Source organism: Poecilia reticulata, linkage group LG3 (genome assembly GCF_000633615.1).
Source record: "Poecilia reticulata strain Guanapo linkage group LG3, Guppy_female_1.0+MT, whole genome shotgun sequence".
In the NCBI taxonomy this organism is placed as follows: domain Eukaryota; kingdom Metazoa; phylum Chordata; class Actinopteri; order Cyprinodontiformes; family Poeciliidae; genus Poecilia; species Poecilia reticulata.
In genome coordinates this window covers 19,649,911-19,756,427 of record NC_024333.1, presented here as the reverse complement: position 1 = coordinate 19,756,427, position 106,517 = coordinate 19,649,911, and the positions used below count along the sequence as shown (strand labels likewise).

Genomic DNA, 106,517 nt, shown 5'->3' with positions numbered 1-106,517 from the left:
GTGTGTGTGTGTGTGTGTGTGTGTGTGTGTGTGCATGTGTGCGTGCGTGCGTGCGTGCGTGTGTGTGTGTGTGCTCTAATGTCTGGAGGGGGGCTGCAGTGCAGGCAGCAGGACGAACACCTGCGTCTCTCCTGGCACCAGGTGCTCCTCTCCTGTCTAAATGAGAGTAATCTCCTCTCTACTCTCCTGCCGTCTCTCACAAAGCAGATTAGTTTCGCTGCATGTTCCAGTCTGCTGATTCAGCTCCCTCCAGCACCGCGCTGGCTGCACCAGTTATGGGGCCCATCGTTCATCAGAGCAGCCCACTGTCACCCGCTAATTGGCATAAAATATCACCGATTCTCCACAGAAACAGCCATCACCGCCGTATTGATCACTTCTCACTCCCCCTGCTGCCACTGAGCAGGGCAGCAGTCGACCAGCCCACCTTTCTGGGCTGGTCGACTTAAAACTGATGGGTGTTACTAGATTAATTGCTGAGGCCTCCTCTGGTATATTTTAACCTCACTGCATTCACATGTGCTATTTTTATGCCATTACACTCAGTGATTTTTATGCATTCGAATGAGATGACATGAAAATTTGATGTTGCTTTTAAACAAAGACACTTTACAATGAAATCCATCATTCCCATTTTGTTTTGGATTTATTGTCTATTTATCTATGATTAAAGAGCATATCTTGATTTGTAATCTGACAAATTAAATGTTATTTAAACTTTTAATCAATACAGAAAAAAATTTGTTGTTTTTTAAAGATATTTTTCCTTAACAATGAATCTTGAAAAAATATTAGGTGGATTTACTTTATTTATGTTTTATTATTATTATTTTTTGTTAGGATTTGCAGAGTAAAAATAACAATTTGGTTTAAAATAAATCAATTCAGAAACAAAATGATTGGTTGACAAACTAAAACCCTTCATTTTAACTTAAAGATTTAAAATACCTCAGTTGTTCCTTTTCATGTAAATTTATTGCATAAAAATGAACGAGGAACTTTTGAGAGACAAGAGAATAATTATTATTCATCATTTTTGCAGCCATATTATTTTTCTGTAAAAAGGGAAAAAGATTAAATAAAATAAGTATCTGCTTTTGCAGCTAATTTCACATCTTTACCAACTTAAGCTTTTTGTTTCTTTTCCAGGCAAAATCACAATCATTTTAAATGTTTTTCTTTCCATGTAATATTCCTCCAAATAACATGCTGAAAAAAGATTCAAATTCAAAGTTGTCATACTATTAAATTTAAATAACGTTTTTATTTTCTAACGAGATAAGATGACAAATTTCTAAAGTTGGATTTTAAAGTTTTTTGCAGCTGAAATACCTTACAGTCAACCAGATAAAGCAAACTCTAAATTTTAATCAATTTCTGTTGTTATTTTATTTTTTTTACAGGATTACTTGGTATGGAGTCCCCTAGGGGTCATGGGAACAACTTTCTTTTGCGTTATCTTGCAAACGTTTTACGTTCCCTCGCAATAAATTAGTAAATGTTTGTTTAAAGTTTCTGGGTAATTGAGGGTAATTAGTTTCCACTGCGGCTGCATTACATGTTGCAAATTTATCATGATTTCAGTTCCTTTGTACACATAATAAATACAACATATAACTGTTTGTTTTGTATTAAATATTGCCTGGTTATGTAAGTACCCTAAATCCACGCTCTTTGTGCCACGATGAAACTTTATGAAACTTTTCAGATGTCATTTAGACGTTTTGGGTCTGTAATGTTAATATTATTGAATAACAACTGTAGGGAGATGTATTTTAAAGAACCATGTTGTTTAGATTAATAAACTACTCACTATCCATAGTCTGCATTAGCAACAATCCCAAGCAGAAAGTGTTTTTATTTATAGCAGGTTTTCCTGGTTTCATACAAACATTCTGGTATTACTCTATCTGAAAGGTAAAAATTTGTAAAAATCAACAGTTTTTTCATATTGATTCAAACTTAAATTACATTTAATTTGCCACATTATAAATCAGAATATGCTCTTTATTCGTTTTGTGTTTTTACAGGTAGTTTGAGAGAACCCACAGATAAAAGGGCCGATATCTTGCATCAGGTTTTTAACTTCTTGTTGTTAGTCTGGGTGTGGTTCAGCCTCCAAACAAAGCACTGAAACTCCTGGCTACTTTTTCATATTATAACAGAAATAATAACACTGATTGCAACGTATTCTTCAATGAGCCTGCAATTTGTGTAAAATTATTTTGAAATACCTTGATCTAAACTTCATCAGACACCAGAATGAACCTTTTCTACTTTGTTTTTAAGATTTAAGGAGCAAACTCAGTAAAACTCAACTAAAAAGGCCATAAAAATCTTTAATTTTGAGTCTTTTTTTATATTTCAAATATAATTTGATGCTAATGCAACAAATTAGCATCAAATTGCTTCCATTTGCATTTTGTAAACAGAAGCCACTCTTGTTTCTCTGAGAGCTGGGACAATAGTCGAAACGAGTGTTGGAATGCAGTCGAGGAGGAAAATCCAGCTCACCAATTAGGCAGAACGTTTGTGGCGTTAGCGCCTCCATTGTTCAGCGCTCTGACTCGGCGGCTGCCACGGCGGTTTGGGTGAGACGGAGCATGAGGATAATTGTTGTGGGACTGCAGTGATGACGGTGTCTGGACTTGACAGGTGGAGCAGATGAGGAATGAACTCCTGCAGGAGAGGTCTAGCAGACAGGACCTGGAGTGTGACAAGTTGGCTCTGGAGAGACAGGTACACTCTCCTGGCTTAGACAGCAACACAGCCACAATCACCTCATTCATTTTCTCATCACATTCATGTTCATGTTGTCCATCATCACTGCTTGTTCAGCGTCTGGTGGTGGATTGGGGAGCTGCTCACTGGTTTTGTGTCGTTTCTAGAATAAGGATCTGAAGTCCAGAGTGGCTCACCTGGAAGGCTCTCACCAGTCCAACAAGGGCAGCCTGGTGAACGAGCTGGAGGCTCGAGTCCAAGAGCTGGAGGAGAAGCTGGAGGAAGAGGAGCGGTGAGGAAAAGGAGTGGCCTTCAGCTCTGACTCTAATAACTAGCTACAAACAGACTGATGTAATGAGTGCAAGACGAGGTGTTGACTTCGTATCTAATGCAGGATGATGGTTGTTTTATAACACACCTGTTGGGAGTTGAAGCATAATCGATAGGCCTGTCACAATAAACAATAAATCAATTAATCACGATATATATATAAAAAAAAAAATTATTTCTTGGTTCATCATTTTTCTCTTTTACCAAAAACTGAATGATGAAAGTTTACAGTGAAAGAAAGAAACCATCTTTCTTTTTCTGGAAGATAATTTTGCTTACAGAGACATCATAATTTATTTCATTTGTTTCTGTTGTTTTCTTTACTTGGATATTTAAAATGTCTTCTAGTTCCAGTGTTTAAATGTTCATTAGAATTTAGTTTATTGATATTTGAGAACATCTTCATGCGTCTTTATCCATTATTACTATTATATTACTTGAAAATGTAATATAAATGTAATTGTTGTTCTCGAAACAACAATATTATCGTTTATCGCAATAAGTTTTGGGACAATTTATCGTCCAAAAATAGTAATCGTGAGGGGACTAATAACCGATTCAGAATTTAACGGTGGCATTTGTTTCAATTGTTGATTTTATGTTGCATGACTTTGTTTTTATGTTGTGAAGCACTTTGAATGCTGAAATGTGCTATATTGATTGATTGATTGATTGATTGATTGATTGATTGATTGATTGATTGATTGATTGATTGATTGATTGATTGATTGATTATAGGGAGAAGTCCAACCTGTCGCTGGCCAACCGCAGGCTGGAGAGGAGAGTGAAAGAGATGATGATGCAAATCGAAGAGGAGCATCACACGATGCAGGATCAGAAGGACCAAGTATGTAGCACACAGGCAGTAATGATGTCATAACTAATTATTATTTTAGCAGTAGTTTCATTCAGGGGTGTTCAAAGTGTGGCTCAGGGGCCATTTGTGGCCTTTCGAGTAGTTTTGTGTGGACACTGGAGTACGGATTAGGCCGTACTCCAGCAAGACTTTTTTTTGGTGAGATTTCCAATAATAAATTTATATGTGATATATAATAAATTTAAGGTACATTTAAATGTCAGTAAGTACGGTCACAAATCTCTTAATCACATCCAGTAAAACATAGTTAACGACTTTCAAAGACGGTTCTCAACTTTTTCAAAGCTTCTCTTCCTTCATATTTGACTGTAAGATAAGAAACGACTGAATTTGCTTTCATTGCATTCATTAAAGCCTTTATTTCCCCACCTTATTTTTATTCCCTTTTGTTTAGTTTTTTGTTTCAGTCCCTCTCTGATCCATATTTAAGTTTTCCTCTTAAATAACGACGGTGAGGTCAGATCTTTGTCTGCTGAACTTCCTGCCGCCGTTTTAAGCTCAGGACGTGATTTATTTCTTTCGCCTATTGCAGCTGAATCTGCGTCTGAAGGCTTTGAAGCGGCAGATGGACGAGGCGGAGGAGACGATCGACCGGCTGGAGCACAACAAGAAGAAGCTGCACAGAGAGCTGGACGAGCAGCAGGAAGCCAACGAGCAGCTCAACAGTCAACTCAAAGCCCTGCGCAGCGAGATGAGGTGAAACGACAGATACGTTCAGACCAACCACAGTAGGGCTTTTATTTGGATGTTATATGAAAAGTATTGATGTTGAAGGAAAACGACGTGCAGCAGGCCGTTCATCCTGTGTTTACTTCTCTCCACAATTACAAATGGACGCCCATTAAAGCATGAATCCAGCATTTAGAGACAGAAATATGTTCTTAAGCCTTGCCATAGTTTGCCAGCTGTATTTATATCAGGACTTTGACTGGGCCATTTCTTCAATCTAAACTGTTGCATTTGCAACTGTTGCAAACCGTTTCTGGTTTTTGTTCTACTGGAAAGTGAACATCCAACCCAGATTCAAGCTTTTTCAGGAACTAATCATCTGAAAAGCTTTCTGTTACAAAAAGAAAAACATCCTGCAGGATGATGCAGCCACCACCGTGTTTCACTGAGTGGATGGTGTATTCAGGAGGGTGTTTTTCTCCACATGTAGCCATTCTCATGTTGATGTAAGGGCTCAGCGATTATGTGTGATTAATTGATTATTGAAATATTTATCAACTAATTTAGTAATTGATTAATTGTTAACTGGATTATATAGACTGAAAAGTGTCCACTTTCTGGTAGAACAACATATTCGGAGCTGTAATTAAGCCAAAACTGTACAAAAAGTTTATATATTTTGCATTTAAGATTAAAAAAAATCTCAGTAACATTTTATTTGCAGGGTGACATGACAGCTGCTATAAACATGAATGAGTCTTTATGAATGTTTAAATCTGTTGTCATGAAAAGTCTTTTGGTAAATAATGACACTTCTAATGCAAAGTTGCATTTAAAGTGTCATTATTTACCCAATGATGCTAATTTCTACTTTAAAAAAAATGCTTAAATGAAAAATTGTCAGAATAATCGATGGATTTAATTGATAACTAAAATAATAGTTAGTTGCAGCCCTATATAATCGCTCATTGTTTTCATAAAACTTGTGGCAAAGTGAAAAAATGATTTCTTACAGCTTTCTTTCAACAATTCAACAGTTTTTTCTTTAAAAGCCTTGTTGCCCTCTTTCACAGAGCAGCTGGATTTACACTGAGGTTAAATTACACACAAGACAGGATGCATCCAGTTTTACTTAGCGGTGTCAGAGGAAAGACGACCATACTTTTCATGTTTTTATTTTAATTGAAAACCCTTTTTGCTTCTTGACCATCAGATAAAATCCCATGTTGATGTTTTAAGGGTGAAAAAGTTGAACTTTCTTCTACCCGATGCAGACGCAAGAACACGTCGGCCCCTTTGCTCAACAACTTGGACGACGACGACGATGACAACGACCTCAGCACCGACGGGGAGATGTACTTCAGCTCGTCGGGGTACAAGCGCTCCTCCAGTCAGGACAACAGCTTGTCAGGCTTCGGCTTATGAGCGGAAACGCTTTATAAACGTGCCACCGATGAACCAAACAGCAGGATGTTCGTTTTCTGTCATGTGCTACTGTTGATGTCACACTGAATTATCCCTGTAAATACTGGGACTTTCTGCTTCCTGTCAGCAGCGGCCGCTGGACTCTGTAAACTCACTCAGTATTATTCGAGCAGCTCTCTGAAGGAAGACATTGAAAAGGTTTAATTTGAAGAAATGAAACGTGTAAATAATTTACATTCCCTCCTGAATGTTTCTTTGCTTATTGTTGATCATCCCACCAGTGCTAAACTTGAAACCCGGCTACTGCAACCCAAACAACCAGTACTGCCTTTATCAGCAGCCGTTTATATTCTCTTTTCTACCACCCAGGTAGATTAAATATACAAACCTTTCCTTTTTTTAATGAATATAAACCTAATATGAAGTGAATTTTGCCAGGACGCTTCTTTAATTTATTCATTCTTGGCTTATTGAGGGTTGGTTTTAGGGAAATGAGGGACTTTTTACGCCTCTTTTTTTACAGTGTTGTATCCTTTCATGACCAATTTTGTGACACAACTGCTTTCATTTATATGTTATTAACATTTTCTGTGTTATTAATTAATCAGCTTTTGTATAATAATCTCAGTATTGTTTATAAGCCTTCTGGAAAAGTTAGTTTTTATACTAAACGAGATATTATTAGTTACATCTGTACAAACTTATCTTTGATTTAACGTCTGTTTCCTCTCAGATCCGAGTGTTGGCGCTGAGCAGTGTGAGACCTTTTTAAATTCTCCTTTGTACCTGGATGAGTGATCCTTTTCAGATGTGACGAACTGACAATCAAATGTTTTTCTACACTGTGATGATTTGCACTCTGTTTGCTGAAAATGCTGATTTCTGACGCCTGTGGAGGGAAGCAGGTTCCTGCCGCTACCTCTCTGTACGCAACTTTGTGTTCATGAGTCCTGCTGCGACGAAATAAAGTTACTTTCTGCTACTTTGTTTTGCTTTTTTGTTCTAGGAATAATGTCTGAATGTGAGTAAACGATAACATGATGAGTCCTACTGGAAGTACGAGCAAAACGGAAAAAAGCAATCAGACGGTTTTTAGTTCACAAATGGCTGTGAACTAAAAAATAAATATTCCTTTGTAGTAAACAAGAAGCAGTCAGAGTAAAACCAGCAGTCAGATTTACTCTGCTGGATCGTAACTCCAGCAGTCAGAGTAAATCTGGGGTCTCGGCCTTATTTTCATTTTGGGCCACATCAATAATCTGAATCTACTTAAAGGGCCGGTTGTGCCAGAATATATTGATAAACAAATTAAACTTTTAAAATATCAATAAAAAGCTGTTCCTCCAAGACTTTGTGATTGTTTTAGTGTTTTTTTTGCTATCAAAATCACAGCTTTTGTGATAATTTGGAAATATTTCCAAGGAATTTTTGTGATATTTGCGCTAATATATGATGCTAAATGTAACTTTTTACCACTCGCCGTATCGATCACGGACTATAACTTGGCATCAAGGCTGAGGCAGAAGTCACTTAAACTTGATGTTGATTTTGTGTGAATTTCGCAGATTTGTGAAAAACTAGAGGAACTTATTGATGTAACTTGGTCTAAAGGGCCAAATAAAAAGCTACGGCGGACCAGATTTGGCCCCCGGGCCTTTGGTTTGACACATGTGGAGTAAATAACATTAAAGCAAAAACAAAGGAGCTGTTGATATCAATAAACTGACTTATTTAAAAAATGATTTAACCTTATTCTCCACATTTGTGGCAGAGAGCATCATCTGGAGCACATGTCAAACTCAAGGCCCGGGGGCCAAATCTGGTCCGCCGCAGCTTTTTATTTGGCCCTCGAGACTCCACCAGTTTTTCACAAATCTGCAAAATTCACACAAAATCAACAGATCCCCACATTTTTTTCTCAAAATTGACCATAAACATTGAGTTAAAGTGACTTGATGACTTGATGTCAAGCTATTCCCTCCTGATTGATGCAGCGATTAAGTCACATTTACCATCATACTTTAGTCAACACATTTTAAAAAATCCTTACAAATAGCCTACTTCTAAATTAACCCCACAGAATCTGTAATCTGGACGCAGAATCAGTGTGAAAAGATGTTCAGTATTATTTAATTTTACGAAACGCTTACTGAATGCTGAAACAATTATTATTTTGACAATTTAATGGGTTTTATCAACACATTCTGGCACAATCAGCCCTTTAAGAACATTCAGATTTTTGATTTGGCCCAAAAACAAAATGAGTTTGACACTGCTGGTCTGGAGCTTCGCTTATGGCCCCGGACTAGCTGCTTTTTGTCAGGTCACGACCTTCGTTTGTTGCCTTTCTGAGGGGAACAAACAGTCCGACCTGTCCGGCCTTATCTCTGCCGTTCCCGCGTCAAGCCGAGCAGTGAACGAATGAGGCCGCAGGATTAGGAGGCAAGAGTTGTGTAAGCCTAACCAGGTGACCATTCCTGGGATTCCTTCATGTGCCTGAGTGACTTCAGCCAGAGGGACACAAAGCGGGACACAGATGTCACCGAGAGGAGAAACTGTGGCTAATTTAGGACGTGAGGCCGGAGATTTAAGGAGAGACCTGGCCGATTCTCGGAGAAATTAGCGTAAGGATTTTCTTTACTTCGTAGGAATCCAGGTTTTTCCAGTTTAACGGAGATTTGTGAAAATTCATAGTGCCATACTGCCCCCTAGCGGAGGCTCAAGCATAGGTACCTACATGAGTGGCCATTCATTAAATGAATAAATAACATGTTTATCAAAGAAAAGTTTTTACATTTTTCTGTGTAAATTGGTGCAAAACATTTTGAAAAATGTACTTCCAGTACTTCAAGGTATCAGATTTTAAAACAAAGTCAGCTGTTTTAATTTTATTTTTGTAACTTATCTCCTTGTCCTACATTTACCTGACTCCTTAAATCTGCTCCCACGATAATTAAAAGGTTTTCGCAAGTTATAATTTATGAGCTCATCGAGCACATAAAAACAACCGAGAACAATCTCTTTGTTTTCTCTGAGACACATATTCAGCAGTCTGACCTGTCTGCTGACTGTCTGCGAACAACACCCAGCGTGTTTTGTGTTTCTGCCTGACGCAACTGTGATGTTGTGGCTCGGGGATCAGAGCTGAAACATCCGGTGAACGCCTCGGTTCCTGAATGCATCAGTGCGGCAGGACGGACCTGCTCCGAGCTCAACATCAACCTGCTGACGCACCGAGAGCACGATTTGATTTCATTTACATTTGAAAATGAACATGTCACTTGTTGATATACACAAAGGTTTTGAATGAAAAGGAGCAGCTGGAAGAAAAAAAAAAACATAAAAAAGCAATTAAGTATCAATCATACATATTAATACATATGTACACACACAAAACAGGCAATACACATAAAATAATAATGAAAAATATTATCTTTACAATGATACAGCATTCTACTGAGTCAGTATAATTCATTATACATTGATAAAATACTACATTAATGACAACATGAAAACTGATGTCAGAACAAATGTTTGTGCTAATAACACTAATTTATTGAAAAGTAAACCATCAGAGTTGAGCTTTATATAATTTTTTCCTGCATAAAGTCACCTCTCTACATGTTAATTATTGCAGCTGCATCCGTATTTAGATTAATAAAGTCCTGGTAAAAAAAATAAACAACCCCTCCCACCCTCCAGAATATTTTAATCTTTAAACGTTTTATTAAATAGTTAGCAGAGGCTAAATTAGCATAAACATCTGAAATGATGAAGGTAGAAGCTATGAAATAAGAGCTGCTTATTTCAGCTCTGAACCTTGTTGTCAGAAATTAAGGCTCAGGTAAACAAATTGATCCGTTGATTAATCCAGATTAGCGGTGGTGTGAGATAACAGGAGGATCAGAGCATTGATCTTACAGGTCAGGTAGATGACGGATGAGGTGCTTAATCAGTCTGTTATTGATTTATGGAGTTGTTATCTTAACCTTTAAGTTGGCACTGAGCTTTTCCATAAAAAAAAGAACAATCAATCATGTTTTTACATGAATAGATTATACTTATTGATACAAGAAATAAAAACATCACTATGTGAATGACTTTAACATATTTTCTTGCCTGTTTTGCCAACATTTTGATTTTATTTTCCCTTATTTTCCAACATTCATTAATAATTTAAATAATAAACCAACTTAAGCAACAAATCACCTATGTGTATACTTTGCTGCTGTTCTTGTTTTGTTTAAAATGTATTTTGTTTGTATATTACTCTGCTTATTCTTTTATTGCACTACGTTCAACCAAGTCACTGACAAACTGTGAAGTGGACGTTCAATTATACATGAATTCTAAAACTGATATGAATAAAAATATCACAACACAGAAAAGATAAAAAATTATGTGAATACTTTTTTAAGACGTTGTTAGCACTGATGTTTTCTTCTCAACGTAGCATTTTTATTTAAAAGTATTAGAATGAAACACTTTTCCTAACATCCTAACTCCTAAAAGTTTCCACAAGGCGTAACCTTGATGAAATGGAAACCATGTAACACATTTGGTCGCAAAGCGCCGACTGAACTCTGATGTGGGACACAAAGAAACACAAGCTGCCAGTTTTGAGTTTTAACTTCCCAGAAATACAACATTCTGCAGTTATTTCTTATTTAATTTTTTTTTCTTTTGCATGTGCAACAAATTTATCTGTGGGAGTTTTTCTGCAGCAGTTTTTCCTGCAAGCGGTGCTGAACAGACAAACTATTGTTTTCAGTTTCAACAACAAAATCCACCCAAAACAAACAGACCCTCACAGGAGACCAGATCAAACGGCGGCTCTGTGACCTGCAGGCGGCGGCCAACAACAAACTCACCTCACGGCGCCTCAGCCGCACGTACCGACTGGATTCATCTCTTTTCTGCAGCTCTACGGATAAATAAATATGTTTAAACTGTAAAAAGGCTTTGTAATGTTAGAGCTGAGTGTATTAATACTCAAAATGCAAACTGATGTGGAAGATGTGAACCGAAAAGCTCCAATTAAGTAGAAACATGAGTGAGTTTTAACATCACTCAGATGAGAATATTTCCTCTGTGTGTAGATGTTCATGTAAGGCAGAGCTTTGAAACTGGCTCTGATTAAATACAATAAAAGTTTATTTTCTTCATTTTAGTAAAAGAGAATCATCCAAACCTGATTTTTCTCCTGCCCTAAAGTGACCTGCTGACCTCTTTTCAATGAGAAGAGCAACGAGGATTTTCTCACTGACCTAGAGCTGACGAGGTAAAAAGGAGGAGTGGCACTTAAACACTTAAATGATTCTGCATTTATCAACCCAAGTTACCAAGAAAACCTGTTTTGTCATCATTCTTTTACATCAAAATGGCTCCTCAGGTAAGGATCTCTCTGCTAAACGTCCACCCAAATCGATCATCTATCAAATCACCCAGAACCTAAATTAGAGAAATAAAGTTACAGGAGAGTTTCCCAAAGAGGATTTAACTAGAGGATCGGGTCGCCACCAGTGCAGAGCTTGTTACATTTTCCATGAGTTTGAAGATTAAATTAGAGCTGGAGTTATGGCAACATTGTTTTCAAATAGCTGTGTGTTGATTAACTACACAAAAACCCAACAAAATAAAACATCTCAGTTATTTTGGTTGATTTAGATTTTTTGACAAACAAAATCAAATGTTAATATTTGAGAAAATAAGCAGAGTAAAAACAAAAAGTCATTTTCAAAAGATGAATTCATGTATTTAACGGAGGTAAAGGCCTTATCCATAAAAGTGATTAACTCCCATAATGATGATCAAAAGTTAATACATTTTTCTTTTCTTCAGAAATAAGTAGAAATGGTTTTGTTGTTGTTGTTAGAAAACTATTTCTAAACAAAATGAAAAAAAAAAAAGAAATTTGCCTTAGATTTCTACATATTTTGTGAGTTAATGAGACTGTTATGTTCCTTCTCATAACTTAACAAACTATAATTCAACAGAACCTCAGCGGAACGTGACTTAGTTTATTAGCCATTTTTCCCGAAGAACAACATGAGATCAATACGCTCATACCACACTTGGTATTCTTCCACATAGAACACAAAATAGTACCATTGAATAATGTATTGTTTTATCACATACATAACAGTTCCTCCCATCCAGCTTTGACGAACCAAGAATAAATTTAGCTGAATGTGGTAACCCAATAAATTTCCTCAAACAGAAACATGACACCTATTCAGATATTTGCAACGCTAGGCAGGTATTTACTCTTAAACATTTAAACTGCTTCTTTATAAATGAACAGGTAATCTACAAGTTCAGTCTCTGAGGTGCTCTGCGATTTCTCTCAGGATAACGTCTGCATGTTTGACCAGAGTCCGTGGTACTCTGTGTAAAACGTTCAGCTGTTGGCACACTGGTGGTTTCAGATGAATCCTGAACCCCAGAAGATGTAGTAAAGATAAACTCTTCTGAATCTTGAGATGTAGATGTGTCCTCAGGTTGCTCTAGACTTTTGTGGGTGTCCACATCTAGAATCTGATCAACATGTCTACGCCAGACTGAATTGTCTAAAACATTTACGTTGTACGTCAGAAGTCCTGTCTGAGACAGAATTGTGCCAGGCTGCCATTTCTGACTTGGGCATCTGTAGTCTCTGGTGAGAACTTTTTGTCCAATGTCAAATGATCTGGTTTTATTCCTTCTTGTTTCCATCGAGGAAGGCTGTTTGTCCTCAACATTCTTGCGAATGTCTGGTTTCAACAAATCCAAACGAGATCTCAGATTTCGTCCCATGAAGAGCATAGCCGGTGTTTGTCCGATTGTTACATGAATGGTGTTTCTGTAAGCCAATAAGAAGTTGTCGATTGTCAACTGCAGAGGTCTCCCCTCTGACCGGCTTGCCTTCATGGATCTCTTGAACGATTGGATGAACCGTTCAGCTTGTCCGTTCGTTGCGGGGTGATAAGGAGCTGAAGTGATATGTTGTACACCGTTGTTCTTAAGAAAACCCTGGAACTCCTCTCCTTTAAACTGACGGCCATTATCACTGACGAGCTGTTGAGACAGACCTGTGCGGGCAAACAGTGGCCGAAGAATGTTGATTGTGCTGGCCGCTGCTGCATGCTTTACAGGAAAAACGTCTGGCCACTTTGAGTTAGCATCAACCACAATCAGGAACATTTGGTCCATAAATGGTCCAGCATATGGATGCGCTGCCAGGGGGTGGATGGCCACTCCCACATGTGTACAGGTGCTGTCTGTGGCTGGCGCAGTGTCTGCTGGCAACCAGCGCAGAATTTAGCCAGGTTCTCTATTTCCCAGTCTATGCCTGGCCACCAAACATAGCTCCTAGCAAGACTTTTCATCTTGACCACACCCAAATGTCCATCATGAAGTAAACTCAGCACCCTATTACGTAGTAATAGGGTGCTGAGTAGTGGTATTATGACACGGGTTCCCCACATGACACATCCTTGGCAAACTGATAGCTGGTCTTTGCGGCTGGAGTATGCAGAGAACTGAATGTCACTGGAGGACGGCCAGCCATTCACAGTAAAATCATATACTTTGGACAAGATTGTGTCTCGACTTGTTTCTCTTTTTATCTGAGCACTTGCCACAGGCAGAGGTTCCATTTGTGCAACGTGAAACACAGTTGCTGGATCAGTAGTTTCTTCAGTGGTTTGAGTTTGTGGAAGGCGTGAAAGTCCATCCGCATTTCCATGCAGTTTTGTCCCTTTAAATTCAATGTTGTAGCTGTGTGAGCCAAGGAACAAAGCCCATCGCTGTAACCGTGCTGCAGCCATGGTTGGCACACCTTTCTGAGGGTTAAAGATAGACACCAGGGGTCGGTGGTCTGTAATCAGGGTGAAGTGTCTTCCATATAAATATTGATTGAACTTCTTCACTCCCCACACCAGACTTAGCGCTTCTCTGTCTATCTGCGCATAATTACGCTGGGCTGCATTTAGGGACCTTGAGGCAAAAGCAATTGGTCGTTCCACTCCATCAGGCATTTTGTGAGACAGCATGGCACCGATGCCGTGCTGTCTCAGCATGTGATGCCGTATGGAGAGGCAACACATGCAAGGCGCAGAGGAAGATTTGGGTCAAAATGTGTTAGCACCTACTCTGATGTAATGAGCTGCTTAGCACTATTAAATGCCTTTTTACAGTCTTTTGTCCAGTTCCACTTAACATTTTGTTGCAGCAGTGTGTGCAGCGGATGCAGAACTGTTGACAGGTTCGGTAGAAACTTGTGATAGTAATTAATTAAGCCCAAGAATGAGCGTAACTCACTGACATTTTTAGGCTCTGGTGCCTTCAAGACTGCTTCGACTTTGTCTTTGGTTTTGTGGAGTCCATGCCTGTTGATCTGGTGTCCACAATACTCAATGGCATCTTTGAAGAACTCACATTTGTTCTTGTTTGCTCTCAGTTCATATTTTTCTAGCCTGGCCAGGACTTCTGCTAGGTTAGGTGGGTTTCGTCATCGACACCTGTGGCAATAATGTCATCCAGAAAACATTGTGTTCCTGGAATGCCCTGCAGAACCTGATCCATGGCACGTTGCCATACTGCTGGAGCACTGGCGATACCAAATACCAGTCGGTTATACTGGAATAGGCCTTTGTGGGTATTTATCACTAGATATTTCTTGGATGTCTCTTCTACTTCCATCTGTAGATAAGTTTGCGCGAGGTCGATTTTTGAAAAAWTWTTKSCMMCYKSCMMYKSYKKKRAWWWKKYYTYYWWYCSSSARARKKGGKWMMKRWYMAMGCGGAGTACTGGGTTCACTGAGACCTTAAAGTCACCATAGATTCTCACACTGTCACCTGTTTTCTTGCTCACTGACACTATTGGTGTAGCCCAGTCTGACCATTCCACCTTGGTGAGTATTCCTAGCTCCTCCAAGCATTGAAGCTCTGCTTCGACTTTGGGACGTACAGCATATGGTACAGGACGTGCTTTGTGAAATCTGGGTTTTGCGTCGTCTTCCAATATGACCTGTGCTTTAATATTTTTCAGAGTGCCAATGCCTTCCTTGAACACTGGAGCATGTTCCTCAAGTATCTGTTTCAGTCTTTCCTCAACAGAACTTGCACTCAGGTCTGGTGCCAGTCTCATGGACTTTATTTCATTCCAGTTGAGTTGGATGTGTTTTAACCAGTCACGTCCAAATAATGGTGCACTGCCATTTTGCAGAACATAAAGTTCAAGGTTGCATTTCTTTTTCTCATATTCCACTTTCACTTTCCCTAAAGGAGTTATTCTTTCACCCGTGTAAGTTTTTAGTTTCACCGAGGAATGCTTTAGTTTCAGGTTTGGAAACTTGTCTCTGTAATCTTCATATGAGATCAGTGAGAGGGCTGACCCAGTATCCAGTTCCATCTTTAACTTAACCCCTTGTACTTTAGGTGTGAGCCATATTTCCCCCTTATATTTCTCCTTTTCTTGTATTGTGTGCAGCTCAAGGCATGCTAAATTCTCCTGGGAAGAATTTGAGTCTGTCTCATTTACTTCATGCAGTTTCCTGTCTTTTTTCCACATTTTGTTTTTCTTATATTGTTTTGATCTGCACATTTTCTGTATATGTCCCTTTTTGTTGCATTGGAGACATTATTTATCCTTAAACCAACAATTAGCAGCGTCATGCGACTTCTTGCCGCATCTGTAACAGGTCTGTAATTTATCATTAGGCTGCGCACGCATTTTATTGACAGTGCACGGTTCCGTGTATTTTCCCTGAAGTTCTCCTGCATCTTTTGCTGCAGTTTCCATAGATACAGCAATTTCTAATGCGCGATGCAATGTCAGATTGTCCTCTGAGGGGAGTCGTTTCTGTGTGCTTTCATTGTGCAGCCCGCAGACAAAACGGTCTCTCAGCGCATCTGACAGCCCCTCCCCAAACTGACAGCGCTCCGACAGCCGCCGAAGCTCCGCGATGTACTCCGGAGTGGACTCGGTTTTTAATTGATTTCGTTTATGAAATCGGAATCGTTCGGCTATGGCCAGTGGCTTCGGTTGGAAATGTTTTTGGAGAACCTCTGTGATCTCCTTGAAACTTTTGTCTGCTGGTTTGGCTGGTGTGATGAGGCTGCGTAGCAAGTTATACGTTTTCGCTCCCCTTACACTCAGTAGCACAGCGACTTTCCTCTCATCCTCTACTTTGTTAGCTAAACAGTACTGCTCAACTCGTTCCACATATGTTGTTCAGTCCTCTGTGCCGTTTTCAAAAATGTTCATTTGTCCAACGCCTCCCGACATTTTCCGTGTGGCGTTCGCTACTCACGTTCTCTCTCTGTAGCTCGTTAGCTAGGAAGCCACATTAGCATTCCAGACGGAGGGTTTTTCTGTTCTCCTTTTCTTTTCTTTTTGTCACTTTCCGAGGTTTTTCCCCCTCTCTGTCGTTACATGCACATCGGGGATCCGTTTAAATCTCGTCGCCAGTTTGTTATGTTCCTTCTCATAACTTAACAAACTATAATTCAACAGAACCTCAGTGGAACGTGACTTAGTTTATTAGCCATTTTTCCCGACGAACAACATGAGATCAATACGCTCATACCACACTTGGTATTCTTCCACATAGAACACGAAATAGTACCATTGAATAATGTATTGTTTTATCACATTTGAAGATCTAATAACATCGACGCTGCAAAGTTTGTGCAGAAGAAAACTTCTGTTTGTTGCAAAACATCTGGTCACAACGATTCACCGGACTGGAAAAGCTCTGCAAAGAAGCAGCAGAGCATTCAGTCCTTTTCTTAAACATAGAGAAGCTGCTCGTTCTGGTTCTGCATGTGTGAGCAGGATTTTATTTGTTTGACTCATGACTCATTTATCTTCCTACCGACTTGATCAACCTGTAAATTACCGGAGATTAAGGAACAATAAACAATGGTTTTCTGTTTCCCAGCAGCAACAGGGACAGCTCTAGCTTCTCCAGATCGTAAATCGCTCAGGTGACGATCACTGAAGACAAAAAGGGAAGCAGGATTTGACGCTAACACTTTTAAGATAGCTCAAAAAAATATTTCACGTTTTTCTAAAAAGTAGACGCTGTGGAGTTTAAAAACAAAACGTTCTCTGGTTGAGTCAGTGGAGCATGAAGCCGTGTGAGGTAAATATGTGAGGCATTTCAGAAAACCTCAACACGTTTCTCTGCCTTTTGGCTCGACTCCTGCAGGGTTTATGGGCGTAGCAGCGTAAACGCGCCAGGCCTGCGCTGACGTCACAAACAGTGAGAGTGTGAACATGACGAGAAGTGAAAATGGTAGAGAGAAAAAAGGCCCACATGGACCTGGACCGAGTTTGGACTCACTGATTGCAGATGTAAAAAAAAAGAAAAAAGAAAAACAGTTTGTTTGATGTCTGGTTATTGATTAACCAGCTGTTGTAAGGATTTTCTTCTCACTCGCTTTTACTGTATTTTGCTGGCAGCTTTGACATTCAGCTGATCAAGCTTTTGTGGGGCAACCTGAGTCTCTTCCCCATTCTTCATCTGCTCCGGCGTTTCTCTGAAAAGGGAGTGACTGCTGCCATTCACAGGATGATCGTCCTTCCGCTCTGCTACGATAACAGCGTGTGAAGCGGCGTAAACACCCGGTGATCTGTTGGTGGTAAGGGCCCAGGTAGAGTTAGCATTAAAAAATAATGGCTGGGATCCTTTTCATCAATACCCATTGTCAGCCGCGTCAATTATTTATTACCTGTGGCACTCCTGAACCAACTGGGTCCATGATGGAGACTCATTTCTGAAGCTTTGACACCAAGATTTCAAGTTATTTTAAGTTAAAGTAGCTGCAGTGGGAGAATATTTAATCACAAATTAAAGTTTGAAAAGGAGATGCATTAAAAGGATTAAAGGGATTAAAAGTACTCACTTTCAAAATGGATATTGATTGATTAGATCTCCATTCCTGATGTATTTATGTGTAAACAACGTGCTTAAAAGCTTGATGATAGTGAAGGTCATGCTTTCATCAAACAGAGTCATCATTAATCAGAGTCATCCATGAGAAAATGAACTGATAAACGTATAAAAAATTGAAAAAATGAACTGAACATAGAATTAAAAAAAACACTCTAGAGGACATATTAACTTTAAATTTGCAGGGTTTATTTCACAGACTTTACTGTTAGCGACATCCAGTTTATTGATTAGTGAAATAAGGAAAATGTTTGCTCAGCAGGAAAGTCAACGACTCCATGCAGTCATCTGGGCTTCCTGTGATACAGTTAAATTATTCATATCTACTGGTAGACTTAGTGTAAAATTATTTATATTTAATCAAGGACCTTAATTCTCACACCACACTTTTTTCTTTCCAGTTCCAAATACAGTGACCTGGATCATGCTTTTAATGCTCCAAACTGACAACATTTTTGCTAATTTTTTCAATAAACACCTGTCAAATACTTCATTTAATTGGACAAATCTGTAAAATCCCAAAGTCTCTACACGTCTCTTTCCAACCCCCCAAAAAATCAGACTACAGTTGTTTAATGAAATTAAGTTGGTAAAAAAAAAAAAAAACAAGCAAAGAAATAACAACAACAAATAGTACAGTATAAGTTTTATTAAAAATAAAACATTTTTGGCCCTCAAGTTCTTTTGAATGGGATTGTTGACCAATTTAAAAAGTTTAGACGCCCCTGCTCAAGAGATTGTGTCCCATTCATCTGGACCCTCACTGGTCATAGTCAGAAGAAATATGTTGGTAAATATGACTACTGAATATTTTGGGATTCAGCCTTTTGCTGTTCGCCTGTTAGCCACAGTTTTTACTCCACGCTGTTATTTTTTAGGTGGTGAAACTTTAAACTGCCGCCAAGTAGCTACTCAACAGGTTGTTGCTAGGTAACTAAAGAATGCGTGAGTTGCTAGGTAACCAAAGAGCGAGTGAGTGCTTATTTCACCGGCTTTGCTTAGCTAGCCCCGATAGGCTTACCGGCTAAAGCATAGACATATTAATGTCTATGGTTCCGTCACTACAATTTAGCTGACCTTAATATTTCCTGTGTTTTATTTAGGTCATTATTGTTTCACTTTCATAGGCATCAAACCCGCTGAATTCTATGTTCTCACGTAATAAGTCAAGTTTCCTAGCTTATGTTAAAAGCTGTGTCCGAATTCAGGGTCTGCATCCGGGTCCTTCGTAGACCGCGAATATCGACGACGGGAAGAGAGAAGCTGTGACTTCGGACAGGTTCAGCCATGGTTTTAGCCAATGTAGTCTTTCCGCTACATCCTCCAAAATGCTGTGCGGTTCTGGTTCGAAGTTCAGTGAAATTATTGAATATTTTATCTATATTCTACTATCTATTGATGTTGCTCACGTGTCTATCGCAATATATATTGCTGTTGATTGTCCAGCGCTAATGTGAGTAAATTTACATATTTACTTGTATTAGACTGATCTGATTATGTACTTCTAGATCTCTTCAACTCATAAAGTGGCGTTGCTGCTTTAGATGAACACAACTGGAATAAATTGAAAATATGTTGATTCTTTTTGTTCTAGAACATGTGCCACTCTGAATAAGTTTTCTAATATTACTTATGAAAGGCTCCGCCGCCACTTCAGCCCCTCCTGCTGGCCACAAGTATCTGATAAGCGCCGCTCCACCTGCCCCAGCCCCGGGGAGGAGGACCCGCCCTTGTGAAAGTCCAGCTCTCGGGGCAGGAGGAGCGCAGCAGCGGGAGGCAGGTGAAATGTGGCCAGACAGGTCTGATGGGAACACAGACACGCTGCTAGATAGAGGCAGGGGAGGTGACTGACGTACAGTCACAGCAGCAGACATTAACTAAGACAGGGTGGATCTGGTGTAGAGGTAGGGGACCTTTGTACCTCGGGGCCCCGTGGACTCCCAGCTGTAGGCTTCGACTGAGAGGAATTTCCCTCCTCTGCGCCGCCTGGAGCCGGGGGCAGATGGTCGGACTGAGAGCCTGAGCGGAACTCAGGAAGGAGAGTGAGAGGAAGGGTGGGAGAGACGGGGGGCTGGAGAGAGAGAGACGAAGACAGGCGAGGACTGGAGAGTAGAGGAGACATGCTTCGCTACGGTTCAAGACCAAGGGTTACCACCACCACCACCACCACCACAGAGGACTCCGCAACTCCCTCCAGCGAGGTAAGAAGGATAAAACTTTGTTCTTCAGTTTTCGGCGCTTTTCTCCTCCCTCCTGTTTGAGTCTCTCCCAGCTACATCTACAGCCCCTTGACTCTCAGGGTTGGTGGGTTATGGTTTGCTGCTGGATGTGCTCGGTTGCGCAAGCCTGTAATGAGAGCCCAGTGGGCAGGAGGCAGGGATGTCATGTTTATTTCAACGCCTCTTGGATAAAATGAGCCAGTTTTTAATTTCTGCACCGCAAAAACACAAAATCTTACTCTGTGTTTTTGCTCTAGTTTACAGTACAAATAGCTCAGTACGCTTGAAATAAGAGGAAACTAATTTACAAGTAAAGTTTGGAGCTAGTTTTATGTCAGTGATATCAATGACTTGTAGATTGTTTCACTTAAAACATGAAGTGAAATAATCAAATACTTTTTGGTCAATATTAAGGCGTTGGTTCCCATATCTTGCTTAAAGATTACTTATAAGTTAGTTTTGCCTTGGTTCAAGTGTACTACATTTGCAGTAAAATACTTGCTAAGAGTTTATGTTTTTGCAGTGTAATCTAAATACTGCATGCTGCAGGGTTTTTTATTATGGCAAAAATAAGCAGGATTAATTGCTAAACTTTTAGCTTGGATATTAACTATATCAGAGCATTTACTGTGATGTACATGGCATGCCAGATGTTGCCTTTTGACAGTTTCACGTACATCATTTACATAAACTTTGTTTGCCATTCATCATCTATAAATAAACGGCAGAGATGTTCGTGACTCTGGATTGTTTCAAGCTAACATTTTCTCACTGCAGTGTGTTTCTGAATGTCCTTTTTTTTCAGAGGAGGGTCCTCAGGTTGACTCTGCTTGCAGGAAATGATGGAAAAAAGGAGGAAAAAACTGCAGACATAGTAAGTCTGAAGTTTCTCACAGTGACATTGCACAGTAAGCCGCATCGGTCCAGATTCAGGCAGTTCAAACTTTATTAAATCAAGTTAAGTTAAACCTTTAATTCAAGAAAACTAAATTACTGTAACTGGGAATCCCCTTCAATCTCCCCACATTTTGATTATTTAGCTCCAAGATGAAGAATCTGAGATTTGTCCCTTTTATCATCAGGTCCAGTTATGCAATCATGACCGAAGGGCGTGTGGATTTAATAATACACAAACATCTGCTTCACATTTGCTTCAAAGATAACATCAGAGCTTTCTGCTAGCTCGGCCAATCCAGGAGAAAATACTCAGAAACACACACCAGCCGAGCCGAGCGGAGACACACGGCCGCTAATAAAAAGCCCATAAAATTATTAGCTTGCTGAAACGCGGCAGACATTTTTAAAGGAGGCAGTGTGAGTTACAGTCGCTGCAGGCTGTGTGGGTGTTTGCTGTAGGTGGCTCTCACACAGGCTTTGTTTGTGTTGCGGATCTGATCCCAAGTCCGACAGTGAGAGCGTGAGAACGGAGAACTTTCCTCTGCTTGCTTTTTGCCTCTCAAGAGGTTTGCGCTTGCTTACGCCATGCAGCAGCCTGACTACATTACTGTGGCATGCTTTGAGTGAACCTTGGCCAGAGAGCAGAGTGGTCATCTCGCAGCCACACCTCCACGCTGATAAGTCGGAGTAATCTCTGAGCGTGCTTTGGTTTGGGAGGGTGGGACCGTGACGGCTCACACAAAGGAAGGTGTTTGTTTCTGTTTGGAGTGATCATTTTCAACCTTCTAGTCAGACTTAAAACAATAAAACAGTCCTCTTAAGCAACAGATAATTTTACATTTCTGCAAATAAGTTTATTAGTAAATATGTAAAATGTCTCAGTGATGTAAAACTAATGACCTCTAGCTATTTTTAAACCAACCAGAGCTTGTTTTCAGATGTTTTGCTGGGTTTTGTTGCTCAACAAAAACAAGAAAGGCAGCAGGGCAAAACCTGCAGAACTGTTTAAGTAAATATATTTACTGCAGAACAATGTGAAGAAAGTTTATCTGTTACCAAATGTCCATAAATTAAAAATAAAAACACTTTAAAGTAACTCTGATAAAGTTAAGCTGTGATACGTTTTTATGGCTCCGGCTCTGGTAGGTGTAAAGTTTTCTTGGCAGCAAAGCCAAATCGCCAAATCTAACTGTGTCACTGTAGTGAATATTGCACATATTAGATAATTCATACTTTTAATGCAACTTTTATTGTGCACACAAATGTAATTTTTATATATTTATTGAGCTGTGATCAATTGGTGGCAGTTAAGGAAATCTTAAACAGGTGAAGCTCTTTAAGGCTAATAGTTTGTGTGGAAATGTTTGACCATTATACCAGAAAGCAAAGATCATTCCTTATTTCTGAGGTCAGACACTGATGTGGGATCAGAAGGCCTGGATCATAATCTCTGCCCTAAATAATCTTAAAAATTGGGACTCTTTTCAGTTTTATTAAAGTATTATGGACCTCGCTTTGTGCGCTGGTCATGTTGAAAAAGAGTGGAAAAAAGCTGTTGAAATATTAGTAATTTGTTAACTAGAACTAAGATCGAGAAGGAGAGCTCCACCTCATGACTCCGCTTGCAGCCAGCTAAACGTAGATGCAGTCAGAAAAGAGTTGCTCTTCTTCTGGCAGCTCCAACATCCAGACTTGACAGTTTGATCATCAGACAGAAATGTGGTTTGTTCCTCCAGAGAACTCTGTAGTCCAGCAGTGACATCATTTACAACACTGAGTGACGTAAGGATTGAGTGCAGCTGCTCAGCCCTGGAAACCCAGTGAAGCTCTGCACACAGTCTTCATGACCTAAACCAGGGAACAGCTAAAAACTGGAGGACCGACTCTGTGCTCTATGGAAGATTTAGATGCTTGGCCTGTAATGCTTGCAACACCTGAACAGATTCGAGATGCAGCGTCTGTATAACATCATGGGGATCATTAGATGAAACAAGAGGTTTTAACTTTTGAGAAAAGTGAGAATCTCATTATTTTCTTGCTTGTTTTTCTCAAATATTGCCAAATCTCCAAATGTGTTTTAAAGAGTCTTTGTCTAATGAAGGAGTTGAAGTTGAGATGTTCAATTAAAGGCAGTTTAGATTCAAATAAATAGTAAAAAAAAGTAAAATATCATTTTAGTTGATAAAATACAACCTTCAAACGTTCAGACTCGCCCTAAATTAGAAAACTCATTCGAGGTACAACTGACAACAAACTTTTTTCAGTTTCTTAGTTTAGGTCAAACATATTGGCTAAAGTCCACAAGGAGAGTTTTATTTGGGCTGCGGATGTGGTGTTTAGATTTCAGTCAAATCTCAGCCTGGTCGTTTCTGAGAAAAGTTTTAAGGTTTTTTAGGCGCAGAGCTGTTTTTCTAAATTATAAAGAGAAAAAGGTGATAAAATGTTTGTTGTTACCAGGATGTAGCTCAAGTAGTAAATCATATTACATGCCTTTTGGCTTCTTTTTGTGTCGTAGTGAATCTCTACAGCCTAAATGCCAATTATCCAAGTAACTGGGATGACATTATATTACTTAGTATTTAAGTTAATCTTTCTAGGACAAAAAAGGCAGAAGTTACAAAGACTCTTTTTCCTGCTGTGTAGGGAAACGCTTCGAGAGATGAAGCAGTCGCATCTGTTTTGGGGATTTTTCCTGTGTTTTAAGTTCTTAGAGTGCAAAATGAGAAGACAGAGATCAGACCGGAAATGCACACTGGAGGGAATCACACACACTCGGCATTACTCGACCCGTAACGATAACAACATTTTCTGGATGATAAATTGAGCCAGAAGTTATTGCGATAAATTATAAGTTTGTTGTTTTGAGACAATTTCAGAGTAATGTAGTAATGCAGGTACACATTCTCAGATAAATAAACTTAGCATTGTATTGAGCATTTAACAATAGAACTGGGAGACATTTTAGATATACAAACACATAAAACAACAAACAAGAAGAGACATAATGTCTCTGTAAACTAAAATTTCCTTCAAAGAAAGGAGCTGATTGAGACCAAAGCGCCAGACTGAAGATTTTTGTCATTTAATCTTTGGTAGAACAAGAAAGAAAGGAGAAAATGATAATGGAAAATGTAGAGCTTGTTTTAATTTATCACACTATAAATTGATTTATTGCTTATTGCGACAGACCTGTGTAGGAGACAGAGGATTGTTTGCTGCAGCTCTGAAACTGCAGAGATGGCAGGTGAAAACAGATGCCCGGTTCTCAGGCCTGCTGGTGTTTGTCGAGCTGACCGAACACTGGTTGACGAGCAGGAAGTGGGAAGAAACCTGTTGAATGAATAAAATAGTCAATTTAAATTAAAAACCAAAAGTCCATGAAACAACAAGACTTTCATGGTCTTCTTGTTGTCAGCCTCCTTTGGCTAATAAGAGGCTGACAAATGGTTTGTTAGGTAAAAAGAAAAATATGCCTGACAGTTTAACAATCCCTTTGTGAGGCGCCACTGACACAACAAAGACTTTTAGATTGAAGGGAAAAATCTGAAAGTGTTGCAGGGCGCTATAGTCAAAATGCCTGAAATAATTTCAACACTGGAAGTTGGAACAGTGTTGACTTGTGGACGTTGCGACATCTGTTTTCATATCGTTAAAAAGTGCAACAAACTTCCAAAAGTTTCCCCCGTCTCCCCTGGCTAAAACGAGCAAAGTGTTCCTGCTGATTGCAGTTTCTTTTTGTTTAGGAGATAAAGATTGGAACGTTTTGATCAAAAATCTGCTTCATCATGAGGAGAATGAGGTCATCAGGCCACGAGTTCACAAAATAACTCTGAGGTTTCTGCAGATAGGAATGAAAGCTGAAGGAGTTTCTCTATCTGCCCAGGTTTGTGCTGAGGCTTTATCTGAGCCGTGAAGGTTCACAGTGCTGCAAACCTTCATGTTTTCTCTTTGCTATCAATGACCTCTGGCATAATCACCACAGAGTTCAAATCTAGGTCTGTTCGGCTGTGATAAAAGGAAGTTATGAAGTTAATCAGGGAGGAAGGAAATTACCAAAATACTCTGAGAGGGGGAGATGCCTGTTTGGACAGAAACACACACTGAAGCAGCTTTACATTGTAAAATTAGAACGGGTGTGACCTGCAGCTTGACTCATTGTGGACACAATCCAGAACTGTGACTTTGTGATCTAGTGCATCATCACTGTAGCGCACGGACTAGAGTAGCTCCACAAAAATGTTGCTAAACCTGCAGAGTTAGGATTTGCCTCCTTTACGCCTCACGGTGTCTCCAGACGATTCAACTACATCTCAGGGTCTTTGTGTTGTGAAGTCAAGTGAGACTTTGTTGTTTGTGCTGGAAATCAGCAGCTTTCTCCTTCAGGAAGCAGTCATGTGACTCCCAGCTCAGCCAGATTTAGATGTACATGCGCTGCATGAGTAGGTTACAGCGGCGTTGATGTAATTCAGGTCAGCCTCGGAAAACAAAGGAAACCTGTTCACCACCTGAACTGTATGGATGCAGCTGTAAACCTGGGTAAACATTACCCCACTACGTGGACAAACACTGAAAGATTCAAAGCTGGATTCAAAGCCATCTTTATGCTGCCAGCGCATAAAGATGCAGTTTTTCCTCCCTCACATCTGCTGGAATTCACATCCCCACCAATCAGCGGCCGCCGCCGCGTCTTCTGTAGATGAAGTGGTGATGAAATGTGAGGCCCTGCGCCGTCCAAGAGGCAACACTGGCGTCTTTGTTCTTGTTCCTCCTCATTCTTATCTCTGCAAAACTGTCGCCTCCTTCTCCAACTACTTTTTAAGTTTTATTAATACGACTCGTCTTGAAACAAAAGATTAAGCGTTGTGTAATAAAGGAATACGTTGTGGATGTTTTTAGATGGCAGGAGCTTTTCCAAGCCTTTAATCAGTCGTTTTTCTACCACTTCTGAGTCCGAACTTCTTTAATTCAGAGTTTTCCAAAAGTATTCACATCCCATTCAGCCTTTTCATGTTTAGGCACTTTTTTAAAATTACAAATAAAACACTGAAGTGTGGTGTCCGTTTGTTCAGTTTGCAGTTGGATCCTCAGATCTTTTGGTGCCACCAGCAGCTTTGAACATCCAGGGAGAAAAACAAAACAAAATTGCTAAAGCTAAATGAGACTGAATAGAAACAACAACTATCACATTCATTACTGAGTTTCGCTGCAGTTAGCTTCATCCTGACACTGCCACCCTCATGTTTCATTTTGTTCAGATATTTATCTTTGAGCCAGACATCGTTTTCTCTCCACTCTTCGAAGGTACGGTAATGAGCAGCGAATGTTGACTGGTCACATCTTAAACCTAAAAAATGTATTGTTCATCTGTCTCACAAAAAAATGCATTAACTCTTTTAAATTCAGTCTACTTTGATTAAAGGTAAGGTAATTTTATTTATACAGCACATTTTCAGCAACAAGGCAGTTCAAAGTGCTTTACAAGAATTAGAAGGAAAAACAACAAAACAACAAACCAAAGGAAAGAAAGAAAGAAAGAAAGGAGAAAACAAAAAAGTATAAAACTACAAATTAGTTCCCTGTGTTTAAGAATAAGTAGTCTGTAATTTATAAACCAGCAGAAGTTTCTCTGGTTTCTTGTTATGATAAAACTAGATGGTACTTTCTAAGTTTGTTCTAATTTGTAAACTAACCGGAGTTTCTCCAGGTCTTATTAAACTTATATTAAAAGTTTAATGCTAGACGTTGAATGAGAAGTTTCTCTAGATTAACTAATAGGACTTTCTCTGGACGTTTCTACTAGTTCCTGCTCTGGGTTGAGTGAATAAAATGCTAAATGTCAAAATAAAACAAAATAGAAATGAAATGCTGGATTTATTGTGCCAATGTGTAACAAAAGGAGAAACATGCAGAGGTCAAAGCCTGTAGGGAAGGAAGCACAACAATAAACGTACTAAATTATAAAAAAATAAAGTGAATCTGATCATAAAATCTTCTCTTTATATATAAAAGTTAAATTAAGGAAAGAGTAATTGTATTTTTGGCCAATTTCAGTCACTGAATGTCCCTTTTCTTTGGACATTCAGATTTATTTTCTTTAAATTTAATCCCAAAAGATGGACAAATCAGTTACTAAAGTGGAGATTTACTTGTGCAGGTCTGCTCTCTGGACTGAAGGAGAGGTTACCGTTATTAAGGCATGAAATGAATACGGCAGAAAGTATATTTAAAATTTTGAGTGAAAACAGATGGACGCTGATCCAGGATTTTGGTGGAGAATTACCCCAGACTGGTTGTCAGATTATTGGGTTCAGACGTTTTACAAACATGGTTCATGAACCGAAATGATCTTCTTGCTCCGTCTCTGATCTAATGCTGCCCTATCTGCAAACAGAGCTCCAAATATTTATTCAATTTAAACCGCAGGGACAATAACGGCTCCTCCACAGAAACACATGCAGACATTATGACAGACCATCAGGACAAATAAAACTTGATATTTACATCCTGCACCATTGAGTCCCAGAGTTTATTTGCTTGTGGTCTGGTTGTGAAAGCATCTTTCTCAGGCCGAGTTGCATAATGACGGTATAAAGTGCAACGTTGCCGCTCTGTGTAGTTTGGTGGAATAACGTTCAGATTATGCAGAGAAGACCAAAATGAAGATCACAATCGGTCATGTTCGAATAATTTGGATTATTGTGGGTTATTTTGCTTACCTTTTGTTGTAAAGTTCAAATTATAAGGATATTTTGAGCATATTATGACATCTCTTGATGCAATCTAAGCAATAAACACAACATAGCAAACATAAACAACAGCTGGAGGTGACATTTAATGACAGCATAAACATTTGCTTCCTGTAAAAGAGTCATGACAAAAGTCAATTTTGCTCAGAAATTTGTGCAACCTTTGTGTTTTCACAAAGCCTATGAGAAATCGCCCACAGAGTCGGTCTTTAATTTAGATTTGTTCTGTCCGCAGGCGGAGAATCACATCAAGGAAACATGGAAGAAGAAGAACGGTCTGATCCACAGAGAGCGGCCGGCTGGCATGGAGGCACCTCAGAAGGTAGACACAACAAAAGCCACAGAGACTCAGGTTCCTGATGCCCTACAAACACATTTCTCCTCTCGACTCTCAGGATGTCATTAATATCTTCCCATCCGTTCTCCGGGAACAATAGACGACTGTAGCAGTTCATTTCTGTTTACACTGGAAGACGGTGGAGATTCATTCAGCAGCTCTGTTGTTGTTACAGGACGTCAGAAAAGCGGCAAATTAAATCGTGTTTTAATGTAACATGTATCCATCTGCCACTAGAACACGATTTAGTTAAAAATGACCAAAGAGTTAATTAAATTTGGATCTACTTCACATATTGGTGCTCTTGTCTGTGTTGCTTTTGCTTATTTTGAAATTAGTTCCTCTACCTGAAGAAGCAAAGATGTTTGTGTTTATTTAGTGTCTCCTTTTATTGTGAAGGAATCTAAAGTTTGAACTTTGACCAGGGGATGTTATCATTTAAATACCTGTGGTACGGCATCCTCTTTAGAGGAGATTAAACGTTTAGTTGTTGATGAATAGTTGTTTCATACATTGCATATGGAACAAAATTACTAAAAAAAGGATGAAATGATAAATAAACTGCAAAATAACTTTAAACTTCAGACGTTGGCCCATTGGATCCTTTGCCAAACAATTCTTAAAACACAGAAAATGTCTTTCTTAACTCCTGAAATGATAAGTGCAGGCAGGTTTATGTGGTTAATCTTTGTCTTTTCTGTGCTAAATAAACACAAGAGTTCTTGTCTGGTGGTTTTTCCTGCCAAAAAACAAAACTCCAGAGATTCATTTGGAGGAAAATGAGTTCTGATCTTTGCCCCAGGTTTGTGGCCATTTTTTAATCAAACAATCATTTTTATTGCTTACAGTTAGCTGTAAACATGCTTTAATGAGTGCCTCGTTTATTTATTACCCTTTATTTCAGCACAAAGACATCTCTGATGTTCTTTTTCTTCTGTGCAGTGATGCTGTTGCTCTATGAAATCCGCAAGTGTTGTAGAATGAATGTTCATGAATCTGACTGCACTAAATTCAAAAGGGCAAATAACAACTTACAGTAGAATATTGCATTTAAGTAAGAATCTTTAATTGCTCTCTACTGTGATTTTTATTTTTTATTTTTTTGCATTTTGGACTTCACTCTGTTTAAAGGACTAGGAGTCCCAAACCAATTTCTCTTTCAAACATCCTATAAAATATTCATTGAAACCTGATCTGACTCACAGTTTGGTCATTTATCTGCACCAATCACTATTGTTATTTAGTTATGTCGACGTCCCAACGCCATGCTGGGCCTGTGCGTCTGTTTTCATTGGCTGATCGAGGGACAATAGGCAGAAACGGCAGAAGCTCATGTTCTGGGTTGCAGAAACCTGACACCGCCTGTGCACTCTGCTCTGCACCCCTTTTAGCTGCTTGTTACCAGCCTGCTGTTTCTCAACAGCAGCAGTGCTGCAAACGCCTAATCAAGCACACACACACACACACACACATATGCACATCCAAATGCAGACACGTAAACCTGAAAGCGTGCATGTCCTCACATCAAACCCTGAGTTCAAAGACAGCAGAAGTCAGCCTGAGTGGAGGTTGGGGGCAGAAACCTGACCGCTGTCTCCCTCAGCACCTCGGAGACACAACCAATGGGGCGCCGGCGACCTCGGCGCAGCATCATGGACCCAAGGTGTACGGCGTAGTGCAAAGGACGAGCACGGACAGGCGGCAGGAGCTGATGGCACGCGAGTGGTCTGTCGACCACCTTCATGACGAGATGAGGTACATCCGGGAGGTGAGTGGACAGAAACGGAGCGGCCTTCACTTCGCCAGGTCTGAGGGAGTTTAGGTTTCTGTGCTGACAACGTCTGTATGCTCTTGGTTTCTGCAAACAGGTGAGGGACTCTCTGGAAAAAGTGAGAGAACGGATGTACGGGCAGTTTGGAGGGATGCAGCAATCCATGGAGAAGCTTTCACGAGAAATCAGGGTAGAGAATCTTAAAAGAAACACGTTATTAAACTGATTCATCAAACTCTTGAACAATAATAAAAACTCTTGCGTCTCTCCAGGCTGCCAACGCCCACCGGAAAACTTTGGAGTCTGAGGTGAAGGTTCGTACCTCAGCCATGGAGAACTTTGATCAGATGAACACCTCCCTCATATCTGCAAACATCAGCCTGCAGGTAGCAAATCATGTGAGGATTTGTATTTATTTGACAGCTGCATGCTGATACGGAAACCATGTGTGCTTTTTTTTTTATCCCCTTCTCAGAAATCCCTTTTGGAGAACTGTCAGAACAGAGTGGACATGAAAGACGAAGTGAAGACTTTGCGGAGCACCAATGAGAAAACTGAAGAAAAGCTCAGGGACAAGGAGCGGGAGCTCGCCGCAGCGCAGGCTGAGAACCAAACACTCAGACTTCAGGTGATCCTGCAAATCCACGCATGTCCAAAGACCTGCAAACATCTGCTGCAGCTGATGTGCGAAGCTGATGAGAAGCTGCATGCCAGCTGCCAAACACACAGATGCTTCACATGTGGAGCTTCTCTGCATGAGTTTATCAGAAAATCAAACCCATCATCAAAATAACTCCCCAAAGCTCTGCTTGCAGTATTTTTCTGCACAACAGAGCTGAGATTTGAGCTCTATCTGCTTCTCCCAGCTCCAATATGTTCCCATCTGCTGAGAGCGGCCTTAAATGTGCTGTGCTTTGGGTTGTCCAGGTGGAGTCTTCACGGGAGGCAAACACCCGCGCCGTGCAGGATCTCGCCGCAAAGCTCCAGAGAGAGTTCGAGGAAAAGCTGCAGAGTGAACAAAAGAAACACAGAGAAGAAATAGAAAACCTACAGGTTTGCATTCTTTGTTGCTTATGCTCACCAAGGTCTGTTTTCACAGATAAGAGGGGAAAAACCCTTTACCACCAGCACAGTGATGTTTACTCCAGATGCTTCAAATGCTTAGATTTTTATCACATTTTGCTAGTTTCTAATGACGATCAAATCACACGAGCAAAGCATCAGCAGGGTTTCTGCTCACACAGGCCCAGCTGGATGAATACATCCGGCGGCTGGAGGAAGCAGAGAGGAACCTCACGACTGCAGAGGCCAAGATTGCTGAGCGAGATCAGCGGATCGTCGAGGTAGAGCGTCTCCTGAGCTGCATGGGGATGGTAAGGCGGCTTTCTCACGAGGCGCGCTTTTGGTTTTTGTTTCTATTTGAAGTCTTTTTCAACACGAAACCTAACATATTTTACAGGAGAAGAGCCAACTCCAGCAGAAGCTGCAGGAGTGCGAACAGCGGATCCGTTTGTTAGAGCTGACAGACAAAACGGACGCAGCTGCAGCCAAAAAGTACAAATTAAACTCCTCCTCTTCTTCAGTCTCAACCATTTTCAGATTTTTCTCCAAAACAACAAACTTTCAAACTTGTAAAAAAAATAATCACAAGTCCTTGATGCTTGCTTCAGGTCGAAGCAGCTGCAGGATGAAGCCGTGGATCTGCGAGAGCGAATCAAGCACTTGAACGACATGGTGTTCTGCCAGCAGAGGAAGGTCAAGGCAATGATCGAGGAAGTGAGGAAGACCTCTTGTCACTTTAGTTACATTCCATAAAAAGGCTTTCAGATCCTCTTTCTGCTGATAACAAGGCTTAGAAAACAAAAACACTCGCCTGACACTTTATTAGGTACAGTTTCACTTTGCTGATTTGTGCCAAAAAGTTTGATGTAAATCCAAGAGAACCCAATCCTGGTCTAGTCTGTGGCAGGTGAGCTTTTGTGCATCAGAAAATCTGCACCTTAATTCAACTTCCTCTGAAGGAAATATAAAGTATTTTCTACTTTTAAGGTTATTAGTTGCCTTCTACAGCTCTGGAAATGTGCTTAAATGCCAGAGCTTTGAAATAAATTCAGGAGCAGCATCTCGTTATAACGGGGGTGAAAAACGATCCTGTTTTAACGAGATAAGTTTTATGTTTCATTCTAACAACAGATAAAATATGCTCCTCTGACAGATTAGGACTTTTTCAAAAGGCATACATTCTCCTCCTTCTCACCTTCTAAAAATCCCAGGAGGTGTTGCTGTTTTACTGTTATGATCTTTCTTACTCAAAAGAGGAGATATTTTGGTTTTAATGAGACATAAACCTCTTAAAATCTTGTCAAAATGAGAAAGATTTCTTGTTTCATCAAGAACTAAAACAAACCTTTCTGCATAAGTGAGATTAAAGGCGTCCAAAAAAACAATGAAATTATTCAAACAATGTCACGAGGTCAACTATAGCTATAGGTCAGAGGTTAAAGCTGTCAGGAATTCATGCCAGATTTAAATAATGTTCAAAGAAGGTTAAGTTTTAAATCTAGAAAGCCCTGCCGAGCGTTGGGAGTGTCTAACTGTGCTGTTCTGTGCAGGTTGAATCTCTGCGCGCTCAGGTTGCTCAGAAGGACATGTTCATTTCAGAGCTTCTTGACAGAATCGCTATAGTGGAGTGTGAGGTAAGGCTGTGAGGAATAAACAGTGTTTAAATTAAGGTGTGGCTTCCTTCTGCATGGCTACAGATGATTTGATGAGCGCAGGATATCCCGGTCTTTCAGCAATGTGTGTGTGTGTGTGTGTGTTTTCCACTTCCCCTGTCAAATCGCCTTTTTTCCATGTAAAGTGACTGCCGTCCTTTGCATGATGCTGACCTGATGGTGCTGTTTCCTGTTTCCCTTTTCCTAGAATAATGAATTAGAAGACAAGCTGAAGTATTTTATGTCCACACAGAACAGGCCTCAAGAGATTTTGGAAAGACGAGACGTAGGAGTAGGCTGCGATCTGCTCCCCAGGTAGGAGTGGGCGCCTGGACCGGTGCCCGGATTGTGTTTGGTGCTTCGGTTCAAACTGGTTTCTAATTCTCACGTTACTTCATGTGACTGCAGACATGAAGTGCAGAGGCATGATGTTGAATCTGTCTATCTTCATTCCACCCCACCTTCATCACCTACACCACCTGTCCAACCTTCATCACCAGTTAACCCATCATCACCCACTCAACCTCTGTCACCGACAGAACCTCTGTCATCGCCCACACCGTGGGCTCCATCCTCTTCACGGCCTTCCTACCTGTCATCCCTCCAGTACCCGTCGTTCAGACTAACAACGCCCATCCAGCCACGGACATACAGTTCGACTAACCCTCCACCCAGCAGGCTGGAGACTAGTTTGTTGAAGTACTCTCCTGGTCAGTACAGCCAGTACCTGCAGTCCAGCAACCCGGCGATGAACGGTGTGTCCTCTGAGTCCGACCCCGTTCAGAGTCCGGTCCCGCCCAGGAGAGACGAGGTGGATGCAGAGCCGAAAGCAGACACTGCTACTCAAACCAAAGCACAGGTCACGTCCTCCACCTCGTCTTCTCAGCCGAGAACAAGGCTACAGGTTTCCTCACCCTTCATGAAACTGATTGGACATAACCTGAAGGATAAGCACTGATTGATTTACAGGGTTCAACATTTGAGAAACTCTAAATAATTACGTTTATTTTGCTCTTTTTTTTGTTTGCTTGATTTTTACTTTTTCTAGTTTATCAGATCTTGTAGACACCTTCAGGAGAAAATATGCAACTTTCTGAGTTGAGTCTTTTACAGTTAAGCCCAAAGTTGTTCATATCCCTCAGCGTAGGGCTGGACGAATGTAGCTGAAAAACTTAAGCGTTTTATATTTTTGTTTTAAATGTCTAAAATATTGCCAAATTGGTGGCAGGACCTTTCCTGTTTTATTCTCAGTTTCCACTCCATGTTATTTGTTTGTTTTTTTCAGCAGTTTGAGTGGTGAAACCTTAAACTGCTGCTGCTTAAGTTACTCAACAGGTCGTTGCTAGGTGACCAAAGACGGAATGCGTTGCTAGGTAACCAAAGAGTGGCTAAAACCTTTCCTCTAAATACTTCTCCCAGAATGCTGTGCGGTTCTGGCTCTGAGTTCAGTGAATATTCTATTTATTGAATATTGAATATTCTATCAGATGTATAATCTATTGTTATTGATCGTGTGGGCTGTGATATATATTGTTATTGATTTAATATCCAGCTCTACCTCAGTGGCAGAAATATATTTGAAGTGACCTTTAATTGTACCATTATGTTCCTTCTGACAATAACTAATGTTTTGCAGTGGCCCAGTCAAAGTCTCAGCTTTAACCTGAGTGTGGGACTTGAGTCTGGGAGGCCTTGCAACCTTAAAAACACAAACTTAAACATTGTCAAAGTACCAGTGAAAACATGCACAAACCTGCTCAGTAATTATAAAAAGTTTTGTATTGTCATAAAAAGCTTTTCTATTATTTATTGGAAATGGTATTGATCATTTTCAATGTGCCGTTTTTCAAATAAATGTAAATAGAAACTTATTTTTAGATTAATACTCTTCTTAAAGTGTTTTCCAACTGGAAACAAACTTCTGGTTTAAATTAACTTTAAATCCAAATCCGTCTGGAGTATTGACACCTGTGGGCTTAACTGTAATTCACTTGGGTTTAAAATGAAAATGTACTGTTTATTGTTCTGATTTACCATGGATAAAGCTTTTAAAAACAGATTTGCACAAGTAAAAATGAAGTTTATGAAACACGTTCTTTGTTTCCCCTGGTGAACTTTTGTCACTTTTTCTGTTTTTTAATCACAACGGTGAAAGTTAAAATCATCTTACTGCCTCTGCCAGGCATGATGGAAAAGAGTGTTATTGATGATGTATGAAGTCAGCAGCTTTTGTAGTAACACACGTTGCTCTCAGTGGGGTGTAATAAACTGAATACATTTTTTAATGTCTTTTTATATACAGCGGATGTAGCCCATTTTCCATGCTTACTGAGCTAAAAATATCTGTCCTGGTTAGGGATTGATATGGTTATTGTTGGTATTTCTAAATGTTTCTTATTTGTATATATTAAATGACATATTTTGCTATTGTTCATGCCCTGTAAATAATATTTATTAACTTGCATTGTGCCTTTGTGTACATATCCTACTGTCTCATATTGGTGATGGGAATAAATATCTGTATTGACAACAGGGTTATCGTACATTTTGAGTACTAAGACTTTGCAGTTGTGCTTTTGTTGATAATAAAGCGACTGCTATTACTGAGCCATAAGCATTGCTTTCCTCCTTCTGTGCCATAACGGACTGATTGTGACTGAGAGTACTTTTATAGATGATTTAAAAAAGACAAAGATTGTGTCAAAAATACGTAAATGCTAATGCTAAACGTGGACAGAAAAATACATTTTGGAACTGATTTAAATGCTTATTTACACAAATAAACCAACTGCACGGTTCTTACAGGAAAGAAGTGTGCGTAAATAAATTGTTAATAAATTCAAACTTCAAGATTTCATCAAAAAGAATCCAGATAACCTGAGGAAATTGTATTTTTAGACTAATACTCTTCTTAAAGTGTTCTCCAACTGAGAAAAACTTGAATCAAAATCTGGTTGACTGGATGGGGGGAGCATCAGCGTTTTAAACTACCCAGTAGGATTTATAATTTCATTAATAAACATATTGGTACTGAATTTTGTAAATACATAATGGAAATAAAGTCTGCTGTTTGTTGTTTTTTTAAAAAAAAAAAACTTTGCAGCTGTGTGAGAACATAACGAAAAAAGAAAAAAAAACTCATTTCAACAGATTTTGACCTTTGACACTGGCTGTGAGGGACACAGCTGTAACTTCTCGGTTAAAGTGTGGGCCATTGTCTGCTGAGCTAAATGAGAAATGGTTTGGTTCAGTGGTTGGAAAACATCCGGACAGGAAATGCAGCTGTGGAAAATCTGAGGCTGCAAAGCTGGAAAAGTTCAGGCTGGTTTCACTGGTGGTCAGCCAACGAGAAATATCTAAACACCAACATCCCTCAGAACAAATGAGATATTTTACAACCTGCAATGGGATTACATTTTATCACATATCAACAAACCTCAGTGTTTCATCAGGACAAACACAAAGTAGTGCAACAGTGAAGAAAAATCACATAATATCCTCTGATCTACTGTCTTCATTGTAGCTCAGGCTTTATGTTTATTTTCGTTTTCCTGTTAGAAGTACAACCTTCACCACAGACCTTTTAAAATTTTTTAAAACAGATTTCCTTCCAAGATTGTCCTGTTATTTGCTCCAGTCATCTTCCCATTAACTCTTAACAAAAACATCCTCACAGCATTGTTTCTCCACCACCATGTTTCCACTGAGAGGACGGCTTGGTCTGTGATTTGCTTGGCTGGTTTTAGTTTGAATGTAGGACAGAAAGTTCAGTTTTGGTGTCATCAAATCAGAGCACACTCTACCTTTACTGCAGATGAGAGATAATACTTGCTCTGTGAGATCGTTAAGTACATGACACATTTTTACAATTGTATCCTGTTGACCTTTTAACAACGTTTCTTGGCATTTCCTCAGTCTTAATGACAGTATTCTGGACATCTGTCCAGTCACCAGTCTTCCCAATGACTGTGCATCCCATGACATCTGTATGCCACAATCATAAATAAATAAATAAATAAAAGACTTGAAGTATTTCACTTACAGTAATAAATTGATATAATGTATGAGTTCCACTTTTGGAAATAAGAGACAAGAAATATTTAACTGTCATAACATTTGGAATGAAGGAAAACATCTAACTTTTATAGAGAAAAAAATTAGACCAGTTTATAAAGTTTATTTTTTTCAAAATGCAAGTGTAATGAAGAAATAAATTTGAAACAATAGAGAAACAATTTTGAAACAATTTGAAACAATAGAGCACATCATTTGTAATACAATAAGATAAAATACTTCTATATCAGTACCACTGTGCCTGAAAAAACGCTAATATTGCATAAAATCATCCATAAAATCTCAATGGTGGTGCTGTTAACCAAATTTGGCCGGAAGAGGGCAGCAAATACGCTTCTTTTGCTTCCATGGAAACGACGTACTTATGAATGTCTAACGGTGGGGGCGATAGAGCGCCGTTTGTGACATTTCATTTCCTCAAACGAAGTAGAAAACGGACTCTACTTTCAAATACTGTTGGGTCATGTGTGCTTTGGAGTGAAACCTCCGTCTCAGGAAGTTTTTATGTCTTTTTAATGATTAAGAATCTGTATTCTAGTAGCTGTTTTTTTTTTAAATTTTTTAGATTTGGTACATGTTGGTGTTGACTTTTCAACCGGAGCTGTCGCTGTTAGCGAATGGCTGTCAGTAGCTAAGAGCAGCGATGTCCTCACCGTGGACAGAGCGGCAGGGACAGGTTGGAGACCTGAGGAGCCACAGCTTAGAGGAGCTCCAGGAGCTGCTGCTCCGGCAGGAAAAGATCCTATCTAACAAGTAAGTACAATAAAACACAGTGACAGCTGTGATGATACTCGCTTTCTCTCTCCAATTGTACCTTTTGTGTTTACTCTCATTTTAGCTTAATATGGATTACTGAGCTATTACAAGTGTGTTTTTAGATAACAGAGGGATAAATAAATGTTAATAATGCCTTGTAACAAGTTTTTCGTTGAGCTCCATTTGGAAAAATGTAATTTTATTATGTTCAGGGTTTCGTCTCAGTTTGGTAAAATAATGTATACATTTCAGGTGTGGATAAGAATCTGTTTATGTATTCGTCCATCACATAATCAATCTGTGTTTTTTTTATTGTTGTTTTGTTTTGTTTTACAGGTTCTATATTTAAAGTTTATGTTTGAATTTATACATCATAAAAGGTTACAAGGATTGACAACTCTGGAAATTACAGCCTTTAAAAACATGAAATTTTGAAATAAAATGTGTAAGAAAAAGCCTTCATGTGAATTGGCTGTATGTGTTGAAGCTGTATGCAGTCCTGGATCAAAGAGATCAAGCTGAAGAGAGGCAGGACAACCATACCAACTGGCTGATGCAGCATATGTTCTTAAAAGTGTGATTAAGTCTGCAGGTTACTAATAGATCAGACTCAGGTGGAAGGCTAAGACAAAGCACTGTCAATCATGCTCTTGTACATGCTGCTCAATGTGCTAGCTATAGAGCTAGCACACTGAGCTCAATATCTAGCATTCTCCACCAAGACAACTGTTTATCCGCTGTGATTAGTGGCCTTGCTAATTAGCCTAAGGAGTCAGGCTCTGCTGTTGGTGTGAGTGGCATACACAAGAATTACTGACAGCACTAAGACCCCCCACCTGACTCTGATTGGTTGTTTCTGACTCAGCTGTGTATTTTGTGTTTGCACTGGGAGAAGGCAGAGGAGCTCGATTTTATTTTTCTACAGATTATTTGTCTTTCACCATACTGTCGCGACTGTTTTAACGAATATGTAAAAAAAAAACTAACAAAAAACAACTTTTTTTTAAAGGCACATACTTCAGGTTAACTTCTTTTCTATTTGTTTTATATTGGGTACATGCTACTTTTTATAAGTAGAGTGCTCTATAGTGCCACTGTTAGTCTGCTGGGGAGGTTGTAGTTTCTGGCTCGGAGCATGCGCAGTTCAGAATAAACGAGCTGGCCGTGGCATCACGGTAATAATTGTCTCCTCTGTGATTCACAAGCACAATAAAATGCAACTCTTATCTAAAAGTGATTTACAATGTAAAGTAAATATATTGAAATTATTTTTTTTTGTTTTCCAAGGTGATATGTGTAATTCGGACAGTTATTTTGTAGTTAGCTTTTGTCTGTATTCGGTAGCTTGCATGATTATAGATGTATTTAACTGACATATTCAGTCGCGGCTGTTACGCCTGTACTTAAATATTGTTACACTGTTAACATGTTAGTATATTTTGTGTGATGTGTTTTTTGCTGCAACTTCCGTAACGTTCGTAAATGCCATAACGTTCGTAACTTCCGTAACGTTCGTAAATAACGTTCGTAACTGCCGTGATGTTCGTAAATAACGTTCGAAACTGCCGTGACGTTCGTAACTGCCGTTCATATTCGCCGTTATTAGTGAACATAATGTTTTTCTCTGGTTATTTTATTTTCAAATCAGTTTTCTTTTTGTAAATAACAGTTTTTACATTTTTATTTTATTTTTCTTTTGTTTAAAAAAGTGGATTTTTTTTTTCTTTATTTTATTTGTGCAGGATTAAATTTCTTTCATTGCCAGTACTCAAGACATTGTTGATTGTATATTTGTGTATGATTTGTATTTTGTGTTGAAAATGCAGGCAAAACAGAAATTGCTGTACAGTGCCATCTGTAACATATGTTATCAATGTATGTCTATGGTTTGGTTAAGATAAAGCATAACAGATTTTTCTTTTTATGCAGGCGGTTCTTGCAGACTCTTCCTGACAAAGGAAAGAAAATCCAAGACTTTGCAGAGAAAGTGCGTCTCGCCATTGAACAGTGCAGTGAGGAGGAGAGGAGGCAGAGCTTGATGTCTGCTGCCAGAGCAGAGTTACAGTCCAAGTATCACCAAGCTTTCTCTTACCAGCACCGTGCTGCACCCTTCACACCAGCAGCTTCATGCCTGAATGAAGAGAATGAGGGTGGTGCAGGTGATGGTGCACAGGACACATCTTTGGACAAGCAGCAGGACCAGTGTGTCTCCACAGCAGAGACAGCTGCAGTGAACTCTGATCACACCAAAGAAAGTGATCTTGTGGTTGCCTTGGACAGAGTTACTCTGTCTGAAGCGAGATCTGAAGAATTTGATGAACAATTAAACAGCAAGTCAAAAGATAACTACTTTCTTGCAAAGCAGCCGGCTAAAAAGCCTCACTATATAACTGTCTTAGAAAAAACCGAGAGGTCTGCAGCTCCCAAGAAGCAAAAGTTCAAACCAAATCAGTAAGAGCCCAAAGTTTCTCTTGTTTCAATGTTCTCTCACTTTGTTATTCAATACCATCTTCTCCTCCATATTATCCAGACTTCCCCAGAGAAATGACGGCTCTCCATCAGGATCTTTGTCTCCTGGGCGTTCTCCTGGAACTGCGTCGCCGCTCTCCGCTCTGGACAGGAAGGAGCGTGACAGGAAGCACCTGGATGACATCACTGCAGCCAAGCTCCCTCCTCTTCATCACAGCCCAGCACAGCTCCTGTCTTTAGAAGAGTCGGCGGCTCTCGTCAGAGAACAGACGAAGAAACAGCAGGTTGGTGCAGACTAATTTATGTCTTTCTCTCAATGACTACAACTCCACAACTTTATCTGTTTGTTGTATGCTGTGTTTTCTTTTTTTTATGATGCTATTTTTTCACTTGTTCTCTAACAAACATATCAGATATTTGAAGAAGAGTCCAGAGCTGTATTCTTTTCATAAATTTGGCAACTTCCAAAGGCAATTGGTTGTGCTCAGTTTTATTTTGGAGCATCAAAGTAAAAATGCTGAATATAGAGGTTCATGCCATACTTTTCAGATATATATTTGTAAAAAAAAAACAACAACAACAACAACAACCATGTATCCATTTGCTTTGAATATTCTGACTATTCCTCTTTGAGTTGGTTTGAAACAAAATCGTGAATATTCAAGGGGTATGAATACCTTAGCAAAGCACTGTAGTGGCTAATTCACATTTTTTTTGTCGTTTATAATAATTGGGTTGGCTTTAGTTCTTTTCCATCACCAGTAGAGGGCAGCATCCAGTCGCTGGTTGTCACAGCCAGACTCCTGAGCCAAACTCCTGTGCTGCTGCTGCTGCTTCTGGCTCTAAGTGGAGCTCTTTATCATTCATAGTTAAAGGTTTTAACACCACTAGCTTTGCTGCTGGTTCTCTGTTTAAAAACCTTTTCATGTCAGCTGTCTTTCTGTGTTGGGGTTTATTTTCAGGAGCTGCAGGCCAAACTGGCCGCCCAGAAACTGTCTGAAGGACTGAAGATCTCTATGGGGAGCTACACTCCTGACGGCGGCCCCATGGCCGCCTACAGAGAGGTTCACGATGAAGGAGCCCACCTCTCATCTGAGGAGGACTGATTTTGGATGGACAGCTTGGGAAAACAGTGTAACCTTGGCCTCTGACGGAAAGAGGCTTTGGACCTCATGGTTCAGGGTTTTCCATTTCAAGACCAGAGAGAAAATCAGTCCTTCCTCACTGTGAATAACTTTTAGCCGTCAAACACTGAAGGAAACTGATTGTCACTAAATTTATGTTTGGACCGGTTGTTGCAAAGTCTTGCCAGTATACAACTACATTGAAGTGACAAGGAGTCTTAAAATGATCAGTCTGGTGTGGTTTATGTGAAGCTTCAGCCTAACTGTGTTGAGTAGGCACTATGCAACAATTAATTCACACCTTTACATGTTTTTCTCAGACCTGATGGCTACAAGATGTCAAACAAAACTTAATAAAGCTTAATTTTGAGCTTCTCACTGGCTTTGTCTTTACTGATCTACAAGTACAAGAATGAATGAGGCATGTTTTGCTGGGGTTTTTTTTGTCTTTGAAACACATTTGCTCCGTTGAGGGGTTCTTAAAGTCATGACCAGGTAGACTTGTTTAATCATGTTAATTCATTTGTGTAGACATTTGTAGAACAGTTACAATTACAGTTTTTGTCTATCAGTAATGTTTACTGCTCCCTTATCCACTCCACAGAACTCCATCACAACATAAATACAAAACTTTGAAAAAGAAAATGCATGGAAATTTACTTTTTCTGTAATACGTTTATTCTTAATATACGCAAAATCCTCTGCTGCATAGTAAAGAAATATTTTCCTTCATTTGACTGCATAATATATAATTTAATATTTATACAAAATTACGTAAAATTTGCGAGTCAAACATTCGAAGAAATTTAAAACAAGCTTATTGTTGACAAATCTTGCTTCCGTGTGAGCAAAGTGAAAGTGCTCTTGGGCACCCCCTGCTGGACTGGGGTCTATACGCTACCTTTAGCTATTCATTAGCTCTCAAATGTGATAAATCCTATTCATACCAGTAAATATAACATATAGGTTCAGTTACATACCATTCAATTCAGGTATAAATGTAATTAATCAAATTGATTCAGTTGGTAAAATGTTATTTATAAGGAAGCCCCGCTTGTTGCGTACTGTTGGTGACTTTTAAAAGTGATGTAAATATCACTGATTTATTTTACTTCACCTTTAACTTATATGTTAAACTTGAACACTAGCAGTTTAAAAATGATTTTCTAGCCCCTTTCTCTTATAACTGAATGCATGTTATGACCTGCAGAAAGTCCCATCTAAAGAAAATACAGACCTCATACACCATAGAGATGTGATTAACTACCACACTTGAGTTATGTGGAATATTTCCTAGATGTAGATAAGGAAATGTCAAGGAAAATATATTTTAAAAAATCCTCCTCATTTATCACCTTCAGTCTGCAATTCCAGCATTTCTATAAATAAACAGCACTGAGATGGAAATCTAAGCGGTCAAATAATAGAAGAATAGTTTTTTATTTGGATAAATTAAAAATATCAAATATATTTTAGCTTATTTAGGAGTGAAGAGGTGGGGGAGGGATTCAGCTACCAATCAGCTCGCAGTAAAGCTGTGGTCAGTTGCAGGAACTTATATTTTGAAGCGCTGTGAGATGTTATCAGACAAGAATCCATCACACGCTTGATAAGATTAATGTGGGGTAGTGAGTTATTAAGGCTTGATGGCTGAGACATCTGGACTGCATTTGGATCATGTTTTCGCTGGGAATGGCAGGCGATGACGGGACGGCAGCAGGCTAATGGAATATGGCAAACCCCATTTCTCAGCTGCTAATATATGGTAGATAAGAAGTGCCAGGATCTTTCCAATCTGCCTTTCCTTTCCCGTCATCTGTCTCGCAGCTCTGCTAGCTTTCCATATTTAAAGGGCCTGAAATGGGGGTGTAATAAGGAGGAAATAAGGCGGTGAGGAGGGGAAGTGAGGGTGGGTTTCTGCAGGTCACAGTTTGGTGACAGATGCCCCTTGATAACCTCTAGTAATTGTGGCTGAAGTAACGGCGGAAGAGGTTTAGAAGAGAGAAGGGAAAACATGTAATGGCTGGGTATTTAGAAACTGTATCTGATGGGCCCACGGTGACGTTAGATAACTAATACGTGATCGCACTCTGCAGAGGATCCTCTCTGCGCTGGGATTAATTACACCATACCTTGCTTACATTCACTTGCAGACTGTTCTCAATTATGGCGCATATTTCTGCCGCAGCCCTTCTCTGCGCTCTCTGGCATCGCACCGGTTTCTAAATATCTGTAGAGGTTGTGAGGTGGAATTTAGCAGACTCTTTTTTTTTTTCTAACATTGCCCATTGATGAGGAGGTTGTTTATACTTCAGCTCAGATCCCGGACCCCTTGACTCAGATTAATAAGCTCCTCATGAAGTAGTCTGCAAGTGATTTGCTCCAACTCGGGGTCCGAAATCACACGTCCTGCGGGAGTAGAAATAATTTGCTGTTTGGGAGGGGAAACTGGAATGTGATTTCAAAACTTTGTCTTCAAAGAGCCGTCTGCTCAGCCTTAAATTAGATATACAGTATGATGTATAGACTGGCGCTTAATGCGAGTTAGACCCTCAGCACAATGATTTGATTATGTCTGCCAGGTTGCAAAGTCTGAGCTCATTGTTTTTCCATTCTCTGATGTTTGTGTCATATTTTTTCAGGGCATATAAGGAGATTAAATATTGCAGCGCACAGCAGCTTTCTACAGAGATGATTGCAGCCGATCTCCACCAAGCCCAGCGTCTGCACACCCAGGTTAAATCATCAGATTTTTGTGAGTTGAAACATTTGATGATGATAATAATAATAATAATAAATGTGGTTTGGATTTACAGGGATGCTGACAAATAACTTCCCTCTTTGTCTTCAGCTTTTTAGCAGACACGTGACGATTTTAATCTAAACTGATCCGCATTTGGAGTTTTTTATTAGTTAATTCCAGATCATGATGCTGCCACCACCATGCTTCACTGTTAATGTGATGTTATGTTGATTTAACAATGTTGTTTTATTGTTTCTTACATTGTTTTACCTAAGGGTGCTCCAATGTATCGGCCAGCCGATGGTTTCCTTCATTTTAGGAGATTGGTAATCTTGTCTGCATGTTTGGAGTTAACAGTAGTCACCACATTTTTACTAACTCAGTGACTTTCTTGCTAAATTTAGCAACTATTCAGACAAAACTATTGGTACCTGCCACAATCGGAATCGGCAGGTTTGGCTTTTTCAAGATTGGTGAACAGAAATCGGCCAGAAAACTGCAGTCGGTGCACCTGGGATGTGCACTGAAAACGAGCTAAAACCATAAATGTTACAGTGTTCAGTGTTGGTTTGTACCCATAGAAATAGATAACAAATAAAGAAAGAAGGTGTTGTCCTTGTGTCATACTTAGCTTTGTGTTGTCACATATAGAAAACAAGTTGCATTAATTAGAAACTTCTGAACTTCATTTCGTGTGAGTCTGTCTCTCAGCCTGGAGAAACGTCCATCTTTAGTCATGTACATGTTGTTTTATATGTTCTATAATCATGGATGACATGCTACTCATACAGTGATGGTTTTGTGCTCTTCTCCTGATGATGCATTTTGTTTAATTAAATCATTTTAATTCTTGTAACTTCTCTTCCAGCCATGTCTTTTCCTAAAGGACAAGATTAACCAGAGCAGCTGTGTGGTTCAGCAAAGTCTTTGTTTTTATCGGTTTCCTGGACCATATTTTTGTTTGATTTTCAGTTTATTAATGCCATTAAAAAGATCACTTTTTTACATGTCAAATATTAATTATGGCTGTGTGTAGACATTTTATAAACTGAGAAACTTGCTAAATTAGAGATTTGTTTACTTGGACGTGTTCCTCAATAAAAGCAAAACAAAGCAAAAAAGAACTGAAATAAACTTATTTGCTTCAGCGTTACATTACAGTGCTGAATATGTTGACGGGAAACAACAAAAAAAAAGAGCTTGTCGGTTTTAACTCATGCAAAATAAAAAAAACCCAAACAAAAACGATTCATATGCAAATGAGATGAGCTGCAAATGAGAAGCAAACATCTGTGACTCTGCGCTGGTAGGTGTCTGCGTTCTCTTGACAGGCCGACGAGGAAAGAAAATACTTTCCTGACAGGACGGAGGTGCCGGGCGCTCCAGTTATCTCACCGTGAAACAAGTGTGTGTGTGTGATGGTGAGCCAGCTCATAGTTCATGTCATGTTTGTTGGCTGCCTGACGAAGCATGATATGTGGCTGCAACACTCGCAAGGGTCCTGCAGCTGTCTTGTAGAGAATGTGGACGGGAAAATAACGCCTGACTGCAGGGCTGATCTGTGAAGAAGAAGAAGAAAAAGGAGAAGAAGAAGATGGTGTTTCGAAGTGAGTGTTGGTTGTAAAAATAGTCAGAGGGATGATTTATTGGGATTTTACATTCTCAAGATGTTTATAGCATCCATAAGGAGGCTAGACTGTTCAATGAGGATCTGCTCAGAGCTTTTCCTGTGGATGTTTTTGTTAAATGTGGCTCACAGACGCTGAAATCAAGCCGGAATCTAATTATAATGTTTTGAGTTTAGCACTGATTGAAGTGCATTGAACTAATGACGAGGATATTGTTTCTGACCTGCAGATTATCTCCACACCCTCTGTGTCGATGCAGAGGATTTTCACCATTGATTCATAAAACATCACCAACATGTACTGTAGCTCAGTTCATACAAATGATTAACGTGTGTTGTACAGAAATGGTGAGATCTTATATTAAAGTTTCAATGCCCTGAACTTCCATCCATCCATTTTCTTGCACCCTTGTCCCTCAGTGGGGTCGGGAGGGTTGCTGGTGTCTATCTCCAGCTAACGTTCCGGGCGAGAGGCGGGGTCACCTTGGACAGGTCGCCAGTCTGCCACAGGGCACAACACACAATCTGTCAAAACTAAAAACTAAAACACCTTTTTGCTTCAGTGCTGCTTTATAAATACGGAGACGTGTTACCGACATTATAGAAAGACTAAAAACATTACAAATGTTGGAGATGACAAGTGTTACAATGGACAAGGATTTCCTCTGTGGAGAAGAATGAAGCAATTCAAAATGATCAAGTAATGTTTTCACCTGTGTTTCTTATTTTATTCACATTTAAACTTTTGTTTCTGGTCCGTTTGAGGTTGTGGTGATTTCTAACCAGTTACTTTTCCCAGGTTTTAGGTTGTCAGTCTGACTGTTTTCCACTTTTTACATTATATTTTTATTATTTCAAATGTTGTTCTAACAGTACAGAGCCAGTTTTCTGCTCTGTAACGCAACAAATGCTCTAAATCAGGGGTGTCAAACTCTAGTCCTGAAGGGCCGCTGTCCTGCAGTTTTTAGATGTGCCACAGGTACAAAACACCTGAATCAAATTGCTTAATTACCTCCTTCTTGTGTAGGTAAGTTCTCCAGAGCCTTGCTAATGACCTAATTATTCTATTCAGGTGTGGTGAAGCAGAGGCACATCTAAAAGTTGCAGGACACCGGCCCTCGAGGACTGGAGTTTGACACCCCTGCTCTAAATCCTTCTGTTCATCTCCATCCTCTTATCATAACTGGGATTTAATATGTGAAATAAATAACAAATTATTATTTTAGTTACTTTTGTGTTTCAGATAAACACATCTGTTTGTAATAGAGTGATGAAATACACATGTTATTTCATTAAACATGCACTGCTAGTTTTTTTTTATAATGTTGGACTGTTTTTTCTCCCCATTAGGTTTTTTTTTTGCCAAATAATTAGCAGGTTTAATGTAAAAGTAGTTAAACAACCCACAGTATTTCTGTAGGACTCGAATGTCACAACACATGCGTTATGTTTCTTTTTTCTTGGAATAATGTTTACAGTGGAGAAGCCATAAAACTCACCACAAATGGAAAAGGCATGGTGTGGCTGTAATGAGTTATCCATGTTGCTGCTCTGTAGGCGCAGTTCCCTCAGGTCACCGCAGGATGGCAGTGGCGGATCTTCTGTCTGCTTTTGTTTGTCACGTTGACGCCGTGGTTTGCTTTTAAAAAACCACCAAGTTCTGAGAATGAACTAAGTAGTTACACATTTTATCAAAGCCGAGGAGTAAATGTGAGTCCAGAACCGTTTTGGGATTCTGAATGATCCACATCTGTTTGAGCCAAATTCACCTCTTGATTCCAGGTAATGAGCCTCAGGGATGGGGATCCTTTTCCAGGACGGGCTCCAGCCTTTCCACCCGTCACAGAGCAGATAAGAGCTCACAGTCTGAACCCGTGTCTCTCACCATGACGGGAGATCGTACAAATATGATCCGGACACATGTGTGCTTGACAGCCCTCCCACACTCTCTGCTTGGCCAGCTTTGCATAACAATCCTGAGGCCCTAGGAAGAAAGGATGGAGAAAGTGAGGAGGAGAAGAAGGAGGAGGGGTGAAATGGGTTGAGGCCCGTGATGCGGAGCGTGGGCCAAGAAGCTGCCAGGATCCCAGCCGCTCCATGTCTGCCCTGGCACAGTATTAAGCAGGCTGTTTTGGGGCCTGTCAAAAGCTCATCACGGCAAGGAAGCCGTCTCTGTGGGGGGGAGGCAGGGGTGCCAGGGCCTGGCAGGGGGCAGAAACCAGAGAGCCGGCCTGGCAGCCTGCTCATACGGACCAGCATCACTCTTATTCTTGTACTCTCATTAATGTTACAACAACAATGAACTCACATCCAACTTCTATTAAACGTTTTTTACACTCCGCTTTCGGTTTATGTGCTCTCTTCATCTTGGGTTTTGTGGTCTGTAAGTGACGGGGCCTTTTTAAGAAGCATCTCCTCTGTAAAATTCAACGAAACACCAAGCCTGTCGCGATAACAACGTCTGCTACATGACGAATTATAGGATTGTTGTTTTGAGACCATTTTCAAGTAATACAGTAGTTATGGCTTAATAATGCAGGAACACATTCTCAAAGATCAATAGACTTTAAATGTTATTTAACATTTAATGCTGGAGGTGGGAGGCATTTTAAATATGCAAAATAAATAAACAAAACAGCATGAACATGAAGTCTTTGGGCAGACATAAGATTTTTGTTGTCAAGTTTTTGGTAGAAAAAGAGAAAAACGACAAATCAAATGAAAAGTCCTGAGTCTGTTTTAATTAATCATGCCATTAATTGATCTATTGATTATTGCGACAGGCCTACACAACAGCTCACAATCCTTTTCTACAAACTTTTATGTTTTAATATTGTCCAACATGAGCCAAAGTGTAAGAAAATGTTGAGAGTGCTCAGATTTGCAGAGAACAGGTCTGTGAATGCGTCACTTGTAAACATACTAAGGAAAATGTTTCACGCTGTAAATGTCCGTGGAAGGTAAGGTAAGGTAATTTTTTCTTAAAATGCACCTAAATGTTGCCTGTTGTCCAGAATGGGATTATTTTTATTTCAATCTGCCCAAACAAAGTTGTCAGAAAATGAAAAAATTGATGTTTTTTTCAGTCAGTGAACCCAACAGTCTGTGGTAGTAACACTCACCTCAAAGTCATACTGTGAGAAAGAGACTCAAACTGAACTGTCTTGGCATTTAAAAAGAAAACGACACACCGCGACAAGCTGAAACATTTACGCTGCAAGAGAATGAGAGAGAGCAAGACTTTCAGTGTAAACTTTCAGAGTAAAGCAAACGTTCCCTGTTTTATGCTTCGGAGGTTTTAGTCTCTGGATTTGGGCAAGTTTCACTTCACTTCACTTGGTGGATTTAAGCAGCAGACCGGTGTGTTTGCGCTCAGCTACGTTTGGTGTTATCCAGGGAGTATCGCAATTACAGTTAACACAACCTTGCGTGGGAGCGTCCCAATTACAAAACACTAGAAATTTACGTTGAATTCAGTATTTCGGTTTTGTTTTCATGAAAATACTCAAACACACTGGCCAGATCCTGCTCATGCTTCAATCTACCTACTAAAAATCTGCTCTAGTAAAGGCTTTATTTCCCATACAAGCGTTTCACATCTGTGCAGTGTCAGCGCTGCGCAGATCTTTGAGAAGAAACTTTCTATTTGTTTTGCAAAATTATGATCATAAAGCCTGCGTTGGGCGTTTCAAATTGGCCCGGGGTCTAATGTGCTACAACAACAGTAAAACTACGCAATAAAAACACAACAATCTGAAATCCTCCTCTGTCCAACAATTATGGGGGCTATATGGAGCGGCTGGCTCGTTCCTGAGCTGTAATGTTGTGACCATTCCAAGCCCTGAGGCCAGGTGTTTTTGATTGCAATATAGCATGTTGGAGTGCACACTCTGCAGAACAGCTCTGGATTTCTGATAAACCAGATGAGACTGAGTGGGAGTGAGAGGCCCGTATTTATTCATTAACGTTCTGTTTTCTCAGAGACGGAGCCCGACGGAGAGACAGGCAGCTACACCCTCTTCTTAGATGACTTCCTTTGCTGAGTAACTACATTCCAGCTGATATACAACATTTCAGTGAGCAAAGTGTTTTTGGGGTAAACACCTACAGACACAGACAGATTTTACAGTTTAAAGAGGCAACGAGTGAGCGCAGGAGAAAAAGAGACAACAATTACTTCACTTTTACTCCACCAAACCTTTCTTGTTGTGGATGTTCTGCAGCTGCTTCTGAGACGTTCAGGGTCTTGAAAAGGAAACTTTCATAACACAGAAATACAAAAAAATGTTGACATTTGTGAACCTGATTGAAAACCTTGTCGTTATTCCACCAAATACTGATTTCTGAGCTCTTCCAACATCAGTATTGTTGTTTCTACATGAACGTGAACTTGTTTTCTTTGCTTTATTTGAGGTATGAAAGCGTTGCAACTTTTTCGTTATTTTCTGCAAATAAATACTAAATCTTTGCTTGGAATTTCGGAGACATGTTGTCAGTAGTTCATAGAATAAAAGAACAATGTTCATTTTACTCAAACATATCTACAAAAAGTAAAATCAGAAGAAGACGTCATTTTGATGGTGCCTTTAACCAGTCATTATTGCTCCCAGTTTTCCAGTGGTAAATGTGACTTACAGTTAAATTTCCCAGCTCAGAGGAGAACCTGAACGCAGCATAAGCTACATCTTTGATGTTGACCATTTGGAGTTGAAAACAAGAGAAGAAGGAGCGCATTAAAGCAGGATGATGTTAGGATGCTGTTACACATGGGAGTAAAACAACTTAACATACTGACAGGCAGGAGTGGCCTTTAAACAAAACAAAAAATAAAATGCACTTTCCACATATCTGATCACATTACTGCCAAATAACAAAACTCAAAACATCTACACCCAGCTTACGTTTCCCTTAGCCATAACAAGAGCAATGTATTTGCAGGACCTGGCAGTGGAGTCTAATTCCTGCAGTGTGTGTACTGTCATCTCCGTAGTCCCTAAGCTAAACTCATAAAAGCTGTCTTCCTGTTCTTTCTTAGCTGTCAGCACAGAGCATAACAACATGACAAAGATGGTCATGACCAATGAAGAATTTATTAAACTCTGACAAGCATTTACAAGCTGCATCTGGTCCTGATTCTCATGTGTATACATCTCTGTGTCAGCCCCTGCAGGTGCCACTGCGCTGGTTAGCAGGCCAGTTCTGGATGCACTGCAGACTGCATAAAGAGAGCGCGCTCTCATCGGCCTCCTGCACGTCTTCTCTAGATAATAGTAAGGTGATGACGGCTGCGCAACTGCGGCATCTAAGGTAATTCCTTTCAAAGCGTATTATTAACGAGAACAAAGTATTCCATGGGAAATACGGTGCCTATAAAAGTACTAATCCCCCTGGATATTTTACCCTTTTATTACTTTTACAAATCAATCATGATCAAAAGAAATTACAAAAAAAAAAAATCTCTTTAATGTCAAAGTAGAAACTGATTTCTACGAAAATAATGACAACTAATATATGTCTCAATCAGTGTGACTTCCTAAACTCAAATTTAGGAAGTCACACTCATTTCAAGGATTTAATAGCAACAGATTTAATAAAGAAGTGTGTTTTAGTGTATCTAATATTTATGACACAAAGTGCCTCCCTGAATGAAGTGATAGTCGTATATAAGAGCCCATGACTGGTGTGTTTATTCAGCTGAATCTGTGAGCGCTCTCTTCATTAATCCCCCGACAGATGCATTGATGCGCCGCAGCCTTTCACCTGTGCACATGGTAAAAGTGATGTATTTAAGGTCTGACACGTGCTGGGAAAAAGCAGTGAACATAACGTGACTCAGCTGCGTAATTCGCTTTGTTGTTTTGAAATAACCACTACAAAGCCAGGACTCTTTTTGATGTGGTTTTCTTATTATTTTGCTTCTCTGTAACTTACAGAAACGTCTGCAGTGTAATTTCTCTTAAGCTGAGTTTTTAAGGACCTCGTGTGAGCTAAAAAAAACACACTTTTTTTAAAGGGAAAGATGCAGTGATGTGTGTTAAAGTGTCCTCCTGCTGATTATATCCAGGTTTGATACCATCTATGCTTTGGAGGAGTAAAAACTAACGAGAACGCTTATAAATTAAAGCGCACATTTCAAGTATTTCTTTGGATTAATCTAGAACAGTGGTTCTAGATTGGAATAAGAAGGGTTCGGTGAATGCACATATGCAACTGGGGGGTTCGGTACCTCAAAAAAGGTTAAGAACCACTAATCTAGAATAAGTAACAGTAATTACTTTAATAATTCATAATGTGTACAAATGTTCATTCTTGTTACTATTTAGCGTACAAAACGCCTTCAATTTGAAACTTCACCTGCAGGAACTGCTCACTTCAAAGTGAGCTCGCCATAACGTTTAGGAATGTCAAACTCATTTTGGGCCGTATCAAAGATCTGAATGTTCTTAAAGGGCCGGTTGTGCCAGAACGTTTTAATAAAGCCCATTAAACTGTTAAAATATCAATTAATCCCAGTCCTTCAAAGATTTTCTGATTGTTTTTATGTGTTTTGTAATCAAAATCATATTTTTGGATGCTAATTTTGTGCTAATGGTAAAAGTGGCTTTTTGTTACTTGCCATATTGATTACGGACTACAACTTGACATCAAGTAAGGCTGAGGCAGCGGTTAATTAAGCCCAATGGTTTTGACCGATTTAGAGAAAAATTTGCAATGACACTTTACTTGACGGGGTGTGCATGATACATAATAATACATAATACATGACATAACACCTGTTATGAACATGAAGGAGTCTACATGAATGTCTATGACTGTTGTCATGAAGCGTCATTCGGTAAATAATTACACTTTTAATGCAAAGTTGCTCTAAAAGTTGCATTGAAAGACCATTAGAAGTGCCAACTTTGCATTAAAGTTTCATTATTTACAAAATAATACAGAGTTGGCACTTTTAATGAACTTTTAATGCAACTTTGCATTAAAAGTGTCATTATTTACCAAATGACACTTCATGACAACAGTCATAGCCATTCATGTTCATGTCAGGTGTTATGTCAGTCTTATGCACACCCTGTCAAATTAAGTGTTACCAAATTTGCAGTAAAATCAGAAAAAATATGGGGATTTGTTGACTTTGTGTGGATTTGTGAAAAACTGGAGGGACTTATTGATGTAATTTGGAGTCCAGAGGGCCACATAAAAAGCTACGGCGGGCCAGATTTGGCCCCTGGGCCTCGAGTTTGACACATGTGTTTTAGATGCAGACAAAGCAGCTTCTTTTTCTCACTGGTGGGATCTGCAGGATGTGATGGCTTTTATGACCTCAGCGTTTTATGTTCAACAAAGGTTTTGTCAGAAATCCTGCCAAACTACGTATTACACTATTTGTTAAAGTTCTCTCACGTGAATTATCTTATTTTGGTTCATTTCAAAGTTCAGGAACCTTTGAAGTAATTTATGATTGCTCCAAACCCTGAAAATGATTTTGGCTTTTTGTTCAATGGAATAACTGAATGCTTGAGATCTTGTGTCATGAAAAAAGTATTTTATTTTTGATATTTTTGGCCTAAAGAATTTGGTTTGAAGTAAATCAGAGCTGTATAAACTTTATGGAGCCACAACTGTGAAGTTAAAAGTAGCTATGGGTCACAAAATGTTATCTCTTTTGTTATTAAAAATACAAAAACAATTCTTTTGTAAAAACAAATGAAATATGCAGTATCGTAATGAAATGTACTAGCCTCATAAATCCTTTTAGATGTATTCTAGGCTACAAATAACATTAGACTCTTTTTAAAAATGTTTTTTGGTCTATTTTAATAAATTTTACTTGATGTTTGTAGTGCTATGTACTTTAAATGAAAGGAAAAAAAGTGGCTGTTAAAAGAAATAGTTTCTAACTTTTGCTTGTGTTTTCTTTTTTAAATATTGTTTTAATTATTTCCTTGTCCTTCCTTTTGTTCAGCGAAAATTAAATTTTAGTTTGTTTGAAGCGTTTCACCATCAACAGTCTGGTGAAATAAATTATTTTTTAGTCGTGGACACGGGCCGCACAGAATCAATTCAAGGGTCACAAAAGGTCCCCGGGCTGCACTTTGGACACCCGTGGAGTTAATGATAGAATATAGTGGCACCCAAACATTTTACTTTGGTGCTGCTTTGTGACAGAGCGGTTGGGTGGTTGCCCAGGATGGTATTTGAAAGGGGTGGCACAAACCAATCAATGATTAAACTTAGTTTTTGTTGCCTTACTTGTTTCCTGAACAAGTTTTCTGGTGCTTTTATTCATGTGCAAGCAATAGAAAGTTGGCACTCCATATATTTCCAATGCACTGCTGATTATATCATGATAAAGGCGTGTTTGTTGTTCCACAGGAAGTAAAGCACAAGTTATTCTGTGAATTCTTCTTTTTCTTTTGCTAGCGTGACAAAGCAATACCTCTAGTTACGCTCAACTAGCAAATTTGAAGGAATTATGTATTCACAAACTGGGAACATTTCTGTGGATGTTTGTATTATGCAAGCAACCATGAGAGGAAGATAATAGTTGTGGGAGTAATGGCAGAAGGAAGGTGTTAGCCAGGGTGGCGTCCATGCAGGAACCACCACTATAAATAAGACTGTACGTCACCAGGAGTCCACCTATGTTTCTGTGACCCTGTCCGTGTGAGATGGGCCTCTCTTCTACCGAATACTCTGCTTTGTGTTTTAAGGATTGTTGTTGGAATGAGGTTTGAGGCAGGAGGAGTCAGACACACGGCGGTTAAAGTCGTGGTTCAGACCGTTACGTTTATTCGGTTCACTTGACAGCGGCTTCACCTTCTGAGCCACACACCAACACTGCGTAACTCCCATTAATTTTTCCAAACACATTACAGATTAAAAAAAGAAAAACTATACAAAACTAAAAAAGACTCAGTCATTAAACCTAATATTTGGCTAGCGGTCAGTGTTGCTAACCCTCCGAACCACATGCAAACTCCGACCGTTACAGAACACCGGCTCACCGTAGCAGAAGCCAAAGTACGGTGTTCATTAAAGGACATACCACACCAACAGCCAGAACCCAAAGAAAAATCTTGGGGCTTCTGCGGACTAAGGGTGCGTTCACATTGCAGCCTGAAGTGACCCAATTCCAATTTTTTTGCCGGGGCCGTTCACCGTGCCAGTAAATGCGACTTGTATGCGTTCTGCAGTGTGAACGGGCAAACCACCTGAAAGTGTCCCGCATGCGCACTAGAGGGCGCAATAGCGTCAGCGTTCTCAGTGTTCTGCCAACCGCCATAAAAAGAAGTAGTGCTCAGTGTTTGTGGAAGTAAACATGGTTGTTGTCCGACCGGAGCAGCATATTAACAACTTAATCCTCATTATAGTCCATCATGGTCGTTGTTTTTCTTCCCGCTGGCGCGTATCAGGACACAGAATAGTGAGATTTGTTGAGAATCAGTGACGTTCAATTCGGATGAATGCGACCTGACTGTTAGGTCGCATTTGAATCGGATACGTATCGGATATGGGTCACATTCGTAAAAGAATCCGACCTCTGCTGTTCACTCTGCCATGAAAAGATCGGATACAGGTCGCATTACGTCAAAAAAATCGGAACTGGGTCACTTCAGGCCACTTCAAGTGTGAACGCACCCTAAGACACTACCCTACATTTGACTGGACTACAGGTAAGATATTCTGATAGAAACTCTTTGTTTTGTTTCTGTCCACACCTTGGGCACCAACCCAGCTCTGAAGTGAGAAACCACCAAACCAGAGTATGAATTATTGTCCTGTTTTGGCAGTTCTGGTGCTGGAAGCAGACAGATCGACGAGCTCTGAGGCTTTGTTTTTCACTTCGTCTTCCTCTGTTTTTATTTTACCCTCAGTATTGACACTCAGCAAAGCTTCTTTATTTAAACTGGGAGACCAGCAGCCTTTTGATGAATGGTTTGATTTCTGGTCAGTTTATTTTATATTTTTTATGTTCACTTTTCGAGTCATAAAAGTTTTAGTTTTTCTGTTCATTTGTTTGTGCATTTCTGCAACTTAATTAATCTGAGTTAAGACTAACTGTCTTAACTCAAGACAGTTAGTCTTGAGTTAAGACAGTTAACTCAAGGACAGTTAGTCAAGGACAGTTAGACCTTGAGTTAAGATCTCGCAAAGAATGAAAACAAATCATCCTTCAAACAGATTTTTGACAGATCAAGAGACTAATTTATTTATTAACATTAAGAAAATGTAATGCAACTTCGTGGCCAACAAGGGGTTTTGTGACTAGAGGGATGCGTTTTATTTTTCCCCACAAATATTTTAAAAATCTAGCTTATCACATTTTAAACAGTTGGTAAACAAACAGAAGAGCTTCTGTCAATTAAATGTGGCAATTACCAGAAACTGTTAATTTAAAATGATTTCTTAAAGAGATAATTTTTTTCTTTTGGAAGCTGTTTTGCATGTATCTTCGACTATCAGATACACCCGTTTTTGCTTTTTGTTTGGAAAGGGTTTCAGTCAGTCTAATAGCTAAAAGTGAAGATGTCAGCATTTTTGGTCATTTTCAATCAGTTTATGAGGGCCAAAAATATCCACACAAAACCTTTCTAAAAGCTGCCATCTTTTCACTGATTAGTTTAATGTAGTAATTGTTGTGTTGTTAATTCATAGCATAATTGTGTCCAGAAGGTTTGCTTTAAATTAAAGCAAACCTCAGACTTATCCTGTTTAATTGCCGTGGGGATCTGGTTACCGTTTGGCCAAGCAGGATTCGTGCTCACCACCAGTCTGCCATACCTCATATAACACCTCCAAGTGGGTTTGGACTCGGGCTGCAAGGTAATTGTAATTTTAACTATGTTGTCTAAGTGGGATGAAAGCAGGCCAGGCCGTCTGAACTCTCATTTTACGTCAGACTTGCATTTTAAGTGAGGTTGGTACGTGCTTGGAACAGCTCTAGACTATAAACGAGAGATCCAGCAAGCTGCAGTTTCATTTCGACAGCACACCAGAGTGTCTGAAGCAATTATATTTCTTCCCTGCCTTGGAGGAAATTTAAAATAGGAACACACCTTTGTGATTATTAAACAAAAGAGTGATATTGTTTACTATGGAAAAGGTTTCTGAGCTGTCAGATTGTTCCTCAGAGTTATCTTTTTGACATATATATGGGAAATATTACAGTCGGTAATTTTGTCCATTATCCTGATGCAACATGGAAACATTCATCATTCTCTTGTTATTCAGAAGATGTTTCTCACAGCATTTCGAGCGGCCAGAACATTAATGCTGGCTGTTTCTCATGTGGTCGCTCCTCTGCCAGGCCCAGGCCTCTACTATTGTGCATATTTGGCTCCTTTCATGGTTTACTTGGCCACCGAAATGGGACAGGGCCATCATTAACGTTATTAGTTACACCTGACGGGTCAAACTTACTGCTGTGGGAAACATCTATATTAGAAGATGTCTTCCTATAATTAAATGAAAAAGCTAGAAAGAGATCTGCTCATCCTTGTTTAAGAGACAAAATACTGAAAAAACTAATAGGTGCTTCCAGTGGTGGGAAGTAACGAAGTACAAGTACTTCGTTATTGTACTTAAGTACAATTTTTGTGTATCTGTACTTTAAATAGATTAAATAATGGATACTTTCTACTTTTACTCCACTACATTTTACAGTAAGTATCTGTACTTTCTACTTAAATTTTTACAAAAGTGTCGCGTTACTCGTTACATCCAAGTCGCATTGTGCTTTTAATCGTTAAAAAGGGGATTTCAGTGACTTAAGGTGGCGCCGTAAACTTTGCTTTCACAGACGGTGGGGACTTCGTCCAACTTTTAGCGTCACTTGGAAGGAAAGCTTAAAGAAAGGTAAGCTCCGTGTTAGCTAGCTGTACAGAGACACATGTTGCATCGGCAATGAAAAAAGTTGTCACTCATGCGCTGAATTATTGTGTGGAGGTGTCGCAAATATGGGACAACGCTGTGACCAAAATGCAATATAGTGATGACATTCAGGAACGATCCGATTCTTCTGGATGGATCTTTACTGATTTAATTCATTTCAGCTCTAAGTATTTAATATCTAGTTTTTTTTATGGGAATATGGATCTTTGAGATAAATTTGAGAAGCAATTTTGATAGGTAAAACTTATTTTTTTTGTGTGTCACGTAGCGCGGGGTGCTGGTCTTGACTTGATCTCGGGTTAGGTTGTCTTGACTACAACTCTGCTACTGGCTCCTTGGTTGCCTGTCCTCTCCCACCCACCTTCTTTCCATCCCCTTTCAGTTGGATTTCTTTAAAAATAAATGCCACTAGTGGCAAAAAAAAGTGAAGTTCATGCTATGTTAGGACAGGAGACCAGATGTTTCCATCCTTGAAATTATGATGCATAGAATCATATATCTAAGTCTAAACTGTGTTACAGAGTAAACACAATAAAAACATGCTTTATCTGTGGCATTGTTCATTAAAATGGCACATTTCTAATGAAATAAAATTTAATAGATCGGTTCACTTAATGATATTGTATTAGGGATTAGGTAATGCATTGAGCAAGTACTTTTACTTTTAATACTTAAGTATTTTAAAAGCCAGTACTTTTTTACTTTTACTTAAGTACAAATGTTAATGTGGTAGTTTTACTTTTACTTGAGTACATTTTTGTCTGTGTATTTGTACTTTTACTTAAGTAAATTTTTTTGAGTACTTTCTCCACCACTGGGTGCTTCAAATAAAAGTAATTTTATTGATAAGTCGCTTCAGAGTTGAGTAGTAACTGGTTACAATGCTTGAGTAACTTTTTTGAAAAAATTTACTTTCATGATTTTCTTTTCTACGTTGTACTTTTTACTTTTACTTGAAATTTTTTTTTATTAAATACTTAAGTACATTTTTTTCATTTTCTACCACTGAATGAAAAACAAATATGTTTTAATCAAAAATTCTCCAGGCACAGACACAATTTCTGTTAAAGGTATATACGTTTTTTTTATTGAATGAAACTAATTTGGAAACATTTTCTTTTGCCTTTGCTATAATTAATGTCATTTTCGTCCTTAAAATACCTAAATTTCCACCAACTTTATAATTTGGTCCATCTGAGGATGTAATTTTTAAAGATTAAATGACCGATAATTTGGTCAGTTACTGAGTTCTTGAGACAAAAATCCATAAAACAAAGTTTTTATGAGACAGATTGCATACCTGGCCTCAGTAATACATCCCTGCATTCAGAAAACTCTAATCTGAACCTAAAGTTTCCTCGTCAGGGTTGGAGTTTTCTCTCGGAGGCCTCTGATCTCGTTGTGATACCTGCGTTAAAAAAAACTATGAAGGTTTGTTGGCAAACTGCAGGAAATGCACAGATCAAAGTGATTACATCACGTTTTGAATTGTACTGAAGTCAAATTAAAACCATATGATTGGTGGATGCAATTTTCCCATTTTCCATTTGGAGCTTTAACCTGCTGAAGTATTGGACGCAGTGTGGAGCACTTAAGAGTAATTTGTTGGGCGGATTAGAAACGCAGATCCATCATCAATCATCATGCAACACAAACATATTTATTAGAATTTTACAATCATGTAATCCATGTTGACAAACAGTGTATGACTGAATCCAAGAAAAAAAATTCAACCCAGGTAAAACGTAAAGATAGGAAAAGTGTATTTTATTAAAAAAAAACAAAAAACATTAAATTGCTACAGAGAGAAGAGTGACTAAATATTCATCCATTCATAAATGCAGCTTTTAATTTTCTTTTTGTATCAGTGAAATGCTGCTGTATATAAGGAAAGTGGATTTAAGTGTAACCTTTTATTCCTCATTGAACAAGTTAGCTATACAAAACACGTTCATTATACTTTTTGAACAAAATCTGTCAGTTCTGCCTATTTTTAGGCCTCTTGTCACTTTAAATCTAAATAAGCTGCTGTTGGTCACGCCCTCCCAACTAAACGTTTACATTCGCACATGACAATGGCTGCAATTATACAACCGTACATCTTTGAAAAGCATCAGTAGAGCCTCCTGCAGCAAGTGGTTTCTGAATGGTAAGTCAACAACAAAACACTTGTCTTTTCCAGAAGCTTCTGCTTGAGTTGCTAGGCAACGGGGCGGGGCTTTGCTGGGGTTGCTAGGTAACGGGGCAGTGCCTGCTGATTTGTTACATTCTGGAGGTTTATGAAACCGCTCATTTTTCAGACACTAGAAAATATTATTGCCAGAAGTTGTCTGTGTTTTTTTTTAAACACTTGTGCTGTTTTTAGAAGCCAAAGCTAGACCCAAATGAAAGTACAGAAACATGCGAAGCATAAATTTTGCACAATACGTCGCCATTAAAGTAAATTAATGGTTCTGAGACCTTTGACAAACTGAAACTATGCGCATCATTTTAGAAAAGCTGTGGCAAAACTCCACGTACTTTTGTTTCAGCCCTCTGGAGGACGACCTCTGGTCCGGCCCGGCACTGGTACTACAAGGCCTTCACACTAAACAGAAAACAAATACTGTAGCCATAAAGGACCTGGCAAAAGGAGAGCAGCAGCTGCGGCTGCGTCTGTGGCCCAAAGTCCTTTGAGAGTATTCTTTAATCCTGACACCTGCAAGCCATTTTATCATGATTTACAGTGGGGGGCGCGGGGGGCTAAATGCTGGCTGGGGGCAGAGGGGGCGACCAGAGGAACTGTTTTCACAACAACTGATGCAAAACACAGCGCTGCTCCGGCCAGGGATTCGTAGTTTGTTGTGCAGAACGATAACATGCTGAACTTAATTTGAGCAGGAAAGCTTTGATAGAAAGTCCTGCTCTGATTTACAGACAAGCGGTTTGAGAGAGCAGAAGAGCTAATGAATGAATGTTTTTTTTTGTGTGTCTCTGCGTGAAACCAGCTGAAGATAAATTGGCCGGAGGTTTTGGGACAGGATAGGGAGTTCACTTAAATGATCATTAGCGGGATCTCTGAAGGCCAGTTTAAAGTCGCTCAGCTGCTCAGCCATCATGCCTTGATGCTGCGCTGATGTCGTTCACATCCATTCACCGCCGCGTGCATCATTACTTTTGTGTGTGTGTGTGTGTGAGTTCAGCACATGCTGGATTACTTTGGGCTTGGACATGCTGAATCTGTTTCTCTGTGTCATGTAGCAGCTGTAATTGCCTGTGACAAACAGTCCTCGTTTGTGGTGCAGCTGAATCCGAGTTGGTGAGGGTTTTTTTAATTTTCTTTTTAAAGTGCATCTTGCTCGGATCAGAAACAAAGGTTACAGTGCAAATTATAGGGATGACACTGGAGCTCACAATTCAAAACAAAACAAAACAAAAAAGATAAATTCAGAATAAACTCATGTCTTCAATTCTGAATGAATCCTTTTTTTTTTGTTTTTTTTACCCTCAGATACGTTTCATTTAGACGCTGAAGCCAGGAATGAGCTGAATTTGCTGGTTCTGGCGTGTTTTTCTTATCAGATTTCTCAAACTCCCCTGCTCCAAAAACGCACTTATTCAGCTCCAAAAATACCACATTCAGTTTAGCTAAGAAACTAAATCGTTGTCTGCTGCAATTAGCAAGACCTTCTGAGAAGTATAGCTTATCATTTCAGTGAGCAGAATGATCAAAACGTTGGATTAGAAACCGTCAGAAACAGATTTTTTTAAAAACCTGAAGTGTCTGGAAACAGAGCAGAAGGAAAAATCACACTTTAAAACCTGGTTTACATTGACCTTTAAATTTTTACAAGAGAAATCACACTGCAGTGGTCTCTCTTAAAATGTAAACTTCCTGCCTGTTCTGGGAAACTAAACATGTTTTGTTTTGTCTTTTGAAAGCTAGACTCTACCTCTGTTTCCTCTTCTGTGGCGAAAACACATGGCTTAGGATTTGTTCAGTATATAGTAAATAATAAAAGTGCTGTATTGTAAAGAACATTTATGCTAAAAGGGGACCATGTCAAAACAACCTGAAATCACAATACTCCTGGTAAAGATGTGCAAATACTCTTAAAATGAATGAGTCCTTTATTTTAGTTATATAACACCACCGAATATGAGCCAAACCCTCTTTTATTCTCAGTTTGAATACATTTTCAGTGAGTTTAACAAAAATAATCACTGCTGCACGAGTACTTCTAAGAGTTCCTATTAATTTAATGTATTTGAAGAGATGTGTAAGAAGACTTAATTTGACGTTTCTTTAGTAATGACTTCACAAACAAGACAATTTCTCTAGCCTTTCTTCAAAATACAGAAACCATCTTTCATGTACGGCAGGCATGTCATGATTTTTTAAAATCAGGGAATAACTACACGATAACAACTACTCACCTAAACCTGTCCATGTCGATATTGAAAGCAACAATAAAAACGTTTAAAACTAGTTTAACTTTGAGAAAAAATGTTAGTGAAAAAATAACCTCCATCGACTCCATTAGCAATCAGTCTTGCAACAAATCTGAAGAGGCCACTGACTGAAGACGCCTCAATTTCTGGGCAGCAGAGAGCACAATAACATGTAACAGTAACATGTTCTGAATGATGCCGTCAGTTGTTGGGAAACACGGCTGATCCACTCCATTTGTTTTTGCTACCCCTCTTTAAATCTCTGAACGGTTATAAAGTCGAGCGGAGAGACATTAGAGTTTGGGATTTGATCCTTGACCACCGTGATCGATGGAAGAGACCGTTTGAACTCCCTGCTTCTCTCTGGTCCATGAGGCCTCCATCTCAACTCCTCTGGGATTTGGGGTCAGAGTTCAGCTATTATTTGATCTTTTTAGATGCTAATCAGCTGCTCTCAGTTGTAAAAACAATACCTTGTTGCCAAGGTTCTGCATCATAGCAACTGTCAAAAAATAAAAAATAAGAGCAGAAATCCTTCCAGCTGCACAGCTTTCAAACCCAGAGGGAATAATTGTCCAAAAGTTAATACCGTAAATAAATAAAATACAAACAGAAGTTTACAAAAAGAACAAAATACAACCGATCTTTTTGCAAAACCATTTTCCCAATTAGAATTGAGTTTTTTCCAAGCATGATTTCCATTTATTTATATATTTTTTTTTACTATATGTAACATTTCTTAAATGTCCTTAAATTTCATTGAAGATTTCTTAAAAATATAACTGGCTTCCCAATCCAACCTTAAATGTTCAAGTAGAACTGTCCTATTATTTATCGTACTTTCCATTAAAGCAGTCAGATTTTTGTAATGTTTAACTGGAAATTGTTGCTCACTGGTTGCAAATCTTTATTGAAAGCTCATTGAGAAACTTCACTAAGGTACAGAAAAAGACTCTGTAGGCGAGTTGCTCTAAATGATACTTCAATACTTTATTAAAATGATACAGTACTCCAGAAGTCAATATGTAATCAAATGTTGTGCATAGGGTGTTTCAGCAAAATTAGATGCATTTTGATATTTTTTATAATTGCTGGAAAAATAAATTCAGAGATGGGAGGAGATCTAGTTGCATAATGAAACTTTTCTCTTTAAGTAAACTGGTGCAGTAAGTTATGTTGGGAGGAAAATGACAGCAATATTATCCAGATCTGGATTTTTCAGCTCATCATAATGTGTCATAATGTCTCAGCGTTTTCTATGTGTGTTGCTCAAACTGTGACCTTTTCTGTTTCCTCCTCTGACCTTTTGCACCAGATGAGTCAAACACACATATATTTTTTTTACCTTTATTTTTACGGGTTGCCTCATTGAGATCCAATATCTTATTTGCATAAGAGACCTGTAGATTCCTTGTAAAAGTATTCACACACTCGGATGTTTTACCCTTTTTATTTCTTTAACGCATTAACAAAATTTAACTTTTTTAAAAACAGAAATTTACAAAAAAAAAAAAAATGTCTTTAATGTGAAAGTCAAAACAGATTTCTACAAAAGAAGGGCAATTAAAGACAAGTATTTATCTGAAAATAAGTGACTGACCTAATTTAACAGAGGTCCAGCCAACTGGTGCCAGTAATCTCAATAGTGGAGATAAGGGACTGTGGTATAAAAACATGTGTGTCTGGTACCAGACACACTTGTGTTGGACCATACACAAGCAAAGTGCTGCAGATGTATAGAGACAACGGTAATCCCAACAGCAAAACATAGTGGTGGCAACATCACAATGTGGAAATGCTCGTCTTCAGCAGGGACAAGGTGGCAGGTAATGGAAAGATGGATAACAGGAAAATCAGACAGTCCTGGCTACTTTAACGGTAGCCAGTGTTCCTACCATTAAAGCACGAGGACTCCAAGATAATCAAGGAAAAAGTTATTGAAAAGCATAAGTCAGGGGATGGATACAAAAAAAATCATGCTTTTTGATGATTTTTTTCACAAGCTAGTTAGCATAAACATTTTTCATGTAATGGTAAGTTATTTCTCCAACACATTTAGCAGTGCATTCACAATGTTGATTGACAGCACAAAGACCCTCCCCTGGGCTCTGATTGGTTGCAATAGCACCACAGGAAGAAGGTGAAGGTGATTGATATTTTAATCAACATATCTGTCTCATATTATATATTACATGGTGACAGTTTTACCAAATATATAAAAACACTTTTATTAAGAGTTACATACTACAGCTTTAAAGATTCATATTTATACTAATTTCAGTATTTTGTAGAAGTTAGTTTGTACTTTTTCTCCTTAAAAAAAAGCTGAATTTTATTCATCGCGATTGATTTGTGAAAGCAACAAGAAGGGTAAAACATCCAAGTGTGCTAAGTACTTTTCATTGTATAACAGCGTCTTCGCCACACATATGAAGGCTGTGTCAAATGCGTTTATGATTGCAGTGTTCCTCTGACTGCTGATAGTTTGTGTTGTTGTGTGGGCAGCCGTCCCGACAGGCCGAGCGTACCTCGGCTGCGGTAATGAGAGAACAGCTTTTCATCACAACGCTGCAGCTCAGATGCGGAGCCAAACAATCAACATGCCCTGCAGATCATTTATTTCCACCACTTTCCATTATTTCATGTAGTGTTGCGTAAATCACAGAGGCGGACTGGCTGAGCCACCCAACGCACTTCCCTAACGCAAACCATGCTGAGGACATCGGATACCTACCATGTGACCTCCAGATCTTTATCTCTCAGATTCCACATGAGCAGGTTATTTAATATCCATCAACTGAGTCCTAAATCAAGCCGAGGCATCTATAAAGAGCAGAACATGCGTTGGATCCCGGCAAAAACTTAGGCTTTTTGAGGCAATCAATGATCATAAATCTGTTGTAACATATTCTATTTATTCTTGGATAGAAGTTTTATGGCTTCACTGTAAACTTTTAGATGATTCATAGTTATTCTGAGGCTCTGGATCCCAGTAAAGTCAGGATTAATAACAATTGCCTAAGCAACTGGTTGCTGTTTTTGGCATTTAGCAACAAGTCATTTGAAATTTTTATTGCCACATAACTTTTCTGTTTCTCTTGTTTTGTTTAAAAGCACAATTGGGGGATTTATCTCAGCAGCACATGATTGTCTTCATCATCTCGTTTATTCAAAGTTCTTCTAAAGCAAAAGAGAGAAACAATAGTGGTTGAATTTGTCCAAAATGCTCAAGGAAAGTGTGATCTATCGCATTTACTGTGCAGTGAGAACAGAGAGGCATAATAAAACACCTTGCAGCGTCGTAAAACAGACACTCAGCTTCTATTCAAACACTTTTTTGTCTGCCTTTTCTCCCCTCTGAGCTCCATTCCCAGAGATGACACTGTCATATTTTGAAACATCTCTTTCTTTCTCTCCCGGCTGGCATCGGTACGCTTTCCTCCGTTTCCCTGTTTCTGTTTTGTTTAGGACCACACAGAGGGATGACATGTTGGAGGCAGATCCAGGCTGGGTGGCCCGGCTGCAGGAAAGATGTGGGTGACAGGATCAGCCTTCAGCAGACTATGGCAGTAATGCGTGCAGACAGTGTAAAACCAGTCCTTTGGAGACCTGGAGAAAGAGCAACGCTTGCAATTCTGAACAAATGCAGTTTGAAAACAGAAGGAGGGGGTTCTGTTTGGGACTCTGGACTCTCATGCACTACTAATGTTTTTAAACATACTTGGCAATAGAAGCAACCCTGAAGTATCAAATGTGAATTTCCCACCTGCTGTGAAAGGAATGTCGCTTATGGAGAAGGATTGGAAATGAAAATCTGACTTCAGTGGAAATATTTAACAAAAAATGCATTTGGTGAAGTACTCAGCCACCAGAATCGGATTTTGCATCATTTCTGTGTTTCAGGCAGGTTAGACAGCATGAGTCCTGGGAGAACATTTGTTCAGTCATTAGAGACTTGAGACTTGACTTGTTCTTGGTAAAATGTCGTCTGAATATCTCTACAAACATGTACTAAAAGCAAAGCATGTAAAGCGTTTCCAGTTGACAGAGAAGTAAAGCTGTTTAAAAATAAAGTTTTGCAGTTTACCCCATTTTGCTTCTATATCAGACAATAATCTGATGGGAAATGCTTAGATTCTAGCGCAATCACCTCCTTCTCTGTAAATAACCATCCAATGCAAAGGTGATAACAGGTTTTTAACGGTTCGTATAAGAGCATAAACAAAAATTACCTGACATTTTTCAGACCGGATGTTTCTAAGATAACAGAAGTTGACGTTGAAATTGTCTCCTCTCTGATTAGCCGTAAGCTTCAGCGATCTAATCTGGATTTATTCAAAAAGACGAAGTTTATTATTAACAGGTTTTAACCCGTTTACAGCACAACTTTTGAACTATCCCTTTAATATCGAAGAAGTGTTAAATAAAATTATTTCTTTGACTCGTCTCGTTTTAATTTTAAAGTCCATATCGATAACACACAGATCTGCTCTGTTCTGGGACTCGCTGCTCAGCTCGTTAAAAGCAATGAGCTGCTACTAATCTGTTGCAGCCCTTGAAACAGTTCAGGCTGAAGTTTCCCCTTTTTAAACACTCTGGCTTTGCAGAAACCAGAGATGGCTCTTTTCCTGATAATCAGCTTGTTGCATTTAGCAAGTACTTAACAAAACAAATGGCCCGACTGTGTGTTTTTGTGAGTGTGTGTGTCAGGGAGGAAGAGGGAACTCCACTGATGCTGGATTTTGTCAAGCCTGGAGAGCAGAGAAAATAGAGCAGAAGTGTCATCACAAACAGGCCCCTGGATCCCGGCGGCCCCCACATTCTTCCTCTGGATGAAGAATGGTGCGACTCACAGTTGTTTATTTTGTTTTCTATCTTGTCTTAGCAACCTCGTTTTAATGAGAGGGAGTAATTCCACATTGAGGTCTGCTCTCTGTTCGCTTCCTGCTAACTTCTTCAGAGACAACTCTTTATTTTGTTGTATCACCACAGCTGCGTAAACGTGGCAAGCTGGGAATCTTGCACAATGAACTGATGCAGAAACTGATTAAATTAGCTCAGTTTGTTACTCGGTCTACACGTCTGTTCATTGTTGCTCTTGACTGCTGAGTTATGAATATCCCCAGAGTAAACAAATTAATATGTTTATCTGACGCAGAGTGCTGGGAAAATAGATTTTTAATCTGTTTTTGATTTTTTTTTTTTCACACTTAAATGTTTCAGATGATCAAACAATTTAAGAGTTAATGCAACATGTGGCACCTGTTTGGCAACATGAAGTGGGTTAAGCCAGGTATCTGAAACAGCAACACATCATACCTCAGGGTTTCCCTCAGTGTATTATAAGCCTGACGGGCCACCAGGCTTTACTTGTGCCCTCACTAGGCTTAGCTTTGTTAATTTATTAGTTTTTTTTAATGATTGCCTTTTTAAAAAAAATACTTTATAGTTGGTTTTATGTATAAATATTCTAGTCTTCCAAAAATGCATAACTATCAAATGATATTTTCAAATTTCCTGTCAACTCTAAACATTTTTTTATCTCAAAAACACTGTGAGTGGCTGCATGACTGCCGTAGCGCCCTGAGCAAGTTTTCTGGGGGAAACTGTGCATCTATTATGTAAAATTTTTGTTCTTCTGTTTGACCTGTACTGCTTCTAAAAGCCTTTTGGCTTTTATTGCCTTTTGGCAATAAATTAATGCTTTTTGGTGTCTTGAAAATGAGTTGTTTCAAAAACCTCCTGATTATTAAGTCACATTCCACAGGCGCTGCACCGTTACCTAGCAACCCCAGACCTGTTACCTAGCAACCCTTGTGGGACTCCAGGACATTTGCTCAGCTGGTTTTTAATGCTGTATGCACTGTACAGTGTCTCCTGGAAAAGATAAGTCTTTTGTTGCTGAATTACCATCCAGAAACCACTTGGTGCAGGAGGCTCTACTAATGCTTTTCAAAGATGTACGGTTGTATAATTACACATCTGATTGCAGCCATTTTTACGAGCCAATGTAAACACTGAGTTGGGGGCGTGGCCAGCTGCAGTCTTTTTGGATTTAAAGTGAGAAGATGCCCTAAAACAAAATAGACAGAGCTGATTATCTAAGATGGATTTTGTATATAAAAAAATGTAATGAACATGTTTTGTTTAGCCCATAGACTTATCCTCGCCTGTTCAAGGAAGCACAGTAGGTGCGTCATGTTAAGGGGCTTTAGTTGTTTGTTCAAGAGACTGGATACTGAAATCAACAGGTAATTTGTAATTAATTGGTAGTTACTTAAAAAAGGAAAGTAAAGGAGGTAAGAATTTGCTTATCCTGCTCTCTTTCAAACATGTAATGTTGACATTGTTGCTTTCTTTTCCCATTCTCTCTTTCCTTCCTTGTTTGTATGAATAAATTCTTACTAAATACAACTTAATTTTCTTTGAGTAAAGAGCCAGGTTGGTTTAATTTCTTTTTTCTCCCTTAATAGGCAGAACTATCATTTAAAAACAGTTTTGTTTACTTGAGTTATGCTTGTCTGATATTAAAATGTGATTATCCAACACATTTAAGTGGCAGAAAAAGCATAAACTGAAGCAAATACTTTTTAATGTCATAGTGAATTATGAGCATTAAAGAGTATAAAAATATTACACCAGAAAGACCTACAGATCAAGTAGTAAGTAGATTTAATAAATCTGCATAATTAATGGTGGCGAACAGATTGAATGTTTCGAGCAGCTCTGAGGGAGACGTTTCAGACAATGCTCTGAGCAGGAACCAGAGAGGTGTGACAAACTACAGCCTGTTACACATTACGGTGTTTGTGGTTTTGTGTGTCAAAGTGGAATAAAGCATGTTAACTTGCTCCATAGAGAGGGGAGGAGATGTAAAGAAACTTTCAAACAAACCTGCTGTCAGAGGACAGATAAAGACACAATCAGCAGTTTGTGTGCGCGTTCCCAAGCACCAGCGGGCCGTCAGGTGGTCCTCGGTCCTCTCCAGTCACCAGCCCACCAACCTCCACGGCGCTATTGTGCAGAAAAGACGCTGCATGACTGATGCAACAAAGGAGGAGACATTGATCTTCTGAGACAAGCTCTACTCTCTGCATACTGCGCTAAAGGAAATGAGCTGATCCTCCTCAGTGGTCTGCAGCTAAGCCTTGCTTTTGAACATCGTAGCTCTTAATCTACAGCATCAGGACGACCAACGACTCGGGATTTTGTGTTGCAGCCCTTGTTGGGTCTGGAAAGAAGAAGAAGAAACAGAATAAGAAGAAGAAAAAAAAACTCCCAAAACCTTTCAAATTAATTCAGGAAACAGGAATAGAAATCTCAGAGGCTAGATTATATGTTTTGGTAAAATAATTTACTTGCCACACACATATAACGTTTCCCAGAGCAAACCCCCACAGTGTGTGAAGCACTGGCAGGTGCTGCATTTCTAGTGTACCCTTGAGCAGGGCACTTCAAATCACTTATCACGGCTTAATTCAATCGCTCCAATAAAACTATCCAGCTGCATAAACACATTACAGGACGTGTGAAATCGAAAACACAGAGCATCTTTAATGCTCTCTGGATAGCGCTGTCCACTACAGGGGGACAATAAATCATTTTACACAGTAATTTAATGATTTAAGAGCTCAGTGTTTGTCACACTGTCATGTGGCACCAAGCCGGGACGAGGTGTCAGGCTCCCATGAGTCCATTAAAGTCCACTTTCCCAAATGGCAGAACGTGAGAGCCCATTTGGGGCGGCTGGTAGAAGCCGTGACGGCATGAATCTGTGGAGAAGGCTTTGGGTTTTACACCTGCGTGTGACGCAGGGGAGAGTCGGCAGCGAGTGGGAGAATCGACCAGCTGTGCTCTCTTGTGGTGACTCTGGGGATAGCCTGGAAAATGGCAGAGAGGATTTAACCAGCTATTTATAGGTCTTTTTACTGCAGTTGCACATTAGCTGCTGAGGGTCTTACAGAAATAGACTCAAATGAAAAATGTTTTGGAGTGCAATTAAAACTCTTCAAAGTTTCCTAAATCGTTTTGTTCCTCAATGCTCTGTAAAAGTATAAACATGGTTCTTATTCCCTGCTTGTTCATGTGTGAACTAGTCAACTGAATATCCACTGCTGCTAAATTAAATATTTCTAAGATAAAAAATGTAAAAAAAAAAAAAAAAGATCCCGATTCACCAGGTAATTCAGCAAAAAATATTGTGTACAACTTCTCTGAATATCCCAGCAAAGCTTGTCCGAATAAAAATTAATAATTAGGTAGACTGACATTTTCTTATATTTTAGAGAGAATTTCCTTTTTTTTTCCCCCCGTGTAGAGATTTCTGAAATGGCAAACTGACTGTATTTGGAGCATTAAAATCAGAAATAGAAACAAAGTCTTTAAATATGTGCTAATCAATCTGTGTTGAGTGCAGCATTATTTTGCTAGATGCTAACCAGTTGAAATACATGTGATTTTGAGCTGCAGATGATCCAATTCAGCCCAAAGTTTCAAAGAACACTGAAATAGCCCCTTACTGTTGCAGCTAATGATAAGATGTGAAGCAGCTCCAGGGATTACATCTTGCATATTGAATAAGAAGTATGTTAATTAAGTTTCATGACTTTACAGCCACAGAAATGTGGTGAATTATGTTTTTAGATGGTAGGATGTAATCAAAACCAGGGCTCCTCTCAGTTTCACTCTCCTGCAGAGACTTTAAAAATATCCATTCTAGCTACAGATTTCCACACAGTTTACAGTGGCAGTGGTTTTAAAACCAAAACCTCTTTAAAACAATCAGAGAAGTATTGATCTGACTGCACACTTTCTTTGCCAAAAATAGAAGAAAAACGAAAACAGTATCAGCAGAAGGAGATCCTCTCTTGTCAGAAATGCAGTTTTTAATCTAAATCTCTGATTTGCTTTAGTTTTCTGGGTGTAAACGTTATGTAACGTTTTAGTGAATCAGGACATCAAGTTTCTATTTTTAGTATTGAATCGATGTGCTTTCCTTTCTCTGCTTTTTAATTGTTTTTCCAAACAGACCTTTCTTAATGGTAGGCCTGTTTGGTGTATTTTTGGAGGCACTGGTGTAATGGAAACTTTAAAAAAGAGACAGAGTGTGACCTGGGGGTGTCTAAACTTTTTGTCACGTGGTCAAAATTATCGAGTCAGAAGTGCTTGCAGGCCAAGAAAATAAAATTAAAATTCTGGCAAATAAAGTAGTTTGATTTTCTCTTGAAGAAATCTGATGTTAGTCAATGTAGATCCAAAACTTAAAAATGATTTTGCACGTTTGCTAAATTACAAGAAAGAAATCTAGTTTTCAATTTCTTTTGGGCTCGACTGAACATTTTTATTCTCAGGAATAAAATAGGGTTAAAGTCACTTTTTATCCTAAAGGCTTGCTATATTCAGATGAGTTTAAAGGTATCATGTAAAATTGACTTTTTTGAGCTTTATATGATGTTGTGATGTCATTTTCTCATCAGAAACATATCTGGAGAGTTACTTTGATTCTTTCACGTATATTTAGCTAATCTTTTAGTTTCCCATGGCAACCATTCAGTTGTACTAAACGCCTGGGTGGACCTAGCTCCGCCTTTGAGGCGCAGCTCCTCCTCTGCGCTGCAGTTTCCAAGCTTCAGAGTTTCGGCCTCACATAGCAGCCCTCCCCGAATCAGATCCTCCAGACTAGCCAGCAGCAATTAGCAAGCTGCACATCTGCTCAGCTGTTTCTCAGTGCAACGTGGGTAAAATCGTTGTCAAAGGGTTAATAGAAGAGCGATGCTGTGACGATTTCCAAAAGGCGGAGTTTCAGAAAGAGCAGGAGTTTACTGAAGAGACAAAGGCCCAATTTTAAGGTGTCAAATAAGGAAGTAAAATTTCTTTTAGGTCATATTTGATATCATTTTTATAGGTGAAGATAACATAGTTTCTCGATTGTGCTACAAAATGGCACAATGTGGCTGGAAAACACAATACTGCCCCTTTAATGATCAGTTTTGAGTGCGGAAACTTCACTTCCCAATTGTCTGCATTTTCAGGTTTTTCAATTGGTGGTCAGATCTGTAGGACTGGAGGGAGGCTGTTTCTTTTTTGGTAGATGTGGGTTCCTTCTTGTATCAGTGCTAGCAGGTATAAATGCTCTCTACAGGGCCGTCTCTCATGGGGGGTCAGCGGCCTCTCGGTGCGGGCCTGCACATCGTCCTCTCCATCACTCACTGGGCCAGGCCAACATGTACAGTGGCTTTCCTTCGTCTCCCAGGACGTCTTCAGCATTTGCTTCATCAGGACTGATTACTGGAGACATTCCTCTCCCATACAGCCATAAATTCACCTGATGTGAAGCAGACCTGCATCCTCCACTTCCACTGAGGCGTGGAGAATCAGGGGAGAAGCCTCACCGTCAAATTCAGCGACACACTTTGCTGAAACGGCTGAATAAAACTTTGGAATCAGCAATCAGTGATAACCACCCTGAAATTACCTCATAAACGCAACAAAAACCCTCCAAACGCTTTCTGAGTCCAAAGTTACTCAGGACGTGTTTGGATGATTTTCTTTTTACACAAAATGTAAAGTTGCTGTAGTTTTAATTAAAGAGAATTTATTTCATCTCAAGGGGGGGAAAAAAATCTTTATTTATGACCCCATCATTGACACAAGAATAGGTTCAAGCTTCTCTCCATCTGTTTGCAATTCCAGTGTAATGCTATCATCACCTGTTTCCACGGTCCCAGTCACATCTGGCTTGCATTACAACAGAAAAAAAAAAAATTACATAAGGTGCATTTTTTTCTCTCTCTTTCTCTTCTTCTCTTAACTTTAGTATTTGGCTCGAATTTCAGAAATAGACAAATTAAGCCCCAAGTTATGAGACGTGCAAAACAAAACAGCAATTGGTTTTTAAATTTTAGAAATCTCTCGAGCTTCGGTATTTTTAAACAAAAGAGTTTAAAGGCTTTGTAAGATTTTCTGGAGAATAAAACCAGTTTAACCCAATAGCAGAAAGTTCAGCTCTCAAATCTGGCAAAGAAATCTTCACAATTAAGCAAAGTTTTACACATTCGAACGCCTTTTGAAGGCAAGACACCACTACTAACAGTGACTCAGTTGATGCATTTAGGTTCTGTGATGGCAGGCTAATTTGAATTGTGGACAGGTATAAGAGCTCCAATTTAAATCTAACTCAGAATACAGTACCTTTTAAAAACTTCAGTGGTTTTAGTAACTCGATCTGTAGTTTCCAATTAAAAGAAAACTTTTATTTTGTAAATGAGAAAGCATGTATGATTACAATAATAATTCCCATTGCCTTTCTTTAATTTTAGTTCTCACATTAAGTTAACTAGTACAACACTAGTTGTGTGGATTTTATTTCAGCTTCTTCTGATTTAAAGTTCAGTGAAAAAGTTCTTTGCCGCCTTACAGATTTCTTCTGTTTTCTTGCTTTACTTTGTTTCTCTCAAATGTTTCAGATTATTAAACCTTTTTAAAGTCCAACAAAGAAAAAAAAGATGCTAATGTTGTGCACATCTTTTGGAAAGCTGAGTTTCATTTTCATCCCAGGACTGTCAGGCTAAAAAAAATTACTCCAAATGTTTATCAACAATTCCTCCAGAACAATCTCTAACGCTTTGCAAGACTCATTAAAGTCAGAGTTCATGATTCAGCAATAAGAGAGAGAGACAGGGTAAAAATGGCACCAACGGGAGAATTGCAAGGCCAAAAAATAGTTAAATAAGAAAATAGTGAGGCTTCTTGGAAATTGTGCTTCCTTGTTCAACCAGTTTAAAACTCACACAAGAAGCATTTAGAGCAACAGAATGTCATACTGACGATGACCCCAAGGTTATTATAGTTAACTAAAACTAACTAACTAACTAACCGAGCTTAACTGAAATAAGTAAAAACTGCAATTAATGCGGAAAACCTACAACTGACTTGAAGTATATTGTGGGTTTATGAAACTAACTAAAAACCAAACTAAATATTGTTAAAAACGTAACAATATTTAACTAATAAAAACTAAAAACTAATTAAAGCTAACTGATTTAGACAAACAAAAATTGACAACAAAATAAAACCAACAACCTACTCTAACCCCTGGTTCACACACACTTCCTCCTACTTATGGAGGTAGTGTGATGATCTGGGTCGGCTTGTGAGTGATGCTCTCTGCCAGAAAACCCTGAAGAAGAACTTCTCGCCACCTGTTCTGTGAGCTTAAATACAATCTGCAGGCTAATAACTAGCCCAACGTTTGAATGGCTCATAATTAAGCTTTTAAAGTGGCCTAATTAAAGTTTTGAATGTAACTGCCCTTAAGCAGGCTTTTCATGCCCACTCCTTCTGCTAACAGGATTATGTTTTTTTCACACTGGGCCATGCTGCATTGGGTCGTTTTTTTCCCTGAATAAACCGAATCATTAGTTGAAAGCCGTATTTTGTTTTTACTCCGACTATCTGAGTGCATTGCATTTTAGTTCACAATCTAAAATGCAAGGGTGACATAATTGCAAAAAACCTTTCTGAAGCTCTGTGGGTTTTATGACCTGAAACATTTGCGGAGTATTTGTTAAGTCCTGAGCTGCAACGTTATACACACTTTTGATGGATGTTGTGCAGGTTTCATGTCTGTGGTTTATAAGGAAATAACATTTGTGGTTACAGCTCAAAGCATAGTATACTATTAGAAAACTCTTGCCCCAGGAATTATATTTCCCCGCCTCATAACAGTCTGGAATTTGTGTATCCGCTCCGTCTCTCCCATGGACACCAGCTGTGCAGCTGGTGCGCGCTGGAAACTGCAGTTAGCCTGTAGCCATGTGGGATTTTTAACTCGGCTCTCCCATGTGCGTTTAAGGAAGCAGTAATGTCATGCAATCGGGGCCTGTGTTATCATTGTGCAGATCCTGGAGAGTGATGTCAGAGGAAAAGGGAAACTAGCAAACTCCCAAACCAAGGGAGCAAAGGTTTGAAGCTGGCTGGCAGAGACCCAGATCAGCTTAAAGACTTTCCTTATTCTTTCTTTCCATTTTGCTGACCTCAGAAGTATACACACTCCATCCAAACGGCTCCACTGGACAGGATGTTGCTTCCCTCGGCATATGTGGTTATGAGGAGTGATGTCTTTAATAAATGAAAGGCGTCTGCATTGATAAAACTCGCTTTTGTAAATGGGATCAACGTWAAAAAAAAAAAAAAAAAAAGGGCTCAGCAGGAAAACGAATACATCCGCTACATCAATGTGAGCTTTTAATCCTCGGTAATGAATAATCAACACCGCCTAATCAATTAAAGAGAGATCATTAAGTGTCCTTCAATAGATCCTGTTTTATGGCTCCAGTGGAGCGAGGGATCAAAGCTGACTCTTTAATGCACTTGAAAGAATTTGCCACAGTGAAATTAGTTAAATGTCACTGCAGAAAACTCTGGTAATTTATCACAGAAAGCCTCTGACAAAGACTTTTAGCCTCTCACATTGTTAAGACAGTGACTCATCCATAATCGTGAATGAAACAGACACACCTGCAGATATATATAGAAGAGCTTTCATAACACCTACTGTATTAATTGTGTTACACGCAGTGGAAAAAAGTATTCATATCCTTTGAACTTTGTCGGATTTTATACCAATAAAAATATGAGTATAATAGGAAGTTGAAGGAAATTATAACATTTTAAAAGGATTATATAATTTTAAATAAATTAAATAATTCTTTTAGAAATAGAAATCTGAAAAGTGTGGAGTGCGGTTTCTCCGATACATCAGAAAAATAGTGTGGTACATCTACAAACTGGCATTTTGCTCAGGCAGGAACATTTCTCAAAAAATCAACTAAAAGGCCTATGCTAACTTATCGATGAGTTTCAAAAAGAAAGCTATTATTAAACGTCAGAAAGCCAATTGAAATGTCGTTGCAGTGAATTACCAGGATGCAGCAAACACGTGAAAAAGGCGCTCTAGTCAGATGAAACCTAAATTAATCAAACCCTTTAGCTTATGTTACATTAGAATAACACTACACTTCATCCTGAACACATTATTCCAGTGGTGAAGGCAAACCATGTGCGGATGTTTATCTTCAGTAAGGAGAGGGAAGATGGTTTGAGTTAATGGGAAGACAGATGGAGACTTCAGACTGGTGAGAGATTCACCTTCAAGGACAATGACCATAAACATAGAACTAGAGTTAACAGAATGGTTAATAAACATATTCATGAGCTATGATGGACCAGTCAAAGTCCAGATCTGACCTGTGGCAAAACTCATAAATGAATGTTCACCTTTACTCTCATGCAGTCTAACTGAGCTTTTGTGAATCCTTTACAGCAAAAGGCAACTTTACATAATATTGAGTTAGTTGGGCTTAACACAAATATACAGCACACTTTAAACACTTCTATTTGAAAAAAACGTCTTTTCTACGTGTGACGTCACACGTCCGCGAACTTTGTCACCAAAAGCCATGTTGACAGGCAGTTGCTATGACAACAATAAACAAGCCACAAGATTATACGTAGTTACTAGCTCTCCCCTCGTTCCTAACTTAAAAACAATAAGTTCATTATACCTATAACCAGATTAAAATTTTTGAGTACTTTATCCGCCTCTATGTGATGGTAAGATAAATGTCAGTGATATTTATTGTAGCACTGACTGTCGAACTAGCAAAATTAGCTTAGCTAATGTGGCAAGCTAATAGACGGTCATGTAGCCTACGTGTATATTAATGCAGGTACTTACTCAAAAAGTCACCAGAACATTTCTATTCACCTGACGGGATCGTTCGTCTTTTACAAAGCCGCTGACACACTGACTGTATCCGTCCGTGGATTTCAGGCCGTGAAGCTCCTCCACGGTGTTCACGAGGGAGGAAACTATGTCGTAGATCTGAGGCAAGTTGTCCACGTCGTCTCACATATCTTCATTCTCCCTCTCATACGGGTCGATCAGCAGCGAGTGTGTTCACGTATCTTTTTCTCGCACATTCTTTTTGTTGCCATGCCATTCTTTATGTATTGCGCATGCGCTTGCCTACAAATATTGCGCGGATTACTTCCGGTTTTGACTTGTGGGACATAATATTGCAATAAAATGCCCCACTGTGGTTGCTGTTTGAAAATGTGAAAAGGTTTAAGGTATGAATACTTTTGCAGGGCACTTTTTAATCTCTGTTGTAAACAATGAAAAAGTCAAGCAATCATTTGTGCCTGGTGAAAAAGTAAGTATCATTTGACAACAGAAACAAACTCTTTGGTAAATTTATTAAGTAAAAAGATACTTCTTCACTCTCAGCGAGCCACAAATACTAAAACCCACTTGTTTGCTGAACTTTGTAACTATGGGAAATAAAAACGAGACTGAATGTGTGTCCTTGGAGGTAATTTATGACAGTTACAAGTTTTTCCTCTTTAGTAGAGGAGAAGCAGCTGTGTTGCATTGGCTGCGTGTTTTTGCTCTTACAACCAGGACTGGGCTGTTGACAGAACCAGGTGTAGGCTGGCTGCGTTTCTACAACACAAGGTTCTTTTTTATTACAGGCAACTCTGCTTTCGAAACGCAATATCAGCTGGAGAAAGCAGAAATACTTCCTTTCACAGGTGACTTATGTTACTTTGTTTTAATGTGGATTTAAACATGTTTTGGAAATCCATTCCCAAAAAGGCTCTTTGTTTCTGTAATTAATGTTATGATAAAGTGCAGGAATTGCAGATCTTTTCCGTGGCAGCTGCAGAGCCTCATAACATGATTTAGTGTAAAGCTGTGATTATTCTCAGCTTGTACTTGGTTTGATTTTAGTTGGACCCAAGAGCAGGCAGAATCAGAGGCAGAGGGATGAAGTGAAGAGTTTCAATGATGAAAATGAAGACTTACAAAACAAGAAGGGGACAATCACCCAAACATAGCTTTGAACAATCCAAACCAGGCAGCTAAGTACTAAGGCAGAGGTGGAAAATGACAAACAACCAGGTGAGCTAGTTAAAGGATGTGGGGCAGAAGAAGAACAGGAAAACTGAGGGAGGGAGACGAATTAATACAGAGGGAAATTAACTGAAAAGACTCAAAAGGATCTACATACTAAAAGGGGAGAACCCAGAAATAAAATAAATGTAGAAGAAAGAAGAGAAGAAACTGAACAGAAAAGATTTAACTAATGTAGCAGCACTGTAATGGCAATAAGCAGAAAGGACTGAGCTGAACCTAACTGGCAGTAATAAACCCAAAAATGATCAGAAAGTAACCACAACAGCGTGGCAGTGACTCAGCAGGTTAGGTGTTCGTCCTGTAACCAGAGAGCTGCCAGTTCAGACACCTGGTCTGCCCTTCTCAGTCACTGTGTCCTTGGGCAAAACATTTCACCTGCTGGTGTTGGTCAGAGGTGCCGATTGTATGGCAGCCTCGCTTCTGTCAGGGCAGCTGTGGCTATTATGTAGCTTACCAGCATTGGTGTGTGAATGGGTGAATGACTGAGCGCTTTGGAGTCCTCTGGACTAGACAAAGCGCTGTGCAAGTACAGGCCATTTCCCATTTACAAAAGAAAACCAAAACACAAACAGTCGTGGATCATGGCGGCTTGTTCTTGTGCTGCTCTGTCTCCTCAGGCAAAAGGGAAGTAAGATACGATTTTCAAAGGATCATTTTCCCCACTGGACAACTAAAAACCAGACATAAATGAAATCACTCTAGACAAACTATCTTTCTTTAAAGACAGCATCACTTTCATTTCCAAATAGTTTCCGTCTGTCCTTTACCAAAGCCTCTCACAGAGCATTGTGGTACAAGCAGAAAAAATCCAGTATGTTGCAACATTCAAGTAGAGTGGAGAGAGTTCAATGTTTACTTTACTTTATTTAAATAGCTGAAAATGAAAGATTTATTTCTGTTCAGCTCACAATTTTGACATGGCTATAAATATATCTTTGTGTGTATTTTTTTTCCCAACAACAAAGCTCACAGGACAAGTGTTTGTTAAATGTACGCTGAAGTTTTTTTGTTGTTTTTAATGAAGAACTATTTGTTTAGAACAGCAAATAATCCCAGAAAAAACAGCAGGAGTTTTATTGAAACACTCCCAGTTTAAGAAATGTAAGACAGATCTAAAAGACAGATCTGTTTGGACTTTCAGTTTTACGTTTGTGAGCGTGTGGATAAGTATTAATATTTGTTTAGTTAAGAGCACATTAACTGTGATTACTATGGCGGCTTTTTGCAAAAGAAATGCAGCATAAGGAGCAACCTGTGATTTAATTTAATGCAAAAACTCTTAGTTTTAAGGATAAAATATCAAGCTGTTGCTATTTGTATGTGTTTGCATGATTGTCTGTCCTGTGTGTCTCTGCGTTTGAACTGGTGACCAGTCCAGGGTGTTTCTTTTACCAAATAATCACTGGAGACTGCAAGGATAAACGGGTATCTAAAAAAATGAAAAGATAAATTATGTTCTAGTTTGTTTAGGTGCATGTGTAGAAAAAAAAACATTTGAAACATATAACTCACTGTTCTGATAGAAAGATGGAATATATGTGAATATTTTCCATATTTTACAAATTTTTTAAACAGTAATGGAAAAATCTGAAGGCTGTCTTCCATTTTGACAGATTGCAGTTTCAACACCTGACCACTTTTTAACTTTATGCACAAAGTACATGAAAGAAAACCAACTGAGTATCATTTCTGACCTGCACACTGAACTCAATGCATCTTGCTATCCATGAGCTGACAGCGCGTTGTAGAGTTATGGAGGTTATGAAGCCCGTCTGGTGCAGCTGAACCACTGCTGCAGGATCTCCTCCTGCTGAAGTGAGGCCCTGTCAGAGTAGGAAATCTTCTACTTCAGAGTGTCTTGCCATCTTCAACCGTAGAAATGTTCCCTGATTTCAAAATTTTGACTGAGGTGGTGCTTGTAATGCCGTGCAGCTTGGCAGCAGAGCATGGATTCAACCTCCAGGACGGCATCACAACCTCAATGGTATGTTCACACCACAGCTTTACGCGTGTCAAAAACGCTTCGACGCATGTGCACATTGAAGGCAGACGCTCGACATTTTGCTCTACACCTAGCGTTTTGTGCATCTGGTTTACATTCAAAGTCTAAGTGGAGGCGGGCAGAGGGTGCGTCAGACACGCCAACTCTAGCTGTTGTTTTCCGATGGACGCTCTTGATGCTCAAACGCTCAAAACGCTCCAAAACGTTTGAATCTATATGTGGATTTGAGCAATTTTTGTAATTGTGAAAAAGTTGCATGTATTCATTTGCTTGATATGTGATGGAACAATGTGAATTTTCCGTTCTGTTAATTAACCTAAATGGAAATTTAATGAATCTAAATATGTCATTGTTATAATTTAAAAAATTATGGGTAAAATAGATTATGACTACTTTTTTTTTACCACTTCCTTTAAAATGACAGACAGCAAAAAGCCTACCAGAAGAAAACATTGAGATCATTTATCACAATCATAATGTGTTAATTGTATGTTTGAAAATTAAACTGGCTTGAGGTTTTGCTACATCAATGTCTTTTCCAAACTGTTTAAGATGGTTTAACATATAAAATATATTTGCCTAAATACCTAAAACTATTTTTAAAAATCAGTCGAACATCCACAGCTAAAAAGAAACTTCCACCAAGTCAGTCAGGCAGGTGTCCTTTCTTCGCACATTTGAATATCATCAAGCCTGACTGTAGACACATCAAGCTAGTATTTTATGATGACATTCATAGCTGCGATGTCCCTGCCTCATTTAAGTCCTGACAGCACAAATGAATAAATTCAATAGTTCCAGATTAAATTTGGCACACCATGGATAACCCATAGATCACCGAGCAATTCTTTTCTTTAAAAAGTTATTTCTCACAGGTTGAATCAGAGAAATCTGTGCAGCAAAATGTAACCTCTGAAGCTAATGAGCAGACTGAGTGATTAGCATACGAATGGCTCCCATAGCTCATCCTTCTGAGCATAGGGTAATGGCAGGTGAATGATACTTATCAGGCTTCATAAGTGCTCCTTCCAATAAATACATAGTCCAGGTCATTTGTACTGGGATTCAAGAGTTGATGGATATAGGATTACCACTTAACCTTGGAGTAATTCCAAGACGTTGCTTAAATCATCTAATACATTATCTATCCCATAACGGCTTGACCGGTCTTTAGGAATATCACTTCATAAGGCAAAATATGTTTTATGAGATAGATTCAACAAAAGGTGTTAGTGACTTATGAATCATGTAGATGCAGTCATGACAGCGCACCAACAAGTTTGTATTTGTAAGAGACTGTTCGTGAATCTGGCTTTGATAGATTTCCTGCATGATTGCTTTTATTTTTATACTTCCCTCATTCTATGCTTTGTTGACATGAAGGCATTCCACAATGAATGTCTCGCATCACTGCAGTGAGCATAATATTTACTGCTGAGAAGTCTCTGAAACAGGTCTGATCTTCATCAGGCTTAAACCTGACTTCTATCTAAGATCATGTGGTCCTCGCTGAAGCCTGGCTCTCGTTTTGAATCAAACACTTGACCCTGACCTTGTCTGCCACCATTAAATCTGAAGATATTCACTCCTCACATTTCTCTGGAGGGAGAAAGTTAGTGGTTCTTATGTAAATGTTTGCAGCACATTCTTACTTTAACTCCCCACTGAAATTAGATGCCCTGTTTCTATCTTAAAAATGTTTTATGCTGTCTGACATTTCTCTCAACCTGCAGGTGAAGGTCAAGCAAACATAAGCAGTTTCAAAAAATCTAAAAGTTCTGCTTTAAAAGAAAGACCACTCCTGATTACAGGATAAACTATTCACTATCATTTCAGCCACCTATCCTTTTTCTGTACTTTATTATAGCATACTCTGCTATGCTACACTATTTTATGCTGTGCTATACCACGCAACACCATACTATACTATGCCACACTGTATCACACTATACCATACTGTGCTATCCAGCACAGCACTGCACTATACCATGCTACGCTATGCTATGCTATACTATACTATACTATACTATACTATACTATACTATACTATACTGTGTTGTACTCTGAAACACTATACTGTACTATACTGTGCTGTACTGTGCTACACAGTACCATGCCATACTATACTGCGCCACACCATAACGCACTATACTATACTGTACTTCACTATGCTATGCTATACTGCACTATGCTATGCTATACTATACTGTACTTCACTATGCTATGCTATACTATACTTCTCTATGCTATGCTATGCTATACTACACTATACTATACTACACAATACTATACTATACCATGCTATACTATGCTACACCATGCTGTGCTGTACTATACCATGCTGCGCTACACTGTACTGTACTATACCATGCTATACTATACTATGCTATACTATACTATACTATACTATACTATACTATACTATACTATACTATGCTATGCTATACTATACTATACTATGCTATACTATACTATACTATACTATACTATACTATACTATACTATACTATGCTTTGCTATACCACACTATACCACACTATACTATACTATACTATACTATACTATACTATACTATACTGTGCTACGCTATACTATTCTGCGCTGCACAATGTTGTGCCATGCCCCGCTATGGCATACCATGCCATACTACGCCACACCATACTATGCCATGATACACTATGCTATACCATACCATACTATACTGCCCTGCGCTGTGCTACACTATGCAATTCTGTGCTACACTACGCTATATTATACTATGCCATACTACGCTATGCTATACTATGCTTGCTGTACTAAACTGCACTATGCTGTGCTGTGCCATACTATGCTATGGTATGCTATACTATACTGATATTATGCACTGAGATGCATGCAGCATTTCTCTTCAGTATGTAAAGCAAAGGGATTTCCACCAGATCCAGTCTTGCCTCCTAATCTTACGATGCATGCCTTCCCTCACGTTTCCAGCTGTGAGAGTGCATCCCGAGCACTAAATCAGCTTTGAAGTATACCTGTGAATTACAACAGTTTAGAAAATCTGGAACAAATTGTCTGCACATTCTCTTAAATATATGCAGAGGAGTCTGAGGACAGCCGTCCCAAGGCAAGCAGTCAGGGTTGGCGTTGAAGAAATGACCTCAAAGCTTTCAAATGGTCATCATGATGCACCATAATGGTTCTCATGATGGTTTGGGATGGACAGCTGTGGTAGTCAGTGCATTATCAAAGTGTCTAAAGGAAAATTTGATTTTTAAAGACATGCTTCTCCCACAGCAAACCAAAACATAAAGCAGCAGCTGCAAAAAGCTGAAAGATAATGAAATGTTCTTTCTTCCTACAAAGACACAATTAATCCCACTCAGATGAAGTGAGTACTAAATTTTTTAATGTCAAAAACATGGATGTACTACCATAAATAGCAAAGCTATTACTGACTGCTTAAAACAACATGAAGACAAATTGCTGTTAATGAGACACACATCCAGTCTAACAGAGTTAGAAAGTTTGAAAACCTTCCTTCTGTCATCAACCACGTTCTTTGTAGCTGTCAAATATGTTTTCTCTGACATTGTAGCAGTAATAATCAAACTACGAATCCCCATAACCACATATCAAAGATCTGGTGTGATGCTTTAAATTTCTTTAGGATACAGATGAGGTGCATGCTAGAAATGATATCATATGGCATTCTTATCGCCATGATGGAGTTATAATGTAGGCAGGAAGTTAGGCAAAAGTTTAAGGTCATTTTTATGTATTTTGTGGGATTCCTATGGGTAGATCAGAACTTAATTAAGAATTAATTCAGAATTAATCTCTGAACTAATTCAGGGATTAATTAAAGGCATATATCTTTGCACTTTGTGAATATTACAAACTATCAGACTATTTTTGTTCTCCTAACTGCAGACATTCACATAATAATATCTATCAGATTAACTTCAGGGTTTATTTTTAGTTCATCCATGGAAATAACACAGACGTCTCCCAACTAACACGAAGAAACTAAACAAGAGGAATAATTTTTTTAATTACCTTTTTAACATGTTGGAAATGATTTAAATCCTTCTCAATAAATGAAAACTGGGGGTAAGTTTATGCATGTCTCCTTCAGTAGTTTTGACCTTTTGTTCCAAATCATCTCTAATCTTTATCTCCCTTCATCTGGAGGTATGTCGGTGTTTTTAGGGCCGACTGTATATTTACAAGACTTTCCGCTCATTAAGGAAATTAAATATTGTGCAAATATCGACTCTATTAGTTAGTACTGGAGTGCATTGTGTCAATAAATCAAAATAGTAATTGAGGCTCTATTTTACAGTTCTTATTGCATTTTATCTGCCTTGCTTTACAACTTTGCCACTTCCTACACGTAAAACTAAAATGCAAAACATGATTTCAAACAATGTCAGGCTGAGATTGGTTTGTTAAATTCACTGCTTTGAAATTAACGTTAAAGATTTCCATTCTTGGAAGACGTATGCAAAGCAGCCCCAGTGCAGGGCATGCTGAAGCAAAGTGCAAATTTTCCACCGTTTAACAAAATAAACATAGAATATATGCAAATAATAATCACAAGTGAGTTGTATGCAGCTCATACAACTCACTTGTATGCTAAATATGCTATTTTTCATATTCTAAACTATAAAAAAAAGATTTCTAAACTTTCAAATTCAGTTACATGTGTTGCTTGAAGGCTTTTTTTAAACCATAGTTTTCATTTAAATTGAAAAGAACATATTAATTTCTAAAAAAAAAAAAACAGAAAGCAAATTCTAAAAATAAAGGCTAAGTTAAAAAGAAATACAGTAATAAAATGTATCATTTGCATGTTTTCCAAATCATCTGTTTGTTAACGATGAGATAAAAGATATAAGAATTTCTTCAGCGATAACATCCAATGAATTATCTTTAACACAAGGATGAATAACATATAAAGGTAATAATCTCACTTATGGTGTCAAAATAGCAGAACATTCAGTTTCAGTGTGTCTGTGTTGCTGACGCTGTTGCAAAGATTTCTGGTTAAAAGTAAAAAAAGAAGAAGAAAATGAAGGTCATGCAGAAAAGTTAAACTTTTACAGAACCTACAGCAGATTTTACACATCCAGACGTCGTGGTTGACCGAGGTCATGACCTTTGAAAAAGGAAAGGGCGTTACATGTAACCTTAAAGGCGACATGTTGCCAAATATTTAATGTCCAGCTGAGTTGGCCTCGTCTCATGCTTTCTTAAGAGGAACTGAGGAAGTGAAAGTGATTACACAGTGTAACATGAAATAAAAGTTTTTCCTGCTTTGATACATGCAGACAAGATGGGGAAAAAGTTGGTCCTTCTAAATTTTTATTTAAAAAATGTAACAGATAAATAAATAAACAAAATATTACAGTGCTTTAAAGTTGAAATATTTTATTTTCTGTGGGCCTTATCCTCTTCTTTAGAAAATTACCAAATTTTTCATTTAGACATTTTTTGAGCTATTCCCACTTTACTTACATGGGATTTACCATTGGACAACACTGCACAACGTTACTTTAACCCAATAAGAAAAGAGTTGATTTTCTGCTGCAGCAGACTCGACAGCGCACGGAAACCTTCCTTTGTCGAATAACTTGTTGAATTATCTGTTTGCTTTTTCCCACAGCTCCTCTCTCAGCTGGTATCTGCAGACTTTGGAAAGTGAAAATGAAAAAGTGACCAGCTTATTGGATCACTTTATTAACACAACAGGGAATACCAGCAGAAGCTCACTCACAGGTTAAAAGCAAATGAAAGTTTAGATATGACCATCGTTTGTGTCGGGTTTTTATCAAATGGGGGTTAATATGAAGTTCATTTTTGATTGGTGATTAGCTCATTATTTTTCCTAAAATCTTGTTTGAGGTGTTGGTTCTCAAAATAATTCAATCTTGAATTCCGATTCAATATAAAACTGATGGCTTTATAAACATTGAATAGAAAGAGTAGAAAAAACTTACAAAATATTAAACCAAACATGGAGAAACAACATTTAGTTTTATCAGAATAAGAATCCAGAGAAACCCATAAAGCTTATAAATTACAGACTTCTTATTCTTATTAAACGATATGTAGTTATATACTTTTACTTTTCTGTTAGTTTATCCAGAGAAACTCCTATTAGTTTATTAAATGTGGTGTTTTTTTTTTCTTTTGCTTTCTCTTGTTATTTTGATTGTATTTCCTCTAATTCATGTAAAGCTCTTTGAATTTCCTTGTTGCTGTATAAATAAAATGACCTTATCTTACCTGAATTATTTTAAAGTGTGTCATAGCAATGCAAATTGTGCTTTTTATTTTATTTTTCAACATCTGTTGATTGTTCCATCAGTGAACAATCAATGGCAAAAGTTATTTTTTAAGTATTGTGTGAGAGACTAAATTATATTAAATGTTGGAGCTTTTATTCAGATCAAATATATCAGATTTAATTTACTTTTAGTAAGAAGAAACTTTTGAGAAGCTCTATTTTTTAGTATGAGCTGGCCCAACCCTGGAGTCAGGGACATGAGCTTGTTAAAAAGACCACACACTGTCGGGGACGTTCACCCTTTGTCCAGATGCTCACTTATCCTTCCAAAACTTTATGGATTAATATTCCAGAAAGGCCGTGCTGGTTTCCCTTTCATCGGCTCTCAGGATATTTTCTCACATGACTCACCAAACACCCAGGAACGTCTGCCAGACTCTGTCCAGCATTTGTAGCTCTTCGTTTTTCACTCTGTGATTCCTATGAAGAAAGAATCGTCATAAACACAGACAGTGGTAATTTAACAGCTCAGCAGCGTAGTAGCGCTACTCATGTTGGAGGGATCTGAGTCTTCTCACTGAGACGACGTTGTGCAAGTGTCTCTGTTCATGCTTCTCATTCCAGGGTAGTGAGAGTCACACGCTCCTCCTTGCAGTGATGCTATTCTGAGTTAATGTCTCCGTAAAAATGAAGATGGCATGTCTGCTAAACATTACCGAAAATAGCTGCTACCTTAATCTTTGTCTTGGAAGTGTGTTTATGTGCTGTATGTGCAAAGGCATGAAGAGCTTGTTTTAACAGCGGAAGAAAAAGGTTAAACGGAAAGCTATCAAAAGGATCGTTGTGGGGTAACCAGAGGAAATGTATTACTCATTTTAATTAGGTTAAGTCTTCATAGAGCTGCTCCAAAAACACACAGGTTGGTTGAGGTAAATTTCAAAGTGTGTACAGGCTTGTAGATCACAACGATTATTCATTTCCAAGTTGACAAATATGCTTAAAAACATAAAAGAATCTGAGAACAAAGCAGCCAAAAAGTTGACAAACAAAAACGACAATAAGTCGTTGTGAAGACTTAAAGCACAAATGTGAAGATGTATTTGGTGATTTGTCCAGAGAAGATGAGGCGATTAGGTGAAATGCTGTAAAACAGCAGCAGTTTGGAGATCTAACAGCTCGGCACCCTACTGAGAAACATGAAATCATCTGTATTCTCCAATAAATCTCCCAACAAAGAAGATCTGTAGGGAAAGTAAGAGTCATCGCTCCACCTGTGTCCTGATTCCTATAAGCTGCTATTCATCAATTCAATGGATTACAAGAATTAAGATATTTTTTGTCAACAAAACTATTCTGGTGGTGAAGAATCTGACTTTGGCCTCAAAACTCTCACTGTGTGTGAAAATGTACTTTTTGTTTTTGAAAGGGAAAGGTTGAGCTTGTATTTAAGGACATAGGTTTTTCTATTCTGAAATGTCCCATTTAAAATCAGCTATGGGTTATTTCAATTGATTAAAAACACTCAAAATGACTTACTGGAATCAGCAACCTGATTACTATATGCATTGATTGATTTATTCCATAATTTAGCAATGAGAGAAATAGATTTTTCACATACGGTCAGAAGGTTTGGACGTTATTTATTCTCATAATATACAAGATATTATTGTAGTTTTATTATATTTTTGTCCAAAAGAAAATGTTTTTGTTGAACTGGGACATTTAAGTGTGAGAAAAACAGAACACAGAAGAAATTTGTTGGGGTTTAAGTAATTGTTTGCAGAACTTTAGTTTGTTAAAGTTTCGTCAGGCAGATTAGTTTAATGATAAAGAAATCGTTGATAAGATTAAAGACAGCAAGACCTCCTGAGACACAAAGCTCTAAAAAAACACTCAAACTTTTTACAGCAAAAGAAAAATGATTTACTGCAAAAGAACATAACTACAGTCATTTTATAATTTTATGGCATACGATTGTATAAACATAAACATACATGGACATCAATGATAGTTACAAAAGTTTAAAATACACCTACTCCGCTTTTTTTTCGTTCTTTTTTTAAAACAAGTGAGTGTAAAATGCTTTTTAAGAGTTTAACAACTTTACGTCAGTCAAAGGTTTACATACAGTGTTAGGTCATATGAGCTAATATATAAACAAAGACAATTAGGAGTCAATTTAAATTCTGAATCAACATTTCATCCATTCACGTGTGAGGCTGACGGAAACATCAGTGGTCTCGAATGAGCCCCTGCGCTCCGGTAATTCCTAACCAAGACGAGGAAGAATGAGGTTTTGACAATCATGCCGCACAGCAGAAAGGAAACTCCCAACACGCGACAAGTAGCTAGTAAAGGGCTTATTGCAAGTGCAGCGACCGAGTCTCTGAGCATCCAGCATCTGGAGAGGGGCAGCGGGGTGCAGCGGAGAGCGACGGCGTTCGACGGCGCGGTCGGAGCAGCCTCCCTAATCATCTCTGTGAGTGCTTTAGTGTCGTTAGTGGAGAAGGAGGTAAACAGTGCGGGGTCAGTGGTTGCCAGTGGAGACCTGGAGATAGACGGTGGGGTGGAGGGCCGTCAGGTCGAGTTAATGTGGGTGGAGAGAGAGTGGAGGCTGAGTTTAACCATGGAGAGAGCTAGTTTGGGAGGCCGGTGTGGTCTGCTGCTGTGGACAGTGTGAGGATGACGATGGAGAGGAAGACGCGTGTCCGCCTTTAAGAGTTTTTGGAGGCCATCTTTATTGTGATGGTCTTCTGCTCTGTGTACTCCCTCAGGCCACTTTCTCCCCTGAAACAGGAAGCAGCTCTGATCACTTAAATAGATAATACACACACTGAAACCAGATGTTCACACACGTAACCTTCTATTATCCCGCTCTGGCATTAAGTGGTGCAATTATTTTATTGTTTTTGGTTAGTTAGGATAACCAAAATTATTTATGGTTGCTAAATTCCAGGACAATATATTTTGTATTTTCCTGTCTTTAAATTCAGAAGTTTGCATACATGACCTGTTTGGTCCTCTCACTGCACAGACAATCTTACCAAGTATTTTTTAAATCTATTTTCTAGTACAAATATCTTAATACTCTTGACATAAGACAAAACTACTCCAAAGTAACTTATCAGCAAGTTATGAGCTTGTTTTCAGTAAATAATTCCTTGAGATTAATGGCAAATTATTCCACATATGGGTGGTGAAGGGGTTAAGACAACCCACATAAGGAGGCCTTAGTCGCAGGTTCGATTCCCGGCCTGGTGACCTTTGCTACATGTCTTTCCTCTCTCTCATTACCTATTTTTATGTGATAGCATTTTCAAATAAAGCCACTAGAGCCAGAAAATCTTTACAAAAATTATTTCATATGTAACATGGGGAAATTGTCTTGCTATATGTAAATGTATCTGCCAAAGGAACTTGTTCTTTTCATCAATATAAAGGAATTATTTACTTAAAACAAGCTTCTATATCTTGTTGAAAAGATACTTGTGAGTTAGTTTTGTCTTATTTCAAGTGTGATAAAATATTGCACTAGAAACTATACAAAAATACAGTGATGTTTTCTGTTTTTGCCATATTTGAACTGCACGACACAATAATTTGATGGAATAATTTGCCCGTTCCTCCTGGCAGAAATGCTGTAACTGAGTCAGACTTGAAAGCCCTTCTTGCTCACATGTTCATTGTTATCTCTGCCCAAAACATTTCCAGGCTCTTAACTCAGTTTGTCACAAATTTCGTGCCCAGACTTTATTTTCCTGTCTCAAACTTTGAAATTCAGCTTAATGTCTTTACAATCCTCTTTCCTCATAATGAAACTTGCTTTATAAAGTGCACCAATTCCTCCTGCAACATAATGCTTTAAGACATTTAAGATTTCTTAAAATTAATCCACATTCATCCTCTGATGAACTCAAATATTGTGAATTAACCCTGAACAAGCTTAAACTGCAAAAACGCAAAATCTTACCAAGCATTTTTGTTCTAGTTTTTAGTGCAAATATCTTAATACCCTTGAAATAAGACAAAACTTATTTCAATGTCCTGTATCTTGCTGAGTAACTTCTCAGCAAGATACAGGACATTGTTTTAAATCAATAATGTATTAACATTGATGAAAAATACCAATTAAACTGGCAGATCATTTGACTTTAATAAGAAATTCGATATTAAGAGATTATTTACTTAAACCAAGCTCACATAACTTAGTTTTGTCCTATTTCAAGTGTACTAAGATTACACTAAAACCTAGAACAAAAATACTTGGTAAGAGTTTTTGGAGTGATGTCTTTATCCTTCCCCAATTGTTTGAATGTACACTAACTTTATTATTTAACATATTTTAAGAAAGAGATAACAAAAAAAACTGTAAAGACCTATTTTAGTAATTTTAAGAGATGAAACTTTTAGTCAGATTTAATATTTGACTGTGAGAAATAGCAGGTTGTGCGTCTATTGCAAACTGGACGTGAACATCTGGTTTCAACAGTACGTCGCAAGAGACGCATAAAGAAAGAAACATTGCAATATCCTTTTAAAAAAGATTTATTTGAGCTTAATAAATGTTGTTTTGAAACCTGAGGTCATTATTAGTGATATTGCGGTTAAGTTGTGTATATGTAGAGGGCAGAAAACCAAACCGTACTCACAATTCACGTCCATTGCCAGACATTTTGTATCCGCCGAACGGACACTGTGTGCTCAGAGCATTGAAGCAGTTTATCCTGGGAAATACACAAAGCATTGATCAGTCTGATGCATTTGACTCCTGTGGTTTGCTTCAAAGTTGAGGACAGTGTAAGCTGCATTAAGGAGGACAGATCGAGAATATACCACCGTCATCACTGCAGGTTGTTTTCATAACCTGCTGAACCCCATCAAATAATTCTGACTCGCTGCGTGAGTGAGTTTAATTACAGCTGGCTGGGAAAAAAACTGCTAAAAAGAAACGGGATGAAGACGACTGTGGTCAGTTTAAATGGAGAAAAGCCAAGTTTATGGGAAAATAATGCACAGAAATAAAGCTCGAGAAGTGTTTTCTTTAAAAAGATGCTCTTTTGAGTTGTGTTTTGGGAAGATTTTGACAAATTACACCTTGTTTGTGTGATGGTGGATGGTGGTGGGTGTGTAATTGTGACACATGAAAACTGAAGGACAAAACTGCAATATAAACGTTTGTTTAGCTACCAGACCGCTGTGGTACAGGCAGCAAAATGTTTCTGGCAGATGCTGCGTGTTAGCTCCACTCCTGCTCTTACTCATCACCATCTGAAGGTAATTACAAATGAAACCAAACAACTCTGAGCGAACTCAACAAGTGGTTGTGCTATTCCTGCATACACACCGGACTGCACCGAATCCTGTTCTCACAAATTTCCTCTCACATTTCTGGGAGTTGTGTGTGTGTGTGTGTGTGTGTGTGTGTGTGKGGGGGGGGGGGGACACACACAAGAGAAGCTGGTTGCAGCATGTGTAATAATAGTTGAGATAGTGTGGTGTCAGCTTACGGGCTCTGGACGGCTGAAATGTTTAATATTTCCCACATGAAAAATGAATCTTGTTACAGGAAACTGAACTCACCACACCGTGCCGGCCTGCAAGGCTGCGGTTATGGTCATGGCTTTGTTGATGTCGCTGGTGAAAACAGCAGCAACCAAACCGTAGTCTGAGTTGTTGGCTCTTTCGATCACTTCTGCAATCGTTTTGAACTTCATAATCTGCTGGACTGGCCCAAAAATCTGCAGAAATAAGAAATCAGGATTCAGAATGGACATTTAGCGAGCACAAGGATGTTATTTCGTTGTGCGTTTCTGCTTTGTATGGACTGTGTCTCACTCTTTATTTTCATGTTATTAACTTTCATTTCTGCATTTTATTGTTTATTCTGTTAGATTTAATAGATACTGACTGACTTTTTCATCGCTGAAGTACATTCAGGATGAGGAATTAGCAGATTATTGGTGTTGCAGTATGAAGAGGTTATAAATTATGATTTGAAAACAGTGGGAATTGTTTGTCTCATCATTCCTGCGATTTAAGTTTTATTTCAAGTTTTACAAATAAGCCTGGAGAAGCCTTTATGGAGAAGCAGCATTCAGCTTCTATGTACTACAAATCTGGAACAAACTTCCAAGAAACGGCAAAACAGCCGAAACACCGAGTTCCTTTAAATCTGGACCAAAAACCCACTTGTTGCTTTTGAAACATAAATTGACCATCATGTTTGATGTGTTTTGATTATTTTAACAGAGCCACATGACAAAATGTCGCTGATTTTCATAACTGTTGACTGTATGATGAGTATATGACGTTTTCATGACTTTGTGACGCAAAGTACTTATAAATGACTTGTTGCTGAAATGTGCTATACAAATAAACCTGATTGATTGATTAATTAATTTAATCATATGTTAGAAAAATTGTGTGAATAATTTTTTTTGACTGTATGGACTTTTTTTTCAAATGTACTTTTTTGAAATGAAAGAAACTTAAAGCCATGGCATTCAGCACTATTAGCTATGAATATGAAATAATAATAGATTATTATGAATGAGTAATCTTCTTTGAACAAGTAATGAAAAAACAGATTGTATAGTTTGAAGTTTTGTACTCTATTTTTTAGGTAGAAATAACGTTTCTTCCACACAGTTTCACTGAATAACATTGAATTAATATGTCGGCTTCCTGTACCTCCTCTCTGGCGATGCGCATGTCGTCCATCACGTTGGAGAACACGGTGGGCTCGATGAAGAAACCTTTCAGGCCCAGAGCTTTGCCTCCACACTCCAGCTTGGCTCCTTCACTGACGCCGCTCTGGATGAACTCCAGCACACGGTTCTGATGCTCCCGACTGATCTGTGGAGGTAAATGACATGCATGGATTAGGACATGAAGAGCAGAATAATTTTGATTATTTATTTTTAAAAAAAGGAAGTTAAAAGCGAAATCGTCTCACCTGTGGACCCTGCTCAGTCGTGGGGTCGAAGGGGCTGCCCACTGTCCTCCTCTTGGCTCGTTCCACGCTCCTTCGGACAAACTCGTCATGAATGGAGTCCTCCACAAATATGCGGGAACCTGCTGTGCAGCACTGGCCCGCGTTGAAGAACACGCCCTGGTGGGCTTGTTCAACCGCAACATCCACTGTGAGCAAAAAGAGCTTAATCAATACAGAGATTAGAGTACTTATTCTGTGGAAGAAAACCTTTTATTACCTTCAGTATGACACGTTTTTCTATGATTCAAGGCTCAGTGTTTGCTAGAAATGATGTGAGAAAGACATCTTTGGTGAAGCCTATCTGACACCAGCAGGATGGATCCCGCTCTTCACCAGAAAGGGTTAATGGACCCTGGTGATTTATGAAGCACCCAACTGAGTCAGGGTCCATTCTCCTGATTTACAGGCCCCAACCAGCCCCTCTTACGCCTGTTGAAAGCATTTGAAAACACTCTGCGCCCCCAGTTTGGTCGGGCATCTTAAGGTTATACGAAACTCATCCAACCAGAACTTTTCAAAGCACAAAAAGGCTTTAAAGCTTTAAGGTATAGTCTTTTAATTGAATAAAGTTCAGACAGAGACAGATCTGCTTCTTTAGATGAATAGAAAACAAATTGGTGTTTGTTCGCTGTCATGGAGTTTTATGGAAGATGAAGTTTCATTTATACATGTTCCTTTTCATTTCACGTGCATTACAAGACTTATTACATCATATGAGGAAATGTTGCACATGTTTGGCTAAGAGCGTTGGAAACTATTTCATTATTATCTTCAAAATAATCAGTGTAACTTGTTGATTCCCAAGTTGTGCATTGTTGCTGTTTTGGGGATGTAAGAAGTGTAAACTCTCATCTGGTTCATTCACTTTTTTAGGAAGGTGCAATGCAACAGTTCAGAAATAAAAACCCAGAGACTAATATGATAAATTAATGTTTACTATTTTGATGTGTCTCGTGAAGTCCATTAATCATTTTACCTAATAGGTAAAAATGTATACAAAGTTTTCGAGAATGAATAAATTTTAGTAAAAAGAGGAAGAAATTATTGTTTTCAGCTACTATTAGTACTGGTGTCTTTAAAGCTTTGTACTATTGAAACAGGGTTTTATTTTAACAATATTATAAATTTAAAGTTTGTCAGAATTTATGTATTTGAATTCATTTAGTTCACTCAGCATTTAGTTCATACATTTTTTGGTGTTTTAAGTTCTGTGCGCTGCTCTTGGCGGTTACCATAGTAACCGGTAACTGACAGCTCCTCCCTCTTTTTCTGTTGCCGTCGGTAACTGTGGTACTATCAGAGTGAGCTGTGTGTTTTCTTTAAAGGAACATATTTTAAAATATATGTTGGATAAATTTGATAGTGTACAAATTTCTCAGATGAAATCTGAGTAAATTTGTTATGTTTTGCGTTTTGTTTCTAAATGTTATCATTGTTAATGTTGCCCAATTTAGCTGCAAATGCTAACTGCTGCTAACTGCTCATTGGGAGATATTGCTTTGTGGTTTGTTCTGGGTTATTTATTATATTTTCTTTAACACAATGGACTGATGATAACCACCAACTTGATTTTCTCTTTTCTTAGAATAAATGCGGAGAACCTGAATGTGTCTGTCATGACGTCAACCTACTGCACCTGAGATGAATACAGAAGGGTTACACTACTAATACCCTTGATAAAACTACACAAACTTCAGCAACAACATTTTGCACATTTAAAGCATTCAGTGATTTTCTTGTCACAGTTCTGGTTGTTTTAAACTTTTTTATTTTCGCCTTATCTTATTTGAATTGCATGTTTTTTCTATTTTTCCCATTTTGAGGAGAGGCTTAGAGAGAAAAATAGCGCTGCTGCCCCCGCGACCTGACCCCGGATAAGCGGAAGAAAATGGATGGATGGATGGAAGTTGATTTTCCAAAACCTAATAAGAGTGAAGCACACTTATACATGTAAACAGATCTATTTAATCCAGAAGATGGAGTCAAACTGAGGTCAATAGGTCAGGAGGGGTGCATCAATGTGACAAACATGACCACTCTTAATACCACTGGGTGGCGCTGTGAGAGTAACACAATACGTATGTGTCTTCACCAATTCATATGTGTATCCAAAGTTTTATAAGTTTTCAGACTTAATGCATAAACTCCTGGTGGAATATCTCTGATTACTTTGTAACTCACAATCTGCATCTGCAAAAATGATGTTGGGATTCTTCCCTCCCAGCTCCAGCGTTATTCTCTTCAGGTTACTCTTCCCCGCCGCCTCTTGGATCAGCTTGCCAACCTGGCGAAGAGAACAGATCCAGGGTTTACTAAGAGAGATAGGCCTACAGCCAGATCGGTAAATCAGCCCGAGCCATTAAATATCTTAAAGAAGCTGCTTAGCTCCAAACAAGGAATGCAGCAGTCGGCCAGCTGCATGAAACATGAGTTCTGCAAACACACAGAATGAATATCTATTACGGGTCTTTTGGAGACAGCAGCAGGAAAACAAAATGATGTTTCAGCCTGGAACACCATCTGATATGTAGCGAGGGGCAGGAAGAGGCAACCACAAGGTGTGTGGGTGGTGTGGGACGTTTTGTTTGCAGTGAAACGGGTCCGGTGTTCTGATATGAAAAAACCCAGTGGGGATTTGCCTGTGGCTTTTCTCTTATCTTCCTATTATCCCTATTTCCTCTCTGGCCCTTATCGTCGCAGATGATATCATAAAACCAAAACTGGAGAACAATAAATAAAGTATTTGAGATCCACATTCCTTGTGAATACTTGAGGGAAAATCCTCTTTGGTCAGGAAAATCTACCATGTAATTCATTTTCAAACGGTATGCTTTAGTTTTACAAGCACAAATCACATTATTTTACAGTCTCACCGATTTCTGATCCAGGATCTGTGTTTTCACATACTTTAACTTGAGGTTTTTTGATTTATTGTTGCAGATATAACTTAGAAGTTTGTAATTTATTCATCAAAGGCTTAGCATGAAGCAACTAAAGCAGAGTTTAAAGGGTTCACATAATGGAAACGTTAAATAAAAACTCCAAAAAAAAAAAAAAAACCCACTAAACTGAGGCAGATTTTAACCCCTTTTGGATTTTCGTCAAAAAATATCCACATCTTTGCAAAGAGCAGTATTTCTGCTATTTGAAAAGTTTGTAAATCACCGCTTGAGATGAGTGGACTGATAATTTCCCATAGTGATGGAGTGAGAGCCGACAGATAAGAAGCCTGTGAAATCCCCCCGCAGCTCCCTCACAATCCTACACCCTGAGCAAGTATTCGTCTTTCCTCTTACTCACACAGCCTGTTTTATTTTCCAAGGGAACTGACGAGATCAAGTGGAAAATTACCCTCTAAGTGTCCAACCTAAAATACCCCGCCTCCAGCATGGAAAAGGCTCATCTTCTCTCAGTATCTCCCTGCCTGAACTGATGAAGATAAGCGCGGAGTCGACGCCTGCCTCTCGAGCCGAATAAAAACAACGCAACACTCCGCTTGGCTCTGGAGTTTATGATCTAATTTGTCCATCTTTGATCAGAAACTCGAAGCGGCTGACTCAGTGGATGTTCACGTGTGCTTTTTCCAGAGTAAAAGAAAACATGCTGGGAATCCACAGTGGTGTGAGTCAGGGAGATTTTTCCCCCTAAAATCCACCTGTAGCTGTTCAGACTCTTAGGGATGCTTATATCTCTCACTGCTGCTGGTGACTCACTGTCTGGGCATCAGAAGCCTCCGACAGCAGCGGCTCTCTCACTCTAATTGACTCCAGATAATGCAGAATAAATAACAGGGAAACGAGTAAAAATAAACTGGAGACGTATAATCAGGACGGGATTTATGTTTCTGTTTGTGTTGTTTTATATTTACTCAGACACAGCATGAACACAACTATTGAGATAAAATACAAGTTAATACGTGGTAAACATCTGAAAGGATTATTTTACTCATATTTCTGTATTGATGATTTAATTTTGGTTAGTTTTGTGAAAATAACACAACTCAACCAAAACTAAAGACAACTGAAAAACTGCTTTCAAACCGAACATTAGGTTGTTTTTGTTTTGTATTTTAGATAAAACTGATCAATAAAAATCATAATAAAAATGACAGCAGTAAAAGATTATCCAGAACTTAATTAAAAATTATTACAATAGCCAAACAACAAAATCATATTGTATGTTTATAAGTCTGTATCAGATGTGCAGCGTGCCAAAGTACTCGACTCTAGTCCTTGAGTAAAAGTATTGATACTCATGGTCAAATGTTGAGCAGTCACAAGTAAAAGTTGTTCGATCAAAAGTTTACTCAAGTTAAAGTACTGAAGTACTTATTTTTGAAAATACTTAAAGTATTCAAAAGTAAAAATGACCTTTTCCAATATACGTACATTGCTGTATTGTTTTCTGAGTGTTTTTACAGACCAGAGTAACTTATTCAAACCACCTGATCACGATGTTTTCACCAGGTAATTCAGGTCAGAGGTATGAGTGTCGACTGTGTGGCAGGTTAATGACTGATTAAAGAGTTTGAACTTGTAGTATTTAATGATTAAAGATGGCAACTCAAAAATCAATGATAGTGTAAATAATAGCTACTGTCTGCTGTGAGAACAAAGGAACAACCTGTTTTCAAAGAGAAACTAGAGAGACAATCACTAAACTTTCAGTTTAAACACTGCATGCAGCTAAACTCTGTACTGATCTGTTGTTCTGCCACTAACGACCCATCGGTTGTCATCTTGTTCTTTTTGAGTCACTTTGTTTCTTTTATTTCCCTTTTTACATTTTTGAAACTTTTCAAGCTTGAAAACTGACAGAAACAAATACATTAGCTTTTTTCATGGCACAAAATGTATTCATTTGTGTGTGAATGGGTGAATGACTGAATGTTGTGTGAAGCACTTTGGGGTCAGATGGACCTTTGGACTTTTTACCATTTAGACAAAACAAGTACTAGCTAAGCAGCAATTGCTTTGAAAAGAAACAAAAGGAAAATTAGTCTTTCAAAACATAAAAAAATGAATTGAATAAAGCTTTATTTACTCTTTCATTGGGGGAAAAAAAAACCTTTATCAAATGTGTTTGATAGAATGTAAGGTGTCAAACTCGAGGCCCGGGGGCCAAATCCAGCCTGCTGCAGCTTTTTATGTGGCCCTCTAGACTCTAAAGGGACACATAAATAAAACCGTCAAGATAACAGTGTGTTTAAATATTTTTTTATCAATCAATTCAAGGCAGTTTTTATCTGTTTACTGCATTAATTAGTCCATCCAGTTTCTTGTGAATTATCGTGGAAATTCATGCAAAATCAAAAATCACTGAACTTTTTCGTGCTAATGCATAATTGTGAGTTTATTGCAGATTTTTGCAAAAATGGTAAAAAAAAAAAAGTATTGGATCTCAGTGATGGCTAAGTATTTCTTACTTCTACTAAACAGCCTCCTCAGCCTTATTTAATGCTGAGCGAGCTATGATCCATAACGACACAAAGTCACATTTACCATCATTCATAAGTGCAAATATTTCTAAATTAGTACCACAAACACTTTCATATTGCAACAAAAAAAATCACAAAAACAATCACAAAATCCTGGAGGGAGTGAAAAGGTGTTCAATACTATTTCATTTTAAGAATTTATTTATGTTTTAACAGTTTAACGGGTTTAATCGGCCCAAAAGGAAAATGAGTCTGACGCCCCTGCCTTAGCTGCTAACAGCATTGTGAAGTCGTTGCTCCAAAACTGTTGCAAAAACAACTCAAATGTCACAGCAATGATCCAATGGGTTATGTAAATTCAAACTACACTCTGCACAAGTTGTGTCTGCACTGATGAAGATTCACTGACCTTTGCATGCCAAGTAATTGAAGCGGCTCCACCTGATGCATGACCTTCTTTCTGATCGTTTGGCTAATACGACATTAATTCAGAGACTCGGAGTAACAAGGCTAGACGTTCAACTTTGTGGCGTCACGATAAAATTAAGATATCAGGCCTAATGCAGTAGAAACCTTCATCCCATTATGAAAACACACAACACAGGCACGCATCAAAACCAAAAAATACTTCATGGACACAACAGGACTTTGTGTTCCAGAACATTTTATTCTACTTAGACCAAAGTGACACATGTTTTCCATGTGCCAACATACATGGCAAGATAGAAATAATGTTCATAGTGGGAACAGATGTCTTGGGCTCCATTGAAGGAGTCATCAGACGAGTTATTAGATTATCCAAAGAAACCAAAGCAGCAAGAAATGGATGCGTCTCACTTTTATCAGGTAATGAATAGCAAAGAAATCCGTATTTATGAAATCAGATCCAGGTCAGTTCGCCACACATGTCCCCATTTTAGACTTACACATTGCTTTTCTGTCATTTCCTGCTTCTATTTTTCAGAAATGATGGGAAAAGGTTGCAATAAAAATCCTCAAATCTCACTTGTAACTTCAAATTATTGACTGAAACCAGCACATGCCATTCTGTAAGGCAGGACAGATACTTGAAAATAACATAATTGTATGGACAAAAATATAAAGTTAAGTGGAAATTTTGGTATTTTAAGTATGAAAATGACAATAATTTATTTAGGTAACAAAAAAATAACAAAATCAGGTAATTTCTTTATTTTTTTCCAAAATCAGATTTTTTCATTAAGAACAAAACTTTAACAAAACCTATGTTTGTGTGTCTGTTTTTGGTGACAAGCTGCTTTAAGATGTGAGGAGACTGAGCCTTTTCTGTTTTCACCCCAAATGTTGGAACGTGTTGCTGTTCAGTATTAGACTGGCACCTTCACTTCGTGTTTTTAAAAACACATTTTTTCTATGTTGTTTGGCCCAATGTGAGTTGGTAAGTTTATTTTATTGTCTTTGTTTGACTTTATGTGTATTTTAAAATGTGAATGTTTTTTAAAAGTCTTGACTTTGATTCCTTGATTTGCACTTTTGTTTTTAAATATGCTTTGTGAATAAATTAGATTTTGAATTGTCGATGAACAGCTGAAACCTTCTTTGTTCCTCGTCCGCAAATGGGAAATGAACTTATAGAATCGAACAAAATAGAATTAATAGAAACTGAAGTGATGATATTTTCTTTTCTCTTGTCCTCTTTTCATTATAACGTGTCAATGAACATAGCTAATTCCCAAATGGAACTGGTCTTAAACATTTTCAATCAAAAATAACTCTTCTATGGTCATATTTGTGTAAAGAAATCTGTGAATTCTGATCCCTCAAACCTGATTTTCTACTTGCTCTTAGTTTAGGAACTACAAGAAAATCTCTTCAGGATGCAATAATTCAAACTCAGAAACACGTTATTGATCCCAAAGGGAGATAAATGTTGTTTTAACTCACTAATTCAAAGTCTTCAATGCATACAAAATGACCTTCAGCGTGGACGCTGTCTGAGTCAGTAACTTAAATAAAACTTTAACTGCAGTGAGGTTTTCAACATTTATCTGTCTCTGGTCGGCTGAATTTCAGTTTCACTGCCTATGTGGCTCCAGACAGTGAAGTATTATGTCTGAGCCTGCGGGAGCTTATCAGATGCTGCTTACAGCAACAACATAAATGAGTCACAGGAAGCTTTGTTCACTTTCCAGAGAGACTTGTTAAAAACATCTTGTTATATATTCTGCTTTTGCTTTGCTGTGAATGGTTGGAACAGAGGAGGTAAATGACAGATGTTTATAAATGATCTGCAGAGAGGTTATTTGGTGTCTCTCTGCTGTCTGCCGCAGGAATGCGTTCAGACCACAACACTCAACACCTAAAATGGTATGTGTCCTTTTGCTTTGTTTTAGCCGCTTCCCGGTTCTGCAAGGCAAGCCGAGCTTTATGCGCTTTAGATCCGGCTAGATAAAGAAGAAAGATGTTAACATGAAAAAGACCGGAGCGCAGAAACATGTTTGCATTCTTATCAAAACGCAAATGCAATAACAGATATTTACATAGAAAGACATATAGGTCACTTTTTCTCACTAAATCAGACGCAACGTTTCCTGTTATGGATGCAAAGTTATTATTATGTATGAAATGCCAGAGTTTTTAAATGTCTTTTTTATCGTCTTCTTCATGTTCAGAAGTTGACTTAGAGTAATTCGCAACATTGACACCTATGGATGAATTTTATTGCAACCACCTCAACACTTCCTTGTGCGACATGAGAAAATCTAAAGGAGACTGCAAAGATATCAGAAAGACCTTTTGTCTGTGTCACATTCATAGCCAAGTAATTAAATACATGCATAAACAAAAATGAAAATCTACAATTATCATAGGATTCAGAAAACAGACGAGTTCTGTGTCCCACAGATGTTTTGGTTTAAATGTGTGTATCGGTCAAATAACAAAAGCAAAGACATTTTTGAAGATGCTGGCTGAAGTTCTTGTAAGAGAGAGTCATCGTAGTTTGAGAAATAAGAAGTGAAATGGACTGAAAGAACGACCCCACTACCTCAAAAACAACAGAAGAACCCTGATTTGAGGTTTGTAAATGTATTCATTGACAAAGAAGTACATTTTTTGGAGAGTTTACTTGAAGGAAAGGCCATAATGGCCGTTATTACATTTGAATAAGACAGAAGGAAGCTCCCAATCATGGGAATACGGCTCCAAATGTAAAGCAAGGAGTGGCAGCATCATGTTGCTGTACTGGAGCACTTCACAAAATATATGCAGTTATTAGGAAAAAAAACATATTCAGAACAAATGGGTCTTCCAAATGGACAAGAATCACATTGCCAAATAAACAGTCAATATTGCAATCAGGGTTTCCCTCAGAGCGTCATAAGCCTGGCGGGCCACCAGGCTTTACTTGAGTCCCCACCAGGCTAAGCATCATTTGTTTATGTATTAGACTCTTTAACAGCATTAAAGTGTCTTTTATGTGAAATGGTTGGAATCAGAAGGTCATTATGTGATCATATAGAGAGGCGTTTATTTTACCGGTCTACACAACAACAACTTCAGCAAATAAAGCAACACTTTATTTGCTGAAATAAAGTGTCAATAAATTAGGACAAAACAACTGAAGTGCAAAAAATGTGTATTTATTTATGTTTGTCTTTTTTATTTTAGAGTTGATGTTCATGTATTGTTAATAATGTCTTACAATAGCACATATTTACCAAGTCATGTTCTCAAATTTCCTGTCAACTTTAAACATTTCTGCTGGATGTCGGCCCTAGCCCTCCTACCACTGGGCAAAGCAAGTTATCCGGGGGAAACAATGTTGGCGTAACCATCACAAAGCCTCTGTCTTAGTCCCACAGAAACGTTTAAGGTGTGTGTGATCAAGGTGGCCTGCACACCTGACTCAGCGATAGCAGCGGTGGAAGAAGGAAGTCCAGAAAGTTTGACATTCAAGAGAAAACTCTACCAATTAAGAAGGAAATGTGTGTGAATTTCTGACTTCCAGGAAAGTTTTTAAAAAATGTTCAAAAAGCTCTCTCTCTGTCTCACTCTGATTATTCTTGTATTTAGAAAAACAAAAAAAGAAATACAATCTTTCTTCCTAACTATCCAAAAGTGGAAAACGTTTAGTCTGACAGCAGGAAGAACAACGTTAAGTGTATGTATGTACAGCGTATGTACATATATCTGGTTTTTAACTATACGTGCATGTGTGGTAGATAAAATCAAAGCCTTGTCACGGGGATTAATGACAGGCCATGCAAGTTATGTAAGCCCCCATTTGTTTGTTATTAAGACTGTGCACACAACATCCCCTAATTACCCGGCCTGCTCCTTATGCTCTGCACATGTTGGTCACTATGTCACTTGTTCTCTGTGACAAAAGCAAGCAGCAGCTGCAGATCTGACAAACACGTACCTCGGTTGATCCCGTGAAAGCCACTTTGTCTATGCCCATGTGCGAAGCAATCGCAGCTCCTGCTGTTGGACCGTATCCTGGCAAAATATTGATGACTCCCGGTGGAAACCCGGCCTGTCAAAACAATATGAGAGGAAACAAGCTTTAGCGGAGATGACAGCAGAGCCAAGCAAAACTGCAAGCGGTGTGAGGGGAATCCGGACCCGGCCCAACCTGCCTGTGACTAGAAAACAGGGGGAGCATCACAGACAAGAGGGCCACAGACAGATAGTCTCCAGAAAGAGGCGCAGCCTTGGAGGACACGCGGGAAACGAGAGCGGATGTGGACACTTACATTTGCACATAACTGAGTGGGACTGGATCGTAATGTGAGCCTGCATTGTTCCTGTGCTGTTTAACTTACACACGTGTTTATTTCTATTCTGTCCAGACGGCTCAGAAGATTGAATCTGAAGAGCAGGGAAATATCTGCACAGCTGCACTCTGCAGCCCGTTCACCACACACTACTGGTTTAAAATGAAAAACACATTTGTTAGTGTTCTTAATCATTCTTTCTGTTGACTCGACTCTCTTAGCAGAACTGAGGGTATTACAATGAGATGAGAACACTTTAAATCTTTTATTTGGTGTGTCAGCGATTTCGTGTGAACTGTCAGCATTTATATTACGCCAGACTTCTGGTTAAATCTGTGAAATAACAAGCAGGTCTCCAAGTTCATTTCCTTTTAAGCTATGTAATCACCTCTCTTTGCAATTAAAGAGAGGTGATTATTTAGACCTCCATGTTTTTATTTTGCTTCCAAACTTTCTAATCTTCTGTTAAAATACTATAAATCTGTAGTTCTCCAGACTTTTTGGAAGCGTGTGGACGTTTTTGTTTGGACATTGTCTCTTACTTTACCTTGTTTTCCGTCTCATTTCTAAATAATCATATCCATATCCATATATCCATATAAATGTTTGCTAAGTCAGTTAATTCTGACCTATACAGGCATTTAAAGACTCCTCAAGTTGATAGATAAACAATTGTTGTGTCTACAAATACAACAACTTGGCAAAGATATTTCATTAAATTGGACTCTTTACTTCTTCCAGCCTGTTTATGATATGCCAACTATAGATGAAACCATTCATACCTCAGTTTGCTGCACATTCAGTAGATGATCAACTAAAGGAGGATAATCTTTGCAGTACTTGTTCAGTCCATCTACTGTTTATAGTTTTAAGTCTAATCTCCTCTTTCTAATTAACTTTTAAACTCTGTAGAGGATATTGTTATTGTAAGAATGACCGACAGGAAGTAAAAAGACAAAGCAGCTAAAATCTGACAAAACGTTTTGACACGACTTTAAGAGAGCGTGGAAAGCTTTAAGTAAACTTGAATCAAATGATTACAAGAAAGTTATGCTGCTTGGAGGTAAATATTAAATAAATTTGGAATGGATCAATACTTTTTCACAGTATTTATATGGGAATATAAGTATTTCTCTTGTTTTTGAAAATATTCATTTGAGCAAACAGCCACTTATAGTTCAAAAATTCCAATACAGAACAACTTTAGCAGAGTTTTTGAGTCTCCACAATCTGTAAGCCTAAATTAGAAATTTACAGAGACATATTTCACTGCCATCTATCCTGTTCTTAACGTTCAAAATGGATAAAACTAATGACTCTAAGCAAATCTGTTACAAGAGCCTTAGTGATGGAGATAGCAATTTACCCCTGTAGTATTCTTTACAGGCCTCAATAACTGTTCCTTGATCACCTTTTTCTTCCTTCCACTAAACTTTGTATTAAAATCCTTGAATTCCCAGACAACTCTGCACCAGTACAGCACACTTAAATACACCAATATCTGCACAGACATGTAAAAAATTACATAAATTTGTGCAGTCAGTGCAATTAGGAGTACAACAGTTAATGTCAAAACAGACAATAAAGAAGCAGAAACTGACAAAAACAACAGATCAACTATGTAAACATATAAAAATAAACCACAACAAACCTCATTTCAAATGGTTCAGAAAGTGCAATTGGGGACTGTGAATATAATGTAAAATAAATAACAAAGCATGAATTAGACCGCTATGGATCGGGCAAGTTATAACAATACTTGCCCGATCCAAGTATCGAGCAATAATTGGGTATTATTGTCCCATTATTGTCCCATTCAATAATGGGACAGCCATCGTAGTGAGAATACAGCAGTTAAACAAGCTTAAACCAAATCTGCTGAGTTCTGCTTCGTTTCTAGGTAACAGGGCTGGGCTGGCTGAGGTTGCTAGGTTACGGGGCACTGCTCATAGAATGTGACTTCACAGGAAAACAACAAGCCATTGTTGTTTGAACAAACAACAACCGTTGTTGACACCAAAAAACATCAACATATTGCCCCCCACAAAAAAATGGCTGTTTTTTTTAAGCACTTGGAATGTTTTCAGAAACAGTTGAGACCAAAATGGAAAAAAAAACAAAAATAAGCAAAATGTGAGTTTTACACGTAATAGATCCCCTGTAAGATTTACCTCCTTGGTGAGAGCCGCTATGTAGAGGCAGGTGAGCGGCGTCTGTTCGGCCGGCTTTAGGACGACGGTGTTTCCACAGGCGACCGCCGGGGCCAGCTTCCACGCCGTCATCATCAGGGGGAAGTTCCACTGCACACACACGCACGCACGCACGCACGCACACACACGCGGGAAAAATCATGCAACTGACACACTGGGTGGTCACAAGTCAAGTTCAATAACTCATCGCTCTTAAGTCAGTTACTCTCATTTTCATTGTGTCTAAACATAGTCAAGTGAGAAAATGTTCTAGGCACTGGTACAGTGTTTTCTCTTCCCACAGTATTCTGAGAAAGTCGGGAAATTGCAACACATGTGCAACGGAGCCGTATCGCTGTACGACACGCAGGCCTGTGTTATTTCTGCCTTACAGAGGAGCCCATGGGGCTGGGGGGCAGAACCACAGGCTTTCTGCTCTCTTGCACAATCAGCAGTGTCTCTTTCTCCTTCATCTTCTCCTCCTTTCTCATCACTCTCTCTCCCAACACGTGAAATCCCTTCTCTTCTCACTTCTCATTTATCATTACTCAACCTCACTGGCACAGTCATCGTGCGGGGAGCAGAGGGGCTCGCTGAGTGGGTTTAACCCAAATAAACAATGACTGTCAGGGAATTACTGGAAAATCAGAACGTAATCCAATAAACCATCCAGTTTCCCTTTCATACTGAGCCAGCTCTTTCTTATCTGCCTCTTTTCCCTTTTTTGTTTTTGTTGTGTGTGTCACTTGAAGAAAGGCTTATACTCACAGGGATAATTTGTCCACACACTCCTATGGGCTCATATCTGGTGAACGTCAGATACTCTCCATCTGTGAAGGAAAACACGTGCAGACGTTTTCAGGGAAATCTGCGTTTCTAATTCCAAACGTTTGCTGAAAAGTAACTCAAACTCATGTTAAACATTCACCACCCGACACCGCCGCTGTTGTCGACTCAACATGCTAATTTGTAAATGAATCCACGCTGAGCATTCCTGCTTCCTTTACCCTGGTGAGAGATTACGTTTCGAGGCCTCTGTGTGTGTGTGTGTGTGTGTGTGTGTGTGTGTGTGTGTGTGTGTGTGTGTGTGTGTGTGTGTGTGTGTGTGTGTGTGTGTGTGTGTGT

General features: G+C 38.7%; 4 protein-coding genes and 1 long non-coding RNA gene across 11 annotated transcripts in view; 3 read left to right on the top strand and 2 right to left on the bottom strand.

Annotated features, from left to right (window-relative positions):
- Positions 1-7,004, top strand: part of cgnl1 (cingulin-like 1) — a 42,215-nt gene extending 35,211 nt beyond the window's left edge. For 2 of the 3 annotated variants that reach the window (XM_008405379.2, XM_008405378.2), the window contains exons 15-19: positions 2,656-2,739; positions 2,889-3,013; positions 3,790-3,898; positions 4,461-4,624; positions 5,872-7,004. In XM_008405379.2, coding sequence (XP_008403601.1) covers positions 2,656-2,739; positions 2,889-3,013; positions 3,790-3,898; positions 4,461-4,624; positions 5,872-6,022 — 633 coding nt within the window. In that variant the 3' untranslated portion in view covers positions 6,023-7,004. The remainder of the gene's footprint in view (positions 1-2,655; positions 2,740-2,888; positions 3,014-3,789; positions 3,899-4,460; positions 4,625-5,871) is intronic. The other variant, XM_017304156.1, reaches the window with a different exon arrangement.
- Positions 7,005-18,901: 11,897 nt separating this feature from the next.
- On the top strand, positions 18,902-33,898 carry myzap (myocardial zonula adherens protein). 2 transcript variants are annotated; one of them, XM_008405376.2, is made up of 14 exons: positions 18,902-20,161; positions 20,985-21,053; positions 28,058-28,144; positions 29,763-29,927; positions 30,028-30,120; positions 30,203-30,316; positions 30,406-30,558; positions 30,858-30,983; positions 31,175-31,303; positions 31,390-31,484; positions 31,601-31,706; positions 32,543-32,626; positions 32,898-32,959; positions 33,053-33,898. In XM_008405376.2, exons 1-14 carry the CDS (start codon positions 20,081-20,083, stop codon positions 33,600-33,602), a joined length of 1,914 nt encoding a protein of 637 aa, XP_008403598.1. In that variant the 5' UTR covers positions 18,902-20,080; the 3' UTR covers positions 33,603-33,898. The 2 variants fall into 2 exon arrangements, with proteins under 2 accessions (XP_008403598.1, XP_008403596.1); XM_008405374.2 differs by having other exon boundaries at positions 18,907-20,161; positions 32,853-32,959.
- Positions 33,899-37,079: 3,181 nt separating this feature from the next.
- Positions 37,080-41,445, top strand: polr2m (RNA polymerase II subunit M). Its single transcript, XM_008405377.2, has 4 exons — positions 37,080-37,471; positions 39,404-39,925; positions 40,005-40,227; positions 40,906-41,445. The coding sequence occupies exons 1-4, from the start codon at positions 37,362-37,364 to the stop codon at positions 41,047-41,049; spliced, it is 999 nt and encodes a 332-aa protein (XP_008403599.1). The 5' UTR covers positions 37,080-37,361; the 3' UTR covers positions 41,050-41,445.
- Positions 41,446-44,871: 3,426 nt separating this feature from the next.
- LOC103462521 (uncharacterized) lies at positions 44,872-76,753 on the bottom strand. Of its 4 annotated transcripts, none has more exons than XR_533354.1 (7): positions 76,501-76,753; positions 68,863-68,994; positions 68,658-68,777; positions 58,633-58,740; positions 47,207-47,421; positions 46,937-47,097; positions 44,872-45,369 (listed from the first exon to the last, which is right to left on the bottom strand). It is a non-coding gene; the product is annotated as an uncharacterized LOC103462521 (long non-coding RNA). The 4 variants fall into 4 exon arrangements; XR_533356.1 differs by having other exon boundaries at positions 46,937-47,076; XR_533355.1 differs by having other exon boundaries at positions 76,531-76,753.
- An 11,161-nt stretch (positions 76,754-87,914) lies between these two features.
- The window catches only part of aldh1a2 (aldehyde dehydrogenase 1 family, member A2), a 33,761-nt gene continuing 15,158 nt past the window's right edge, over positions 87,915-106,517 (bottom strand). Inside the window, exons 5-13 of the mRNA XM_008405372.2 lie at positions 106,161-106,222; positions 105,375-105,503; positions 102,849-102,962; positions 95,191-95,293; positions 92,971-93,155; positions 92,706-92,870; positions 91,596-91,753; positions 90,665-90,739; positions 87,915-88,802 (exon numbers count right to left, since the gene is read on the bottom strand). Of these exons, the coding sequence (XP_008403594.1) occupies positions 88,730-88,802; positions 90,665-90,739; positions 91,596-91,753; positions 92,706-92,870; positions 92,971-93,155; positions 95,191-95,293; positions 102,849-102,962; positions 105,375-105,503; positions 106,161-106,222 (1,064 nt within the window). The 3' untranslated portion in view covers positions 87,915-88,729. The remainder of the gene's footprint in view (positions 88,803-90,664; positions 90,740-91,595; positions 91,754-92,705; positions 92,871-92,970; positions 93,156-95,190; positions 95,294-102,848; positions 102,963-105,374; positions 105,504-106,160; positions 106,223-106,517) is intronic.

What these genes read in the sequence shown, in the direction of transcription:
- myzap (XM_008405374.2), top strand. Translation starts at nt 20,081, where the DNA reads ATGCTTCGCTACGGTTCAAGACCAAGGGTTACCACCACCACCACCACC. An exon ending in CCGCAACTCCCTCCAGCGAG is followed by an intron (nt 20,162 to 20,984) that starts GTAAGAAGGATA and finishes CTTTTTTTTCAG; the next exon opens with AGGAGGGTCCTCAGGTTGAC. An exon ending in GACGCAGCTGCAGCCAAAAA is followed by an intron (nt 31,485 to 31,600) that starts GTACAAATTAAA and finishes TGCTTGCTTCAG; the next exon opens with GTCGAAGCAGCTGCAGGATG.
- polr2m (XM_008405377.2), top strand. Translation starts at nt 37,362, where the DNA reads ATGTCCTCACCGTGGACAGAGCGGCAGGGACAGGTTGGAGACCTGAGG. An exon ending in GAAAAGATCCTATCTAACAA is followed by an intron (nt 37,472 to 39,403) that starts GTAAGTACAATA and finishes CTTTTTATGCAG; the next exon opens with GCGGTTCTTGCAGACTCTTC. An exon ending in AACAGACGAAGAAACAGCAG is followed by an intron (nt 40,228 to 40,905) that starts GTTGGTGCAGAC and finishes GTTTATTTTCAG; the next exon opens with GAGCTGCAGGCCAAACTGGC.